A 129,053-nucleotide genomic window follows, 5' to 3' on the forward strand; every position below is an offset into this window, starting at 1 on the left:
TTCAGAGAGCTTCTTCAAACAAAAGTTGATCTTAACTATTTTTGACAGTGTTCTCATTTCTTTTATGGAAGAGTGGATTTTGGGATATCCTTACTGTGCCCTTCTAAAAAGTAAAATAGATTACAATAGAAAATAAGAGAAATATATCTGAAGTGTAAATTGATATTACATTTTTTGAAATAAAAAATTAAATTTAAACCAGTAGATGATAAATATGAATACAAAAGTAAGTCACAAGGTGGGTATTTGGAAATTAATCAGTGGTTTGAAGTGGAAGAAAAAAAGAATTTTAAAACTGCATTGAAAGAGAAGTATTAAGAGTTGGTACATTCTAGTAATGTTGCATATCGTTTTTATATTTTAGTTATTTTCTCAAAACTCTATATACTCCCATGTGTATATTTTAACCCTGTGTGGCTATGTCTATAATGGGCCAAATATAAACATAAAGATGAAGTGCTTTATTTTGTCATAGAAAAGGAACACATGTGGGGTTAACCTTTCAGCTTTAATACAACTAATCATAAAAAGTGAATTAGTACACTACAGAGGACCATAATGGTTTTGAGATACTGATATTGAATAATAAAGTAAATCATTTAGGGGGTTGTTAATTAACTGTCTGACCTACAATACTGATTCACTATTTAAAATTTTTTATGAAAATTTTACCTAATAAGTCTCTGGATGCTTTGGAAGAGATGAATGAATACTTTTCTGAAAGGACTGTTTGAAGCTGTACTTGTATGTAAAAGATTTCAGTAATGAAATACGTCTTTAGCTATCATATACACTAGTCATCTTGTATGACCCTGATCCGTTGCCCTGCCACTATTCAATTAACCTGTCATCCAACATTCCAAAAAGGACACAGAGCATTACACATCATAAATGGCTCTCAAGTGAGCTCGCTCAGCTGTGGTAAATACATTATGTAGACTCGTGCAGAAGGGGAACTCATAAAGATACAATTTTACTAGCCCTTTGTGTTTGGTTAAATTCCTCTCAATAATCCAATTCACCATGCTCTCTCAACACCCAACAATTCCTCTCGTCAAAACAAATGATCATACCAAAAGAATATTAGATTTTAATATGCCATATTCAAGTCACATTTATTCTCTTTTTCCAGGGAAGCCTCTAAGTGGCTATTAGGTTAACAAGCTATCCATACTTTCTATAGAATGCTTGTTCTCAAACATTTTTATTTTATTTTATTTATTTTTTTGCTACTCCTAGCAGGGATTTTACTCATAATTTTCTAAATATAAACCATGCCCATTTTTCTACTTTGTAGGCATATGTTTGTCTACATAAAATTTTTAATGCTCAGATAATGTTGTCAGCATTTTGTCTCTTTTTCATTTGAGATTATCTTTTTCAAATTTGCATAAGTGAAAGGAATGGGTGCAAAGGTTAAGTGTGATAGCACATTAAAGCAAATCCTTTAACTTGCTGATTTAGGTGTATTCAAGATCATCTTCTCATTGGAGATTCTGCTTGGGTAATATGTTTAAAAAGCTGCCGTTTTTGTTTTTTTTTAAGTTTGAAGAGCTACTTTCTGCTCCATTGTTTTGCTTATGCAAATATAATTAATTCATTAACTCTTGCCAGAAAGCAATGTGACTGATATTAAGTGATTTTTCTACATGAGATTTCAGAGATCATTTTTTTACTTCTAATTAAGGGCCAATTTACTGCTAATCATAGAGCCATCTGTGTGACACTCAGTGTCCTTCACTCTGAAAAATGAGCAGTTTGTATCTCATATGAGGAGCAACGCAGCCCACCCCTCTCCCGGGGAGGAAGCTTCAGAATCTGACAAATCTGGAATTTAAATCCTGGATTAACATTTACTAGCTCTATATGACCTTTATTGAATGATTTTTACACTTCTGAGCCTCAATTTCCTCATCTGAAACACAGGGTTGATGGTATTATCTCTCTCATAGGTTCCCCATGTGGGTAAAATGTTATAATGTATGTAAAATTCTTAGAACCTGAGAATGTGTGTGGTGCATGTCCTTATTTCTTTTCACCTGGAGAATGAGAAAAGCCAAGAAATAGATGGAGAATTATTGTTCACAGAATAAGAAGAGGCAGGAGAAAGCCAAAAGATGCAGTTTTGAGAAAGGGGACGTGCCAGTCACTAAGGTCCTAAGTCCAAGACTGGGGTGGCGATCCCTGCAAATACTGTCACTAGAGTGGTCAGGACTGAAGTCAGACCGAAGAGGTTGAGGAGGAAACATGTGGTATTGAAACAGAAAAAGCAAATTTAAAACATTGTACTTAGAGTATCAGAAATACAATGAGTGCTTAAGACCAGTTTGCCAGAATTTGATAGTAAATGGAAAGGTATGAAGTGAGAGCTTGAGGGAGAAGAGCATTTGACTGTATAGAGTGTTTTCAGAAGGAAATATTTAATAAGTCTTCCAATGAGCTGCCAACAGAGAGAAGAGAGAGATGAGGGAGAGAGTAATTAATGGTTTAAAACACCACTGAGAGTGAGAAAAGTTGGACAAAGAGGAAAGAGAGAAAGTTGGAGATAGAGCTGGAGAGGAAAATGAAGCATTTACACTATATTTTGTGTCCATTTATTTGTCTCCTATTGTGGGAGACTGACTGCAAAAATTGCTCCAATTCTCCATCTCACCCTGTACTCACACCCTTTAAATATGATTTTACAGCACTTTCCGTAAAGAAGTGGAGTCTACTTTTCCATTGTCTGAATACTGAGCTTGAGTTGTTTAGTTAATAGGATGAGGTTGTTGTAAACATGTTACAGTTCCAAGCCTTGTTCTCAAAAGGCCTTGCACACATCCTTTCTGCCTATCTCCTTTGCCTACACCATGAGGACATACCCAGGATCGCCTTCTCTTGGGTATCTGCTTAGACTCTTATAACCAGCCCAAGCTAGTCGAGAGATGACGTGATGCAGGGACAAGTTGTCCTACCTAAGCTCATTTTAGAGCAACCATTCCTTTGCCAGGTAACACCACATACATAGGAGATACCAGCTGAGGTGAGCTAATCCTGGCTCCGATCAACAAACCACCTGCTGATCTATAGAATAATGAACAAAAATAAATGTTTATTGTAGCATGCCACTGAAGGTTTTGAGGTTCGTTGTTAGGCAGTATTGCTATTCCTATAGATAACTGATACATGCATTCAAGACAAATATGCCTCTGAAACAGAAACAGTATATTACTTTCAGTGATTCCCCGGCATTAATCATAGGCCCTGAGATAATAAATGAATCTTTAAAAATTGTTTTATGAATGGATAGATGATGAGTGGATGAATTAATGAGATATTGAAAAAAACAAAAACAGTAAATATCAGAAATTTCCTGCTGGGTATTAAGTGAAAACAGAGTCTGATTTTACAAGGTCCTATATGTTAGGATTAGGGGTTAATATACTACGTATATGTTAAAGGGGAGATATTTTTGTTTTCATTTTGTATACAGGTATAATGCGATTAAAAATTGATGTTATTTTAAGATACTTATCGTAGTTTAAAAAGAGCTTTCACATTTTATTCTTCTTTGATTTCACAGTAAATTTGTGTCAGCTAAGTATTTGAATAAATATTTTATAGATGTGAAAATATGTTTTAGGGAGATTAAACCAATTACCTAGAGCCAAATATTCTAATATGATTATTCTAATCACAAAGACTACTGTTTTAGGAAAAATAACTTGGTGGATGCAATACATAGGAGGATGTTAATGTGAGACATTGATTAATATTTTTTAAAAATCATATGCTAAAGCAATACTTCCACCATAGGAATAATGAAAAGGGGTGATTGCATGGTAGATGTAAATCATCTTCTTTAATAAATTAAGTGCATTTGAGGCAAATACCATTCTATTCCTTGTCTTAAGTACTACAAATGACTAAGATATATATATATATATATATATATCCTGGAAACATTTTGAGCATTGATATTTTGCATTCCTTTTTCAAATATTTGGTGATGTTGTTAAAGTCTTACTAATTTAATTTTTTTGTTCCCTTAAAAAATCAATACAGTAAACAAAAGAGAAAAAGTCAATGTATGTAAGTGGTATAATAAAACTAAGACCGGAAGGCATGAACATGTCTATGCCTAAATAATAGTAAAATCTTTTAAAAACCATCTCATAACAGTGATTTATTGAAACCTGTTACATGTGTTTGATTCATGTAAAGACCTACAAAGAAACTGACAAGTCACATTTGCTCTCTCTGTCAACTCTATCATCTGTGCCCATCTTGTTTTATTTTACCACTTATATTTCAAAGGAGCCATGAAAGCCACCCAGAGTCTATGGATCATCAATACATAAATCTGTGAAGATAGTCTGATAATCTCATTGAAAGTCTCTTCAGTGATGTTGTTTGTTATAATTATTATTTCTCAGCAGACATTTCAGAAGTGTGTAATAAACATAAGCTGCAAAATACACTCTCACCATTTTCTTTTATTCAACTACCTGATCATCTCCACAGAAACATGTTTCTCCCTACATTGATTTTTGAAATTTATGAAACATTTCATTTACCATCCCCACACACCAGATTTTCTAAGATATCTGTTACTGACAACTACTTGGTTCTTTCTGTTCTGTAAATGATTATGCCAACCTACTTCTGGGAAAAACTTCAATTGAGAAAGTGTCCTGGCTCCTCAGGTTTAATTTAAAACACAAGAACAAAAATTTGGTGAGAGAGTACTACTCAGTAGAATGGGTAAACATAATTGCCTGCGAACAACCTTAAGACATGAAAAAAATGGAAGCACACTTACTTTAACATACTTCTTTCATATATTTAATCATTCATCCATGTCACAAACTTTTTATAAATGGCTACTAGCAGGAGACAGATTGTTATGAGACAGTAATAACTAAGAAACTAAGTTGGGTAATGGAACATAGAAGTCAGTAGTGGGTGGTAGGCAAATATAGAGGAAACAAAAATACGTGCTAAGCCTTTAATGCTAGACAGTCCCATGCACTTAGCATACATTTCAATAAAATAGAATGAAGTTAAGCAAGGAAGGAAGAGAAAAAGGGAGGGAGGGAGAAAAGAAGAGAGGGAGAAAGAAAGAGAAGAAGAGAATGAGAAAGAAAGAGTAGTCTCACATTACATATACTTTCATGAACCCAAACCAAAAAACCCTCCAAGCTGCCTGATAGAGAAAAATCAGAAGTCTCAGACAGGTTGGTTGGTCAATGTTCAGGATACATACCTCCAATTCACACATTTAAATTATCTTCACATGCGGTCACCACCCAAATCGCAAGGGGTCTCAACGCTCAGCACCTGCCTCAAAGCTGCTATCCAACTGGTTCGTGGGACTTCATGTATGATGTTTTGGGGGAGGAAGAACTTTACTATGTTTTGGGGAAGAACACAAATAGGAAACAAAATGGGAAAATTATTAATTGAAATAAATATATATATATATATATAAATAGATTGATATATTAATGTATTAATATATTAATATATCAATGTATTTATATATATATAAATTTTGTGAACACACCAATATTTTTAGAGTCATGTTATTTTAAATTAAATAGCTAATTTACCTGTGGGTATGCTTCTACTCTATTTGCTTCTTTTCTCTTTCTTTTTTCTTTCTTTCTTTCTTTTATTTTTTTTACTTATTGTCTACATGGTCTAGTATTCTTACATGCCTAGAAATTTTTATTAAATGACAATTTTCATTAAAAAAGCTACATTGACTTCAGATAATAAATAGTGCCTTATCCAAATGACAGATCTATCTCTGTCTCAGTCCTTCACATACACTCTGTCAGATTTATCTTTCTGGAATGTTATCTTGGTTAGATGGTTTCCCATTTGCAAAAGTTGATTGCTATCTCATGCCTGCAGAACAAGTTCAAATGCCATAGGTTTTGAATCAATTAAGACATTTTCAGCATAAAACATCATATATTTTTTATTTTTTCTCTTGAAATATGAAAATTTATTATTTTGATAACCAAAAGTTATGTGATATTTGTTCCAGAGCAGGCTGATTCCAGGAACTGAACAATATTATCAAGGAAATGGGTTTCATCCATCTACCCAAAGAGTCATTCAAAGTCTGTTGACTTTTTTCATGGCTGGTGCCCTTGTTGTCATGTATATGTGCTTTACAATCTAGGAGCAGGTACTATATACCCCGATATGGAAAGACTCAACCCCTTAAAAAGAAGGTTCTGCTAAAATGAAAAAAAAAAAAAAAAAAAAGTGGGCAATGGCTTTAGCACAAGAACACAACACTCTTTTCAAAGCCAGTTACACAAGACTATACACAATGTCGTCTCAAGCAGCCATCACCTGTCCCCTTTATAGTGTCCTCCTCCTTTGTCTCCGCCTCCTTTTCCTCCTTCTCCTGCTCTGCAGAGTGACTTGCATTAATTAGAAGAATTGGGGAAGGAGGGAAAGTCCATCTCTCTAAGGAGGAGATAGTTTTTCTGAGAGAAGGTATAGAGGAGGGGACAGAATGTACTTTTAGAAAGTATTGAATGTAACCTATAATATAATTGATCTTGTAATATGAGTCACAGGAAGTAAAGCTGACACTGTGTCTATTCTGGTTAACTTGTAGAGTAGATGTGTCTATTAAAAAGGGGTCAATAGGAAAATAGGTTTTGATATATTAAACTGTGCTATATAGATAAGTGGTTATAACTGAAACATTTTTAATATTAAGACATATTTGCACTGTGAATTCATAGAACTCTAGATATTTCCTAAGAAAATTATCCTTTTACTTTACTGGAAAATTAGCCATATTACTGATCCGTCATATATACCAAATTATTTGATTTTAAAAATTGTAATATATAGTGGCTGCAATGTGAAGAAACATATTATATACCTATGGAAGTCCCAGATGCATAGATATTGAATATTAAAACAATGCCTACATAATACACATTTGAGGAAGAGGTCACAGTTTAAAAAGTGAAACAGAGGGAGAGAATGTCTAACATGGATTGAATCTGGAAAACTTTCTAATTTAGGCACTCCTTATAATAAATGGTTTTTCGGGATTGTCAGACTCTTTAGTTTCCTGTAAATTGGGGAGTGTTTTGTAATTTCCTTCTATTTCTGATAGTCTAAAATCAATAAAAATAGAAACCAAATATATAGGTGAAGAAATTAAGATATAAAGTCATCCCCCTCTAAAAAAAAGCAAAATGTTGTTGGCTGTTTTTCTTCTTTCATGTTCATGACAAAATATTCACATTTATTTAAGTTAATATCAGATACTTTTGGTAGTCAGTCAACTGCTAAATAAGATTGTCTTTAATCTCTCTAAAGTTAATTTAGTGTTTTTATTTTCTTTAATATATCCAATCTGACAACTTTTATCTCTTATTTTTAATGCACATGCAGTCAGTAGGCCAGAGATCAGTGACTTATTCCTGGCTGTTTTCCAGCCCTTATCACCTGTGTATATCTTTCTGTCTCTTCCTTATCGTGCGGTTACACAGTCTTTAGTGGTTTCAGTGCTCTCTCTCTTTTTCTCAGAGCAATACTGACTCTGTCATATCAGTGTGACAAGGTGCACATTTCAAATCGAGCCATATTCTTTTAGTGTTGACCAGTAATGGGAAAGTTAATTCATTTAACATTGATTCAATGAATCAAATACTTTTCAAATTATGATGTTTATTTCAGTAATAACGAATGTTAAATCACCGAACTACATACAAGTTTTCCATATAAAATTATTTTAAAAGAAGAGTTTGTTTATCCTTGAAAGAAATGATGGCATATGATTTAAGGATCTCTTTTTCACTCACTGAGAATAAGCTAGCCTGGTACAGTACTTGAATAATTCATGAGAGAAGAATAAAAGATTTATCAATGAAAACAGGGTCAAGTTCCCAAGCGGAGCTTTAAAATATAAGTATATGCTAGAATGGCGTCAGAGGGCAGTTATATATTTTAATGCTCAATTTGAGTTTTTCTATAGTGCAGGTCTTTGTTAATAACTTAATATAGGAAATTCCCACCCCACCACAAAGCCTATGATATTTCCGAATCACAGATTTTTAAATATTACTCTTGGGGAAAATCCTCTGAAATCATTTTCCACTATACCAGTTTTTAAGAACCACTCAAATGTCCTTAACATAATAAGAGAAGTGTTTGCTTCCCACAGAGGTACTTGCATAGCTTCATGTCGCCTGGCATTTCAAGAGACTATCACATAAACTTCTTGCCACCTCTCTATGACATTATCTTTGATTCATACAAGTATACATGCGTGGCTATAATATATTTATGCTACATATCCTCATATTTGATGAGGCTATAGGTGAACGCTAAAGCAAGACCGTATGGGTGTGATTACACAGCAGGCATCCATTTATCAGGAGTGGAGAAGAGCTGTCAGCTAATGTCCCTGCATACAGCAATCAGAACGACCCTCACAGGTTGCTGCCAAGCAGTCAGGGGCATTTCGGAGATAGTACAACTGCCAAAAGCACGACAAATGCTTTTAGAATTGGTAATAAATCATTATCAGCTGTCTCAAACTACTCCTTAGTGTATTGATTAAAATTAAAATAAACTAATTAGTTAGAATTATAATCATGAGGCACATAAATGTGGAGCTCACAGATGCGAGGGGAATGGCATTGTGGATTCTTGGGGTGACGTTTAACAATGATAAGGATGATCTGAATTTGGAAACCTCACCTGTTAAGCCTGTAAATAAATTATTACAGCTTTCTTTTACATAAATATTCTGACCAAAACCATTTCCTACTTAAAGGCTCTTTTTAAAACTTTAAAATAACCCCTCCCGGGAAATTTCCCCTTCAGGAAGGTATATGATGTAATAAGTTGGTCACTTTTAATCATGTTGCCATAAGTGTGCCATAAAGTGTCACAGCACAGATTATTTCAAATGATTATTAATTTTATTAATAATAGCCAATGCATGTATATGGATTTACAAGGCATATACCTAAGAATACACTTTTTAAAAGGATTATATTGGTTCTTAAAAATCACGTAATGATTTTTACCACCATAATTTTCTCACACATTTGGCAGTTTATTGTTTATGGATAGTAATAATGAAAAGCAGCCTCTGAGACCGGAATGTGCTGAAATCCCTAAAATCATTTGCTATCATGTTAGCTATAGGATCAACAATGCAGGATTCTCTGTGCACTTTACTAAATGGAAATCAGTATTATTGGGAACAGGATATAATCATCAATATTTATTTAGACTCAGATTTCAATGAATACCAAAATAAATAGCAATATAATATCACTATCTATGACTATTTTAAAACTGGATATTTTTTTCTTCTTGGGGATTTTTTCATTAACTTACCACTTATTCGGAATGCCACATACAGAAATACTAAATTTAAAAGAAATTGCATAATCTACCTTGCAAATAACTTTTTTAAAAAAAATGTGGATTGAGAGACAATGAGTTACATTCTCATTGTAAATAGTATTTCATGAGTTATACCTACAAATGTATTCTTGGAATTTTAATATATTGCTCATACACTGTCAGCAATGGAAGAATAGCAATTTTAAAAATTGCTTAACTTGTAGTCAGAAGTGATATCTTAATTTAATAAGATTTGGAAACATATGAAAAATTCATAACTTCAACTGAGCAATGAACTTTTCTTATTATACCCAAGTGTACGTATCAGCATTGAACTAAACTATGGAGTTTTATAGGCACCTATGAGTTGGTGAGTTATTAGTATCCATTTTCTTAAAATGACTCTGATAATAATAATAGCTAATACTCACTGTAGAAACATTATGTGCTAAGGACTGTGTATGCCTTTGTTTACACGTGCTCCTTCCATCCCTTATAAAAACGTTGTTTATAATATAGATAGTAGCCTGACACACCTGGAGTGTTGTGTCTTGCCCAAAACAATAGAGTAGCAGTGGCTGAAGCAGGATGTGGATTCAGGACAGAACAGTCTTTGATACAGTCTTTGGTCATCAACATAAAGCAAAGATTATAGTAGATTAAGATTTATAGGATGATATGCCCTCTTATACCATTAATCTCCAAATGTAATCAAGAACAAAGCTACAATTCGTGAATGATGAAAGCTAAGATTCACAGATGGTTTGGGGTGAAAATAGTCTTTATTAAGTACATCAGAAATTGACCTAAGGGTTTCCTTCTAATTAAACACCTGCTCACCTTACTACTATTATGTACATGAGCCCTTAAGGATAAAAACCGTAACAACATTAGGCCTCTTTGAAGTACTTTACTTTAAAAAATAAGTTCTTGGAAATATTTAAGTAACTCTAAAAATTTGTTAAGGGTCTCGTTCAATTCAGCATACACATACTATTCGTAATGCATAATATGCATAATTGGTCTATTGCAATAAAAATATGGATAAATAAAATAAAAACCCTGCCTCACATTACCCTCACAGTGCCGTGAAAGAGACGAGCAAGGGCAGGACAATCTGATAACTGCTGAGATAAAGGCATCGCCAGGGGACCAATGAAGCAGAAAATATGCCCCAAATTGGAATCTGCCTGTTTCAGTCAGGGTTGAGCAGAGAAGCATAACCCCTAGGAGATGACTTAAAACCACAAGATAAGGTGGTCTGGAAGGAAAAATGGATATGAATTGGGGGCAGCAAGGAAAAATTGGAATCTGCAAGGGTAAGCTGAAATTCACTACAATGTGGGGAAATTTTAATTTTGTTGAAGATTTTTTCCATCTAGATTCACGAGCGGTATCGGTCACAGCTTTCTTTTCTTGTAATGCTTTTGTCTGGTTTTGTTATTAGAGTAATGTTGGCTTCATAAAATGAGTTCTAAAGTGTTTCCTATGCCCCTGTCTTCATTAAGAGATTGTAAGATAATTGGTACAGTTTCTTACATGTTTAGTAGACTACACCAGTGATACCCTCTGGGCCTGGTGTTTTGTGTTTTGGTAGGTTATTAATTATTGATTCGATTTCTTTAATAGATATAGTTCTATTCAAATTGTCTATTTCTATTTATGTGAGTTTTGGCAAATTCTCACCCCTCATTATTCCCAATAACTTTCCCTGATCTGAAGTCTGCTCTGTCTGCAATTAATATAGCTTACTCCTGCTTTCTTTTGAATAGTGTCAGCATGGCATACCTTTCTTTATCAATTTACTTTTAATCTATAGTATCTTATATTTAGAGTGCGTTTCTAGAAGACAACATATAGTTGATTGTTTTTTCTTGATCCATTCTAACAATTTCTCTTTTAACTGGTGCATATTTGGACCATTGACACGCAAAGTGATCATTGATATCTGTCATATTTGTTACTGTTTTCTATTTGTTTCCCTTGTTGTTTGTTCATATTTTTGTCTTCCACTCTTTTTCTACCTTTTGTGGTTACAACTGAGCATTTTGTATGATTTAATTTTCTCTCTTGTCTTGGCATATCAGTTATTATACTTTTTTTCTCATTTAGTAGTGGATCATTTATTTGTAGTGCATCATTTATTTTTATTTGTATCTTTATAACTAAAATATTGTTTGTAAATGTACAGTTTCCTGACTTGATATGTAAAAGGAGTATATATACACAAAAACAATACTCTTTTATCATACTTTTCATCATAAAACTTATTTTGACATTATTAGCTTTAAAAATATGTCTTTAAATATTTTTATTTTCTATTAGATCGTCAGTGTAAGCATTTGTTTTAATGGTATTTGTAATTTAATTAAAAAATATTGAATGCCCACTATTATATGTCTGATATCTTACCATCCTCATTTAAGTGCTCATCCATCTATTTAAAATATGAACATCAAAGCGTACTCGAATTTGATATTTATAAATTCAACATTTCCAGGATAGGAAACTTTGTACTATTTCGTATCTTAGGAAACCATATTGTACAAAATAAAAGTAAAACTGTTAGAAACAGGTAGGCTGTAGATCTTTGGGGTAGTTTAGTTTCACTTAAATCACTGTTTCTTTCATCCCCACACCCACCTCCCTATCACAAGCGTTCCTTATAATGTTCCTTCAACTTTATTTTTGTGACACACAGTGATTACCTTAAATACAGCACATCTTGTTTAAACCTGTTGCCTGCATTGATGTTTAAATCACATCAGTGACATCCAGTCCAGTGGTCACATTGTTATATTCTACCTTACTTTCTCCACAGCATTATGATATCTCTTCTATTTTGCTAACCTATTTTCTTCTACAAACTCCATAAAAGTAGACATTCCCTAAGTCACTGTTGCTGACACCCATTCCTTATACATTTTTCCTGGGAGATTCTCATGTGCACCTTTGTGTTCAAAAACTCCCATTTGTAGCTAATAACCAAATCTATATGTGCGGAATTGATTGTATCATATGAATAAGAATAATTTAAACTCTACTGGATATTTGCATAAAGAATAAACACAGCTCCTTCTAAATTTTCCAAGTATTTTTTGGTGAGTCTCAGTATCTTATTCATGTTTAAGACCTATCTTATTATATTCTCCCATTCTAGCAGTTTCCTGTCCAAGACTCTATTTTAGGAGAATGGGAGGGCCTTCTTTCCACCCACATTGCTTAGGAATCTTGATTCTTATGTCATAGGTTCTCTCAATTCTTTGAGACATCAAAGTGGCATCTTGGCTACTCAGTCCTCATTGTAAAAGAGTCATTTTGGAGTGGGGACAATCTGCCACCACACTCGATGCCACTTTTTTGTTTCCATTAGCACGCCAGAGCAGTGATGCTGGCTGCAAAAGGTATTTCAGCTTTTATTTGCAAGATTTTTTTCCATTGATCTATGTGTCTTTTTATGCATATGCCATACTGTTTGGATCACTATTACTTTAATATAGTTTCAAATCAGAGAGTGTGATACCTTCGGCTCTGTTCTTGTTTCTCAAGATTGCTTTGGCTATTTGGGTTCTTCTATGGTTTCATACACATTTTAGAATTATTTACTCTATTTCTGTGAAAATACCATCGGAATTTTGATAAAGGTTGCATTGAATCTGTAGATTGCTTTGGGCAGTATGGATATTTTAACAATGTTAATTCAGTTTTTAAATTATTTATTTGTTTTTTAATTGCAGTTGACACACAACAGAATAGAAAGCCCAGAAATAAATTCACACATTTTTGGTTAATTGATTTATGACAAAGCAGCCAATAATGTATAATGGGGCAAAAAGTCTCTTCAATAAATGGTGTCAGGAAAATTGGATAGCCACATGCAAAAGAATGAAACTATACCACTATCTTACATCATACACAGACACAAAAATTAACACAAAATGTATTTAAGATTTGAATGTAAGACCTGAAACCATAAAACTTCTAGAAGAAAACATAGGCAGTTGTTCCTTGACATTGGTCTTGGTGTTGAATTTTTAGAACTGACTCCAAAAGCAAAAGCAACAAAAGCAAAAATAAACAAATGGAACTACATTACACTGAAAAGTTTCTGCACAGCACTGGAAATCATCATCAAAATGAAAAAGCAACTTACTGAATGGGAGAAAGTGTTTGCAACTCATATATCTAATAAACAGTTAATATCCAAAATGCATGAAGAACTCAACCCAATAGAAAGAAAATCTGATTAAAAATGGGCAGAAGATCTAAATAGACATTTTTCCAAAGAAGACATACAAATGGCCAACAGGTACATGAGATGATGTTCAACATCATTAATTATTAGGGAAATGCAATCAAAATTACAATGAGATATCACCTCACAACTATTAGGATGGTTATTATCAACAAGACAATAAATAAGTTTTGGAGTGGATGTGGAGAAAAGGAAGCCCTCATATGCTGATGGTGGGACTGTAAATTGGTGCTGCCACTATAGAAAACAGTATGGAGGTTCCTCAAAAATTAAAAATGGAACTACCATATGATCTAGTGATTCTACTTCTGGGTATTTATCCGAAGAAAACAAAAATGCTAATTTGAAAAGATGTGTATACCTCTGTGTTTATTGCAGCATTAATATAATATCCAAGATATGGAAACAACCTAAATGTCCATCAATGGATAAATGGATAAAGAAGATGTGTCTCACACACACACACACACACACACACACACACACACGAAATACTATTTGCCCATAAAAAAGAAGGAAAATTTGCCATTTGCAGCAACATGGGTATCTTGAGAATATTTTGCTAAGTGAAATAAGTCGGAAGGAGAAAGACAAATACCATACAATTTAACTTATATTTGGAATCTAAAAATCAAAAGAACAAACAAAACAAAACTCATAGATACAGAGAACAGATTGGTGGTTATCAGACAGTAAGGGTTAGGGGATGAGTGAAATGGGTGAAGGGGGTCAATTGTATGGTGACAGATGGTAACTGGACAGATTGTGGTGATCACTTTGCAGTGCACACAAAGATCGAATTATGTTGTACACTTTAAACTAACATGTTATACAAGTATACCAATTTTACCTCATTTTAAAAGAAGTGAAAAACTGGTTAAAATGGTTAAAAAAAAAAAAAAAAAAACCTTTTTTCTATAAGTTTTAGACATAAGCCAGGCAACTGTCTGGAAAAAAAAAAAATCTTAAAAATATACAGTTGATTCTCATTGTTCACTCTTCAACATGATTCCTTTCCTGTATAACACCTAGCAGGTATTTTTAAAATTCCTCCATAGTGTTCTGATCTACAGAACCTGCCTTGCCTGGGAGTTGAACATTCCCCAGACCATATCACCTTTTGAAACATGGGATCCAGCCAGAACTAGCCAGGAATTGTTTAACATTTTCCTGATCCTGAGTAACATGACTGTAAATTTCTTTGTCTTTTAACCTCACAACAATGTTATCTACTGCATTTCTTGTATTGATCCTCCTTTTCTCAAAATACAGCATCATTGGTTCATTAACACTGAACTCACAGCCAACAGCACTATCACTCATGCCTGAAAGACACTTATCTAATGCACATATTTTCTACGTAAGACACATCACAGCCTTCCTGCACTTAGATACCACTTCAGCACTACACTTTTGGGGCATTTTAAGCAGAAAATCACCAACAAAAAGTACAAAAATGCAGCCACAAAAAAAGTGGCAATAAATAGGTCATGGGAAGGACACTTTATTACACAGTATGAGAGCTGAGACAAGAAAGCAGCGTGCAATCTCATTCAACCTGAATTAGGAACAAGTGAGTTGAGTGACACAAATTTTTCTTCATTCTGAACATGTCTGTGAATGACCGCAGCACACCTGTGAGTATTGCTTTTGGAGTTTCAACTGCGTTTTAGCAAGTAGGCTAATTTGCAAATACAGAATCTGAATTATGAAGATCAACTGTACTATGCTGTTCCCTATATTCTAATTCTGGAATGTTTTATGAGATTGGATATATTTTATGAACCCCAGGAGAAAGAGAAAAAGCAATATGAAATATATAAAATACTAATCTATCCATTCTATGTCCATCATTGTCACTGTCATTAAGTCATTAAGTACAAATTCTGTTTTTGATTTTGTGATTTTTTTGTAGGTTTATTTTTTATTTTTTTATTCAAAGCAATATTTAGAAAATTTCAGATGATTAATATGATAAAGTGTCTAATTTGGAAGACTTGTGTTTTTTTATTATAACTCGCTTATTTTATAAATATAAAATAAATGTTTAAATGTTCACAGGCTAATGTTATAAATTATTTTTATTCTTTTATAACACATTATAGAAAGTATTTTTCAAACAATCCCTATGTTTGAAATTTATAGCTACTAAGAGGTGCTCAACAATGGCTTCCACAATGAAGAGCTAAACAAAACTGCTGGAAAAGAATGCTTAGTGTGAAACTATCCACATCTTCCTAGAACACAGCAATCTGCATCCTGAAACCAGGTTTCTGCTGGGAAACACATTTTTAATACACTGGTAAGATTTCTTGCATTAAGAAGCACCCAAGAATGGAAAAATGGAAAATGGGACTTACTCTTACGGGAAAGTAAATCTCATAAATACTTTCTTCATCTTTACTACTTCTTCAGATAACTTAAGGGATTGTTTTCTATACAGATCTTCCTGAGTCAAAATACCATTGGAATATCAGCTAAAACTCAAGAATTAGGTTTTTTAAAAATGTTTTACCGAACTTTAGTGCCTTTGACATGTTGGGTATTTTTCATTGGACCTCTGTGGTCAAAATAAATGTGGGCAGCCCTGCATGTGATGACCCTCTTGGATAGTCAAAATAAATTTTAAATATTCCAAAGTATCTTGTGTTCAACTGATTTTGCTCTGTTGAAGCCAGTGTTTCCCAAGTTTGTTTGAGCAAAAATACTTATTTAAGGCAGTGTGGATAATGGTTAAAATTACAGGTGATGGAATCAAACTGCCAGGCTTGGAATCCTGGTTTGCTCACTAGCTAGCACTGTGACCTACGGCAGATTGTTTAACCTCCCTTTAGATCAGTTTCTTTGTTATAAAAATGAAAAAAATAGCAATACTGACCTTCTAGAGTTTTGCGAGCATTCACTAAAAATAGTGGTTACTCCAGATTGAACTCTCACAAAGCTTTTGTTATTCAAAAAGGAAAAAGGCCTTCTGTAGAAAACAGTTTGGGAAACATCATCAAAGGACATTACTTCAAACTTCCTTTTTGATTTAAATGTTTCAAGATTAATTTACATAAAATTAGTTTTGAGCCTTAGATACTATTTTCTTTTATGGATGAGGAAAGTAAACCTTGGAAAGACCAAAAGATTTGCCCAAGGTTGCACAACTCATTTGTGGCACAATTAGGCTAAGAGATCAAGCCTTCTAATTGTTAGTTGAATAGTATTTCTCTGCACTTCGCTGACTCTCATATACTCAGATATTCACATATTGATTCCCTTTCAATCTAAGGGAAAACATACTACACAACAGGAAAGGTGTTAGGAAATCAATTTCCTATTACATTTGTCATTAATGCTATTGAATATCATGCTTTTCCATCACCAGTTACTTCTTATCATTGAAACACTTCAAGGTTATGGTCCGCTATGACATAAAGATTATTTTCTGCCCAAAATACTAGGCCACAAAACTTTATATTCTGTTTGTACTTCTTCTCATAATATACTATTCATTACTTATTCTTTTAAATTTGTTTTAACATTTTTCTTCTTAAACATGGTCAGTTTTAATTTTAATTATTTTTTCACAAAGGCATAAGCATCCCTTATTTTTAGCATCTATATTTTGTAATTTACTCAGTTATTTGACTAAATAATATGCTGTATGATACAGATGGCCACTAGATTATTTAAGGTTAATAACCCATCCATAGCAATAGTTTTCTTGTAACATTTAAGTCAGTTATATGACTGATTCTCTAAAAATGAAAATTTTATTAATTCAATATTGAATATCTCACATAGCTCAGAATGAGAAATTTTACAAAAGTCAGTATCTATTAAAATGCATAAAAGACACCTACAAATTCAATAGAAAATGATGACTATGCCAATAGAAACACAGACAAATAACTTGAATAAGAAATTAATTTTTTAGAAATTCAATAAACATACTTAAATCATCCAATTTTTAAAATCAAAAAGGCAAATTAAAACAAAATCATGTTCAATAGGAAAATAATGCATGCAAAGAAGTAATTACATACTTGAACTGCTTAAAAAATGTACTTGCATGAACTTCTTAGCACCAATTTTCTGAAGGCTATTTGAGCATTCTTTGAAAGCCTTTAATTTACCAAGGGTAAATTATGTTGTAAAGATGCTGTAGAGTAAAGATGTTGCTACAACAGTCTATCACACAAAGTTTTTTATTAAAATCCAGGCTTACTTATACACTGCTGGTAGAAATGTAAATTGGTACATCCACTGTGGAAAATAATACAGAAGTTCCTCCAAAAATTAAGAATAGAATTACCATATGACTCAGCAATCCATCTTCTTGGGTAGGTAACCAAAAATTTTGAGAACATTTACCTTTAAAGATATTTGTACACCTATGTTCATTGCAGCATTATTCATGGTGGCCAACACATGAAAACAGCTGATGTATTTTTTGATAGACAATTGGATAAAAAAGATGTGGTATATACAGTATATACATATATATAATGGAATATTACACAGCCATAAAAAAGATGAAATAGTGCCATTTACAACAACATGGGTGGATCTTGAGAGGATCATGCTAAGTGAAGTACGTCAAATACAAAAAGTTGAGAACCATATGATTTCACTCATATGTGGGATATAAAAGTGAAAGCAACAAATGAATAAGACAAACAAACAAAAACTCAAAGACACACGGTTTAGTGGTTACCGGAGGGTAAAGGGGAGAGGGGAGATAGAAGAGGGTAAAGGGGGTCAAATACATGATGATAGAAGGAGAAGTGACTCTGGGTGGTAAGCACACAATGCAATATATAGATGATGTATTATAGAATTGTACACTTGAAACCTATGTAATTTTCGTAACCAGTATCAACCCAATAAATTTAATTAAAAAGAAAAAAGTTCAGGTTTAGAAGTTACTGAAATTTCCAACATTAAGAATTTTGATTAAATACATGATGGCACATATACATGTCAAAATACTATAAAAATGCAAGAGAAGAGAGCATATTACAGAAATTTGCTGAATGATTCAATTTCCATTTTTGGTGTATAAAAATGTCTGGATTAGGTATATAGTATAATATGTTAACAATTTTGATCTCTGGGTAGTGGGATTTCAGTGCATTTTATTTGCTAGTTTCTTGCTCTTTAGTGTGTATTACTTTGATGATAAAAATATGTCTATTTAAAATTATAACACCATAATAGTTTGTGTTGTATGACTTCTCTTTATGGAGAACCCAGAGACATAAAAATCAAGTCATTGTTAATTTTGAATTACATCAAAAGTGTGATTAAAAATTAAAGTTTGAAAATATGATTTTACAATAAAAATATAAGAGAAAGACATGAGGGTGTGGACAGAATTTTGCTTCCAACAATTTTTAAAATACATAACCATGAAATTAGAACTCAGAATAATTTTTATCTAAGTTACTACCACAATCAATTTCACTGGTATCTTAACTGATTAATAAATAATGTAGTTATACTTTCGTTTGATTTCAAGTGATGGCTTCCAACAAACCATTTGCGATTAGGAAATGTAATATTCTTAATGGATAAATTAGCACTTGATATTTTAAAATTATTTAAGAAACAACTTGGAGTAAATTATTTTCTATTTCTCATTGCATTTTGTGTATTTTATGAATAATGTTGTCATTCAGGTGTGCTCTGTACACGTTTTCCTTTATACTCTTTCAAATATCAATCTGTATTCCCACATTAAGTGTGTTGTCTACTCTAAGTGTGCACACTCATATATTTAGTCCACATTTAGACTGCTGTTGTGTCGAGAAAGCATTGCATTTGAACTATGTTCAAGCATAAGAAACATTAACTGGAAGATTACCTGACTCTTAAGCATTAATTTAGGAAGTTTTATAGATTCATATATCAAAATGAGATTTTAATGGATACGTGTGTGTGTGTGTGTGTGTGTCTGTACAGTAGAGAATGAACATCAAGTATAGTATCCTAATACAAATGAAATTAGGAAATTGAAAGGTAAATAAAGAACTTTTAACAAATTAATATACATATGATTAGATAAGAATACAAAATATGTTGCCAACCCCAATTATTTGTAACACACAGGTAATTATAGAAAACATTTTCTCTTTGTGTAGTTAGGCAACTCTCAGCGCCCTTTCCAAAGGTCAGCAGCTCCCGGGAAGATGGATTATATGCAGGTAGAACAATCTGGCATCTGTTATGTTTAAATTCCTAACACTAATAAGATTATCTCTGCCCTTTTCCTCCATTTCCAAATAGTTTTTAGAGAACTCCTTTTTTGAAAAGCATTTGGTGTAGCTTACGACTATGTTATACAAAATTTTTAACCTCTTATTATTTTCAAAAGGTTTTTTAGTTCTCTCACATAATTTCTCATAAAATATTATTTTTCTTCAAAATAATATGGTTCAGTTTTTTATTGCTTAAATTCAATTTCAATGGCACAGCAGCACAGAATTTCTATAAACAATACTCACAAATATGTTGATCTCCAAACAAATTACTAACAGATTCCAAATAGGAGTCAGAAAGAGAACAGGCCTGGAAATGCACTGTTACAACCTGTACTTCTTAGCCTTTGCTTTCTCCATTTTGCCTCCATTCTACAGAATGTGCACTTGTAAAGTCGACCCATTGGTTTTAATTATCTACAGTGCTCCTTTCAAAGTACTGATCTAACATCTCAGTTTTTTACTTTGATGACCACTTCCTCGTTATTAAATTTACTGGCAATTTTCCAGTTTACATACCATAATACTCTCATTTTCACTCTCAGTTTCTGCTTTTAGCCTCTATATAAGTTTTACCATCAGAGCAGGGATAGTAAATTTGTTTCAGTTGTTGGAATAACTGATTCACAGGTAACAACTGCCTATTAGGAAGGGTTTGAGGCTGCATCTATAAATCCTTTGACTATCACCGCCTAGAAGTCCTCTAACAGAAATAATGCTTCGTCCCATACACCCTTCACAGTGACTCGCATCAACCTTTATTATAACCACCAAACACTAGGTAAGTTCTGAGCCAGAGTTTGTGATGTCCACCTCTCAGGTCCCTGTTCCTAGCCCAGTGCTTAGCCCGGAGAAGCCACTTAACAAACGCTTTTGAATAATTGACTAAACTAAAAAGTATGCCAAATTATCTGGAGCTTTGATTTTTATGCTCAGAAGTTTGGACAATTTCATGAAGGAATTTGATCAGGGAAACGAAAGCCTTTTTTTTTTAACTGCACATTATTATATTGATCATCAAGAACTATATTAATTTGAATTAAAAATGAAATAAACTAATAGGATCCCCCACATTTGTGATCCTACTATTGAGAAGAAGAACAATAAAAAGAAATGAGTGTTATTAGTAGCCCTCAGCCTTCTGAGAGGAGTGAGCAAAATGACCCAAACTGGCACAGTTATTTTAACAGTTATTGAATTTTATGTCTTTTATAAAATGTAAAATCTTGCAGTCAGAGATTATATATTCCCCCTATGTATATATAAGGTTCCAGACAGATAACACCTCAGAAGATATACAAGCCAACCTCCTGGATTCATTGCCCCACTTGTCCTTTTTTAAAAACTAATCTGTTCTGGTAATTTGATAATAATTGGGTGATAAACATGATAAAAACAAGTGAGTAGAGGATATCTTCCCTGATCTGCTTTGTATTTTGCCAAATGGAAAAAATAAAGTGGGATAAAACATGATAGTAATGTATTATAATGTCGATAAATGAAACTCTAATTCATCTTGCAAATCTTTTTCAAAAACATGAGGCAGTCTATGAAAATGAGAAGCATCTCTAATTATGAAATATCAATATTTAATCTTTGGTAGCATGAGCAAAACTACTGGCAAAGTAAAGTCACTGTCCTCCCTCCCCAACACACACAAACACACAAAGTGGAGATAGAAGTTGTTTGAGTGCACGTTAGATTCATTTGGAGAGAGTTATTTCAGATTTATATACAAATAGGATTATGACAAATATTTTAGAACATTTCCTGTAATCAAGAAGCTAGCATCTCTTTGTCCTGTTGCTTTGGAAACAGATACTAGCATAATTTACTTCAAATAATTATCATGAAAACTGAAAGTAAAGAAAAAACGGAGAGCCATTTCTTGGCCCTTTTACACGATTCACAGTAAAATTCTTAGGTTCTGGTTGTTGTAAGAGTATTTTCTTTTTAAGTTGCTGTATATATGCCTGTTTTCATGAGCAATTTTAGACTTGCTAAGTTAAATTCCATGCTACATTCTATTGTTTTGGTTCTAATAATTTCATAAGAAAAGGTATTATAACCACTAATCACTTTAACTTTATACATCACTATATAAATATGCATATATATACATATATACATACATATATATTATATATATATATATATATATATATATATATATATATATATATATATATATATATATATCTTTAACAGAAAAGGAATTGGATTATTCTTTCATAATAAAATGTGTTTCTGAGTAATTCAAGGTAATTTTAAACATTGGGTTATTGTATTTGGTACCTATGATTATAAACTTGAGGACCAGTAAATGCAGCTCCTATTATACATCTTTCTAGGATAATTAAAATAGAGCAAATTTTGAAACAAGTTTCCAGCAAGAACCTGATTTTGTACATAATCTGTGGCTGAAATAAAGCATCAACAAATTCAACAAGTAAATATGATTTGGCTTTAAAACAAAAAATTAATTTCATAAATTTTTATTTTGTTTACATCTCTAGAGGTCACAAAAAGGTGATACAAAGGCTGCAATTTGACACTTTTTATGTGATCTCAGAAGACACTTGCTAGAAGTTACATTTCTTTTCCTTTTTTTCCAAATCTCTTATTTTAAATACTCTTTGTCTAAATATACCTACCCTTTACACAAATTTTTCAAAAATCAAATGACTTTTGCACCTTCTTAAAATAAAATAGATATTTACACCTTTATATCAGATGATGAATTTACTCTGATAATTATTTTTCATTAAAACCCAAATCAAAAAGTCTATAATAAGTGCAAATGAATTACTTGATTCTTTTTTTTGCAGTTCACTGTACATCATTTTTTCCCATTGATTTTCACAAACTACACTGTAAATTTTATAAGCTTAACTGATGTAATGATTTAATTTAGTATTGTGCTTTCCTTACTTAAAGTAGTGAGATAAGTTTAAATGGAAGTTATATTAACAGATTACAAATCTCAATTTGTGATTCTTTTGGTCCCATTTTCTTCCCTTTTTAATTTTCTTTTCTTATCAATGACAGTTTTCCATATTAATTTATTTTTTGAAATAGTCCCAATAACCTCCAATGTACAATGTACAATTTTCCCTCTGTCCATTGAGGAAATGTCAGCATCTTCGGTGACAGCTGCACAGTCATTTTCCAGCTATTTTATTTGTCACCACTCCTGCCTTTCTAACATTTTTTTCCCTACACTAAATATAAAATTTATTGATCCAGACTTTGTTAACTTTCCAAAAGCTTTTTTTTTTTATGATAAACTCTCTCTTCAAACATCCTAGTTATATTACACCCCACAAGTAGCTCAAAGCATAAATATCACGATTATATATACCCTCTAAAAAATAAGTATTTCTTGCTGCATGAGTTCATTATCTTCCTTTTTGTATGTATCTCTATTTGTATTTATTATTTTTAGTAGCAGTAATGTACATTTCTCATATTACACTGATGACATACATGATCATATTTTATCTGTTCAATAAATCTATGAGCATACTTACTTGCTTTACAGATACAGAAACTCTGAAAAGTTGTTTATCCTTCTGGTAATTGGACATGTCAGAGCACAAACCCCCAAAAAACCTAAAGTTCAGTGGTCTTTCTAGGGTGTCATAGCTGTCATCTTAATACGAGAACATGTATTTACACTGGGTAGAATCTATATGTTCTACTTCCCTTGGGATGTACTCACAGAAGTGCTAATTTTACCGTTTTTTCCCTGAAAATAAGACCTAGCCGGACCATCAGCTCTAATGCATCTTTTGGAGCAAAAATTAATATAAGACCAGGTTTTATATTATATTGTATAAGACCCGGTATTATATTATATTATATTATATTATATTATATTATATTATATTATATTATGTTATATTGTTATATTAAGACCCGGTATTATATTATACTATATTATATTATATTATATCATATCATATCATATCATATCATATCATATCATATCATATCATATCATATTATACTGGGTCTTATATTAAAATAAGACTGGGTCTTATATTAATTTTTGCTCCAAAAGACACATTAGAGCTGATGGTCCAGCTAGGTCTTATTTTCAGGGAAACACAATAGATGAGAACCTCAGAAATACTGAAAATTATAGTTGACACTGACTTTATTAGGTGATTAAGAAACTGATTAATTGATAGAGAAATCATAGAAAGCTGTCAAAGGATGTAACATGTATCATTTTCCAAAGGGTTCTTGGCATTGTTTTCTGAATATGCATTTCATTGATGCAAATACTAAAAGATACGTTGCATATCAGAGAGGCCAACTAATATTTTTTTTATATTCCATTTATATTTAGCTTAATTTACCTCCTTATGTTACTACCTCTTCAACCTCAGGTAATAACCTATAGAATTTGATAATGAAAAATGAACCCGATATCACTGTTAATAGTACTAGTTATAGCTAGTGTGCAAAAGTTTAATATTATTGATATTGGTTAAGTAATTAACTTTCTATGAGCCTCAGGGAAAAGTGTACATTTTCTTCAGGATGCTATCAGCATTTTCTAGTATTTTCCATATTCAATGGAGTGAATGGATACCTTTTTCTGTTCTATGTATAATTCAGTAAATTCTAATTTGAATCAATAGTCTCACAAGTTTAGAAAGCATTAAATAAAGAGTTATTATCAGGAATACTTACCTTCTCAATTTACTTCTGGTTTACACAATTACTTTCACTTTAATTTATAAAATCTTGGAGATTAATAAGAAAGTGTTCTAAATTACATTTTTATATTTAGGGAGCTGAATTACAGTGATTGATCCTTGCTTTTTACACAGTTATTTCAACCTATATTTCCTTATTTTTCATGGTATCATTCAGTGCAAAATGGGTAAAAATTTCAGTACTTCTCTGAAATAAATAATACCGGGATGGTCACCCATTTAGCTTATTCATGTTGATATCTTTTACACCAGAAATTAATTTAGGAAAGTTAAATAAAGGATCACTAGTGTCACGCACAGAAGAAGCCACCCAATTTAATCCTTATGAATATGAAATTTGGAAATAATATGAGTATATATTATAGTATGATATAATATACGGTTTATTATCTGATACATTATAAGTATGAATATAGACGTAATACATAAATATTCTTACAGATCAATAATAAAAATATCTCAATTAAATGTACAATTACATCAACAGACATTTTAAAAGAAATAATACCTATGGTGAATATATATATATATATATGTTTTTTAAATCAGTTTTCTAAATATCAATAAAGCAATTATAATAATTTTTTTTTATTACACACGCAATACTAAAAGGCACATCCCCTCACACATACACATTCTTGGAAAAGGTGTTTAGAAACACACTTAAACAAAGTTAAAGAGCACAATGGACTATTACCTGGCCATAAGAAAAGACGAAATACTGCCATTTGTGACAACATGGATAGATCTTGAGAGTTTCATGTTAAGCAAAATAAGTTAGAAAAAATTGAGAACCATATGATTTCACTGATATGTGGGATGTAAAACTGAAAGCAACAAATGAACAAGACAACAAGCAAACAAAAACCCATAGACACAAACAACAGTTTAGTGGTTACCAGAGGGTAACTGGGAGGGGGGAGATGGTAGAAGAGGGTAAATGGGGTCAAATATATGGTAATGGAAGGAGAACTGACTCTGGGGGTGAACATATGGTGTAATATACACATGATGTATTACAGAATTTTATACTTGAAACCTGTATAATTTTACTGACCAATGTCACCCCAATAAATTTAATTAAAAAATAAATGGAATGTTCTTACTATAAAAAGCAATATTAAAATACATATATAAAATTTTAGAAATATTCATATAGCTAATAATTATAAGAACTCATCCAATGGAAATAATCATAGCATAAAAGCCCTCAAATGATTGTAGAGAAGAATATTCAGCATTGCATTATTTATGATTGGGTAATTTACAAATAAGCTTAATGTCCAAAATAGCAAATATATTAAAGAAAGCATTAACTATCTATATATAGAGTTTTAGAAATCACATTTTCAAAATTAGCTAAGAAATAGAGTGTAGTATGTAGTGATACTATAACTATATGTAAAAATCAAGAAATAAATCTTGATATACTATAAAGTACAAATTTTATAACTGTACATATACATTTATATGTGAGATATCAATAGAATAAAATGTACCACGTTTTTGGAGTACATGGCGCTGGGTGATATTCATAACTTATTCTGTTCACTAAATTATGTTTTTTTTTTTTCAAGTTTCATTAATAAATATGTATTATATTTATAATTAGAAAGAAAAATATTACCAAAAAATATAAAAGCCATACATGTCATATTGAAAAAAAGAAAATAGTGACATGTAAAGTATAAATGAGTTAAGTACAATAATTTTTGATAAACTACATTTAAATCAATTTTTAAAGGTTAACCTCTGTACAATGAGTGTATATAAAATGAAAAGAAAAAGCAAACAAAGAACAGGACCAGGCAATCCATCAAATAACTACAAGCAATTAATAAACAAGGAGATATTGTTTACAATCTTAACAAGCAAAACTATATAAATGTAACCATTATAAAATTTTCAACTCCAAATTTGACACATTTTAAATAGAACACATATGCATGCTACACAAAGTTGAAGAGGTAAAAAGTGATGGGCTGTCTAATGCACTACAAGTAAACTAAAATGGTACAATATTTCTATAGAAAGTAATTTGAAAATGAATGCTAGTGGCTTGTTTTCTGAATAAAAATCTATGTTTTTGATACACTGAAAGCTAGTTTATCACAGTGGTTAAGCACATGGCATCTGAAGCCACTTGGTTTCAAATCCCAGCTCTTTCACTGATTTGCACTGTGTCTATAAGGAACTAATCGAAACTTTCCCTGCCTTACTTAACATATCTGTAAATGAGAATAATGATCATGCTTACCTCATCAGTTTGTCATGAAAATTAAGTGAATTTATACGTGTAAAATTCTCAGAACATTTAGAGCAAATGTTAAGCACTCAGTATATTTTACTATTACTATTATTCATTGTATTATTGACATTATTAGAACCCATTTTAAACAAAGAGGGGGCAGGTCTATATGAAGAAGGAGGAAAAACTTACACAGGGAAGAGCCTGGAAATGTAGCCTGATTTCTGATCTCCAAAGGTGTAATAACTTTGTGAAAACCTGTTAATCCCACTCTGCTCTTGGATGGGGTTTTTGCCTTTTATGTCTTTGGCTACAGCCTGTTAGAAGTTATAAGACCCCTCATTCATTTTCCCATGAGTGCGCTAAAACTATCGAGGTGCATTTTACTTTCTAGAAAACCACAAATAGGAAATGAACGGAGACACACAATATAGAAATAATATAGACATCTTATTTTATAAAAATGACTTATCTATAGGGGGTATTTTATGGGGTTGTCTCTCTCTTGCTTTCCTCTTACTTCCAGGAAGTAAAATCTTCCTTTCTCTCAACCACGATTATGTTTTTTGAAGTAGAGATTTAAAAAGTGATTCCCCCAAAATGTGTTCTCTATCCAGTTAAGACCAGATTGACCTTCTTCCTACATCCAGTTCCCTTATCAGACATCCCACTTACATAGGAAATGCCCACTCCTTTTCTAAAAGGAACTCTGAGCTTACTGTATGATACCCGCAAGACATACGAGTATTATCAAAATATTGCACAATAAGTCTAACACTTTTACAGTAACTAATTAAAAAAATTAGAGGCAGATGTATTTTTACAGATGTGATCAAATGTGTTTACAAATGTTATTTACTATAGTAAATAATTGGAAACCAACTAAATATCCAACATTAAAGAAACTATCATGCAGCTATAACATGTTATATAAATTGACTAAAAATAAGTTTTCAAAGAATTATAAGGCCACAGAGTTAGAAACAGCATAATATAAGTGTGCCCCTGCATTATGAAATCTGTTGCATCACCTAAGTGCATGGATGTGGGTGTGGTGTGGACAAAAAGAGATAGTCTCAGGGTGCGTGTCACGATGAAATTGCTTATGGGAAATACACCATATTTTAATGGTTACATTTGGTTTCTGTAATTATGGATAGTGATTTTTTCCTCTGTTATGATTTTTGCATTTTCTAAGTTAATTTTAATCAGAAAGTATTCAAAAACCTTAAATTGTCTACTTTCATATTTCTGCTATAAGATTCAAATGTTTCAAATAGGCTTACCAAGACTTAGACATGAATGAATTTAAAGATATATTGAAAAAAAAAGTCACTATCAACAATTAAGCATTTAAAAAAGCATAAGTGATTTTGCTGACTTGTATTTGTCAGATTGGAATATTAAGAATCTTCTTATTACCCAATGTACAAAGAAGCACACTCATAAAATTGCTGAGAGTTTTCATGGATGCAGCAGTTTTGGAGTGGAGGATGGTGAAAGCAACGAACATCCAAACATATACATCATCTTGCCTAGAAATCCCACGGTTAGGAATTTATACTTTTTGTTATAAAAAATAAGTTTGTAAAAAAATTCATATATATATATCATAGTAACAATGCAATACTTGGTGGCTATAAAAATAGACCCAAAGTGAGGAATCAGGAAAGATTAAAATGTCTTCCAAAATATTCTGTTAAATAGATGATAATTAAAATGTTTTTAAATTTTTACATAATATACAGATTAAATAGGTGGATTTCAATCATTTATAAAACACAATTATACGTATTTTGTGTCTGCATAGAAAATGTAGGAATGGATACAATAAAAATCTTTGAGAGTAATTATCTCTGAGTAGTGTTGATTGAGACCCGGAAAGGTTTACTTTGCACTCTCTGTCCTATGGTATATACTACATTTATAGCAGTATTATTATAATTGACAATGATAAGAAAATAATATGGTGTATTCACTGATATTAAAGATTGAGCTGATTTAATTTTCCTTAATTCGTATGCTGAATCTGATATTGTCTTTTGAGACAGAAATATGACAAATGCCATATTTTTTACCAAGGGAATAAACATGTTCATTTTCTAAATAATGCCCTGCTTTGTTCACCCATATTTTATTACTGTTAGGTCAGATTTCACTAAATCCTCCTGTGCATTCTGGATATTATGTACAATAATAAACATTTTATTACATTTAATTATCTTACCAATTGAAAGATCACTAATGAATTTCTATCTTTACTTTTTTTCCCCAAAATTATGATTTTTATCCATTCAGAAGTAATTCTTAATAAGATATCAGTCCTGATACCAGTTTCAATAATACCCAAAGACTAGATATGTAAATACTTAAATTTCAGTTAAAAGTCATGATTAAGCAATTTTGTTGTATCAATTAAAACACTGACTCAGATAATAAAGGATATACTGAATACAGAATAACTTTAAAATTGCGACCATGGCTACTGTTTTCCACCACCACTAATTTCAAAACAGAAAATTTATATTCTATAATAGTAACTCATTGTACATAAATACATTTTATAATTGCTTTGAGTTCCAAAGAATAATTTTATAGGCAATATGATGCATTCCTAAAAAAAGGCAAATGGATAAAAATACATTTCTGTACACTAGAAAATATTATGCACACATCCACACAAAATAAATTGGTTAAATTCTCTAATTCTTCACATTGGTCTCAAAAAAAGACATACCATTAAAAGAGTGATTGTTTTCCCAAATTGACATTTCAATACTTGATATCTTTGATTTTATCAGCAAACATTTGCTAAACTCATATTATATATGAGATTTGCCACTGTAGATAAGGGATGCAATAGGTTGACTGGATTCAGTTAGAGTTCAAGATTTCTGATTTAACTAATTTTTTTTTCTTGCTATCATCATTTCTATAGTTCCCCTCACTATGACCTCTTATTTGAAATGGAATTTTCTCTCCACAATTTGAAAGACATACCCGCACTCACGTTCACAAAATAACTCTTTTTATGTTAGATATGATCATTTGAATGGTCTCCTTGGGAAACCTTAACTATTAATAATTAGTGGTAAAACTAGTAACAACTGTTTATTATTTTTGAGTCAATTATTAAGACAAGAGAAGCACGTCTTATTGACATGAGACTCTAACAAGGGCCCTAATCTGAAATCCATGAATGACTCAATCACAGATTTTGAAAAAGCCCACTTGTGTGTGTGTTTCCATTGGAGTTACAAATTTGCATTGACCTAAAACAGTGAGGAAACCCCTTCCACAAAATGGATAGTAACTAGTTAATCACAATTCACCCCTATTAGTTTTTTCCTTTACTGAAAGCTGAAACAATGTTGCCAAGGCTTCACCCACCACACACACACACACACACACACACACACACACACACAAAAGAGAATTTGTTTTACAGTATTCATCTACATCAGGTAGTATTGATTTCAGAATAACACCCAATTCAATATTATGTTGCTTAGATGATTTTTTTTTTTTTAGAAAGAAAAGTAAAAATCAAACTTTATTGTTGCTTTTTGCCATCTGGTAGCACTTTACACACTGACTTCGATGTACAGAATACCCTGGATTCAGTAGAAAACCCTTAGAAATGAAGTTTTGTACAATATAAACTTCTCAGCAGTCAAAATTTAGACTGTAAAAAAAAAAGACATGCAAAACATACTTTTCTGAAACCACTTAACTTTGAACAAAGCACCAAATGACGCAAATGCATAATGAGAACAGCATTTCAACTCCACCAAAAGTAGTCATCATAAAAGGTGTAAACATCACCTAACTTCACTAGGCACTGTTCACTTTTTAAACAGGAGACAATAAAAAATATTGTCCATAAACAATGTCCCAACTCTAGGGCAGGTTTCAGAAAGTCAAGTTCGTGCTTGAACAGCGACGAGGTGAGTATGATGGAGATCTGGAAGGTGATCTCTATCCTCCACGACTATAGGAAGGAGAAGGTGAGGGCCTTCTGTAAATCTAACCCCTGTCTGGGGCAGTTCTCTAACCTGCTTCTTCCCCACCTCCTGCTCTGTATGATCTGCTGTAGTAGCCCCGATGATCATAGCCTCGGTCGTATCCTGTCGTAGTAATCACCACGGCCGGAGCTGCCCTAGGCAGGTATATTCCCGATGGTGGGGTACGCAGTCTTTTTGCTGCAGAGAAATCTACTCTGATTCTAGTCCATCAAGCTCCATCCCATTGGCTCGCTCTTTTGCTTCCTTGGCGTCTTCTACATTTTCAAAATATACAAAGGCAAATCCTCTTGAATGTCTAGACGGCTGATCATATACAATAGAGACATCAACAATGGGGCCATATTTAGAGAACACTTCTCTTAGATCTCTTTCTGCAGTGTACAAGCTCAATCCAAATACTCCAAGACAACAATTTGGATCAGGATTTGCCCTGTTCCCAACATGACCCCTGCGAGTAGACATGGGAGAATGACTATGGCTGTGGCGTCTTCTTTAACCTCTGCTGTAAGACCTGCTACAGGATCGTCTGTGGGAGCGAGACCGAGATCTTGACCTTGTGTTATGTCTTCAAGAACTTCTTCTGGACCTAGACCTACGTTCAGATCTGGACCTGGATTTTGATCTGGAGCGCCAGGAATCTTCCTTGGAGCGAGACCTCGCAGGGGTATATGCAGATTTCCCAGACCCATGAGTATTTCCACTGCTGGAAGCAGGATGGGATTCCCACTTGTCACCGCTGTCGCTTGGGACTGTAGCTGGTAGCTGCCGCTGCCGCTCAGCTTGAAGCTGCCAACCTCTTGCTTCTCTGTAGAGGTTCCGCCACAGCCTCCCCAAAACACTCGGGTTTCCAATCTGCGCCTAACCGAACTGCCGCTTAGATGATTTTAAAATTATTGATCAAAAGATCATAATACATGGTTTTTTTTAAGCTTTTAAAAAAAGAGAAAAAAAAGTTAGTAGATTATTTTGATTTTTCAATTAACAGGGCAAGAGAGGATTTAAGATGAGAAATACTTCAATGTAAGAGTTGCATTTCAGTCCTCAATTCCATTTTACTAACTGAAAATATTGATTAGAAAATAATAAAGTTAGGCCCCAGTGCCTCATCTATCTTCTTGTGTTAAGAGGGCAGCTCTAGCAGAGAAGCTCCTATTAAACGTAGGTGTCATTTTTATTCCTTATGCACTTATTTCTATTCTGCACAATTTCCTGAAGGGTGTGAAAATAAACATACTTAAGAGATTTCACAAGAACTGTAAGTATTACTTCAAGGTGATATGCTGCAATTTGATACTTGCTAGCTTCTTTTCCTCCAAAATAAATCAGATCTTTTATTATTGTGTCATTTATTTGTATATTGGGCTTTTAATCTGTAATTGTGACTGTGTCTAGGACAGAAATACCATAATTAGTATGAAAAGCATTTAAATGGAATGCAAACAATGCTGGTTAAAAGTAACAAGTCTACTGCACCTGACACTATACCCCACATGTGGGAGAGATACAGCTAGAAATTCTGTTAAACAGCAGTGCAGAACATCTACCACAAAATAGTCAGTACAGATTTGTGACTTTCAGGGCACACGAAATGTGTGTTCTTAACTTCTAAGTATATTGAGACAGATTCGGTTATTGTTTTATTGGTCATTATAATTTTATTGAATTATAATCAGAGATGAAATTTGTATAAAATGGATCAAAATGGATGTTTTGATTTTCAGATAATATAGTACACCATTGACAATAGCTCGTGAAACAATTTCAATGACAGAGCTCCATACAATTTTGTTGATTTTGAATTATAGCAAGCATCGGTCTAAATCATAATTTGATAATAAACATGATGCAATATGCAAATATTTATGGATGTTTCATCATTTTTGTCTATTTTAAACAAATGTAAGTATGTAATAAATTATTTCTACTCTGTGTTTATTGCTATGGATAAAATTAAGAGGAAGTTTTGAACAAAACTAAATTTTAAGAGTAGGATGTTCCAAGGGATGTACCAATTGTCATTTCAACAACAGTTTTGAATTGATCAACTTTATTTCAACCAAATGGCTCCAACCCAACAATATCCAGAGCACTGTGACTCGAGCCTTATAAATATTAATAACACTGCCATCTCACCCAGTGCTAAGTATCTTATATTGAGATAAGAGAACAAATGAGAAGCCTTTATTCACCTGTAAGAAAGTTAGCTGGACGACTACCTAGGAAGGGTGTATGAAGTAATAAAAGTACAGGTGGACACTGGAAGTGCATGTGTTGGACCATGTTGCAACTTCTAATGTGGCCTCAGGAAATCACTCTCCTCTTTGGGTCTCAGTTTTCTTATTTTTATATATGTGGGTTATTAGAGTACCTCTGATCTTTCTTTTGACTTTTCTATTGTGTGATTAAAGAGATCCATTTAAGATATGCTGCTTGAAAATCTTTTGTGGCTATCACGTAAGCCAGAAGAGAATGTACATCCTGTTTTTCACGTACAAGATCGATATATTCGTCTGTCTATCATTCTATTCATACATAGACATGTAAAATAAAATTTTAAATTGTTACTGTTCAACTCATATATTGCCTCATAAACATTTTAAGGCTTTATAAAATTATTTTATCTATTTTTTTTTTGGTACAACTCTTCTATTATTTTACTCCTTCTTAACTGCTTTATCTATCAATCTCTGAGACCTGTGAAAATCTCCCACTGTGGTTGAGGCTTTGCCTGTTAGATCTCGTTTAAGACCTACCTTGGTTGATTGGCCTGTTAATGGGGTAAATGAGATTGGAATACACAATCTGCTCCTGTGTTTAGATTCTGTAAGTAACTATTTCAAATCCAAAATAACCATTATTAATTTTTAGTCAGAAGCTTCATTTATTAACAAGATTGTTTATGAGTCAGAGAAACCCATTGAAGTTAGGTTAAGCAAATGATAATCTAGTTTATTATGGGAATACAGGCAGAGTATATGAAACCGAAGGACAGGCGACGCCTGCCATCTTTCATTTCTGCTCCTCTCTCAGCCTCTGCTTCATTCTTCTCTGACTCCATGCACTGGCTTTTCTCTTTTGCAATTCACATGGTGACAGTCCAGTCTTTTAAATCTCTCTTTAAAAGGAAAGCACAAATTGAAAATAAAATTCCTTAGTCGCAATTCTAAATTCCCAGAGAAATGACTATAGATCAGAAAATATCAATAGTTAATGGACCGGTTAACTGGTATAAAACACTATTATTTTTTGCGTATTGAAAGTGAGTCTTGGGGGAAAATTCTGATTGTAGGACATTTGGAAAACACAGAGATACTATCTCAGAAATCAAAAATGTATCAAAGAGATCTCTACTGAGAAAGAATAATCTAATCCTATTTCAATATGTATATATGATTCTGGCTATTCTAGTTATGGACTTATTTCAGAGTCTGATACTTAGTAGGCCCTTAAATATAGTTATTATTAATATATAATTTTGTAGTTCAGCGACATTCTTATGACAGACCTGGAGAAGATAAATATCTTTATATGGGAAAAACAAATATGAGGACCTAAACTATACTTCTTAATGGACCATTGCCTTTAAACACATGCCAGTGTATCTTCAATTACATATAAAATCTTCATATGGTCAACTCTCTATGAAGGAATATGTACTGTAGTATCCAAACTATTTTTTTCTTAAAAACTGTTATAGATATTACAGAAAAGAATTAAGACAATTAGATTATAAATGAAAACATTCTTATCTATCATGGCCCTTCTATTAACTAGAATGAGGCTCAAAAAAATTGCTAATGACCCACTAGGAAAATAAAACTTATTTTCCCATTAGTTCCTTCTTGTTTACCAACCTAATATATGACAGCTGCCCTTTCTGGCTGAAATGCCTTATTGAAACCACAGCTGCAATTCAGCAACTGCACTGCTCCTGAGATCTGTTTTGGTAGATGACGCATAGATAAGAGTGGCAGACTATTAAACATTAAATTTTTCCAGTAAAATCTGTTTGAAAATATTTCAATATAAAAATTAATCCAACTTCCCCTTTAACATGTGTCATGTCTAAACTGAAAATTTTTAGAAGGTGAGGAAGAGCGATTACCCAAGAAACTGTAAATTGCCATATGTGTTTAAAGCAGTTAAGTGAAATCAAGGTAGTATAATTTCTGTATTCTTTCATTGGCTCAAAGTCTATCATTAGGGACAATACTTTGAATGATGTATTATTGACTGTAGTCTAGAGGTAGGAAATCATGTATATAATACATAATGTTATAGTCAGTGAATTCCACATTTTGATCTCTTTAATTACGCGATACAAAAGTCAAAAGAAAGATCAGAGGTAATCTAATAACCCACATATATAAAAATAAGAAAACTGAGACCCAAAGAGGAGAGTGATTTCCTTGAGGCCACATTAGAAGTTGCAACATGATTGAATACACGGGCTTCCGGTGTCCCCCTGTACTTTTACTATTTCATACACTCTCCCTAGGTAGTCTTCCAGCTAACTTTCTTACGGGTGAATTAAAGGCTTCTCATTTGTTCTCATGTCTCAATATAAGATACTTAGCACTGGGTGAGATGGCAGTGTTATTAATATTTATAAGGCTCGAGTCACAGTGCTCTGGATATTGTTGGGTTGGAGCCATTTGGTTGAAATAAAGTTGATCAACTCAAAACTGTTGTTGAAATGACAATTGGTACATCCCTTGGAACATCCTACTCTTAAAATTTAGTTTTGTTCAAAACTTCCCTTTAATTTTAGCCATAAAGATCAATGCAGAGTAGAAATGATTTATTACATACTTACATTTATTTAAAATAGAGAAAAATGATGAAACATCCATAAATATTTGCAATACCACATCATGTTTATTATCAAATTATGATTTAGGTCTATGCTTGCTGTAAATTAAAATCCTTTCAACAAAATTGCATGGAGCTCTGTCATTGAAATTGTTTCATGAGCTATTGTCAATGGTGTGCTATATTATCTGAAGATCAAAACACCCATTTTCTCCACTCGTTAAGTAAATTTATCTCCATAAAGGAGCTATGACCCCTCATTCATAAACAAGGCATTGATTCAGTGAGTTTGTTGCTAAGAAAAACCAATTATTTCCATCACAATAATACTTTCTAGCAATTCCAGTTTTTGGGTTGAAAACTGGAGACAATGCTATTTAAAAGAAATGGCAGAGAGGCCACTTTGTAACTAAAAGCAGACAAATCTCTTTTCTTTCAAACATAAGGAAGGGTGTGCTAAAGAAAAAAACCATTTTTTAGAAGCCACAGGAGCATTCTCATTTTCCCACCTGAAATACTTAATTTTTAAATTGAAATCACATAGTTCTCGGGAGAAAATAAATGATATTAAATCATACTTATCTTATGTTTTATATGAACCCTTTTCCATTTTATTGGACAATGAGCTTACCCTTCAGACATTCCAGTAATTTATCTCTAAGATTTATCACAAGAGCTTGTGGTCAGTCAACAAGGAAGCACATACTTAGTATTAGATGGATGGATAAAGCTATTGTAGGCACAGGTTTCATAACAGATCGCTTAGATTTTAGGAAATATGTTTAAAATATTTATTATGATTTTATATTCCCCTGCCTTTAGTTTCTTAGGAAAATATCAATGTTATTATAAATGCATATGATCATATATTTAGTGAGATTGGTGATAATTATGATGTGAGTAAAAACATCTTTCTTAAAATAGTGTTATCTTGGCTGTTTAATGTTAACAGTATTCCTGGTGGATTTTACAATTAAGTTGTTATTTTGTGAATATCCATAAGAGACTCAGTTTAATAGGAATATCAGTAATTATAAACCAGTTGCTCATGAATGCATATTAACAGATTTCAAATCTTCTAAATTACTTTTACTCACCCCCCAAGAAAAGACTACAGAAATTTTAAATTTGGTAAAAATTGTTGTAAAAATATGTAAGGATGTCACTTTTTGCCTTTTTGTGTTGGAAAACTAGGCTTTTGTATTGAAGAAAGAAACCTCATCCAGGCCATGACCCTATTCATGAAGTAAGGGCAGTAAGCAGGACTCAGAAACACATACTCACAGGTTTCTCCCAGCCTCGTTAGTGAGTAAGGAATATATATGTCATACACCCAGCTGGGCTACATCAGCAACACTACATTAAGCAGCATATACAATTTGCACGTTTGTGGACTGATATGCTCAGCATTTATGAATACTCATTTTTCTATTGCCTGAAAAGAAACAATACTAATAGTATGTGCAATTAAGAGCTCCCAAGAATAATGGAAAAATCGGTGACCTGTAACCACTTTAGTACCATGCGCTGCCTTGAAAGCATAATGAATTCCTCCCTATTGTCTTCACAGAACACCCGTGCAGATAAATAATCTACAAAACTGCTGGATTAATACAGGAGATGATGAAAGGGTGGTGACCAGGGTAGTCTCCAAAGATACAGCTTTATTTCCCTGTACATCTCCCACCCCCCAATTTACTGACAACACCTCTTGAGTCAATTCAATTCTAAAAGAATTTATTCATCTCCTTCCCTTATAGGTGCTACACAAATAAATAAGAGTTCTTTGTCTCCATGAATAATAAAGCACACTATTGAGAAAAGCAGACACATAAATTATAAAGTTCAATAGCTCTATAAAAAATACAGAGTTAAAGAGCAAAATGAATAGTGGAAATAAACAATTCAAAGAAAAATGCAATCAGAAGAAGGAGGAGAAATTGGGAAATCTTTAGAATGGAGTAGGAGCTTGGATAGACATTAATGTGTGGACATAAAAATGAGAAGAGAGAGCGAGATAGAGAGAAAGACATGGAAAATGACAAATGTGATAATGAAGGTCAAGTTGTCCTGGCCTTGCCTGGAGTTGGTTTTATGTTCTTAGTTTACATGTGTGGCCCCTTTTCAGAAATAATAATAATAATAATAATAATAATAATAATAATAAACTAATGACATATTAGGCATTATCATAGAAGACATAACAGAAAGAGTAGGTACCTTTGGGTTTGAGTGATACCTAGAACAATCTTCCTGTCATGGAAAACTGCAAACACGGGTGTTTTCTTTCATAGCTTATGAACAAGAACTCTCCAAGAAAAGGTCAGTCTGGGAATAGTACAAGTTTTCTCAAGTCCACAAACACCTTTTCTGACATAACTTCTTAGCTCAAACACCTCTTTATCCCCTGCAGAGAATACAGTTCTAAAAGAGAATATATCGTAATTGGAAGGATTATTAAAGGCTACACATTTTAACCACCAATTATTAGAACAAGCGTCGTGGCCACAAGTAAGCATTGTTTTGTGTAGGGTTGTTTGATGTCACAACCTAAGTTCCTCTTCTGTGATGACAATTTCCTGTCATGTCTGCTCTACACCTCCCATGTTTTAGCTTCAGCCACTCTTTGATCTCATCCTAACCACCTCTTACTATGCTTCTATTTTCTTCTGGTTTAAAAGTATTCCTCCCGGTTTCATATAGTCCTTACCTAACTATGAGTTGCTGGTTTATTTTAATAATTACTCTTTTGGGAGCTTTCTCAAGTTCTTCCATCCTCTGTCCTTTTATATCTGCAATCCTGGATCAATCTAAACATTCAACTTCTCCAAACCTACACAATTGACAAGTATGACTAAAATATACCACAAAACTGTGCATACTGTTGCAACTGCAAACATATGTGCTATTCAATTTGAAATAGATCCTCAGTACCTGTTTTTTCATTTGCCTTAGGTCAACCTCATTTCTCGTTACCTAAATTTGCTATATGAAAACTTACTTGCTTTTAAGTATCCAACTGTACCTTTAGATCATTTGCCTTCAACAACTGATATTATCTCCTATAACATATAGAACAGAATTGGATTTGTAAGCAGAGACAACTTCGGTGGAATTCTTGCTCTAAAAGAGAGAAAATAAATTAGTTAATAGCAAGAGAAGATATAGAGTGTAGAAATACTTCTAGCGATGGGGTAGAGTGTTACCATGCTCAGAATCATTCAGCCAGGAGGGACAAAAAGAGAGAAGTAAAGACAACAGGAGATTTGAGATAGATAGAGATAGAGATAGAGATAAAGTAAACTTCTAGATAAAATGATGGATCTATTGGCCAGTTAATTAGATGGGATTGAGTTAGCAATGTTGGATTTAAAAAAGGTTGGGCTTTTGCCAATAGAGATAATTAGATAAAAGATGCAAGGGATTTCAGAATGCATTCTTGTAAAAATGTAACAGATGACATAAAGGCAGTGAGACACAGTGAAAAGGTGGTAGAATCCATGAATAAATAAACAGTATACAACTTCATCTTTGTTTAAATATTTTTATGTAGTTGAAGATTTAAATAGTAGTAGACATAAATCTCTCTAAAACTTAGAGGGCATATTGTTTATATGGACATAAAAATATGTAGGTCTTTAAGAACTCTTCTTGTGTAGAAAAAAATCACCATTAAAGTTGTGAAATGAATCCACTTTATGTTAAGAGGACAAGTTATAAATATCATTTCCTCTAAGAAATATTAAATACAAAACCACCATTAATGCATTTATTCAAATAATTAATAAAAACTACTGTAATTCAGCAGGTATGCTATGCATTGGAGACAAAAAACAAAACACAAAAAGCAATTAAGTCATTTTTACTTCATGTGGAATAAACAACTAGTCTTCTTAAAGTAAAAGGTGCTAAAACCAAAACAACCTAATGTTAGAGCAAAGGAGAGACATCTAACCTTCTCAGATTACAGCATTTAAAGAAGGCTGCCTACAGAAATTGACATGTGGTTCAGCATAGCAAGCAAAGATGGATGAGAATGTTCAAGGCAGAAGAACAGTATGGGTGAAATCAGGAAGGTGTGAGAAGCACTGGGTGGATGCAGGGAACAATTTCAGTTTAAGTGGAGGGGAGGGCACTCATAGGTGAGTGGCAGGACAAGAAGCCAGCTGTAGCATAATAAGACTCAATCGCCAATATGCACAAATCGGAAAGCACCAGTTTGCATCTTGAGATTAGACATTTATCCATTTCTTACCTACTCTAAGAAATGGGTCAATGAACACCAGCAAGATAGGAACACATTTCTTCTGCAGTAAGAGTAATCATCTCCACTTAACAGGGAAAAAAATAAAAAAATAAATAAAACAAGTAACAAATATTGTAACCTACATTATTTTTGCATTATTTTTTTTTTCCCCTTGAAGAGATTACCACATTCCCTAAATGAGGAGGCCACATACTTAATTCTCAGAAACTGTAATGCTTATGACTCTGTTGCTAGGTCGTCCTAAAATAACCTTCAGATTCCCCAATTCCACTGATGAAAGGTCAGGGTCTGTCAGCATGTTCTCCATCGAGCTGAGGAAGGCAGAACTGAAACATTCCTAATATGCTGGAAATAAAGGCTGTGTCCTGATTTTACCTGCTGGCAGCCACAGTCCTTCAGCAGATCGGTGTTTGTCTTCTCTTGGGAAATCACTAGAATGCAACTGCCTTCATCAATGTTCCTTTCCTGCTCCTCTTTCCTTCTGCCATGGCTTAGTGACAGGCCTCCTGAAAGATGGTAATGTAACAGGACTGCTGCAGAATTAAAGTCCAGGCTGTTTCAGTGAAGCAATGTATTCAGTTAGATGTCCTGCCTGCTGCAGTAAAATAACTTGGAAACAAAACACTGACAGTATAGGAAACAATCTCAAAATGGATAGGCCAAGAAGCCAAGGTGTTAAACTCTGCTACCCTAATATTCTTCCATAAGAAAATAAAAGAATATGGAAATATTGTTACTATTTCTTGATAGCCCAATAGATGATGAACCTAATAATTTTTTCCTTTAATGAAATATCACAATGTCTGTTTCTTTGATTTTAGAAAATGATGCCATTTTCAAAGAATTATAATCACATATTAAATGTACTAGGTATAATGGAACAGAAAAGTAACATAAAAACAACCCTGGCTTTTAAGAACTTGGTCTTATTAAAAGGTTGTCATAAATTCAGTGTATAAAAATATAGCATGCTTGAATTCCTCCTGAAGACTAATTTTCATCTGACTTGCGCTTCTATCATAAATAATACTCAGAGAAAAACATAAGAGAAAGCCTGAACACTTTAGAACAAATTCTGTTTTGTTTTGTATCAAATCTTTATGGACATCCTTGGAGATAGTTTCTGACCATTTGTCCCCATGCGTGTATCCATAACCAAAATTCTGAGAATGTTCAAAATACCTCTCAGTGTGAAAATATTTCTTGGGTAAAGGAGGTATATGTGAAAGTAGAGACAACGGATTGAGTCAGCTAGGACCTTCAAACACTTCTCAGAGATCATACGTTTACAAGTATTCTGTAGAACCAGCACTTGCAGAGAAATGTTACATTTCCGGTGCACGTCCTCTTTTGTCAGTACTTGGAGCCTGAGACTTCTCTCAAAACATTGGAAGTGTGAATATAAGTTGAACTGTAAAAGTTGAACTGTAAAAGTTGAACTGTAAAAATAATACATGAATACCCAAGCAAAGTCACCCCAAAGAGGCTGAATCCCAGTTTTATGAGAATTGGCTATCCTTGTCGAATTTACATAACTAAAGAAAATATAGTGAAGAAAAGGGGACAGGTTAGGGGTGGGAGTGAGTTGATCACCTTGGACCCAAAGAAGAACGAAAGTAAATTAATTAAAAGTCAAAAGTTTTCAACCAAGTCCTGATGGGAAGGATAGCTAACACTAAGGAAGGGGACAAAGACTAGGGCTTCAGCTAATGGTATGGCTCTTTGTGTCCTGGAGACACATACAGAGATGTGGGCATTTTGAGTGTTTCCAGTTTGATTAGATCAGTCCAAAGTGAAGTCATTGGTAAGACTGCTCTATTTAATTTACTTTGTTCTGATTATCTCCTCCCCAAAGAATCTGATTATGAGTTATTTCCACACTGAATGAAATTAGTATTTTCACCCATGTGACAAATTCATTTCAGACTAAACATCATGCATAAAATTTCTTGTTTAACACATCAGTCTCTTAAGGACAGTTAATATGAGTCTGTCTCAGACTGACCATGGTTATTGAGTTTCCTAAACTGAAGGGCTAAGTTAAGTAATTAGCTAAGGTTAGGTAAACCATAGGCGGAGATAAATAATCGAGATGAATAATCCAAACAATAAGACTTCTTTGTAATAGCATGTCAGATATCTCCAGCAACAACTTGGCTATGTGCAGGCTGCTATTTAGTTTTTATTTAAATGGTTGACCTTCAAATTTCATTCCAGATAATAAGGTATTATGATTACCTGGAGAGATGGCAAAAATAAATTATTATTTAAATTATGGAAATTTTGTTTAAAAGTTATGAGTGAAAGAAAAAATGTATATTTTATAAAAAGTGAACTTTTTTCAATTAAGTCACCTAACAATTGTTCATATAATACAAGATCTTTTTAATAATATCAATGATCAATAATTCAAAATTTTACAATTTGTGTATTTTAGATATAGATAAAATGTGCAATATAAGAAAGACTGACCGATTAGTATTTTGGGTATGTATTTTTTCAAATTTACATTTACATCTGTCAAAAATTACTGCTATATTAAAGATTTTGTTCCAGATTTACTGAAATTTTAAAAAGAAGAGACTAACGTTTACCTTGTTTTCTGTTGTATGATACATAATGAACATAAATATGCCTAATTTTCTGAAGTGAAAGCTACAAAAACTGTGACGGATATAATTGTTAAACTTTTTCAGTGTATACAGGTAACTGCTATGAAAAATCACCAGTTTTTAGAATCACTGAAAGAAATATAGACAATATATTTACGTATATTGTGACTATTGTCAATGTTGTTGGTTGAGTTGTGAAGCTTTAGTATGCTGTTAATTCAAATTCACGATTTTTCATGAAACAAAACAAATGCTTGCCAATTATTAGATAATTAAAGACAAAAAATGACTGTGATTCATGTTTTCACACTACTATCACTATGCATATAAACTAGAAAATATGAAGCACCAAAAAAAAAAAAAAAAAAATATGAAGCACCAATTAATGGGAGAGCTTACTGAGATCTAACTAGACAGGTTGAGTCGTGTAATACGAGTATGAAACATTGTTGAAATAGAAACTGTATGTAATAATAATAATGAATCTATGCATTTTTTTTCTAGTATGAATCAAAATGCAAAAAATGTTTCTTATAATCCATGGAGTCATATGCTTTGCTTGTAATCGCAGGAAGAAATTTTCTAAAAGACCTTTTTGATATTGACATGAGTTAACAGTTGCGCTTCAGTTTAGGCAACACTTTGATGAAAATAACAATAAGCTAACTAAAGAATTTGAGAAGTGCACTTTGGACATATGGAGTTTTTAAATGGATATGCTTTACTTCAAAGCCAAAACAATTCTAAAAATGTGAATCGGTTTTGTACATAGGATTCAGATGTTAAAGAAAACATTTTTCAGGGGCTTGATTTGGTTTTTAAAAACATTAAAGTCAAAACACAGTTTTTATTTTATTCTCAGTAAAGAAAATCATGCTAAGCTTGAATTATGCTGATATTGGGCATTTTGAGTTGAAATCACATGAATGCCAATGGTTGGTCATTATTGTTTCAGCCATATATCCAGAAATAAGTCTACCATGCTTTCCTCATCAAAAAAAGTTGTGAATTATGAAAACGTTAGCTCACAGGTGGAATTCAGTTCTAGCTGGGTTGATAGTAAGAAAATATAATTTCTGTTTGAGTTCTTGTCAGGTTATTCTATTATCATTATAATTGGAGTTTTATCAGGAGGCATCACGTCTTCCTCATTTTTTTTTTCTTCAAGTGATGTAAAGGCATTTTGGGATATGTTCAGAATCTAACAACCAACAATAGGAAAGAGGAAATAATTGGAACACTTTCTCAAAAGAGAGTGTCTGGGCCATCTACACCAGTATTGCCTAAATTGTTTTTAAAAATTCAGATTCTAGGGTTTTACTCCTTAATAACTGAATCAGAATCGGGGGTTGGGTATTCCCAGGAATATTCATTTTAAAGAAATATCTTGACAAGCCTGAAGAAAAATGATGAAACAAAAAGAATGATTATCTATCATTTGTATCCCTAAGGGAATTTAGGTGCCACTACAAAGAGCAATCCCAGTTATTAGATGGCTTGAGGAAACACCTGAGCTACAAACGCTATCCACATGCTGAGTATGTGAACTTTCTGATCTCCCATAGCCCCACATGCTGTGATAGCACTTTTCTCCCTGGATGCAATTATAGTATGAGGTTGCTTTTAGTCATTCATGGACGTGCTTAGACATATTAATTGAGCAGCCACAATTGAAATAATCTGGATGGTGGAGATTACAAGGAAGAATAAAATGTTATTATAAATGTGCCCTAAAAACTTAAAATCCAATAGGGAAGAAAAGAAAAACCACAGATAACAATGATGCAAGTTAAAATGATGTAGGTTCCAGAAAAAGGCAAAATCAACATTCAATCAGATAGAAAAGAAAAAAATAATTAATTGTGATTAAGAGATATCAAAAACCTCTTGTATGATGAACAGGATATTAAATTTATACCTTGAGTTAGGCAAGATAGTGAGTGGGCAATAACAGAAATTTTAAAAAAGGAAAAGAATTAAATCTCTCTCAGTGTGAATTTATAAATTACACAATCTTCAGGTCATTTCTTTTCTTTCATTACATTATATCCTTACCCAGATGTATGAGTTTTCTTGCTTAAGTAAAACTATCACACATCAGATTCAGAAATAGAAAAATCTTTATAGATCTTAAGTTTAAAACTTTAAAGTATTAACAGATTCTTTATCTAAGGATCAAAAATCGTTTGAAGAGCTCTGGATAAAGCACAACTGAAAGTCTGTGTGCTTCAGGGAGCAGAACACTTGTCAGTGGTTGATTATTATTGTTTCACCCGTATATCTAGATTTGTCTACCATACTTTTCTTCATAAATAGCAACTATAACTTAGATTTTATATATGGATTCTAACTACATGGATTTTTTTTTAAGTGCTGTATTCAACCCACAAGTATTTGTGAAGCATCTATATGTTCCTAAAACTGTATTACTAAAAACATCGATTAACTAGTGTTGTTGGACAAATTACGTTCTCCAACCCATTTACATGAACTACATATGCAAATCTGAATAGAACTGAATCACAATAATTAACTTTATTGATGTTAATGTGAAAAGGTGGTTTGAATATTGAAAAAAGGAAAAGGAAATAAAAACAAAACAGAATCTCAGATACACAAAGAGAACCAGTTTAAAACCTGGGAATTGCATTCAACAAATAGTAAAGCAGTAAATTGGTAAAGCCTTCAGTTTCTTAAATAAATTATCTCATCATGTAAAAACAGTTACAGAGGTAGCCAGTCCAGAGCTGTTGGTATGGTGGTTCCACAAACACTTGAGGGGTTTAAGTCCTTCTGTCTCTCTGACTAACAGTGTTTCCAACTTCAAGGACATAATGTGCTTACTGAAACTCTTACCATTAGGTACAAGTTGCAAGAAGAACTAAAGGTGCCATTCCCAGATTAGAAAATTCCTTTCAGAGAGCTTTTCCAGAAATTTCAGTCCCTTCTCATTGCCCAACCCATGTGAAAGGATGGCTTAGAGAAATTTTTTCCATGTTTGCTTTTGTTAATTTCATTGCATTTCTCCATCCAAATAAAATCAAGAAGGGAGAGAGGAAGGCTGTGTACTAGATTCACAAGTAGTAACCTCCATTATAAGGAGGTAAAAGGGGTAAACGTTCTTTGAATCTACAAAATAGTTATTCTACTCTGCTGTTGAATTGTTTGGAAAGGGTAGCAAAGACTTCTCTTTCCGATAAAAAAGAATAAACAGCATAATTACTCAGAAGTTCACAACGGCAAACTCAGCACTAGTGCCAGCCATGATACGTCTAAAAACGTGTTTTCTGATTATGCTTTAAATTCCATTAAAAATAACCCTGTTCTTGATATTTTATCAACATATTTCTTGTTACTTTACTTGTTCCCAGGACAAGTGGATTTATCTAAAATGTAAAAATGACACTTAAAATGTTCACAGTATATATTTCTCTATTTCTACCCAGGAAATGACTATATAGGTTATATATTTTACTAAAAAATTGCAAGAAATAAGATTATACTGAAGAAAGGAAAACCCATAGCACTGATTTGAACCAAAATATTTTATGGTGAAAGAAGACTTCTAGCTTCCATATGCAATTTACATAACACAATTGCAAACAATGAATTAATGAAAAACTTACCTACTATAGAGATTGGTATAAAACAGAGTGGGAAACATGGCAGTCTTGCAGATTTGTATACAGTCACCTTACAGTAATATTTTTCTTGTGATCATGATCGTAGTTTCTGCCTACATAAAAATATCATAAAGTATACAATCTACATATGACTAGCCCCAATTTACATATAAATTCCTAAGCTATTAGGATGGCCCATTTATTAGCAATACGTGCTTCTATATGTGTGCTGTAAGATACCACATTTAGGCAATGAATATGTATGTAGGAGTTCTCTTAACACAGGTAGGTCACTCCATATAGTACCACGGAGAATGAATTGAGCCGCGAGATGAGGGTAATAATATAGAATTGGTCCCCCAAATCTACACTGTGGTTTTAAAAGGACCATGGTTTTATAATATGATAAATATGGTTTAGTATTTCATCTTAACTACTTAGTAGAAATATTGTGTTTGCCTGTCAACCATGTTTTTAGGGAATTGGTCGTCTTCCATTTTATTTCATAAGATTTGGGTGGTACTTAGCATGACTTCCAGTTTAGGGATTGGGAAAGAGACTCAAACCTGGTCAATCAAAATGTGTTACTCCACGGGTCATAAAGTTTGACCCAGGGGTGGGCACGTGACAAATTCAGGTCCTTACATGGGATTGCTGTGGCTACTGAAGAGATAGGGTTTTTCTTTTTGTAACATAACGGTGATAATAATGTTATTAATTATACATAAAAGACTTTAAACCTCCTAGGCTTGGCAAATAACAGGCACATAATAAAATTTTGAAATTTTTATACTTGAAAAAATAACAGATTCCTATAACAAAAGGTAAGTAAAATAGCATAGTGGAAAGAATGCAGGGTCTGGAATTAGAAATCCTACTCTACAACTTGTTATAAATAGAAATTCACACAAATTATTTAACATCTATGAATCAGTTTTATCACCTGAAGAATAAGTTTAAAACTTTTTTTTTTTTTTTTTTTTTTACCTTTCTGGTTCATATGTGTGGTCAGAACTGGCTACATAATTTGTGGTGCCCTGTGCAAAATGAAAATTAGGGGACCGTTGTTCAAAAATTATTACAAATGTAAACAGTGATTCATTAAACCAAGTGCAGTCCCATCTTGAGGGTGGAGCCGTGTACAACCAAGCAGGTCATATGCCTGAGAAGCGGGCCCTGTGCATGAGCTAAATAAGGTCATAATTCCTTACCTGTTCTTCATACAAAGCATTGTATCAGTTCCCCTTTCCTTTGACATTGGGCTGGCCCTGTGACTGTCATTGACCAACAGAATGCAGTGTGATGCTGGGCCATTGGACTTTCACCATTTTTGGTGCCATGGGTGAAGTTTGACAATTTTGAGCCCAGGCAAGTCACCAGCTGAATGCAGACAACTGACAGATCCCAACCAAGCACAGCCCAAATTCTTGACCCACAGAATAATAAGGAAGTAACCTAATTATTGCTTTAAGCCTTTAAGTCATGGACACGTTTGTTATAGAGCAATAGATAACGAGATAGTATTTGAATATTCTAATGAATATAATTTGTCATTAACGTTAATAAAGTTATGTTATTGCTTTATTGTTCTATCTGAGTTGAAACAACAAATCTGGATTTGATAGCAGTTACTTATGATATATAAGAGGCCCATAAAATTAAACGAATGTTGCATGATGACATTACTTTGTATAGTTACAGATAGTTAACATAGTTATAGAACGTTGTAGTCAAAATAATGGCTCTTAAAAATGCCATGTCCTAATTCCTAGCACCGGTGAATATGCTACTTTCAGAATGTATTAGTTTTCTAGGGCCTGTCATATAACACATTACCATAATCTTGGTATTTAAAGCAACATAAACTGAGTGTTTCACAGTTCTGAAGGCCAGAAGTCCAAAATCAAGTTGTTGGTAGGGTAACATACGTCAGAAGGTCTAGGGAAGAGTCCCTCCTTGCCTCTTCCAGTTTCTGGTGGCTCCATGCTGTCCTTGGCTTGAGCCTGAGATAGGATGGGGCAGGACACCCAATGACAGGAAGCAACAGAAGCATCAGCCCAGGGCAAAACACCAGTAAAGAAGGACGAGGCACAAGCCAGCCAGAACTGGCCAAGACTGAGATGGTGACAAGATGCTCCTCCAAGTAACCTCCAGCCTCATTATATCCTTATTAGCATACATTTCCATACTAAATAACACACCCACAGCATCATGACACTCCTGAAAAGGACCATATAAGGACAAGAAAGGGGGTGTATCCCGATTCTCAGAAAAACCCACCCATTTCCTGGAGCTAATAGAGTATCCCCCCCTTCATTTCCATACAGAAAAACAAACAAACAAACAAACAAACAAAACTTGGTAGTAAAAATTGCTATTGCACCTGAAATCGAGCTTGTCTCTAGCTCAGAGCAGATCTTTATTCAATAAACTACTTTGACTTTGCTATCTGGCTAGCTTTCCAATTCTTGCACGTAGCCAGGAATCCTCTTTCCTGCAACAATCCTACATAACTCCAGTCTCTGCCTCTGTCTTCACATGGTCTTAACTATTAGAGGGGTTGGAAATGTAGGATATTCCCTTGTTGTCTTAACTGAAAATTTTATCAGGGTAGGAGAAATGAAGAATTGCTACTGGCACCATGACATCTCTATAACACTAAATAAAAGTTTAAAACTATGTATAAAATGTCACAAATATTAAAATTGGGAAATACTGCAACTTATAAACAAAGTATAAAAACCATAATACAAATTAATACAAATAAATAAGGGCAAACAGACTAATTAGGGGGAGAATCACTTCATAAATTATAAAAATGTATAACCACTCTGAATGTCAACTGTAATTGAAAAACAAAAATAATACTAAAAACTCACTTAAAAAAAGAAAATGGAAAATTCCAATAACAAACACAAAGAACAAAAATAACTTAATTCCAATAATATGGAAGCGACTTTCTGTCCCTTATTTACAAATACAAATACGGGACAAAAAGTCGCTTCCATACTATTGGGATTAAGGGTAGGAAGCCCCTAAGTGAAAGGTGAATAGCATCCCGAGACCACTAGGATGTTACGTTCTCCCATTAATAGAAGGCAATGCTCACCTGTAGGTTGATCACTGAGGGGCTGACTTACTAGAATTCAAAGGGCAATTGGTCCCATGAATGGTAGAAGCTAGGGACTGGAACCCCTCCTAGTCAGATCAGAATAAAGGGAAATTATCCCCCCAAACTATCCACATTTGCCTGTGATGTTCCATTCATGTAAATAGCTTCAGATGTTCTGGGAACGGCTACAATAAATTATAGAAAAAAACATTTTTCCAGGCAAAACTACCTCTGTGCAGGCAGCACTGGTTCCAGACTTTGTCATGCTAATGAGAAAATTAAGTAATCTCATTACTGTTTACCATCTGCATGGGAAAGTAGGAGTGGTAAGGAAAGTGCAGTTTATGTAAAAACAATGAATTATTCCTGGCAGCAGGTAACAGAATGGAAACGTTGAAACTATCATCTTCACAGATATGAAGACAAAAAGACAATTATAATAACAATGGTTTTTATGTTCAGAAAGTTAAACGAATGCCAATAGTGAAACTCTCATAAGAAATAATGGAAACACAGTTACAAGGGAACTACCAATCACAAGAGGCAAGAGAAGCAGCACCATATCTCTTCCCTGGGGGAAATGGAATGAGATGTTCCATTTGTTCCATATGTTCCATAAGTTACAGGAAGCTTCTATTGAACAAGTTAATATTTTTCACACACACAAAATTATGAAGTGTTTCTTCCTCAAATATTTCAAATATATGAACATAGTACGTGACATGGTTTACTGGGTATTTTATGATAGTTTCTGCTTATCTCGCCAGTACCGACTCCATGTCAAACACCATTCTTCAGCCACATTAAGTGTTTTCCCTAAGGAGGCATGAGGTCTCAGCCCCTGGGCCTCTGTGCATACTATTTCTCTCTGCCTGCATTGTTCTTAATCCTCATTTTCCCTGTCACCACGTGGACGCACTAGGACGGAAACTGGATGGGTGTAGAGGATAATTAACCAAACAAACAAAAATGCCCATGGTTTCCCGCCATGGTCTAGTTCAAGCTGCTAACTCTATGTCACTGGTTCTGGAATTGGGAGACATTATGCACAATAGGTTTTCACTGGCTGGTACCAGCACCGCGGTCTCAATCTCTCCAGTTAACTGTTTTACCCCTCCTTGTCTTTTTCATCTTAGCCTTTTGTTTTTTAAATCATTTCCTTCAAAAAGTCTTTCTATTCTCCCCACCCAAATGTTATTATTGACCTCCCCATATACTGTCATTGACACATGTAATGAACCTGTCTTAACATTTTTAGTCTGTGTTATTTTGCTCTGTACACATCCCTAGATCATAAACTACGGAAGGGCAGACTTCTAGAACTATGCACGGTACTTGACCCATAGTACATTCTAATATTTGTTCAATAAAGTAGCAAATGCATACAAGAATGTAATTATAAAATCGTTTTGTACAATAGGAAAAATGTATTGTGTAGAACATAGCTTATAAGCAGTAAGTCAGTTCTGGGGTCATAATGTTTACAGGATAAGAACATGTCATATAAACTGAACATATGAAACAGAGAAGGAGCGCATATTAAGTGGTAGAATCCATAGAGCTTTTCACAAATGTTTATGGAGCACCTACTTAGTGCAAAGGCACTCTTCCAAGTGCTTGCAGCATTTGACAAGATAATGCTTAATGCTCCTTTCTATCCAAATAATATAGAGTCTTTTTCATAAAATGTAAGATGTAGCACCCGATTCCCCATTTTAAAATGTAAATGTTTAAAATGGCATATGCATTATTAAATTTAAATTGAGTATATTTGTTTCTATTATTCAGAGATACGTAAAGAATAGAATTTAAGTGAGCCTAAATTTCCTTTAAGAAATTTGCTGTTTTAAAATGTAGTTGTTGTTGATCTGTTGATTAATTTGTAGAGACATTTCAATCCTGTGTCTTGCTAATAAAACCTAGAAATGACTCAGATGGCAAATAGCTAAGAACTTTAAGGCTATTAAGAGGCTCTTAAAATTGCCAGTCTGCCATTTGGCACAGCCATCAATGTCAATGTCATACCACTGCCGCGTTAGACACAATATTCTCTTTTGCCAATCTGTGTTTGTAACATTTCCATATTGTAATTAGACTAGAAGAGTTATTAAATATTGCTACCCATAGGGCCCAAATTATGGCAAAATTATGAGAGTTATAATATCATTGCTTGTGATCCAAAATGAATAAATCACAGTTTTTTTTAAATTTGAAGAATATGAAAAAGAGAAAGTATAAGGAGGACGTATTCATCAACACAGAAATATCAAGATACATATCACGTCTATATATAATTATATAGTTTTATCCCTAAAGAGTATAGATCTTGGAGGGAAAAAGGGAGATTGCTTATTGGAAAGATGCTTGTGAAGAAATTAGATAATTATAGAGTAAAGGGCTCAGATGAAGAAACACTGCTACTAGTAATCTCCAGAAAATTCACCATTAAGTATCTAAAGACAATGAGCTATAAAATGTCTACAAGAGAAGATTTGATGACTAATTCCATGAGAAAGCACCCTGACAGGACGAGTAGTTTATAAGGAAGAAAAATTATAGTGTATCCAAGAAACCAAAGACTTAAATTGAAAACCATAAATTGGTTTCTGTTTCCAATATCCAGAGCCTTACTCTTCAGATCACACAATGATATTCATAAGTGAAAATAAGATTCAGCTCAAGAATAAATAATACCCTTTAAAGAAATAATTATCAAATTAATAGAAATCCAGTCTATAGCTAATTTACATTTTCTCCCAAATATATATATATATATATATATATATATATATATATATACACAATATGTATAAATAATTTAATATAATATATTAAATTTAATATAAATAATTTAAATATTTATAAATAAATACATATATTTTTAGTTATTATTTGTCTATCTTTTTTGGGGGAACATGTAATCTGTTAAAGGAAGCAGAAGATGCATATAGAATATTAGGTCATAGATAAGGCATCATATAATGAGGTAACAGGTTAAAATGTTGTGAAAGAGGAACTATTTCTGAAGGAATCTCTGAATCTCTTTTGGTACACCTGGTGGAAGTATTACGGTAATGTGTATCATTGATGTCATACTTATGAATAAAGAAATACACTGTTTTAAGCACTTCACAAGTCTTTACTCATTTTATTTTCACAAAAACCCTGTGAGATAGAGTCTACATTATCTGCATATTAGAAACCAGGCTGACTGATACAGGAAATTGGAGCTCTTAGCTATTATATCACAGACTCAGTGAATGTATTGAGTTTCATTAAATTAAGCTAAACATACAAACTATGTATAAGAAAGCAGAAGAGATGGGAATAGTCTCATTTTAGATGGGGTTAATGCATGGATTAGAACTCCAGTATAATTTCAACTTTGAAGCAACAGAAAAAAAAGGAAAATGTTTTTTGTAATCTCTGAAATCCTTTCACTTCAGAAATCATAAATCCCAACATCTGACTTTAACCCCCAATTTTTATCCTTCTACCACTTTAATTCCTTTATTACATTTTTCCTCTGTTGAAACTCATCTATTACCCCAACTCTCCCTATTTCTCAGTCTTCCAATCCATGACACCTGTTTATGGAAAATGACTGAATAAATATATGAATGAATGAACAGCATAATAAGTTGTACAGAAACAAAAAACGAGCTGTGTTTAAAAAAAAAACACCTGAAGACACTCTTTATTTCACCCAAAGTAAAAGCTGAAGTCTTTAAAATATTCTTTAAGGCTCAACATGAGATTCCACTCTATGTCTCATGTCATCTGATGTCCCTGACCTCTCTAGTACTATGTTCCCTTGCTCCAACCACACTGACTTCCATCTTTTTTTCCAAATACTACATGCAAACTCCTGCCTCAGGGCTTTGTTCAGCCCTCCCCTCATCCTGACACCTCATCTTCCTTCAAGCCTCTGCTCATCTCTCACCCTCCCAAGGTGGCTGGCTCTCAAAATACAGTTTACTGCCATAATCTGGCCCCCTCACTTACCCAGAACACCCCATTAACCTTGCTTTACTATGCTTTTTTTACCTTCTAGCAGGTATCAGCTTCCAACATAGTATATTAAATACTTTATTATGTTTATTGTCTGTGTTACAATGTAAGCTCCACAGGTTGGGAATCGTCCATCCACTAATATGCACACTCAATAGACATGTATTGTGTGAATGAATACAAGTAATATATGCTAGAAATGTATCTCTTTGCAAGGTAACACAGTGTTCATTACGGGCAGTGGTTGCACTAAAGGTTGGCTTGCAGGACAATATCCCTAAGTTCCATGAAATTCTTCAAAATGACCTGAAATATCTAAGGCAGTTTGCTGTACAAAGGCAGCTTTGAAATCAGGAACTTAGCTTGCATTTCTAAGCAAGTTTCCAACCGTAAGAGTCTTCTATTTTGAAACTTAGGAGGAGTCACTAATGCTGGGTTATAATGGATGACTGTTGCAATTTCTGAATTCCTGGAATATTTCACATCCGTCCACTCATCCATTGGTACACCCATTTATCCACCCAATCAATATTGCTTGCATACTCTGTAGGAGGCAGGTACACTGCTAGGCATTGGGGAGATCAAAATGAAAGTGTATACAGTTTTTTGCTGAACCAGTCTGGGTACTGCATAAATATTTGATGGATACTCAATAAATGGACATATAGAGGGCACTAAATGTTTAAATCAAAGTGAATGGAAAAATCACTCTCTGAGGCTTATTTTCTTCATGTGCAGAATGAAAGTATAGAATAAATAATATTAATATATCCCTTTTATAAGTCTGTAATTTGATCCAATGGTGAACAACAAAATCCTAAAAGTATTCAGCATGGAGTTGTCAGAAAGTGATACTTAATCAAGACAATTTTTAATAAGGATTTGCAACCTGAATCAAAGAGACAGGTAGAGTCAGAGACAAGCAGAGCAAAACAGAAACAGATACATACATATATACATAGAATTGAAAGCTGGGAAAAAGAGGAGCTTAAAGAATCATTAAGGCCACGCATCTGGTGTTGAAGCATAGAGAGAAAAATACTAATTTAACAGTGTTTTAAAAGAGAGACCAATAGAACTTGATGTCTGAATGTTGGTAAGGGAGAATTGTAAGATAAATCTGCAACCATCTTTATTGTCTGCGACTCTACTACGAAACGAAGTTTAAGCGATTTTTATATTACTATTTATGGCTGTATTTACTTGTCCTGACTGCCACATTAGATTACCAAATTTTCAAGTTCAGGAACAAGATATTAAAACAGAAATGAGGCAAAAGAGGTACAGAGCATGTGGTGAAGAGAGTAAAGTGGAGGAAAATATTTCTAATTTATACCTGCTGTTTTATACTTTATATTATAATACCATTGCATTTTAAACTTTCCATTACACTCCAAACTTTGTGGTGGGAGGATGAGCTATTATATAGGTACTTCTGTACATCTGAACGCACTATAATATATTAGTAGAATGAATGTTTGTTTTCTGAATTTATTCTGGGTTGCTCTCTTGTTATTTAGATTGAATTTAGAGAGAAAAAAAAAAGAGGTGGGAATGTTCGAGAAAATAGGACCTTGGTAGATGAAAATGTTTCCAATGCGTAAACTGTGACTCTGACAGAAATTTTATGCACCAAGTGAATTGAATATATGATAATTTGAAAGGTGGCCATTATGTAATCTGGGAAAGGATTCAAGTAATTTGCAGATTTTTTCTAAGAGCCTGACTGTTAATTTCCAGTCCCCAGTGAACAAATTAAAGGTCGTTTCTAAACCTGTGACTTTCGAATTCTGAGGCAGATTCGGTTAATTAATTATAGTCAGCCTGATTTTCTAACTACTATATGGTCAGCCTTAAAATTCCAGTTCAAAACAGTTTAGTTTACATGGACAATACTAAAGGACTAATATATTCTGAATGGAATGTACAGATATAAAAGAGAAAGGAAAAGGATGAGTTTGTAATTTGTAGGTTGAGTTGCCATAATCTCTTTTGATTGTGCCTTCTTACATGTCAGAGTAAACTAGATTCCTCAGACTCCCAGCAGTTGTGCTCCCTATATAAATTAGATTCCTCCAATTGGATGTTCTCACATGAGATGTGGAAGGCAGAAATGGGGATATAAGTCTATGGTGTTTGTTGATGATGCATCCAAATGCTGAAATAGTGAATTTTCTTCACTGTGACCCTTCATTAGCTTTGTGCAAGATTGAGGAAGACATGTGTCATGCAAGGCGTCCGGCGGGGTCTCAGCTCCTGCTCCCCACATAAGAATGCAGGACATGGTGAGGCCAAAAAGGAACACCCAAGGAGCCATAGCTGGGGGAGTCATACCACTATATTTTCGCTGGCGTCCCTATAGTCTCACTGGAGGCTGGATCCACACTGTCCGCAACCCGCCATCCTAACTGCAATCCATGCTTGCCAGGTCAGCCACCATCTTCTGGCTAGCCCCCATTTTCTGCTAGCGTAGCCACAGCAGTTATATTAGTGGCCAATGGCTCACTGGTTACAGCTGACGGCCAACTAGCCACCCTTTCCATGTGGGGCCGAGAGCCTGGAAACTGCACTCCTGGCTCTGATCCCACAACATGGCAGAGATAAGACAGCTTCCACATTCAGGGACAGTAAGAAGCTCTTTGAGTCAGTTTCCAGCAGAAGCTCCCTGAAGCGCATCAGTCACGTCTTGAGGTGGCAGACCTATCAGCTCTCCTACTGGGCCCTGTGGAGCTCTGGAGTCATTTCTGGAAAGTCAGCCTACAATGCTCTTGCTGTCCTCCAACTGATATTTTAAGAAACTAATTTCCTGTGTTTAAACATTCTTCATTAAGATGGATAGAATGGTTTCAGTTTCCTGCAACTGAATTTCACCAGATCTGTCAATGACTTGATAGTCTACTATGGCCCGACATTTTCTTTCTGTACTGTTTTCCAGTTTTCTTGACTTGCCTAACTTCTGCTCTTTTGATAGGTTTTCCTAGAGTGAAATAGAGACAAAAGAACTGGTATATCGATGCCTAATCAAGAACGAGCCTCACAGTAGTAGTAATATCTTTGAATTACAACAATGTGCTCATATTAGATTATATAAATTTTTTGCAAAATACCTGGATAATATTTAAATATACTAGTCATATTTTTTTCTTAGATACCTTCATAAGGAGTCATTAGGTAACCCACTGGGTGAAATCCTTTATTTAAAACTAAAACAAATGAAACTTATTTTACAATCTATCAATCACCATGCTGATAGATTTGGGGACTTATTCAAATGAGAAAGAGTAGGCACACTTCTAGAAATTTTCCTGTCAGAAAAATTAATAGCTAAACTGGCAGTCCTAGGCTAAAAAACAATGTAGCTTGCAAACAAAACAAAACAAAATGAAATGAAATTTTAAAAAAACCTGTTTTGAAGTAGAGCCAAATGTACCTAAAATTATTCAATTTACAGTTAAGTAAATTAACATGTGACTATGAAAGAAAAAAGTTGAGTAACAATGAACTAAAATACAATTGTACATCTACCACTTTAACTAGATTTTCATACATTTGACATGTTAATGAAAAAAACAAGCTGTCAGAATTACAAAGAATGAAAATCCTATTATTGTATTAAGAACACTCCTTGAAAACTATTTAACTGTGTCCATAGGACCCTGACCCTGTCTTGCTATTATAGCTGCTCCACAGACATGTAAACTGGCTCTGCTTAATGAAGCTCAACTTCATTCTTGACTCTTCCAACATACAATTTTTTTGAAACTGACTAGTTATTTGACTTATTTTGTCAATAACAAAACTGATTGTCTTTTCTATACATTTTCTGGACTGTAAGGAAAAAAAAAGCATTAAAGCTTGACTTACAAATTACATGTAGCCAAAATTTTAAAAATGAAATCAAGTAGAGTGAAACCCAAAAAGAGATTGCATTGCCTTTCTCAACGTAGTCATTACTGGGGCAGTGTGGGGGGGAGGGGGGGGAGAAGAAAGATAATTTAGAGTCTTGAAAATACTTTGGTGTGAAATACTGGAAGATACCCAAGGAAGAGTAATGGAGAAGAACTATACGTGAAGGACAGTCAATCATGACTCAGTAAAGTTCACAACAAAATTTCAGTACTGAGTTTCTACATTTTCCATAGTTGGGAATAATCTATTTTGAGTTTTAACTAAATACAATTAAGTGTCACAGAGAAAGAAGTGCAACCTGCATCATTAGGGAAACTGCATCATTAGGAAAACATAGACATGTTTTCTCTCAGGAAGTATTTTAAAGGTATGGTGAGCTCATTACACCCCATCAGTAAGCAGATGTCAGAAATAAGTGAGAACCTGAACACCTACAAGTAACAAGCCGGCTTCTTAGAAGATTTAGCAAGGCATCTTAAGGATTTCTGAAGCTCATGTGTGATTGATTGATTGATTGATTGATTGATTGATTGATTTTGTCTCAAGAATTCCATTACTCATTTAATTTCAGCATAGCCAAAGTTTTTATAAAAGGACATATGAAATTATAATCTAATGTGGAGGTAATGTATTTTTTCAAAGAATTTAAGAAATCTTTTATATGAAGTCCCAAATATGTCCTGGAAACTAACATATATTTTATGCATATCCATTTTAGCACCCTCATAAATTTGCAAACTTCTTGACACAGATACCAAGTTTAATTCATGTTCGGCATCTCCCGTGGTATTGAGCTCATAGTTGGATCCACTAACAAATTATTGATTCGCTGGTTAAAAATAACTCGCTCGGGGTATATATAAGAAAAGCAGTTTTCAGCAAATTTAATCTGTACTTTTGTCTTTCATTCTCCAATGGTAACTAAGATTATAAAAGCAACCTTTACTTCTGATCTCTGTTTAAAAGTCATTCTTTAGGGAAAAAAAATAGATGATATTCAACCACTAGTCTTTATCCCCTACTGTTTCCCATCCCAAGACCCAACAATGTCACATCCTCTTGTCTACTTTTGTAAACTTTACTCCAGCTTGCCAGTTACGTTTAACTCTGTGGTTATTTCATTTATTTCTCCTTTGCTAGCATATAGATTCCCACACAACGAGGAATTTTTTTTTTGGCTCCTACTGCATTTTACTACAATAGAGTTTGGCAAATAGTATAATTTTTATAGATATTGTAGACATATGGGGTAGGGAGAGAGAAGGAGAGAGAGAGAGAGAGAGAGAAAGGAAGAGAGAAAGAAAAAGAGAGAAGGGAAAGGAGGCCTTCAAAGCGTATTATTTATTTAATAACAATGAGTTTTTTTTTTAATTTATTTTTTAATTATAGTTGGCATACAATTTATTAGTTTCAGGTGTATGACATAGTAGTAGTTCAATACGTATGTACCTTATGATGGGATCACAATAAGTGTAGTAAGCATCTGTCACCATACACAGTTGTCATATTATTGACTTCATTCCCTATGGTGGACATTATAGCCTGTGACTCACTGTATAACAACAAGGAGTTTTTATTGATTGAATCTGTCACCAAAACCCATTCCTCCTCTCCCTACCTCACTCGCACCTGTACTTTGACCAAAGAATGCATTTATAAGATGGTTGGCCAAGGTTAGGGGTGTGGTTTTTCGAGAGGTTTCACTATTTACTTATGTGTCAAAAGGTCAGACCCATTAAATAAAGTAAATGATACTGAAGACCTGGTTACAATCCAGATAATGCCTAATATTGATCCTATCCATAGGTCTCTGGACAGCTGATTTAATTCCTAGTTTACATTGTTCTATCATCGCATTACCCAAATTGTGCTACAGAGGATACCAGCTCCTCAAGCTTGTAATATTCTATGCACAAGGTTGCTGTGATTATGCTTATTTGGGAGACTCTCGTTTCTTTGCGTGAGGACCTCTCAAAGCCTTTAAAATATTCATATCATTGTGATTCGCCAAGAAGGGGAATCAATATGCAGCATTTGCCAAACCTATTTGAACATTGAAGACTTTAAATTTTATTTTATGTTATTTTTTAAGCAGCTAATCATATTCCTAGGAACTAGTATTTCACTGACTGTTCGACGATTGGCTCAAATCCCAAGGTTTATGTTAACACGACCCAAAATTATAGCTTTCTCACGCTACCATTCAATTCATGCTAATAAAGGATATAGGAGGAAACTGAGGAAGTGTGCATAGTTTCGGATTCCACATTCTAGTTATTGTTTTCATCATTTTATTACAAATAACAGAAGGATAGATACGCTGCATATTTTAGAGACCTTCCCCCACCTCCTCAAGGACTGATGTTTAGCATAAAGGACAGAAAAATGGATCTGAATAGCCTGGTATAAATTTAAGTGGGAGTACCAATTCTCACTCCTTCTCCAGAAAGAACTAAATTAGAAATAACTCTGAATTTGAATCCTCAGATTATACCAGTGTTCAGAAAAGGAAGCTTAAAAATCAATGTACTAAAGTTAAAGCTTTGGTATGTATTGAGTTCCTGAACCATATGTTTTAGTTAGTTATTTGGCTGTGGGCTTTATTTTGCAATGCTTCACCCATCTCTACAAGGAAGGCAGAGTATTCTGACCAACTACTTCGAATACTGTCATTAACCACTGGGTTTGATTTTGTCTCTTGGCCTCTATGCAGCTAAGAAGCACAATGTTTCTGAGTTATTTTTGTTATTGATACTGTTTAGCACTTCACTAATTTATTTTCTCTAAAATAAGTATGAATACTTTTAAAAACTCAATGAAAACTGAGGATTTCATTTCTGTACTCTCACATTTATTTGTATAGGATAGTTGGAAGTTAACTGGCAGTTCCTTTAAGTTTTAATTACAAATATAAATAGGGCAAGTATATCAGGTAATATATAGGGAGCAAAAAATTCTATTGATTTATTTGGGCTTATGATCTGTATTTAAAAATGCCAGAATCCTTATCTATCTATCTATCTATCTATCTATCTATCTATCTATCTATCTATCTATTATCTATCATCAAAATACATGGCAATTTATGAATGACTGCAATTACATCTTAATTGAAGTGAAATTATATAACTCAAGCATTGAAGAAACATTTCACTATTATTAGAAATTGATTTATAATATTTTGATCAAAGATTCAATGTCAACTCTTTTTAACTGAAAACAAAAAATATGGTAGCTCAGGCATTATTTTAAATCATAGCAATTATTTTAAATACAGTTTACTATCAAATTTAGAAACTGTAGACTTAGGATGATGTCATTATTTTCTTTTCACAACTACTAAAGTAATTTCTTCACAGTTATTTTGAATAACTGCTCAGAGACGTGAATATTTGGAATAAGCTCTTATAATGAGTTTTGCTTCTCAGCTGTGTGAACACATTCAGGGCAGGCTTCTCTCTGTAAAGGATGATAACTCCATAACTCTTTAAACTTTGTTTTGTTTTTCCTGCCCCATGAAAAAGTTGATTTTGCCATTATTTGGAAAGAAAACTTCATGGATATTTTTGGAAGATGAGGAAAAGTATTTTCCAAACTTGTAGAATACATGTCTACTCCAAGATATGCCAACCTTGACACATCCACTGAAAATAAAGTTATGATGTTATGACACTGAGTGCTGGGAAAAAGATAATTTTGCCACCACGTGTTTTACCTTGAATGTGCCGAGCCTGTCTCTTTGTAAGGCAGAAGTGATGGTGCATTTTTCCTTTCAGTCTTTGTCTTATTTACTCTCTTTTTATTTTTGGTAAACTGGAAGGTTTCAGGGTATTCATTTCAAGCTGTCATCTAAACATAAACACATAAGCAACTTTTATTGTAATACTCCTTGGTACATGGTTTCAATACATATTTCTTTGTAGTTTCTTTTGCTTTATAACCTACTTGCCGCTCTAGAAGGGATATCTGAAACAGTTTCCTGAAGTTTACATTCAATTCTAAATTATTGATGAGCTCCCAAAATAAATCATATCCACCAGAAAAAAAAAATTATTTCTCATTTTAGCCTATCATCTGACAGTGAACTAGGAAAGGAAATGTAGGTTACCCTACCCATTTTATAATAAGAATAATCATAACATGATCTTTCAAGAAAAGAAAGGATAAAATGACAAGAATATGAAACAAGCGGAATGCGATAAGTAGATAAACAAATATAGGATTTTACAATAATAGCAAATGAGTGTGTCCTCAATAGCTACTTTTCATCCTGAAAGAAGTTTGAATTCAGCTCAAAGAAACAGCGACTAGAAGTTCTAGAAGGATCTATTTATAAGACTTTCCTGGCATAAACCCTGAAAAGAGGCCTCCATAATAGAGCTCCAGTGTTGTTTCAACTTCCAGTTTGATCAGATTTTAAACCTAGCTACTGAAAAATGCTATATTGGAAAAGCATTAGTTTTCAGAAAAATAAGCTAATGATAACAGAAAATAATGAAAAGTAGATAGTTGAACTGCAAAGATGGAGACATATCTATAAATAGAGGAAAGTTGACTGCTCTTGTTAGGATATAACCAAACAGAATGTTAACACAGGCTAACGGATTTCCAATCCTGGCTTCATTGCTGACTTTGGGAGCAGCCATCCCTACAGCCTCTATCCCAAGTTTTTAAAAATTCATATTTATATAAAAAAGGAATCTTTTTTGTTAGCTTATAACAGATGATGTAACTTCCAATCTAAAACTATGTAGAAAAGGCAAATTGTGCAAGAGATTCTATTTATGCAGCTGTCCAGATTAAATTTATCAGGGTTTATTTTCCTGCATGTGCTCTAAAAATATATTTCTTCAATTATTAAAAACAACAACAAGGTTTATATCACTTCAGAGTCTTGTAATGTGGGAGTTTAAAGAGCAAGACTGGCAAAGCTTTAAATAGAAAGAGAACACACCAATTAACTAGTCAGCATTACCTTCCTTCAAAACTCTAAATATGTTTAATTATTCAATAATTTAGATTCATAAAACAGCTTTAACTTTAAGCAATTAGATAAAGGAAAAATGTGATTGTCTTCTTCTGCAGCCTGAATCCTAATGAAAAAGAAACAAACAAACAAAACCCACATATTTTTATTTTCTTAGTAATCATAAACCAACATGCAAAAATAATACATTTTTCAAAAGGAAACTCCTCTGAATTTTTTTTTTTTGGTTTTTATTTTGTTTTGTTTTGTTTTTTTGTTAAGACTCTTTGAATTGTGCATGGTTCAGTGATCTCTTTAGTAACACAGGTCTTACTCCATCCTTTAATATAATGATTCCATTGCATGACTTGGATAAGCAAGCCACACCATTTGTTTTCAGTGTTCAAAAAGAAAAAACAACTCAAATTTCCAGTAAAACTAGTATTGGTCGAGTTTGTTAGGTTGTACAAATATATTTTGTTAACTTTCACAATATGAAGCACAGTGAAATGGAAATGGCAGTGAGATGTTGTTTAGACCATGTTGCTGGCTCTTACTCAGCTGTGACTGCAACATGGGGTATTTTTTTATTCTCAGATAACTGCCAGGGGAGCTTCTTGCCAGACTCATCTCAGAGGGAAAGGACATTGGTGGGCTCACGCGGTAGCCGTGAAATCTCTTCTGCAGAAGTGGCATTTATCTCTTCCACCCACATTTCCTTGGCCAAATCAAGGCCATAGAAAAGCTTGGTGAAAATAGATTGGACAAAGAGAATCTTATTATTGGGGCAACATCAAGAAATTGGGCAAAACTATATGATGTTGGCCACAAATAATTCATCCTCTTAGTCACAAATAGATGTTTTCTCTCCGCTCCTTAACTGAAATCCACTCTCTTCTCCCCAGAGTCCCATTCAATTATGACAGAAGCTGAAATCCCAGATTCTCACAGTAATATAGACTCTGATCTATGCAATTCCCAAAACTTACTTGGGCAAATGTTCCAAGGAAACATAAGGTGGGAAATGTTCCTTTATGTGTATTAAGAAATTCTTTCTTAGGATAGCTGATCTGTTCCTTGGGAAAGCGCCTCGGTTTATTGCTGTGCCTGATTCTTTGTTTATTCTTGGAGTGGTTCTTACATCATTATCATTCTTGACCTCTTATGAGGAAAGCATTAGAGAATACACCAACCTTGGGTGATGAGCAATTTTCTTATCCTGCTTTTTGTCCATAGAAGGTTAGAGGTTCAGAATGTGTTTGAAGTCCCAAGTAATCACATTGTTTTATCCAGGTGGATAGCTGTTTTGTAATATGACTCTCTCAAAACTTTGCTTTAATCTCTTTGCTTCCAGTCAGCAGTATATGCAAAACCACATCCATAATTACCTTCCATATGAAATGCTTCTCTCTCTAGCTGTCTCACCTATACCATGAGCTTAACAGACACAAGTAGGAAAACCACACATTTATTGCTTTTTTTTTTCCTTGAGCCATTTTGTCAACTTTAAATGGTTTACTACACAGAACCTTAAAACATTCAGAGATGTTTTCACAGGCAAAGGACTGCCTCAAAGATTACATTTTTCCCCCTTTACAGCAACTCTCAACTTTGTCTTTTATTCGTTATTTTTGAGAAACCATTGCCTCGTTCACCCTGGAAATCCAAGAATTTTCTAGATTCTCTCCATTGCTCTTGTAAACCAGCTAATTCTTTCCTAGAGTCTTTTTTTTTTCATTGTATGTTGCCAAGTATGGCCAACACTCGCTGGCATACATTAGCACTGTTTTGTTTCACAACAATTTTGCCTGAAGTCACTGATTTGTTCATTATATTGTCTTTCAGGTAGTTGCAGGAATGATTTCCTCAAATGCCTTCCAAATGCGTAATATCGGTCACCATTTTTCAAGACTCTGATAACAATTTCCACATTGCTGTTTGCTCTAAGGTCAATGTCACCAGTTTTAGTATTTTTATGAGACTAGCCACCAACCTCAGTAAGCACTTTTTTGTATCAGCTTTCAGTGGATTATGCTATGGTAGCAAATATTCTGCAAATCTTAGTGAGTAACAACAACTAAAGTTTATGTTTTGCTCTCATTGTATGCTGGCTCTAGGTCAGCTGTGACTTTGTTCCAGATGTCTTTTTTTGGGAGGGAGATTTAAGCCAGAGAAGAAAATCCTACCTGAGACATAACATTCTCATACAGAGGAGAGAAAAAAAAGCAAAGGCAGAATCACTTGATAGATCCTAAATTTTAAGCTCAGAAGTGATATGTGGCACTCGGCTTCCCGTATCATAGGCTAAAAGCAAGTCTGGTGTCCCAGCCTGATGTTAATGAGGCAGAGAAGTAGAATATTTTCCCAGAGTGTGTGTGGTACAATCTAGTACAGATTGGAAATAAAATGTTCATGCTCTATCCTTGGAAAGTAGAATACAGAACTGGTTGAAAGCCAGCATATAATATTAACCTCAGAATATATTTTCTCCCAAGGCCTAGTATAATCTGAGACGAATGAGTATTTGACCTCTATGCTGAGTCATTACTTTTATTCTCTATTTTGTTTATTAAAGGCTTTTTACCCCAAATTATATTAAATGCCAGCATATTAAATGCCAGTATTGACACAGAGACATAATTGCTTTTGAAGTCCAGTGCTATCATCTAAAACCAATGCTTTAGAACTGTTCATTTATTTTCAAATCAGGAAAGAAAGACTTATGTAAAAACATGTAAGTTCAGAAATGTACCTAATACTTTGATTTTAGGAGAAGAGTACCTTTCCACCCATCCATACCCACTTAGTTACCCCTAGTCTCACTTTCAGCTATAGCAGGAATCTGAAAATCTAGCCTGAAGGCCAAATCTAGCCCAGCATCTGTTTTTTTATACATAAAGTTTATTGGGACACAGCTATGCCCATCAGTTTATACATGGTCTATCTCTGCTTTCACCCTAAAATGTCAGGGTGGAGTCATTGCAACAGGTATAGTAAGACCCATTGGAGAAATTATTTTTTTGCTACTTAGCCCATTAAGGAAAAATATTGCCAACCTCTGCTCCATAGCATTAAATCTCAATTAAATAGTAAATTTTAATGAACAGTGATTTGGCACTGAGATACTAAGGTATATGTAGTATGTCCTGAAAATCACATATCACATTGAAAACTGATCAATATGCTATATCAGAATAGCTTCAATTTATTACATAGTCTTTCTAATTGCTTGTACCATAATTCAACACTAAAATTTATAAAACCTGAACAAAATTCTTGATTTGATATTTCTATTTAGAAATGGCCACAGCTAAAGTCAAGTAGTGATTTTTAAAGAGATTTATATCAAATAGTCATAATAAGTACTGTAAGGAAAAAAATGCATAAGTAAAACAAGTATCTCCAAAATTAGCCATCCTGAAACAGACATCATTGTAAAGCAAGGTATTAATAGCTGCCAATTTCCTTCATCAAAAATCATCTACCTCTTTCTCTCCAAATATCTATGGCCTTGTTCTCCATTGGGAACAGATATTCTTTTATTTATTTTTTTTAATTAAAGTGTATTGGGTTGGGGGTACAGGTGTTGGTGGGGAAGAACCATTTTGAAATTCTCCAGAGCACTCAGTTCTTCTTAATGAGGCCTGCCCTCAGAGGAAACTGGTTAAACAGAGCCTAACCTGTTGGGGTATTGTCAGAGCCTAAGGGACTTGGGAGAAGGGAAATGCCCAGCTCCACTCTAGCCACCCTGTCCCACCTAAGGAAGGAGAAACGAACAATCTGAGAAACACTTGTGAAGTTCACAGTCCAGAGGAATAGGCTCACACAGAAAAGACTGGAAGTCTGAAGTGATACATACCAGATTGTAACTAAGGTTTCCTCCGGGGAGAAAAGTATAACGAATGGAGGTGAGCTTCCTGAAAGCCTGTATAGTTTTAGCATATTTATGTAATTTTCAAAAGTCATATAGTAAATGTGTAATTTTTTTATAATTAGAAATTATTATCTTATCATGAAGGTGTATGAAGGATTTAAACCACCCTTGCAAAGTAGAGTGTAAGATATTCGTAGAATTGGAAACCAGGGGAAGCAAAGCTCTAACAAAGTGAAGGAAGGCTGCAGTCCAGTTATTAAGCTTTTGGATGATGCCGTGCAAATTGTTCAGAGAAAGACAGACTCCTGGGTCCAAGAGCTGCAATGTAAACTGACATTTTGGGGGAACGTTTCCTCCTTAGCTATTCTGAAAAAGCTGTCCTTTGTGAAAGAAGTACTTGACAATCATTTAAAGGCATAAATTTCCAAATATCCTAAAAGCTACATGAGAGGCACTGAAAATAATAAAACTCTGTTTATTAATAAATATGGCAATTCCATATTAGTAAACAACAAGGATTTGTCCTTTACAAAACTCCACTTTTTCACACGGGAGTGGAAAGATTTGGGAAACTATGCCAGACTGTCTATTGAATATCAGTTAAGTACTTGACCTTCCATGAGGGAACATTTTATAGTTTGTTGGTAATTAGAGAAAGATCAGATTTTATTACTTGTGACTAGCCTAGCTCAAGTGCTATACAGAAACCAGAGTATCTTTGCTGTGCAGAGTAGGTTTTAGTATTCAAATAGGAAGACATATACCTGATGATTTTATTTACTGCAAAATGTTCAAAATTATATACACTTGGCTATTGAATAATATGGTTACCAGGCATTGAATAATATGGTCTAACAGCATCTCAATTGGAACGACCTATAAAATTATCAGAAATGTATTTTATGACCATGTAAAATTTCTAGATTTTTATAATTTAGCTCTAATAACTATTTGCTATGGGTTGGTTTTATGGTGAAAGAGATTTCTAAATGTAAAGGAAGTGTTATTTATAATTTACCTACTTAATACATAATAGCTCTGCTTTATGTTATTTCTTTTCAAAAAATTGCATTAAGATTATCTCAAACGACTTTACTGAACTACTGAAAACAATCAATGGCTTCAAAAAAGATCTGGAAAGATGGTCAGTAGATCCCTACTTGCTACATATTCAGCACCAGGTATTATATTAGGAAAGGCAGAATAGACAAAGATAATTGTTTTATAATGAACTCATACAAAATTAAAGTACCTGAGGGAATACATCATTTATAGTTTTCTTTAAAATCCTTCTATAGACCTTAAAAGGTAACACTTCAAAACCTACTCATAGACATTAAATATTAAACGACATAATTTTTAAAGAAATTATTCTCTGTGTTTTACTTTACCATGTGTGCCATCACTGAAAAGAACAGCCTCTTTGTCCAATGTTTTTAAAACATTCCATTTACAAAACCTCAGCAAAAAAAAATGAATGTAAGCAGCATTTGATTTTGAAGCTTGGACTCAAAGATATAAGGAATGAAAGAGATGGCAAATGTTGCCACTAAAGTGGCATCTATTCACTAAGAATGGAAGGCCAAAGCACTTTTCTATCATGAGTGCCACCATAGTGCCTAAACTTTTCTTTCACGAAATTTACTATGACCGTAATACCTTATGTAGTGGTTTAATTCACATCGTCTCCTCTAGACTAAGTTCTTTGAGGACTGGGCTATGTTCCTTATGCATTTTACATAGCAGATTCTATATAAATATTTGTGAGACAAATAAATGAATTAATGGCTCTGGGATTTATATAGCAATGAAAATGTGAAATGTATTATATTTCTTTGGGCTAGATAACAGTAAGAATAATAATAAGACAGGATAAAAAAAGCAAAATAGGGAATATGGGATGTTTGTTTTTAAACCTAATTAACTAAATACTGTGATAAGATCATCATCTTAACTCGGTCAGAGCACAACAGCCCTGTTTATTCAACAAATATTTATTGATCACCTATTACATACCGGACATTCAAAGGTGAGTGAGCAAGCATCATGGATTTTACATTTACAGAGATCATGTTTATCTCTGTTTTCTTCTGCTTTTAATTACGAAAGTCACAAGGCAAGAACACATTTTAAAAAGCACAGTGAAAGTTCTAGAAAGGCTGGGCCAGTTGCAGCAACACCTCTGTATACAAAGAACATTTACCTCTGCAAAGAATCCTGAAGCTTTTGTATTATTTTTAGAGTACCCTCAGAGGACTGGAACCAGACACGGAGACCAAGGATGATACACATCTAAATATAAAGCAGTTCTATTATAAAAATTTCCTTTTAAGAGGTGCTAAATATGAAAATGTGTATACTTAAATTCCAGGCTTCTATTATATAATTGGCAGTACTGCCCTTAATTTTTCTTTCCAGTCTCTCCTAAAACCGCTTCAGTCAGCCATCTGGAAGGGCCTTGACTTTGGCCTTGTATGAAGCTGTGATTTTGAAGGCTCCACATTGGTTTCTGCTGTCCTAATACAGAAAACAAAGCAGGGTCCCAATGGTCCTAACTGCTGTCTTCTAAAGAGGGAAGAAAGTTAGATGAGATGAAGGGAGATGGAATGAGAAAATGGTTAATTCTTCTGGTGAGAATGAAAAGACTAAGTAGTAACTGACAAAATCAAGGCTGTTTTTTGAGCAATTCTGTTTCCTGTGCAAAGAAAAATTTTAAGCTTTCTAAACTTTATCTCTAATATTGAAGTGTAAATGATTTTATATATTTATATTTTAGTTTGCATGAAATTAATTTCAGGAGAGAGACGTGCACATTACTCATCTTTCTCTAACATCTCTTAGGGAAAAACATTTACGTTGCTTCCAAATATTCCCCAGACTACCAGGTTGGCAAAAGGGGGTATGTGAATCTTTGAATTTATCCTCATTAACAAAAACTGAGAAAAAATTTTTAAATGAAAATGCTACTTGCTCTATAAATAGAATGATAATCATTTTCCATGGGACTCTATCACCCCCTTTTTCTGCATTGCTGGCACTAAGGAGTTAAGCTGTAAGAACAATTAACAGTTCAAGCTAAATGTGCTAGAACATGCAGGTGGAAACTGTGAACTTTGCTGTCTCCTGAGTTCCTATCATTCCCAAGTTTCTTTCTGTCACACTTCATTTTATCACCTCTATCATTTCACTTTAGGGAATGTAGAAAAAGAAAAAAATTAATATATGTTCACAATACACTTTTGATAATCAAAAGAGTTACATGCACCCTGTCTATATCTATGTTGCCCTACAGTAGGACCTATGAATAAAAGTGTGATGTAAGTAGGAAAATAATTTTTGCTAATATCCAGTGTAAAATATATAGAGAGCCTACAAAAAACATTCTATTAGTTACAATATTTCAGCAACTATAGTCATGTACATACTTTGGCATTGATGTAGAATTTCTCGTAAGAAAAATGAGGGTAAACAAAAAAAAATCAATCCGTAAGATTTGGGTACTGTGCCTGCCATAAAAGATGCCCATGATAATGCACTAAAAATTAAAGGTATGTTATTCAATATTTTTAAAATATGTAAAATCATTTAAAATTTAATTTCCTTCTAGATGGTAGAATGAACTTTAGTTTTTGCCTGATAGATTACAGTTTAGCTTATATTCTATGGTAGCCAGTTTTAATTTTATCTTTCCTGCAGAGTTAGGCAAGGGGTTACATGCTTATCACAAATCATAGGAAGCTGTAGAAAGGTTAACCTTAGACAGAAAGATGAGGCAGCTAAAGACATTGAAATATTTGAACATGCAGGACAAAGCTAGGCCACTTTCAGTCACCTAGCCTTTTTCTCAGTCTAGCTGGAAACAAAATTATTTTTTTCTTTAATCAGATGGAGATAATTAGATTAAGGAGACTTGTGCATTTGACCAACACTACTAACCATTAGTATAAAGGCATATACAGTGAGTAACTGAAAGTCATTAAAAAAGCAGCCAATCCAGACTGGTGGCTGACGTGACTGGCATATGAATGTTAGTGGAGATTTCTGTGGGGCTGATGGATGAGGTGATTCCAAAATAATGACAAGCAGTTATGTGGGCAAAGTGAGAAATGAGAGGTTTGAAATGAGTATGGAAAAAGTTAAAAAAACCTGGAAATACCATAGGAATCTGTTAGAGATGAGCAGTATTGCCATATATTGATGAAACTACATGTGAGGTTCAATAACATAACTTATAGTAAGGCCAGTCAGCAGTTTCCTGTTTGTCTCCCACCTTATTTAGTAGGGAACGGGGGGAGTAAGAAATTGTGAATTATGAAGTCCCTGAGAATTTGATTATGTCAGTAGAGGAATTGTCTTAAAGATTCAGATAAAATTCTACCTTCCTAGAGTCTTGCTCGATTTCCAGCCCTAATGACTGTTCTCTTTCAGAATAACCCTGCTTTCCTAATCCTATATGTGCAACCAATGGTGGTTCATACAGGTTCCTTGGGATGGTGAGCACACAGACAGCCACTAGCATGCCTGCAGTACCCCATATGATAGTGACCAGTTCAGGATCTTCAACAGAATAGGAATGATCTTGAGAGCATTAGTCTAATGGTGGGCCTCGGGACCCTGGCTGGGAATTGAAGGCAGTTTTCATTGGACAATGAAATCTAGTTTTATAACAATGTTGCTGGGCATACCAAATCACTGAGAATGATGTAACAGATGTCTGAAGAAATAAATTATAAATTAGGTGCCCACATACATTCAGGCATTGGGAGAATATCATTTTTAAGTTCGTCGATAATTAGAGATAAGACAGGAACAGTTTTAATAGGGAGGTCTCTGTACTTGAAAAGAGGGAAAGTGATATAACAATGACTTGGAAGTAGGCAATATAAACTAAACAGTATGTTTACTTTGAAAGCCAGTGGGAAGTGGGAAATGCAAAAGGTTTAACATAAGGGATTTGCAAGTTGATGGATATGATCAATGTGAATGGATTGCGAAATACAGAAATGCAGTGTTAGGGGAGAATGAGGTCACGGATACATGTTCTGTAGGGTGGCTTCATGGGCGTAAGACTCGGGGAGTCACTACAAGTCCTCCTGCTCTGATGGGTCCCACACTTGGTATTTAATGCTCTTTTGTCACCCTCTTGAAATTCTTAATTTAATTTCTGAATTTGTGTTTTGTGAATGAAGTCCAATGGGACAACAGAACATGTGCCAATAGCTTGAAGCCTCAACTCACATCCAGTCTCACCTCCTAATACCACCTCATCTTTCCAGGAAATGGTCAATGCTGCCTATTCCATCAACCCCTAGTACCTAGGCTCCTCTGGCCTCTTCTATCCCCCACAATCTTCCTGGTGACAACTGCCACCTCTTACCCCCTGGTTTCTAGGGTTCTGCCTGATTACCTTTCCATGTTCTCATCCAGCACGTGCTGTCACCTTCCATCCCTTAGAGGTGACTAGGCATGGGTTTGAGGAGAACCAAGACCTGGTGAGCCTAAACCATGGCATCTCAGAGCTGGGAATGTCTGTGACCATCCTGGCTAAGGCTTGCAACCGGCATGTTTGATGGGAAATTTGGTGGGTGTGAAGCTCTAGCCCACCCCATACCAGGTACCAAGTGTGTCCTGGTACAGAGGTTGTAATTCCTTGGCATTGCCCATCCACTATGGGTTGGGGCAGCCAGCCCATGCGAAAGGGAAATTGACTTCTCTGCCCCTTGCAATGGGCCCCAGAAATTATGTAGCTAGCCCTGGGCTCAGGGTGATAATTTGAATATTAGAGATAAAAGAAGCCATGGAGTAATAATTATGGGAGGATATACTAATAATGAGAAGATACTGTTTATTTAGGCAGTGATTCCAAGAAACACAAAACAGGAAATTGGAAAAGAGAGATAAAGATATAACTTCCCCCCTTCAAAAAAATGGTACGATATTGAATAGGATAATGCTGGTGAAAACTATAGTTAGTCTTCTTGGGGAACTTTGACAGAGAAAGTAGAACATTTCTCAGAGGGAGATGGGGATATTTGAGTTCCAACGTCCATTTATCACTGGACTGCTTCCAGGAGTGTTAACCCCTCAGCCTTTCCAGGTTAGCCTGTGTATAAGTTGAGAAAAAGCCTTCAATCCTAGAGTCCCAGAGACCAGCAAAAAACACTGGTAGCCTATCCTGATGGGTAAGAGAAGAGGATCTGGCTGAGGCACAAAGGATCTGCTATGCAGAATGCTTCTTTAAACCATTTGATTTCTAGTGAGTTGACCTAAGGATGATGCCACTGAACTAGGCCCCTAAATTATAAGTATACAAGGATTCTTCTTCCCAATGTTTATTTGGACGTGAAACTAATAATAACCAACTACAGAGACCTCAAAACTCTACTTGCTGTTTAAAGCAATGAGAATTCACAAAAGCACACACATGTGCAACGTGTTCTATATAAAGTACCTGATTTCTTAATTTCCTCAATATACTTCCCTGTGTGAATAACAGTCTCTCTCAGCTCAGAATACTCTAAATATAATTAGCTTTCTGCATTCAACGAAGTACACTGGTTTTGCACAAAGCAAACTTCTTATTTCTAGTTCAACCACAATCCAAATGCCTATAAACATAAACTATAAGATCTTGCTCTTCATAAATATATTAATTTTCTATTATTAATTCTCCACATTTGGAAAACATAATGGTATCACATCTGATGTTTACTAGACATCAAAAATTCGACATTGAGAAGTACTAAAGCAAGGGTCTGCTAGGGGAATATGTACCTGGAAAACTGAGATGGGCAGCTACGTCATCTCTGGGTAGAAGCAGGGATTCAGAATATATAATGGCTGGGCTTAAATGACCTTAGGAAGTTACTTCACCCATATATGCCCTGGTTTCTTTATCTGTCCTCACCTTTAAAAATCGAAAATGATCATATATAGCTTATGCACAGGCAGGTATATAGTAAATTAATTAAAATATGCACTGGAATGATAAATGCCAAATCAGGACAGAGAGAAGAATTACAAGCGGTGAGATGGAGTTTAATTCTATCTATAATATTTCATTTTTAAAAAGAAAGCATGTATAACAAAATGCTAAGATTGATGAAGCTAGGTGGTAACTATGTAGACAAACTTTTACATTATTCTTATATATTTCTGGATGCTGAAAATTATTTTATAATAAAAGATTACTAATAGCATAAGAAAGACAGGATCCAGGGATGGGGGAGGAAATTGAGTGCAAAGGGGTATCAGGGAACATTTTGGGTTGGTGGTGGTTACAAGATTCCATATACTGTCAACTATCATAGAATTATACACTTAACACTGGTGAATGTAATTATATGTAAGTAATACCTCTCTGAAGCAAATTTAAAAAAAAAATCTCAGGATTTCCAACCCTAAAAATAATGCCAAGGTGGTCACTCATTACTCTGTAAGTCTCCAAATATGTCTCTCTCTGCCTCTCTTAGTTTCTCTCATAAGTTTTTCATTCCTTTATTTTTCTTTCTCCCTGCTCCCACCCCTTTGCCTTTCTTTATTTTTGCTGGTCGCTCTAAGCAGCTGTCTATCCTGCTTTCTGTCTGTTGATCTTCCACTGTCTCTATTGCTAGAATCACATTCCCTTCTCTGATAACAGTGGGCCCTGCTCAAACCCCACCATAGAAAAACTCAAATCATTTCACAGGACATCTTCCTCCTTTACTTCCTGGTGCCCACACATATAGTCCACTGCAGACCCCAACCTGGACAAGGTGTTAGGAGAAGGGGAACCATCTGGTAACTTCTTTAAGAAAGATAGATGCAAAGGGAAGGAAAAGGATAACATGCAGGATTTTGAGGTCAACTATAATGCATAACTTGACAAGGACATTTTTCTGGAGCAGTACGGCGAGGAAAATGTAAAGAAATCATATCCTTATTATTGATTATAACAGAAAAAGCAGTCATGAGCTCTTCACTGAAACATCCCATCATTGCCTAGTTAGAGGGATGCTGCTGCCTGAATTCCAAGTTGAGAATTCTATGCATTCATAACATGCCCCAGTGCTAGTTCCTTCATATCATTCCAACTGCTTGGTTTTATTGGCTCTACCTTAAGCTTTTACGCTGTGATCTACCTGCTTGTTCAATCTTTGTTCAACGACTTCATCTTTTAACCTATAGTTTGAAGTCAGTATAACAAACATCAGCCCCTGGCACATTCTGGGAACTGTGGGAGAAGCTAGAAAGCTCACAAGGATTGAGACACAGTTGTCCTTAAAGATCCCATAGTCTAGAGGGGAAATACACTTTATCCCTTCATCTTGACTTTGAGATATTTAGACATGCAGCAGTGTTTGCAATCTCTGTATTGACCTCAGTAATATCTCTTAAGAAATGCTCCCAAGTAAACACAGCTTGTCATTCTCAGGAGACACTCCAGTGATATAGAGTGAAATGTTCAAGGAAAATGGCCATGACACTAACTAATTTCATTTCTCTTAGATTTCTGATGTAGCATGATATAAGCAAAGATTAGTAAATTTGATGGGGAATTAAGGACAGGACTTAGACAAGACCAGCACAAAGAAATTATCTCTTGATCGCCTTTTTCTTCCAAAGCATATCATCACCATTTATCCCCTTATTACTTCCTCCACTTCATGTAATTCCTTTGATAGGACCCTAAATATGTTAGCTGGAAACCGAGATGAAGAAAATATGAACAATTTACTGGATTTTGGCATGACTTTTCCATTCTACAGCATAAAAGCAATGTACAAATATTTCTTTATCCTTTAAAAATATTAAACTTGTCACTGATTATCTTTTAGAGAATACTTTTGTATGTGAACTATAATTTTGTATATTTTTTTAATAAAAAGTAAAATGCTAAAAATAAGCAAAATGAAAACACGTAAGTTACCTTGTGCTTAAGCATTTATAATGACCAAGAAAAAAAAAAAAAAAAAACAAGGAAAAAATAAATTACTATGAATGTAGTAGGAGTATTAGCGTTTTAATTTTTCCAATTTCAAAGCCATTTTTAGCTACTTACATTCATTTTTGTTAACTTGAAAATTCCTTTTAAAATCACTGACATGAATGCAAGCATACCATGATTTTTCTTAATTAATAGCAATTATAGCTGAAAAGGAACAGAAACTTGTGGAAAGGAAAAAGAAAGGTCAATTCTAGGCAAATTTTATTTTTATCTGTAACAATGTCTAACACCAGGAGTATGGTTAATGATCAATGTCAACTGCATCTGAAGAAAAACCCTCAGCATCATTCCCTGTGGATAAAAGCTAGCCATTGAAGGCTGCCTAACTTTATCTGTCACATCTTTATATTAAAATCATAATTTTTCAGGATCCCTTAACTTATTTGCATTTAGTTTTATATTAGTCCACCTCAATTATTAAATAATGGAATATTAAAGCTAAACTGTTATGAATTTCTAAAGAAAAAAGGTCTTCATGATAGGATTCTTAAAAAACAATCCCATTATTGGAATTTGGTCCACTCATTTTATAAGAGCTAATTAGAAGTGACACATTATATCCCACTGTAATAGAAGCATTCATTACTTGCCAAGGTTGGGCGTGAATAGATTGTGGTATATGTTAGAATGTGTGAATTTTAAAATTATGTTCAGAACATAGATAAGAGTTTATAAAAAGAACAAAAACTAAAGCAAATGTTTCTACAAAATTATTTTACTTATCTAGCCAATTTCTGTCTTGGAGCTATGTTTGATTCAGTAGTTAAGCTTTCTAGTTCAATATTCTAGATAAGTCTACTCTTGGCTTTTATGGCATATAAATATAGAACATTGTATTGGAAATCACATAACAGTTGTTTGTTCAGTTTGGTGTATGGCCACAATTCTTAGTATTAATAAAATAAAATATTTATTATAGATCAGTTCCTAAGAGACCCGAGGCTTATGTTGTGGAGCCACAAAGTCTGATTAAATGCAAGAAAGTACATAGTATAACCATGGACTCTCAGATGGCTGCAAATACAACTCTTCTTTTTTAACATCTTAGCTCTTAACTCCGGTAATATGTCGCCTATTTGAAACAAGAGAAGCGTATCTGAAAACTCAACTACAAATCAATTCAATTTACTGTATGTCTTTAGCTGCTAAACTGCAGGATAAAGCTCCTATTTATATCAAACACATACACATAAGTCAGCAGTGTTTTTACTTTGACTTCAAATAAAATTATATGGATATTTAACTGAATAATAATTCTATTATAGTAAATTCGAAATTCAAGATACATGCGATGAAAATAGATTGCCCTTATTGACATTTATTATTTGCAATTCTGAGTCACATTAATGTAATCCACCATCTGAAATTCCATTCCTATACATCTTTAACGTGCATAAAACTGTTCAGCTGAAAAATGTATTTTTATAAAACTATATATCTTATGCATGCTTTTAAAGAAAGAGACAATGTTCTTACCTTTGAGCCTAGTGTGACTACTTGAGAAGGATACAATGCTCATTTATTTAAGATTAGTTAGTTCTTTAATATTCAAATATATTATCATATCAGTTAATGCCTGGGAGAAAAATGCTCTGGATGTGGGGCTACAATTGTCCAGTGTGAGGAGCTGCAAGAGGCGAACTAACCAGAATTAACAGGCTTTGGCAAGGTGCATCCATTCAGGAGGTAGGGACGCTTGCTCAAATCACCCTGCAATACTTGGGAAGTATTTACTTGCACAGAGATGTCCCCAGAGTGCATGAGATGGCACCCACAGTACTTTCCTCTGAGACATGGAATTTAAGTTCTAAGAAGTAGGAATAAATACCTGATGAGAAAGAGTGGACCTGTGAAGAAAGAAAATCTCAGAAAGGACAGTATTTTGCTCCCATAAAGGCTGAGCTGCAACCCGTCTTACGTATGTAATTATATTAAAATTACTTTTTTTTTTTCCAAACGATGTGGCACTTAAAAGTATCTCAGGCTCCAAATTACCTGCTCACTCTCAGTAAATGTATATAATAGCTTGATCATTTTGTACTTTTATTTAAATACAAAATAAGTGGAAAGAGCATATACTTCAGATAGCCATATTTGGTCCACTCATTCTACCTCTCCAAGATTCATTTATGTCAAGGCCAAGACGTATATAATACCTACCTTGGAGACCAATGCAAGGATCAGCAACAATGTACATAAAATCTTTTTGTAGTGTCATCAGTGGAGATGCTCAATAAGTAGTAAAGAGTTCGTTTCTGCAAAAATCCTCAAATGGCGATTAAAACGCAGATAAGTATGAACACCTTTACCATCATTTATTGACCTTGACATACTGCGTATCCCACGACTGCTCTTCTAGTTTGTGGCAGCAGTGATAGGGAAATAGTTGCTCTGTCATAATCCCTCCGATACTGAATGCTAATTTTTTTCATGCACTCATTTAATGAATATTTAACGATGCCTGCAATGTGTCAGGTCCTGCACAAAACAAAAGACTTACAAAGATGAGTAATTATGTTCTTGTCACTGTAGAGTTTACTGCCTACTCAGTGGGGTCAGGAATATGCCTGCATGTCAAAGTATGGGCTTTGATATTTAATGATCAGTAGCCACACCCAGCAGTAAAACAAAGTACAAACGCATCCTGGGACCTGACAAACCTGATTAGAAATCTCTCTGCCCTTATTTTGCTTGCATACATATGGGGCAAGGAGGAGAGGAAGAAAGAGATGAAACTGAGGAGTAAATACATGAAGACAGGGAGCCAAAATATAATAATATTTTGATAGGAAAATGCCCCCATCATTCTCCATGCACAGGATATAGTGGTAGGATAAAATGTGGAGGTATATAGCAAACAACTGGGAAAAGAACACTTCATAAAATGAGGAAGCACAAATAATTAAGAAAAATGTATTGCTCACATTGAACCACTTGGAAAATAAAACTGAAATAATAATTGAATGACTAATAATGAAAGTGTGCATCTATAATTAATTCACTAAATTGGAAATTGAATTTACCACATCTGACTTTTCATGTCTATAATGTATGTATGATAATCTCACTATGTTTTTACATACAAAGTCTGATAATTAAGTTTGCAAACTAGTTGCAACGATGTTGCTAACATTTTTTGGCATCAGAAGGATTATTCATTACGAATTTGTACCAACTGAAAGTTAGTACAAATTTGGAAGTGCTGAAAAGACTACCTGAAAAAGTTAGATGAAAACGACCTGAACTTTTCGCTAACAATTCATGGCTCTTGCATCACGACAATGCACCAGCTCATATGCCACTGTCTGTGAAGGAGGTTTTAGCCAGTAAACAAATAACTGTATTGGAACACCCTCCCAACTCACCTATCTGGCCCCCAATGACTTCTTTCTTTACCTGAAGAGAAAGGAAATATTGAAAGGAAGACATTTGGATGACATTCAGGACATCAAGGGTAATACAACGACAGCTCTGATGGCCATTCCAGAAAAAGGTTCCAAAATTGCTTTGAAGGGTGGACTAGGCACTGACATTAATTAGTGCATAGCTTCCCAAGGGGAGTGCTACGAAGGTGACTGTAGTGGTATTCAGCAATGAGATATGTAGCACTTTTTCTAGGATGAGATCGTGAACTTAATTGTCATAACTTCATATATTTGAAAGCTTAAATATGTTATTTTTGAGTTGCTAATATTCATGAAAGCAGAAAATTTAAGCCCTCTTTGTTGGTTTAATTTTGCTTTCAACAGTTTATTTATTATTACATAAGTTTCAGGTATACAACATTATAATTTGACATCTGTATATGCTACAAAGTTATCACCCCCAAGTGTCTAGTTACTATTTAATAGTTTTATTATGGTATAATTGATATGCAATAAGCTCATAATTTTAAAGTATATAAATTTGATATGTTTGAATATGTATATATATATCCTTAAAATCATTCTCGGTCAAGATAGTAAGCATATCAATTACCTCTAAAAATTTCCTCTCTCAAGACCCTCCTCCTCACCTCAGCCAACCACTCATCTATTTTCTGTCAATACAGATTTGTTTGCATTTTCTAGAATTTAAATAAATACAGTCATTAAACATGTAATTTGTGTGTCTTATTTAATTCAGCATAATTATTTAAGAGATTTATTAATACTGTTTTTTAATAGTTCATTATTTTGTCACTGGGTAACATTTCATTATATAGATATGCCATGTTTGTTTATCTATTCAGCTGTTGATAGATATTTGGATTGTTTTGAGTTTTTGGCTACTTTACACAAATATATTATGAAAACTCATATGTAAGTCTCTATATGGACATGTACATTCATTCCTATTAGGTAAATGGCTAGCAGTAAAATAAGTGGGTCATTCAGTAATTTTATGATTAACTCTTTAGAAACTGTCACATTGTGTTTCAAAACTGCATTTTACATTCCCACTAGTAGTGTATGAGAGATCCAGTTGCTCCACACACTTACCAGCACTTGGTTTGGTAAATCTTTTAAATTCTACCCATTCTATTAGGTGTGTAATGATATCTCCTTATGTTTTATTTTGAAATTCCCAATGAATAATTATAAGAGATTCTCAAATCTCTTTATATAATTGTTTATGATCTCTATGTCTTCTTAAATGGAATGTCTATTCAAACTTTCTGCCCATCTCTTTATTGGGTTGTTTGTTTTCATAGTAATATGTTTTGAGAGTTCCTTATATTATTTGGATATCAGTCCCTTATCAAATATATGATTTGACATTATTTTCTTCCAGTCTGTGGCTTATTGTTTCATTCTCTTAAAATAATATTTTGAAGACTGCAATCTCATGATTTGGTGAACTATAATTTATATATTTTTTTTCTTTTATGGATCCAGCTATTGGTATTATATCTAAGAGTTTCAAAATATGTGTGTGGGAGGTAGGGTTGGGGTGGGGGGAGAAATTGATCTAATGAAAGTAGAAATAAACAAATCTTTAATTAACTAAGGTCTTTTAATAGTCCTTTCTCAGTAACAAAACAATGCACACATAATCATTCAAGATACAGAGTCCCTTAACAACATCCTTAACCAACTTAACCTGTCTCACATTCACAGAACACTGTACTCAACAACAGGAGAATATACACTCAACTCAAAAGCCACCATACAGAATAGACCACAATTGGGCCATAAATTAAGTTTCAATAAATTTAAAGAAGATTCAACCCATACAAAGTATGTTTGCTAAATTAGGAATCAATGACAAAAAGATCGCTGGAGATTCCCCCCAAATATTTGGAAACCCAAAAATACAATTCTCAACAACCTATAGGTCAAAGAAGAAATCAACAGGAAATTGGAAAGTATCCTGTACTGAATGGCAATGAAAACATAATGTATCACTTAGAGGGAAATTTATAGCAATAAGGGCCTGCCTTAGAAAGGAAGCAAGGTCACAAATTAATGGCATTAGTTTCCACCTTAAAAACTAGAATAATAAATCAAATGTATCCCAAAATAAGCAATACCAAGAAAATGAAAAAGGTCAGAGCAAAATCAAATGAACATAATATAGGAAAACAATAGTGAAAATGAATAGAACTGTAAGTTGTTCTCTGAGTTAATAAAATTTGTAAAAACTTTGATCAGAAAAAAGAAAGACAAAAATTATCAATGTCAGGAATAACAGTGGTGTCATCAGAATAGTTTCTACAGATATTAAAAGGATAATAAAGAAACATTATGAACAGTTTTATAGCAATACATTCATTAAACCAGTTAAAGTGGTCAAATTTCTTGAAAGATACTAACTGCCAAAGCTCACTCAGGAAGAAATAGAAAACCTGAATAGCCCAATATCCATTAAATAATTGAGCTAAAAATCTTTCCATAAAGAAAATTTAAGGCCCACATGATTAATTCCAGCAAACAATTAAAAGGCAATAATACAAATTCTACACAAACCCACCCAGAAAAATTAAAACACAGAGGAATTTCCAATGCATTCTATGAGAGCATTATCACTCGAATATCTAACCATATAGAGTATTCCAAGTAAAGAAAACTATAAACAATAACCATCATAAACATAGATGCAAACTTCTAAAGAAAATTCTAGCTAATTCAATCAGTATATAAATAGGATAAAGCATTATGACCAGATGGAAATTATCCAACATCCATTTTATTTTTTAAAGATAAATAAATAAAAACTCTTGGCAAACTAAGAATAAAAAAGAACTTCTGTCTGCTAATGGGTACCTCCTAAAAGACTGAATGCTTTCCACCTTAGATCAGGAATGAGATGAGAATGTCTGTTCTCAGCACACCTGTTCAACATTGTACTAAAGTTCCTAACCAGTGAAATAAGGTATAAATAAAATGAGTGGATGCAAATTTTAAAAGAAATAGTAAAAATTTTATTTGTGTGAGGCATTATTTTCTATGTTCTAGAAAAGCTGCTAGAAGTGAGTTTAGCAAAGTTGTAGGATAGAATATCAAATATAGTAGTATAAAATCATTTCTGTTACATCTCTTGTAACAATGAACAGCCAGAAATGTAATTTAACAGCAACTTGCAATAAAATACGATTACTTTGGGATAAATCTAACAAAATATGCATAAAACTTATATACTTAAAACTATAAAACACTGATGACATTAAAAGGAGACCCAAACAAAATAGTTAAACTTTACCATGTTCCTGGTTCAGAGCACTCAGTAATAATGAAATGAGTTTTCGCCAAATTTATCTACATACAGATTCAACACAATCCTAATAAAAATCCCAGCAGAATTTTTTTAATAGAAATCTGCACTTTTATTAAAAATGCTAAGAAATGCTAAGAATCTTGAACAGCTGTTACAATTTTGGAAAAAAAATAGAAGGCTAGAATAAATCAACAGTAATAAAAAAAAGTATGTTTTTTGGCTTAAATATAGTCAAATAGATGAAAGAAAAGAATAGAGAATCTAGAAATAGACCCACTATATTTAAACAACTTATGTTTGAAAATGTTCTAAAGGCAATTCAGTATGAAAAAAATAACTATTCTCAATAAATGGCACTGGAACAATTGAAAAATCTTCCCTCCCTCCCCCCAAAAAATCCACTTCAATTTGTACCTTGCAATGTACACAATAATTAACTCTAAATGAATCATAGATGTAAATGTCAAGCCTAGAGCTATAAAAATTCGAAAATAAAATATAGGAGAACATATTTTTCACCTTGGCTTATGCTAAGATTCCTTAGATATAGCAACAAAAGATTAATTCATTATAGAAAAACATTGATGCAATGAACGGTGCTTATGCTTTTAGAAGGTAAATAAAACGACAGGCCAGAGACTGAGAGAAAATACTGAACATATTTTCTAGATGCAGAATATGTAAGCAAACTCTCAAAACTCAATAAGAAACCAATTTTTTAAATACAACACAGGCAGAGAATTTGAAAAGACAGTTTGACAAAGAGGAAGGACTAAAGATCGCAAAAGCACCTGAAACAATGCTCAGCATCATTAGGAAAATGCAAATTAAAACTTCAATGAGCTATAACTTCACACCAGAGGAATGGAGAAAATAAAACCACTGACTATACCAAGTGTTAGGGAGGCTCTAGAGCAACTGAACCGCTCATGCCCCGCGGGTCAGAAGGTAAATTACTACAACCACTTTGGAAGAGTTTGACAGTTTTTTAAAAAATTAAACCTACATCTGCTATGTTCAGCCATTCCACTCTTGGCCATTTACCTATGAGGAAAAATAAATATGTCCATAGCAACAATTGTACACAAATATCAATAGTGGCATTATCTGTAATACCTAAACTCTGTAAAACAACACAAACATTTATCAACGGGTGAATGGATAAACACTGTGGTACAGTCCATCCTCATTATTTGTGCATGCCGCATTTGCGAATTCTGATACCTGCGAAAATTTTTGTGTGACCCCCAAATCAATCCTTGTGGCATTTCCACGGGGAATGGAGGTTATGTGCAAGTACAAAGCAGTGAAAAATTTGAGTTGCCCCACATTCCTCTTTTTCCTGGCTAACGTCAAACAAGGTCATGCTCTGACATCTTGTTTTAGCTCTCATCCTATAAACTAATCTCCTTTATACTGTATATTTAGTGCCATTTTTGTTTTTTTTTCTTGCTTTCTTGTTGGTGATTTCAGTTTATAAAGGACCCCAAACATAGTGCTAAAGTGCTCTCTAGTGCTGTTTCTTCTAGAGAAAATATGTGTCAGATAAGCTTGTTTTAGGCATGAGTTACAGTGCTATTGGCAATACGTTCACAGTTAATGAATCAAAATAAATAAGGTACCTTTAAACAGAAACACACATAAAGCAGGATATGTATTGACTGGTTGATGAAATGCTGTGACCAGAGACTGGCAGGAACCTAACACTGTATTTTCCTAGGGACAGCAACTTCATATTTGCTAAGTCAATCTGCTGGGACCTTATAGAACAGAGCTATTACCACAAATAATGCAAATTCACTCTATAGCAATACAGTGGAATACTACCTGCCATAAGCCCAAATCAACTATTGATATATACAAGATAAATCTCATATTAATTATGCTGAATGACAAAAGTCAGGGGGAAAATGAGTACATACTTAATGATTCTATTAATACAAAACTCTAGAAAATGCAAACTAATCTATGGTGACAAAGAACGTAAGTGGTTCCCTGGGGAAAGAGGAAAGGTGGGGCAAGAGAGAATTACAAGGAAGGTATGGAACATATTGCTATCTTGACTTTGGTGATGGTTTCACGGATGTATGCATATAAAAACATCAAAACATACACCTTACGTGAAATATTGTATATATCAATTATACTTCAATAAAGCTATTTTAAAAATAATTGAGTTTGACAGTGGTGTAATACAGAGAGGAGTGAATTAAACAATTACATAAAGGCTGTAAGATACATAGTTGGGGATATTTGTATAACATCTGAATTTAATATATTAAGAATATAATCTCCTGCTCCTGCTGGTGTGAAGTTTCTAAGTGCTTCATTTTTACCAGGTTTTTGTTGTTGTTTGTTGTTGTTGTTGCTGTTGGTTTTAATTTTGTTGCCCTCCTTTTTGGTATACTGTCATATTATCTTTGCTTCTTTGTTTTTCAGAAGTCCCCAATGCAGCATAACATGTTTTAAAATTTAAAATAATCTTCTTTCTAATAGTTAAGCATTGTGATATTCATGCTAATTTGTTAAATTCATGAAAAACATTGTAATGTAAGCCACTACCTGTTAGACGCATGTAGAGTTAAAACTCCATTAATAGACAAAAATTAACACGATCTTTATATAAGCTCTTTTCCTTTATATTTTGATTGTAATCAACCGCCATAAGACTTTAGTTTCTTTAAAAATAACACAAAGATGATACTTTAATATTGTATTTCACCTCTCTCTTAAATTTTATTGTCTTGATAGCTAAATATCACATGATGTTTCAATGTTAAAAAAAAAAAGTATTAGATTTTTACCAGTGACCTAAAATGGTATACGTGATTTATACATAAATCGAGTATAAACTTATGAACCCAGTACTAATTTATACCAATTTTACAGATGAGAAAACTGAGGCACAAAGAGATTAAAGTAACTTGCTCAGGGCCACACAGTAGTAAATTCTCTAGTTTAAGCTCAAACACAGGTAATCCACTTCCAGAGGGTGTTTCCTTATCATCTACACAGTTTCTCATTTCTTCTTTGTGTAGAGATGAGATATTTGTGGGCCGAAGAATTATTCCAATTCATAGTCCTAGCTCAGTCTTGAAGGAGGAATTGTCTGGGATATTTTGAAAATGGAACACACAGTTTGTGATTCAAAAAAACTTACCTTCCCCAGTGAAGTACTGGAATTAGTAACTGACATTCTCTGTTATTGTACAAAAAGTCCCAGGCCATTGCAAAGAATGAACAAATTGATTTGTTAGTATTTATCTCCCTTAATCTGAGAAAGTATAGTCTTACTTTCTTAGTGATTTCCTAAGGCCACAGTCAACTGGACGTTATTCCTTTTCTCCCTCCCTCCTTCCTTCTTTTCCTCCCCCTTTTCGTTCCTTCCTTCCTTCTTTCCATTCTGCCTTCCTTCTTTCCTTCTTCCTTACTTCTTTCCACTAAACTAGATTCTAGCTGGAAATTTGTAAACAAATTTGATAAACATGACACAACTTTACTATTTTCAAGAGGAAAAGCAAATCAACTTGTCTTAAAACAACATTAGCTCTGCTAATATTTCACATATATTGGAAGAAAAAATATTCTTTGTATTTTGATCCAATAAGATAATAAAAAAATAAAGAAAAACAAACTTTATCACTTAAATTTTATTTGAGAAAGAAATTCCAAGTTGAGATGCTTTCTGGAAGAAATGAAAATGAGGGAATTTTCTGGAGTGAGAAAAATAGGTTGTCCTGAAAGTCAAATGGCAAAATTGAGAATCCATAAAAAGTCTCACCATTGGGTTTAATAATGAATACTTAGTGTTTGAGTATAGGCTATATCTAAAAAAAGAGATATCGTGCACTGTAGGTGTAATAACGTTGTTGGTGGCCTAATATGTTGCAACTGGTTTGTCACCTACAGCACTGCATTCTTTAAAGATGTCTAACACACAAAAAAATCTCTCAAGTGAATTTATTGACTAAAACCAGTTCCACAGAACCAATTAGTATCTTACACAGGCTGCCCTGCAAGGCTTATGAGGCCATCCATCACCTGTCCATTTAACTATTTAGCATTTGTTCCAGCAATTTGTCACCATGTCAGAATGCTAGCATTTCAGAATGGGAGTTTTTGGTTGAAAGAAATCTAACTCAGATACTGCAGATATTTCTCCTTTAATAAGACTTACAGAAGATTTATGATTCTATTATATTTAACCTTAAACATCTTGTCTGGAGGGTGAGGTTAATTCTTTGTACTTGCAAATATTTCAAACTTAAACTACTTGTTTCATGTGAATTTAAAATATCATGCAAAATGGCATTATTTTATATTTTAACAGCAATTCAGAGTGCTAACATTGCAAAGTACCTTTCCTCATGGCTTCAGTGATTATATTTTTATTACTTTTCCAATTCAGTCATTTGCTTCTATAATCATTTCTCATACCTTTCTTAATTTCACATTACTGAATGAATTACATTGTATTTACCACTCATAAAAGTGAAAATATCTGTGTTGTTCTTAATGTTATGCAGCTCAAGTACACTTGAAATTCTAGAAATATTTAATGGTAGGATTGCTGCAACATTTCAATTAAATTACATATAATTTATAATCAAATGTGTGCCCATTTCAAGCACAAAGTAATAATTATAAAGCGTGGCTGTTGATTACAGATCTTAGTCAACTGCTTAATTTTCCTTTTATAAAATGCCAAACAAATATTAAAATAGTATAATTTGAAACATGCTGGCCAGTTGATGTAGAGTAAATTGGCCAGAATCACAGAGTAGAAGACTGTAGCAAAAATATAATTTATAAAATGGGTCCACATAGTAGAACAATTGTAGAAAAATATAAGTTCTACATCTTGTTTCAAAGAACTAGCCATCTTACTACCTTGGGCATGCCAATCAAATAAACATTATTCAGGTGTCTAACCTTTAGATTTGATTCAAAACTAGGATGCATTTTTTTACTGGTGAAAATAGAGATGTGGATGGTCTCTTTTCCAACAACCTTGTATGTTCACCTGATTAAGATTTCTAATGCAAAAGAGGCGGGCCAGAGGCTGGGGATTGAAATGCCACCTCTGCATCTGAATGCTGCTGAGCAGCTCCCATGGCATTTCTCACAGACTTTCAATGTGTGCTTGTCACTAAACTCAATCAGAGATAAAACAGAAAATGTGAACTCCTGAGGGAAGAGAGTTGAGTAAAAAGCCTTCCTGAAATCCTCAGAGTGTTGTGCTTCTATTACCAAGGTTTCCATGAGCAATCTCATTCCTTTCACCTTATACAACCAGGAGTTCAACATGGATGGATGTGAGGATGGAGTAAGAAATGCACTATAAAAAATGCACATGTGTAGGTGTGCAGGCATGCACACATGAGTGTTCACAACTAATTTCCATGTTTAAGACATTACAAATTCCATCATTCATATCCAGTCCTGACAATGTGTGTTTTTACCTAGAAAACATACTCAAATAGTAAAGCAGCCCTTAAAGTGTAGAGAAAAGGAAAAAAAAAAGTTGAGGATTATTTGTTCACTATTATATATATATAATATTATGTATAATATATATACACCTATGCATACATAGCATACACATAATCTATTATATTACATTTCCACAGTGTTTTTGCAATCCTATTTTTCAAAATGAGGCTAGAAAAGAAATAAATTTACAGAGATTATTTTTCCATTGGTACCTAAAATAATAATAATATCAAGATATTTTCTTAAGGATTTGTTAAAGAAAAAAGAAGATGTCTGGCAAAATTATCTAAGTAGGTCTTCATTAAAGAAGGCTATCAGAACAGTATGGGGAATATAATCAACAATGTCGTAAAGATTATGTAAGGTGCCAGATGGACACTGAACTTCTCAAGGGGATCACTTCAAAGACTGTAGATGCATGACCAGTGAGTACACCTGAATCTGAAGCAGAATAGTATTATATGTCATGTATAATTAAATGTAAATTAAATGTATAATTAAGTGTAAATGTCTAACTACTATATTGCTTTGTATACCTGAAACTTATTAAAAAAAAGAAGAAGAAGAAGAAGGTTATCAGAGGTTATAAGTTATCAGAGGCTATCGAGTAACTTATCAGAGGTGGGCAGAGTGAAATATAACTCTTAGGGAAGAAACAATGCTCAAAAGGTTCTCGATAGTCTCCTTATGAGTAAAAGGGATGGAGAGAAGAGAGAGAATGAGAAGAGTGAGAGATAACTAAGCTAATAATGAGCTGAAGCAAACTAAATTGAAATGTGTAAACACACCTACAGAAACTCCAGAACGGGGAGATACATTGAGCTAAAGAAGCTGAAAGAAGCAATGACTGTTTTTGCTGATTTTGGTTATGCTGTTGTTTTAGTCCCAGAAAAATTATTTCCCTGTGTATAATTACAAGATCATTTGGTTTTCTTGTGAGCTCTCCAAGTGAAAATAAGTACTAAGATTGAAAAAAGGGTGTTGATCATGTGCAAATATTGATTGACTTCTTAATCTACTTTAGCATAGGACCTGGAAAAGCCTTGTTTTCTTAGACATATCTTACCAAATTCACAGACATAGTAGCTACACAGAGATTACTTCTGGGTGGAGAAGGCTCCAGTTGTTCATTAAACACAATAATAGTAATAATAATAATAATAATAATAGCTGCTAAGTACATTCCAGCCACTGTTCTTTATATATCATAACTCATTCAATCTTTCCACCATCTCTAATAGTAAAGAGGTTTATAAATTAGGACACCGAAGTATCACAGTGATGGGGGTAAAATTTGAGCCCAGAAAGGGCTCTGGTTTCCAGACTCTTAATCATTAGAGTAAGCCCCTCTGCACTGCACACACTATTTATAGAAACAAAAAGAGAAATTATCATTTATTGAGTTATTTCATTTTTACATAGTAGTAACTTTATTATATACTATCTCATTTAATACTTCTCAAAAACCAGTAAAGTGATTATTATTGTCCCAGTTTAATTAACATAAAGTAACTTATCAGAGGTAATAGCACTAGTAATTACCAGAGGAGATATTCAAACCCAGGTCTGACCTCAAAGTGCGTATTTGATTGCCCTTTCAACCAGTGAGCAGAATACTATTGTCTGAACAAAGCCTGTTTTAGATTTAATTTCGTCTACAGTCTTCCTAGTACCTTAAAGCTGTGTGTAAGAGCATAGTTAAAATGATGAATACCCAAATTCTCCTTATGGTGATAGGAAATCTTTGGATTATATAGGCACATGTCTTTTGCAAATTAAAATATGATTTATACTATGTATCTTAAAGCATTCTTTTGGAAATTTATGTTAAAGCTTGGAAGAGAGCCGGCACAACATGAATGTAGATTTTCTTCTGAAGAAAATCAACTTGGAGTGGCCATCTTAAATTTTCTTTAAAACTCTTCAAGGAAGAAGAGAGAAATACATTTTCTTCATGAGTCATACGCAGTGCACGGCTTAACTAAATAATGAATTTATAGGCGTGGATATAAAGCTGTTGCTCTAGATATGCCAGTGGTATTATGTTAGGGAAAGATGAATAAGAGCTCCTTGAGGACTGAGGTTCTCTCCTATTGAGCATGGCATTTGCAAGACCAATAACAGTGTCTGGCACAGAGTGTGTACTTTGTCTGACTATGTGCTGAAAGACAGCGTTCAGCATAGGAATGGCTAAAACATGTGGAAACAGTGAAACAGTGAAACCCCACCACTTATTAAGAATGCCAATTAAAAGAATGCTGGAAGCTCCATTTGACCATGAGATACATTTTTAATTTTGCCAGGTGGGGCAGAGTGGGAGTGGTACAGAGATGTAAGAGGGAAAACACCCAAATCTAGTATTCTAATCTCTTAGTGGAAATCATTAAACTCTATTCTAGAAATCTGGTGTTTGATCACACTACATATTGCGATAGGATTTGTATAGAATAATTTGCAAGGAAGGCCCTCAAAATGCTATTTGGAGAGGAAGCATGGAAGAAAATGCTGGAAACCTATATAATATTATTAACCGATGGAACCCTAATAAATGTAATTTAAAAATAAAACAGATGCAGAGAAAATTGTATGTGTGTGTGGTGAATGTGTGTGTGTGTGTATGTGTGGCACATTATAGGTGAGGATGCTTTAAATATCAATGTTTTTCCCCTTCCCCTATATGTAACATTTGACTTAAGCCAGAGCTAACATTGTCAAATGAGCAAACATTCATGGATAAATGCCTCACATCTGGCAAAGTGAAGTTAGCTGACATTTACTTGGTACAAAGAAGCAGGATTAAATCAGACAGAATCTCATAGGATCTAATACTGGTATCTTTTTCTTTCAGTGTTTTAGTTGCTTTTGAAGAAAAATAGGAAAATTCATTATCAACTAGGGGGTTAAAAGGGGAAATCATACATTATTTATCTTTTTAACTTATTTTTCTTATTATGTCAATAGATACATATTATTAAAAATGGAAAACACAGCCATGAATTGTAGATCATTTGGAAAGTGCAGGAATATGTAAATAATAAAAATAACTCATAACTTCTTAATTCATGGAGAAACACTTAATCTTTAAAAAAATATTTTATTGGGGAATGGGAATAGGACTTCATTGGAGAACTGTATATATTTCTAGGACTTTATTGGGGAACAGTGTATTTTTCCCAGGATCCACCAGCTCCAAGTCAAGTTGTTGCCCTTTCAATCTTAGTTGCAGGTGGCACATCCCACCATCCCTTGGTCAAACTGGCAACCTTGTGATTGAGAGCATGCGCTCCAACCAATTGAGCCATCTGGCCGCCCAGGGTCTCAGTGGCAGCTCAGTGGCAGTTCGTTGTCTTCATTCTAGTTGTGGAGGGCATGTCACTGGCCCATGTGGGAATCTAACCAGTAACCCTGTTGCCCAGAGCTCACGCGCTAACCAACTGAGCCATCCGTCCGCCCCAGAAATACTTAAATTTTTTATGGTTTTTTTTTCAAAGTATTTTCTGTAATGTGTGTGGATAAAGGGATGGTGGATATGTTAAAAGAAATATAAATAGGCCTAGGTAGGTAGACTGATGGATGGTAGACAGATTTACATGTACACATAAACATTATTTTTACAAAACTAAAATCAAATTATATAAACTCTTGTTACGTGCATTTCACCGCAAGTATATCAGAATATCATTTCATAGCTTTACAAAACATTTTAAATTATTACATAATATTCCCTCATAATTATTTTATCTTATAACAATAAGGTGCCATTGGAGAAGGTAAGAAAATTTACAAGCACTTTTGAAAGGTCACTTTCACTGTCCCTTGAAACATGTGGTTTTGTTTAAGAGTGAACATTGCATTAGAGAAATGTGGCAGTAATCTATACAGCGTATGTTGGAGTGCTAAACCAGTGTTATGAACGTGAAGATGGGAGAAATTGAAAGAGGAAGAGGAAGAAAGAACGATGTGAGCAGCTGAGTAGATGGATGGTGGTGTTTCATTGTGACTGAGGAGACAAGAAGAGGAGTTATATTGTGTTTCTTTGGAGGAAGTCAGCATGTAATGATCACTTCAGCTGATGCAAAAGGAAAATCAGAGAAAATAGATAATATTGGTAAAAATGTGGTGTAATTAAAAATAGTGCAATATATTGGATAAAGACATTGAAGATAGAAGGAAACCAACTGACAAGGAGAGTGTAAAGGGCCTAGAAATGATGATGCATATAATTTCAAGGGCATATAAGAGAGTTAAAAAATGCTAGCAAGAATAAGAGGTTATAACCAAGGAGTGAATTTTTGATGCATATAATAGAATGTATGTGATACATAGGAAAGTTATAAAGCATGATACTACAGTGAACCCTAATAATCCCAAAATTCAACAGGAAAATTAGAACATCACCAGAATCACTGAATAAACTCATGTTTTCCTCTCCTATCTCATGCCCATACCCTATAGAGGTAAGTACTTTCTGGATTTTTAAATTTATTATCTTGCATATATATATATATATATATATATATATATATATATATATATATATATATATATATCAAATACATGTTTCCCCTTTTTCTGCTTAGCATCAGTTCAAGTCCTTCAACTATACAACTTTCTGCTTAGATTTTTATAGGATTATTTCCATATTCCTTAAATTTTAAAGAAAGTCGCCATAATTTATATGGACAGTGTTATACTTCCATTAATCTTTCCTGGAACACTGTTGAACACTTTCAATCTTTGACTTTTTCCTATTATATTTTTTTCACTATAGTTTCCATTCCATTGTGCTCTGAGGACTTTCTAGGGAGCACTAATTATATCTAGGTTTAGTTCTGTTCTTGGTGCTCCATACAGAACCTCTCCACTTGTTGGTTTAATTCGTTTGCCCCATCCTTCCTATGCTGGGACGTATTTTTCCTTCACAACACTTTCTACAATATCAACTCTCTTATTTTCTTTTCCTAAAATATAAGGGACTTTTTCTCCCTGGTGCTGCATTGAATTTAATTTTAATATTTCCCAATCTCATCCATCTCTGTTTTATTTCAATCTGATTCCCAGCCAGAACTTTTGTCATATGTCTTTTGTCTTATCATTTCACATTTCATCTCTTGTTACAGAAAATTCAAGTTATATTGAATTATATTGAAAGCACAGACAGATATATTCTAACATTTATTCTTTTTCTTATTGCAAATTTCTTTTCAAAGCTGCTTTTTGTCTTATCTTTGAATGGTATGACCATCTTCTTTTTCTTTTTTGTCATTGTAGTATCTTTTCATAGGATAAAATTGAAGGATTTTTTTCTTCTCTGTTTAATAATATTAATACTAGAAAGATCTATTCAGGAATATCGTTTGTGCTGAGTGATTAAAAAAAGTTCTCCTGCTTCTTTTCATCCTGTGGTATCACAGGCATAGTGTGATGAGCCCTGTTGCAAACGTTTCATGAACCAATACATATAGGTTCATGGAAGCTGACAGTTACCATTCTGAAAACTTACAATGGAACAGCTTCCCCCAATTTTTCCTGGTTATAATTGAGGAAATTGTCCAGATTTAGAGCTTTAAAAAATAAGAAGACAAAATTTGAGTTAAACAAAATGTAAGCTATGATATAAATGTTTGTGTTAATATTCTTCCCTCTCCTATTTTTCACAACTTCTATCAATTTTTTTCTGATTATTAGAATGCCATATATACATATATATATATATATATATATATATATATACACATATGTGTATATATATGTGCATATATATATATATACATATATATGTGTAGATAGATAGATAGATAGATAGATAGATAGATAGATAGATAGATGGATAGATAGATATATCAAAGGTCCATATTTCTGATGATAGAACCAAGAAATCAAAACTGTGAAATCAGTAACTGATAAACAGGACGTTTGGGATTACAGGAAAGATGCATTTGGAAGATATTGAAAACTAAAACAATTTATCTTCTCCAGCATGAACATAAGGGTAGGGGATCATCAGAGGCCAGAAAACTGGCACATGAAGAGTTATGTCCTGTATCATGTAACAAAAAGAACAGGGCAGAGATGTTCCAGAGGTGTGCAGACGCTCAGTCATACATCAAGCAGACAGTTGCTCTGCAGTCTTCAGTGCGCTGGTGATGTCTCCCCTCTTGCACATAAGAGGGCTGCCACAGCTCTGAGCACACACGTAAGAATGGCTATGTCTTACCATGAGGAAGAGGACACGGTGGTGACTATCTCATCATTATACGAGGACACATTTCCCATATGTTGCCCAGAAAATGTTCCATTGGTCAGGATTTTGTCCCGTTGCATGCATTAAGAACAAAGAAGAATAAGAAAGTGCATATTTAACATTGTTAGTTCCTGAGAGGAAAGCCAACCTCTACTACTTGTAGCAAGGAAGAACGACACACATTCAGTTCCTGGGCTTATGTCACAGAGAACCAGACACAATATATCGTTCCTTGGGATCCCAAAGAAGTGTTCCAATGTATCATTTCGCTTTGAACCTCCAGAGCTATCACCGGTAAAGTCCAAGGTCTTTTATAAATTCCCCCCAAAAAAGATGTTTGGACCTGTTTGATTCTGAAGCGGTGAGAAGATTGGGGTGTAGTTTTTTCCTACTGTTGAGGCAAATAGGCTAATCTACTACCCTTGAACCATCTTTTGGTCATTATTTGAATTTATATATATATATATATATATATATATATATATATATATATATATATATATTTTTTTTTTTTTTTTTTTTTTTTTTAAATGTCAAGGAATTCTGAACCCACCTCCAAAATTCTATTCTCTAAGATTTAAAAATAAATTTCTATGCCCAGGCTGATATAACACCTAGGACAAGGAAAAAGCAAAAATATATTAACTTCATGTGGTTTATCGACTGCTACACTAAATAGTATCTCTACTTCTTGTTTATGTCATTAAATCAGATATCAGAGCCAAAGATTGCTTTTTCTCATTTTATTAGATAAGTCTCACTTAGGTTCATCCAAAATGGAAATGCTGAACTGAAGAGGTTATTGATATAAAATTGCAGTATCAGTTCAAAGATCAATCTACCTGAGGTTGGTGGGAAGAAAACCTAGAATAACTTAACAGAGGAAACTCATATCTGTGTCTTTCCTTCTCTGAAAATGGTGACCCTGCAGCAAGGTGCTCAGTTTACGATGTCTGGCCTTCTGTCTGAGCAGACCCGACCAGTCGACCTTGTGGTTTGGCTGTACATCTTTTCTATTTCCACCTCCAAGCACAACTGTTACCAGCTGTACTCCTGGCTCCCTTTCTGTTTATTTTAGCCACTGACCAAATTATATCATCACTGTGTTCAAAGACTACACTGTATTGGGGGGGGGAGTGAAGCCCAAATCATAAGCTCTCTATGTTATTCAAAGTTTTTTTTGCTTCCATATCTCACTACAAATCATTAACTTTTAATTGGCTTCTGTTTAGGTGTTCTCTAGTAATTTCCCTGGAACAGTACTGTTTCCTGGGAAAAGAAGCTGGTGTAAGGTGTTCCTTTGTGACTTCCTCAAGTCTAGTTTAATATGCACTATATCTAGTACTAATTCTTTATTATTCCCTACATGTGGGTAACATCCTTTCCTAATTTTCAGCAGAGTTGCATTATTTTTTTTCATATTTAAATATCCTATTAGTCATTTCAATGGGATTTCAGTAGGAGCTAAGAGGGAAAATTGGACAAAGCTGTTCCTTTCTGCATCTTAACTTGATGTCTTTTATGCATACTCTATACTGTTAAAATTTGAGGGAAACAACTAGAAAACCATTCTCTCCCCTGAAAGATAAAAATGAGATACTTTCATTCAACAAATATTTCTCTGAAGCTACTGAAACCAATGTAAATCAACTAAATTTTCATTTTCCATCTGTGTTTATGTTGTTGTTATTGTTCAATTGTAGATATGTAAAAATTTTAGTGAAGGCAAATCAATCTCAGAATATTCTTTAGCATATAATATTTTTTCAGCAGACAATACAAAGTGCATTCTAGAATCAAGAGCTTTTGGGGGTATTTTGTATCTTTCCTTCTTCAAAGTGAGCACTTATGACAAGAAAAAAGCAATGAAACAGTTCAATTAAAACATCTACTGATTTTTTTTTCCCCTTTATTTCAAGAATATACATGCTCTTCCTTCTCCAATCCATTTTCAGAGAACAACATCTACATGTATTAACATGGATCCAAGAGCAACCAATGGCCAATAAGAAGAGAAAAAGATAAAATATAATTACAGTGTCATTAATGGAATTTTATAGATATGAGATCATGATGAACATTCTTTTTTAATAAAATTGAGATGTATAAGTGGTTTTAAGACATACAGTAGACACCTGTAAGTTATAGGTAAAAATTGGGGTAGGGAAAATGAGATAAAGAATGACAGATGAACAAGAAAATGAAGAAACATGTAAGTATTCTACTTGGGATAAAAAGACAATATTCTAATAAATGAATGTTATGATCCATTTAATTTTGTCAGCTGGGATCAAAACAAAAGTTTAAAAAGTCAGGACAAAATTGAAAATATTAAAGTAGGTTATTTTTTATTATTGCTTATTGAGGAATAAAGTCAAAACTAATATTAGAACCTTATAAGTATAAATTATAAAGTTTGTTTTATGTTACAGTTAATTACAGGTAACCCCCATATAACTAACACAGCACTTCTATAACACGGTTTCTCTCTAACATGGTTCAAGAATTGGGGAAAACCCTCGTACAACACAGCATCCTAGAACACTGTTTCACTCTAACACGGTTTGAGAATTAGAGAAATCCCCAAACAACACGGAAAGTAATACGAGCTTTTAAAAGCAAAAGATATCTCATTTGAAAATTTTCTCTTGAGCATGGATGTCCTATCAGATTTGACTGCAGAATTTTAAAATTCATTAGAATTTTAAATCCATTTTGTTTGTGGAATATTAAGTTTAGAGGATGAAGATATCTTGTCAAAAAGAAAACACCCTCAGTTAATGGTGCTTAGTAGTGACAACGAAGAAAACATTATTTAACACATATTAATATGTTATACTTTTGGTGAAAATTGCTTTAATAAATATATTTCTCTTAATTATAGAAAAATACTATATTTTTTTTAAATTTTTGGAACCTAACCCCTTTTTTTGTACTAGTTCTTTGTTTTGTATAACATGGATTTGCATAACTGCATTTTTTAGGATCCTAACAACCATGTTATATGGGGGTTACCTGTATAAAGTTAATTGTTTAAGGATACACATGCACACACATATACATATACACTATATTGGTGCATTTTTTCAAAATCCATAAAAAGTCCCTTTGAGCAATAGGTCCCTGTACACAATGAACATTTTCATTCTTCACTCCATTTGCCACCTGAAAATTCTCTCCTTAGTAATACCATGTTTCCCGAAAAATAAGTCCTAGCCAGACCACCAGTTCTAATGCGTCTTTTGGAGCAAAAATTAATATAAGACCCGGTCTTATTTTACTGTAAGACTGGGCATGTAATATAACATAACATAACATAACATAACATAACATAACATAACATAACATAACATAACATAACATAACATAACATAACATAACATAACATAACACTGGGTCTTATATTAATTTTTGCTCCAAAAGACTTATATTAATTTTTGGTCTGGCTAGGTCTTATTTTCAGGGAAACAAAGTATGCTTTCTTATCTTAGATTTCCATGTGTGCTCCTGGTCAATTTTCTTACTACTTCCCTAATTGTTGGTTCTCATTTTCCTGGCCTGTCCTCCTCTTCCAGGCCTCCCATTCTTCTTTCACTCCCTAGCACTTATCTTTGGGACCTCCAGGCAAAATCTGTACACTAGGATATCTCAAGAGACCCTCACACATGTCATTTTCAAATCCACACATAGGATCTTTATTTTGACAAACCTGATCCCCTCCAGCTTTCGCTATCTCACTGAGCAGTCCTATCACCTAAAACTTTCCTTCTTCACCTCTTTCGCATGAATCCCACATATCCAGCCCCCTGGGCACTGATAACTCATGCCTTGATTTGTTTTACAAATGGATTCATTTTTTTCCTCTTCACTGTCACTCACAACCATATCATGCCTGAAACACTTCAATAGCTTTCTGACTGGCTTTGCTACTTCCACTCTGACCAGTCCCAAATGGTTCTCTACACAGAAGCCGGAATAAAAATCTCTTCATTCCATTTGCCTCCTTAAAATCGTTTAGTACCTTCCCATTATTCATAGCATAGCACAAAGAACAAGTTTTCAATAGGTCCTACAGCTTAGCATCATCTGTTTTTTTGCCCCCCTCTTCTACTTCCTCTGTAGTCCTAAGCAAGCCAGCTACGATTGACTAAGACAACCCATACAGCTCATGTTCCAACCTTGGTCCAGCCAATTTTAGCCATGCAGGCACATGGTTCCATTGCTTCTAGAACTCATAGTTTGATAAAAGAAGCTAGATTTTCTAGACTTACATGTTAACTTTAGAGTTCAAAATGTTTAACTCAAATGTTAAACTCAAATGTTTTTAAAATATTGTAAAATAAGCAGATGATATCTGTGGCAGGATTTGAGTCACAGGCCATGAGATGGCAACCACTATCTTGCAAAGGCTGGTTCCATCAGAATATAAAGAGAGTACCAAAAAAATGCATACACATTTTAAGAAAGCAAAAAACTGCTAAAACTGTAATAATCAATATATATCGATAAAAAAAAGATGAATGCAAGTCAGGTTTGACTTTTGCAATTTCAAGAGGTGCTCAAAGTGGTTACCATCAGCATCCAAACACTTTTGATTATGGCGAACTACTGCTTGAGCAACGCTGACCAAAGTGTCCGCTTGTATACAATTTTTTGGCATCCCTGGTATTTGTTTCTACTTGTTACTCAGTGTTTTTTCAGACTCCAGATTCCTTAGATTTATACATAAATGATTATGAATATTAATGTCACATTGGAAGAACTTATTAACTTGTTCTGCTTTTATTTTTCAGTAATTTCCATCATAATTAAGTTAACAGGTAATCATAAAGAATTAATGCACAGATAATAAGACACAGATGGTGGATAAATGAAATAATTTATGTACAATTTCAACTTGAACAATTTTAAAACAGGTGCTTTCAGAAAATAATAAAACAGAACATAGACCCTAGGTGGGAGGCAAAAAACCTGGAATGCAATAATGATGACGTTAACTTTGCCTAAAAGCTTCCCCAAATTAAATTTAAGTTATTAGCATTAGAGAAATACAGGTACTCTCACCTGTACAAATTTGATTAAATTCCCATTTAAGTTCTTTATAATTCTTCATGGCAATTGAAAATATTTTGGAAAGAATTTGAAAAGCAACACTAAAATGTGCAAGACTAAAGAAATCAGTAATTGCCCAAAGTAAGTGGATGATATATCTATTCTTAATCTCAAAGGAAATGTGATAAAACACTCGCAGCTTCATATAAAATAGAAATATCCCCAACCAGAAATGTGGTGTAGGTGCATAATCACTCACCACTGAAAGTGGGAGCAGCTGAAAGCTTCATTTGGACCCTTGCACCTCTTCAGAATTATACTGTGTTAATAAGTGAAGTCTTAAATACGGAATCAATCCCCAGATAGATTAGGTATCTGGCTTATAGTAGGAGCTCAATAAATTTTTCAGAGTACATTCCCCAAGTGAAGAGACAAGTTAATTCCTTTCCATCTAAGAATAAGTTTAACCCTTTTCCAGTAAGAGGTTTTTCCTGGATCACATCACCTCCTATCTCCTCTGGAATCTTCCTGGAACAATTATCTCTCATAGACTTGACTTTTTCTCCCTTCAATCCATGAACATTCTATAATCATTTGTTTATAATTTTGATCAATATATTCTCTCACCCAACTTTCTACTCTCATCTTCCATCTTTTCTTTAGAATCAGACTCCTAGAAAGAAGACTATGTTTTTAATACGATAATGGAGAAAGGTAATCATATATTTTGTAAACAAGATAGAAATCTGTTGGTATAAGAACCAGTTAAATGGTGAAGTTTTATATTCAAAACTAAATGTTCAAACCATTATCTCTTCCCTACTCCCTTCTTTAAACTTTCTTTATCTAAAATAGATTTTGCTGATTAAGATCTAACGTATTTTACATGCATTATCTAATTTTGTTCTATTGTAACTATTTGGCAATATTAAACTATATTAAGTCAGAATTAAAACTTTCAGACAAAATGAGAGGCAATGCAAGTTGCCAACTATGAATGCAGCATACAAAGGTCACCTTCTATTGGAACAAGCAGGCCAGAAAAATGGCCATTAATGGAAAGAATTGTCAGAATATTTCTTAAAATTTTTACCTACCCCATATATTCAGAATAGAAACCAAAATTTTGAGTGCTATAGCAATAAAAAGCCAATTTTTGTGTGTGGTAGCTGTTCAGGGTTCTGAGATACACACACACACACACACACACACACACACACACACACACACACACACCCCTACATGCCAAAAATATACAAGGAGGCAGAGACAAGTTTTCTTTTTTTTACCCGATAACTTTTTTGTTGAATAAAACCTAAATCACACATCACCCTGTCTGGCAAGCTTTACCTGACTCCCACAGGTATTCTATCTCTTCGGTGTTTCCATAGCATTTTTTCTTATGATAATTTCAACTTTCCATTATAATTTTTGGTTTTATCAACCTGTCTTGGCAAAGAATGCTAGTTCACGGAGGATATTATTCATCTGGTCCTCTTATATTTTAAATATTTAATTTACTAATTAATTATGTTTCCTATTCCAGCAGTAATTAAGATGTGTGATTTTTTAATCTTGTATACACTGATCATGCTATATCTGAGGATGTAGACAGTAATTTCGTATTATCATTATTATAATCACATCTAGTATTCCTTTAGTTGAACACTCTCACTATAAAAGTGAAGCCTTATCTTTCATCTTTTGCTAATCTTTCTCACCTGCTTCATCTAATTAATATATCTGTACATGAAACTTTAACAGATATGTCACTGTAGGTATTTTTCAGTCTTATGATCTCAAACTGCTATAAAGTCATCTGCCTTGGTTTGTTTTTGTTCTTTTCAATGTTATATTCATTATAAATGCAGCTGCAAAATTAATTTTGCCCTCCCTAAGCTCATGTTACTTTAGTTACTTAAAGAATAATTTCCTGCTCACAAGAGAATTGGGCTGAAACAGTTATTTTTTGCATTTTTTAGTTTCTGTTGAATGGCTCCCTTATATATAGTTAACAATCTGTGTCTGCACTTTTAGAGGAGAATTGCAACCTTTCAGTGAATCCATCTGGGCCTTGTTCCATTTTTAAATCTAGGGCATTTTTCTATTTGACTCCCTCTTGATGAAATAAATGTTCTGCAGTTTGAAGTTCAAGCATGTTATTTAATTACTTTAAGATCCACGTTAAAGCCTGCATTTCCCACCATATATTGGGTGTTTATGTTCATCTGCACGCTGAACAGAGCTCATCTTGCTTTTTCTGTAGACATTGATTTTCTATAATAATGAGATAAAGGGAGGGTTTGGGCATACAAAAAGTGCACAAAATATAGAATGAATGAAATGATGCTGGTATCACCATAACTGCCGAGGTTTTGATATAATTTATAGTAAATTCTGGAACACTTTTATTTATTTATTTTTATTGCTGCAGTAACAACCACAAACTTGGTGGCTTAGTGTCATGCAGGGTGTCAGGTGGGGTCTGAGCTCCCACTCCCCACATAGGAACGCAGGACATGGTGAGACCAAAAAGGAACACCCACAGAGCCATAGGTAGGGAAGTCATACCACTATATTCTCGCCAGCAGCTGGGGTGGAGACACAGGAAGCAAGAGCCACACTATCTGCACTGCCGTCCATTTCTCTCTGCCAATCAACCTCACTTGGTAGCTGCAATCCATGCCTCTCTGTAATCCACGCTTGCTAGCTCAGCCACCATCTTCTTGCTAGCCCCCATTTGCAGCTAGCGTAGCCATGGCAGTTATATTAGTGGCCAATGGCTCACTGGTTACAGCTGACAGCCAACTAGCCACAGCTAATGGACATCCAATCACAGTTGATGGCCATTTACTACCCACGTGAGCACCTTTCCATGTGAGGGCAGGAGCCTGGAAACTGCACTCCTGTCTCTGTCCCCACACTTAGCCAATACAACTTTATATTATACAGTTCTGCAGGTAAGAATTCTGACAGTGGTCTGCAGGCTGCAGGGTATCATTCCTTTCTGGAGGCTTTAGGGAATAATCTGTTTCCTGTCTGTTTCTCCAGCTTCTACAGACCATGCACATTTCTTGGCTCAGGTCCCCCTTCCTTTTTCTTCCAACCCAGCAACAGCGGGTGGAGTCCTAATCATGCTTCGTTCTCCTTGGCTCTTTGTAGCTAGGAAAGGAGCTCTGCTTTTAGGGACCCATGCAATTAGATTGGGCTCAACTAGATAATCCAGGCTAATCCTCTCTTCTCATTGTCTTTAACCATAATCAAATCTGCATGTGGGACAATCAAAATTGCCATGTAGGGTAACATATTCCCAGATTCCACGTGTGGCCATCTTAGGGTGGGGTGGGGACATTATTCTGCTATCTACACCCTTCAATACATCAATCTATAAACATCTTCTGTGCATCTACTATTAGCAATAGCAATGCACTAGCAATGTGAGCTGGAGTAATTCAAAAGCTCAGAAAGTATCATTTGAAAAAGGATCAGCATATTTGTTAAGTGTTAAAAAAAAGTGGGGGGAATGCAAGTGTAAATAATGAATGATGAAAATCTTACTTCATCTCCATACTAACCCCAATCCCACTTGTTCTGTCCTAGTAACTACTATATCCATAATTTATCCATTTATGTATATATTCATACACATATAGGTAGAATAATACTTTTTTAGTGATTACTTTCTTTATTTAATAAATATAGTTTTTGCATGTCATTGCATATAGATTCACCTCATTCCACAGTCTAGCTATAACACAACTTATTGAATGATTGCCATATTTTAAAAATTCAGGTTATTTTCATTTTAACTTTAAAAGAATATTTCAATGAACATTTTGACATTAAAACTGTGAGTACCTGTAGTGTGTATTAGTTAGGACTCTGGTTGCACATGACAAAAATGCAATTCAAATAGTTCAGCAACAAAATCTATTGTGGGGACAGAGCCAGGAGTGCAGGTTCCAGGCTCTCGCCCTCACGTGGAAAGGTGCTCACTCGGGTAGTAAATGGCCATCAATTGTGATTGGATGGCCATCAGCTGTGGCTAGTTGGCTGTCAGCAGTAACCAGTGAGCCTTTGGCCACTAATATTAACTGTCGTGGCTACGCTAGCAGAAGACTGGGGGCTAGCAAGAAGATGGTGGCTGAGCTAGCAAGCACGGATTGCAGTTAGCAGGGTGGATTGCAGCTAGCAAGAGGGGTTGGTTGGTTGGCAGAGAAGCGGACAGCAGGTTGCAGATCATGTGGCTCCTGCTTCCTGTGTTTCTAATCCAGCTGCCAGTAAGACTATAGTGGTATGACTCCCCTATCTATGGCTCTATGGGTGTTCCTTTTTGGCCTCACCATATCCTACATTCTTATGTGGGGAGCAGGAGCTGAGAAGCGGCATGACGCCCTGCATGACATCTATTTATTGGTTAAAGTAATTAGGAAACCAAAAGGTACATGTAATTCAAGAACTGTTAGATTTATGGATGAAACAATGTCATCCAAAGAAAGAGAGTAACTTTCCCAAATACTTTGGAAATGTCCAGTAACAACACTAATTGGTCCAGTCTGGGTGGGTCATGTGTGTCCAGATGGTGGGAAACAATCAACTGTGGGTAAGGAGATGAAATATTCTGACCTCCAGACTTAAGTCTCAGAGGCTAAAAGAGAGCACAGAGATCCAGCTCCACTGAAACAGCAGTTAGAAAAGATTGCTGTGGTTTAGAGAAGGGATAAGTTCCCAAAGCAAAGGAAACACAAACTATATATGTTCCTGTGGAGCCCCTGAGCTCAAGGGTATGTCCATTTCTAAATTAATCGTTATTATTGTATTCTGTCCCCCCAAAAATCATGTATTCCTAACCCCTACTGTCTCAGAATGTTTGGAGATAGGGTCTTTAAGCAGGTGATGAAGGTAAAATGAGGTCCTACGGGGAGAAAGGGTCTAATCCAATATGACTGGCGTCCTTATAAAAAGAGGAGATTAGGACACAGGTAACACAGCGACTGAGGTACTACGCTGTGAGCACACAGTGGGAATGTAGCCACCTTCAAGCCAAGGAGAGAGGCCTCAGAAGAAATCAAACCTGCCCACATCCCGATCATACAATTCTAGCCTCCAGCACCATGAGAAAATAAATTTCTGTTGTTTACTCATCCTGTCTGTGGAACTTTGTTATGGGAGCTCTAGCAAACTTGTAATAGTAGTTATTGACAAATTTCCAAGAGAAAGAGCATAACATTTACTACTCCTGCCAGCCATGTTAGTGTGACTAAACTGTTTTCGTTATTGACTATTATCAATGTTTTCTATTTTTTGACAAGTCAAAATGGTATCATATTATAAGCATAATTTTTATTTCCCTAATGATTAGAAAAATTAACCATTAGATCTAGCAATATAGAGATCATTGTTGAATATGCCAGAGTACTTTTGGTGGAATGCTAGAGACAAAGGCCTGTCGTAAGCAGGTTTTGGAGAGCAGGACAGGAGGGTGTGGCAATTGGGCAATGGAGAGAAGAAAGGCAAAAGATACCACATCAAGCTAAATAACACTGTGGGCAATACGACCCCAATTCCACTGGGAAATTCGGGAGACGGTGTGGAACATGCTTTAGAATTACACCAAGAAAGAAATTTGAGATATGTAGTTGCCATTATCCATCTGTCATTGACATATCCGCCACAAGTACTTCCAGTCTTCCCTGTGTGTCAGAGCAGAACACTCATCCATGGCCGCGTAGTGGGGGGAGTATAAATCTGTCTCGCAGAGCACTTCCGCAATTGTACAGGCGAGGGCTCAGGGATGTATGTTGAGCACAAGTATCATCTGCTAGAGTTAATGTCCCTTTGGGGACAAAATAGGAGTCTACGAAACTCAGTGTTTGAATACTTTAATTAGACAAACGGGAAATGGAGAAAGTTTTCATAAGCTTTTACATTTGCCAGTACAGTAGTATGGTTAAGTTATATGTGCGTGTGCTGGGACGGGATGGGGTAGGAGCCACTGGGCACCAAGGAAACAAAACAAACAAACAAACAAAACCAAACTTGTGGCAGCATCAAACAACTTCTTCGTGAGAGAGAACTAATAAATGGAGTCACTCAAGGAATTATATTTACATGTACTCATTCCCCACATGGAGTTTATGAAGCACTATTTTATCAGCTCAGCTTTGGGAGAAAAAGACTGTTTCTATCCTGTTTTGTTTTGTTTTAAAGCAAAAATATTATGAGGTCTCAGTTAAGGCCTTTCAATTCCAAGTAATAAAATCACATACAAACTCACTTCGTTTAGGAGGCTGTGGTTGAACTAGTCAGAATTTCACATGGTACAAAACATGAAATCAGATCTTATGAGGTCTAGAATCAGGAACTGAAAAGCCATCAGAAATGGAAGCATATACTTCCTCTCATTTTCTATGAGTCTCTCAGTTTAACTGGTCTCTTTTTTTCAGCTTTTGGATCAAATTCTCTCTCTCTCTCTCTCTCTCTCTCCCTACCGTCCCCCCTCCTCTTTCTACCTCTATGCTTGTATGTTGTCTATGCTTCTTCAAAAATAATGGGTTATTTTTCCATTGCTATGTAACAAATTACCAGAAACTTAGTAGTTTGAAGCAATATTAATTCATTATTTCACTGTATCCAGAGGTCAGGAGTCTGGATATGGGTTAATTGGGTCCTCTGCCATGGTCTTACCAGACTGAAACCAGTGTCAGCTGGGGCTCAGGGTGCTCATTAATGCTTATTGCTTGCTGGCAAAATTTAGTTCTTGTGGATACTGTATAAATAAAGGCAACTGGATTTTTCAGTGCCAGCAGGAGAATCTCTCTCATCCTTCTCATTTCATCTTTCAGGAAGGGCCAAATGCCTGGTCTTATTCACCTGACTGAGTCAGACCTACACAGGATTATCTCCCTTTCAATGACCAATCAGGAACCTTAATCACAGCTGCAAATTCCCTTTTCCTTTATCATATAGCACAATCTAATCATCAGAGAGAAATCCACCATATTCTTAATCCTTCCACGCTCTACACTCAAGGAGAGGATTACACAAAACATGTATGTACATCAGGGAATGGCAATCTTTGGGGCCATCTCAAAATTCTGCCGATCACTAGCCATATTGCCAAAAGTCGCCCCAAATGTCCAGCTTTAGTTCCAATAAACAACTAGCACAGAGGGAGCATTTCAAAATTAATTATACATTTCTCGGAGTAAGACTGAATGATTGAGGTGGGATCTGGCAAAGACTTCTGCCTAATCATCTGTGGCTTGTGGGATTGAGTAATATATTATAAATCTGATTGTCAGAGTGCTCAAAGTAGAAGGGATACACAGTAATCAAATAATAGGGAGATTGAAAAAGAGTGACTAGTAAGAAGAAAAAAAAGGAACTGTGCTGACCTGAAATTCAAACAAATAATAAAAATTAAAAAACAATACTTTATTCAAGGGAAGGGCATAATGAGTTGAGTACAATTTTTCTTAGATTTTACAATTAGATCTAGTAATATAGTGATATAAATAGTAAATGTAATAGTGATAGAATCAATATTTCTATTACACCAGCAGCCCGTGACTGCCTGTCAATGTGTATAACTTCCTGCAGTCACATATGGTCATTCCTCCCCTGTTTCTTTACATTCCTCCCCTGAACTTGACATTTTTTCCCTTAGTGCGAATTAAAACCATCCCTGCTGTGAATGATTCACCATGCATCTACCATAATCTAAATAAGTGTTTAAATGTTGGTATGCATTACACTCACACATGCACATGTGGGTATGTGCACACACACACACAAACCTATTAACACAGGATATAGGTTATAATGGGCATCTGTTTTACAACAATCTTTTCAGAATACTTTTTCTCTGCATAAATTTTTAGAATTTTGATAAACAGTTCCCCACCATCCAAATATTTGTTGTGCCTTGTATCCAAAACACAGGAGAAGGGAAAACAGCCAAACTACACTAATGATTTCCATTTCAAAAGCTGGAATGGAGAAACCTGATGAAACAGCAACACATACTGATCAATGGTTGAGGTATTTATATTCTACTGGGAGATACAATGAGAAAAGTGATGGAGCCAGTGACTCTTATGGGCCTCATTGTGGTGACACAGCTGTTTGTGTGGGGGGTCATTTAGTTGGTCAGTAAATGTGGCTGCTCTGGGTTCCAACAACTGATACAAATGTCCTTTTCCATGTTTGTCTAATGTCAATGAAGGGGGCAATAACATCACAGGGTTTGTAGCATGTAGTTCCCAGCTAAGATCGACATACTTTGTACTCATGAATAGCTGAGTAATGGTCTGAATAGCCAAGTTTCTCTGCTCTCTTGGTTTGAATTAAGAAAAGTTCATGTTCAATAGTATTTGGGACTTTTCCCAGTTTTATTGAAATATAATTGGCATATTGTATTAGTCCAAGGTGTACAGCATAATGATTTCATATATTTATATATTGCAAAATGATTAGCACAGTAAGTTTCGTTAACTTCAATCACCTCACATAATTACAATTTTTTTTTTCTTGTGCTGAGAACTTTTTATGATCGCTGTCTAAGCAACTTTCTATATATTTTTTTTTATGTGATAAAAACCACATAGTATTTGGAAACTTCTTTTAGTGATTCTTAATAACTTTAGTCTAAAGAGCTACACAGAAAACAATTAGCTAAACCAGAACTGACATTTTAAAATAGCCTTGTACAAGGCAGGATGGTAGAATGGGCTTTAATAATAGAATGTGGATTAATTCCCACATTCTATAAAAATAGTTGAACATAGTTACAGAAAGTGTTCGGGTGCCTATTATTTCACATTTCTACCCTTCTCATAACCATCCCAATGTATTATTTCTAGGATTTCACTCATTTTTCAGCCAGGAATCACCTTGTGTGACAAACACAAATAGAAAGAGAGAATTTAGTCACTTCAATTCAGCAATGCACATGGTTAATTTCTTGTTAATCTCCAGTATACTACAGTGGTTAAAAGTGTAGCAGTTGTTGCATAAAACAGAAGAAGAATCAAGTCTGTCTCTACCACTGAGCAAATTTCTTAACACTCTTAACACTCCAGACCTCAGTTTATGCAGATGTACAAGAGGAATGATAATAGAATCCACCTTTTTGAACTTCTGTAAAAATTAAGACAATGCATATAAATTAGTTGGCTCCCAGGAATCATGCATGTAAATTACCATAATTATTATAATTATTATCAATCTAATTCATTTCGACCTCAGTAATTTCAGAGCATTGATCTGGTTTTCTCTTTTTCTCTACTTCCAGCTGAAGGAGCTTTGGATTTCAATTGTACTCCTGTCTATGTAGAAATCTAATCAAAACAATTTGATCACATTTGCCTTCTAAGTCCACTAAAATGTTATTTTATGAGGGCATATCATTTGGGTGCCAAAGGAGGTAGAAAACCACCTGGTTAATGCATACATGGAGTCAGTTTCACATGCCAAGAGAGAGATATCCTCATTCTCTCTACTCCTCATCTAGGCGTGGTGCTGTGGAAGGTTACTTGTCATCTCAGGCTTTCAAATATTGAGATGGTTAATGACTTTTTTGGAAGGAAAAATCAATCTAGCTTAAAGGAAGAAGAGGAACTTATTATAACCTACAGAGCCTAACCATGGGAAGCATTTCTGTTAGAATACACTTAATTCAAGATTCAAAAATTAAATAAGAAACAGAAAAAATGGAAGTTAGTACTGATATCTCTTAAACTATCCCTTTGGAATCATATGCTTTATAATTCTGCGTTTCCCAGTTCACTTGGTTTTCTACTCCCTTTCCGCCTAATAGTATTTACTACTTCATATTCTTGGCCTACTTAGGATAAAGGCTAAGCTGCTATTTTAAAAAAGAGGCCCAAGTAAAGGAGCTTAGAAAAAAAAGAGGATTTTTTTCCCCTCAGATATAAAAGTCCCAAAGTGAGCAGCCCAAGTTGGCAATCATTCAAAGACCCAGATTCTTTCTAAATTCTGATTTCTATATACCCTCTGATTTTTGTCTTAAGCAATTCAGGCTGGACTATACATATTTTTACATTTCAACATTTTGGGATGCATGGAAGCACAGGGTCACATAATGTCCTAAAAACAAGACAAACATTTCAGTGGTGAGAATTTGGTCTATTGCCACATTTAGTGCAAGTTGGGGGTTGGAAAATATTATCTTTACTTAGTATTGTCTGCCTTTATATCTGAAACTCTCAAAATCCGTCTCAGCTCCTGAATTTACTTGTCCTAATTTCAGGAAACCAGGGTGACTGACTAATGTCTTTGAATCCCATTTCTAAATTTTTATGAGCGAGATCTAAATGGACCCCTCTCAATCCAAAATGTTATGAAGAAAGTGACATAAAACAAACACGGTTTTCCATATCCATATCTAAAGTCAAAGAGTGGTTCATTGGAAGAAGTCAGAGGTCGAACAGATAATCCAAGGGTTATTTACTGCCTATGTATTAGAATTTTAATCTTGTGAAGCTAACAGAATGCTGACATCAAAACAGGATAATAACAATCACAAACAGTAACAAATTTAGTTGATGAAAATACTTTTATCTAAAATCCTACCAAATTGAATTTTGAAAGACACTTCAATTGTAAAACACCATGGTCAAGCACAGTTCACTTTATAAACGTAAAGGAATTTTATAGAAGGACTCTTTCTACATAATTTAATTTATCGATATGTCAAAAGTAGAACAAGTATTGCTACTATTTTTAGCTGATGAAAAGGCATTGGAATGAATTAAACATACATTTTTCTATTTAAAACAATGGTACTAGAAATGGATGGACTTACCATTGAAAAGATAACATATCTCAAAAACTTTCAAGCCTCTAATCAGATCTAGTGAAAAGCTGCAAATTTGTTTCTACTCCAGGAAAACCCATAGAATGCTAACCTAGTAGGATGGATGCATGAGATATCATGGGAACACAGTCCGTGATTCAGTCTTCCAGGACATGGATGCCAGAGTGTCTGGCCTCCTCCTATACTGTGTGTGTGTGTGTGTGTGTGTGTGTGTGTGTGTGTGTGTGTGTGTGTGTGTGACAGAGAGAGAGAGAGAGAGAGAGAGAGAGAGAGAGAGAGAGAGAGAGAGAAACAGATAAATAAAGAAGATACGCAGGAGACTGTTCTGTGTGTATATGGAAACTTCCCTGGAACCTTATTAACAAGAAAAATGGACATTTTCTTTACAAAGTGTTGTGCGGGAGACCCTGCTTGCTGTGCCATTTGTCGTGCGGGCGGCCTGTGGGGTCTCTGCTCCCACTCCCCACACAAGAACACAGGATATGGTGAGGCCAAAAAGGAACACCCACGGAGCCATAGGTAGGGGAGTCATACCACTATAGTCTCACTGGAGGCTGGATTCACACAACGTGCGACCTGCTGTCGCTTTTCTACCAACCAACTGACTCTCCCTCTCCACCACAGCCGCAGCAGTTATATCAGTGGCCAATTGGCTAACTGGCTACAGCTGACAGCCAACTACTACCTGAGCCAACACCTTTCCACGTGAGGCCGAGAGCCTGGAAACTGCTCTCTGGGGCTCTGTCTCCACACAAAGCTACTAAGTTTCTTTCATATTGATGATACCAATGATACCTATTTTTTTTAACTATGCAAAAATAAAAATAACAGAAGCTAAATATTTTGCCAAGTTTTGGATACTTCAGATATTTCATTAAATATAAAGTACAGAAGAAACTAGATTATTCTCGATTGAGAATTCTCCTTTTTTTCATCTTTCACAATATCAACTAATTCCATAATGGAATGGCAAATTTCAGCACTTAGAAATACTGCCTAGATGTATGACTGTTTGCAGTGAGATCCTCCAAACATAAAGTACAGCACTCAGCTATTCACACATATTATTTGTTCTTATGTGAAAAGGAGTTATTGATTTGTATGTCTATTAATAAATCAGATTTATAGTCACACAATCAAGGTTCAGTGAGAGTTTCTAATTCAGAGTTTCAGATGTTAGACATAAAATATGTTTAAATCTAAATAAGCAATACTAGTCTCCACAGTTGCATTGTTGCTTCTTTCAAGAGGTAAAAATTTTTCTTTCTACTGTGCTCAGAGTCTGTTTCTGACCCCATACTACATTAGAAGAATAAACATGCTTTGAATATATCTGCTTTATTACAAAAAATAGTCTTCTCTTTCCTATACATATTTGTCAATCTTGGTTTTGCTGGTCATTAATTTAGTACCTGTGTTTTAAACGTTTATTTGTGTATTTCTAAAATGCTTAGTTACGGGGAGCCCTGCCAAGGAATGCCATGATCAGTTGCTTCAAGGCCTGTAAATAACTGCTTATGTAAGCCTACAGACAGATCGTCTTTATATAGTCCTGATGCAACCGTGTATATGGGATGCTTAGTCATTATTATGTAACCAATGAGCAATGCAGCTAAATAATGCTGATGGCATAATAAATTGTATTTATGAATATGACATTAGAACTAGTATTCTGGCTTGAAAAAGACAAGTTTTGCAAACAAGTAATGAAATTTTGCTGGAGCTTCAGGATGACATATGGGGCATAATAGAGTGTTTGCTAAGCTCCCGATCTGCTTCCCACAGCTTGGTGAGATCTTACCCTGGGAGGCAAAATCTCATCATCACCAACCCCAACACATCTCCACTTAGGAAACTCAGAAACATAAGTCTCCCTACACACTCAACATCTCTCCATCCCCAGTTTAATGCACTCTAGTAATTATAAAAAGATCCATTTAACATATTTTAGTTAACAAATTTCTTTGAAATGTATGTGCCATTTTTGCCAAACATCAATCCTAGTCCTTGGTAGCACAACATGAGTAGCACACTTTGATGTGAACAGTAGAAACTCAGTGACAGGTTATTAACCAAGTGAGGTGATAAGTACTCACCACATCCTTGAAAAGATCTTTGTGATCTTACTATTGGATTCAGTAGCTTTATTACCATTTGTCTCTCTCCAATGTTTCCTATCATAATTCGTTCAACACACTATTTCCAGGTTATTCTTTCTTAGTTGGGACATTTCCTGTGGCACAATCATGTTTACAAACCATGGTGACTTTTGAAAGAAAAAAATTGACTAACGTTCATTAAATTTTATGTTTGTTAATGTTCAAAATATGTTATCAGAGGTTTTGTAGATTAAGTATAAAATTTTAGTCAGTAAAAAAATTAAGAGATGCTTGTTGGTTATGTCAGTATTGGAAGCACTACACTGTTTTGATTACATTTAAAGTAAATGACAAAGCAGTCTAAGGGTAGAAGTATTCAGGGTCCGCAAAAAATAAAATTTTAATATGTTTTCCAATTACCTACTACAAAGAGGCAAATTTAGTGAACTCCAATGGAAAACAAATTCATTGAGCTTGGGAAAAATGTAGGAGAAATTGATCTTTGAGATTAGAAAGTAAGTGTTCAGTGTTAAATCTGTTAATCTTCAGCTATCAAATTGGCAACTGAATATATGAATCTGGAGCTCAGTGAAAAGAAAATCTAAGTATTTATATTTTTGTGCCATTGACAACTAATTGGAATTTATGCCTATAAGGCTAACGTAGATTCCCTAGGAAGAAAGTGCAAATAAGGAGGAAGAAAGAACTGATGACAAGATCTGGGGGATGCTACTTTCAGAGATTAAGAAAAAGACATATGGATAACATTGACAACAAGAACAACAAGCATTGAGAAGGAAGATAATTAGGAGATAGTGTCATCATAGAATCCAAATGAAAGAAGAGTGTCAAGACTAAAAAAGAAGAGGTTGATCCAAAGTGTCAAGTGCTACATAGAGGTCAATTGTCAATTGTTACATAAAGATCATACAAAGTGTCTATTGTTACACAAAGACCATGTAACAGGATTTAACAAGATGGAAGATGGTGATGGCCTTAACCTGAGTTGTTTCAATGAATTGCTGGGATAAAAAGTGAGTTAAAGTGAAAATGAGATATGAAGAGATAGATGAAATGAGCTCAGAGAAATCTTTCAAAAACTTTTGTAACAAATTAATAGAAATAAGGAAATGTGGATTGGAAAACTGAAAAGGAAAATGAGGGTACTGTTTTCTTATTTTGAGTTCTGATCAGTTGTTTGTTTTAAAATGAGAATTATTGCAGCATGTCTGTATGTTGACAAGAATAGCATTATAGAGAGGGAATGTTAATGGTCTAAGGAAAGGGAACATTTCAAGACAAATTCCTTTAGTGGCAAGGGTTTATGAGATCAAGTGCATATCTGAGAGAGTGTGTTGTCTGAGATAGGAACAGAAACATTCATTAAAGGAAGGAGGTAAATATCCATATGTAGGCAGGCTTAAGAAAATGAGACAATTTCTTTTTACTCTTTAACATGAGGTAAGAAGCAAGATCATCAGCTGAGAATGAGGAGAAGGTGATTTTCTAAGTTGTACAGAAAAAAAGGTATTGAGCTACTATTTAGGATGGCAAATATTTTGGGGATATATAATAGAATTGTTGGAAAGTGTGGGTTTCCATTTGAAATCTGTGGTCCTGAATTTAAAGTGTGATCAGTCAATATGTCTACCCAACATGTTCAATTGCTTTTAAAAAGACATGCAATAATTGAATACTTGGAATTTGTTAGAGTTGTCATTTTCTTAGGCGAGTATTATGGAGGGATGTAGGATTTAATGACATTTGTAAGATACTTGTTATTGCCGGCTACAAAATCAATGTACAAAAATCCATTGCATTCCCATATACTAACAATAAAATCTCAGAAAAAGAAAAAAAAAATTCCTTATGCATTGCAACAAAAAGAGTAAAATACCTAGGAATAAACTTAACCAAGGATGTGAAAGACCTATACACTGAAAACTACAAGACAGTTTTAAAAGAAATTGAAGACGACACAAAGAAATGGAAAGACATTCTGTGTTCATGGATTGGAAGAATCAACACTGTTAAAATGGCCATTTACACAAAGCAATACACAGATTTAATGCAATCCCCATCAAAATCCCAATGGCATTTTTTAAAGAAATAGAAAAAACAAATCATCAGATTTGTATGGAGCCACAAAAGACCCTGAATAGCCAAAGCAATCCTAAGAAAAAGAAATAATGCTGGAGGTGTCACATTCTCTGGCTTCAGCTTGTACTACAGAGCAACAATTATCAAAACAGTATGGAATTGGCAGAAAAACAGACACAAAGGCCAATGGAATAGAATTAAAAACCCAGAAATAAACCCACATAAATAGGGACAGATAATTTTCGACAAAGGAGCCAAAAACTTACAATGGAGAAAAGAAAGCCTCTTCAATAAAATGGTGCTTGGAAAATTGGAAAGCCACATACAAAGGAATAAAACTAGACTGCTATCCATCACCATACACCAATATTAAATCAAAAACCTAAACATAAGACCTGAAACAATAAACTGCATAGAAGAAAACATATGTACTAAACTTATGAACCTTGGGTTCAAAGAGGGTTTAATGAATTTGACCTCAAGGGCAAGGGAAGTAAAAGCTAAAATAAATGAATGGAACTATATCAAGCTAAAAAGCTTCTGCACAGCAAAAGAAACCATCTACAAAATAAAAAGGCAACCAACCAAATGGGAGAAGATGTTTACAAACAACGCCTCCAAAAAGCGGCTAATATCCAAAATATATGAGGAACGCAAACAACTCAACAACAGAAAAACGAACAATCCAATTAAAAAATAAGCAGAAGACCTGAACAGACATTTCTCCAAAGAGGGTATACAGATGGCAACAGACATATCAAAAGATATTCAACATCACTAATCATCAGAGAAATGCAAATAAAAACCACAATGAGATATCACCTTACACCATTTGGAATAGCTGCCATCAAAATAAATAATAACAACTGTTGGAGAGGCTGTGGAGAAAAATGAACCCTCATACACTGTTGGTGGGAATGCAGATTGGTGCAGCCGCTATGGAAGGCAGCATGGAGGTTCCTCAAAAAATTAAGAATGGAATTACCATATGATCCAGCAGTCCCTCTCCTGGGTATCTACCCAAAAAAACTGAAAACATTTATCTGTAAAGATATATGTGCTCCAATGTTCATTGCAACTTTTTACAGTGGCCAAGACATAGAAACAACCAAAGTGTCCTTCAATAGATGATTGGATAAAGAAGATGTGGTACTTATACACAATGGAATACTCCTCTACCATAAGAAAAGATGAAATAGTACCATTCGTGACAACATGGATGGATCTTGAGATTATTGTGCTAAACAAAGTAAATCAGACAGAAAACGTCGAGAACCATGACTTCACTGATATGTGGGATATAAAACAGAAAAACACGGAATAAGACAAACAAGATAAAGAAACCAAAAGTCATAGACACAGATAATAGTTTTGTGGTTACCGGAGGGTATGGGGGTGGGGGATTTTAGAAGAGGATAAACAGGGTCAAATATATGGTGGTGAGAGGAGAACTGATTCTGGGTGGTGAGCACACAATATGATATATCGATGATGTATTACAGAATTGTACACTTTAAATCTATATAATTTTACTAACCATTGTCAGCCCAATAAATTTTAATTAAAAAAAAAATACAGCAGTGCCAAAAGCATTACTGGCATTAGGGAGGAGCCCTGAGATCTCAAACTTGATCCCCTTGCCCCACAGTCACTGGCAGGGCCCAGTATAGAAAGCTGGGAAGCTTTTATTAAAAAAAAAAAAAAAAAAAAAAAGATGCTTTTTATAATTGTGGCTCATGGAATGTAAGCCGAGTTAGGAAAAAACAGAACCTGGGTTGTTAGGGACTGGGGAAAGGCTGATCAGTTAAAGGTAAGAGTTTAGAGAACAGGGATTCTCAGTGCGGTTGAAGAAACGCTGGAATGGAATATTGAGCTGGAAGGCTAATAGATGATAAAATAATCAGAAGATATAAATCAAGATTTTAAATGAGGTGCTGTTGTTGGTCATAACAACATCCAGAGTTATAGCTGAAGAGCGATGGGTAAAGATGTTATTAAAGCCAAGGAGATCAAGGGTTCAAGAGCCTCAGTAGTTGGTTGGCTCATCATTATGAGTTTCGACATTAGGCAATATTCACAACAATGCAGGAATGAAAATATGGGCTGACAGATGACTTGAACTGTTGGCTTCTAAGTTACATAAGAAAAGGAGAGATAAGGACACAACTCATTTAGAATATATTGAAAAATCTACTGAATCAGTGTTATACAGTGACTGTAATATTAGTAGACCAAAGAAGAAAAATATCACAAGAGATGTTGGAATGGCATTTGATACAACTGCTCATATATACAAACATCACACACATTAGCGCGCGCAAGGTCTGGCAATTAAGTTCACGAACTTGTTGCAATGATGTTGCTAACCTTTTTTGATATCAAAGGGATTACTCATTATGAATTTGTACCACTGGACAAACAGTTAACCAAGTTTACTTTTTAGAAGTGCAGAAAAGGCTGCATGACAAAGTTAAATGATCTGAACTTTTCGCCAACAATTCATGGCTTTTGCATCACGACAATGCACCAGCTCCCACGACACTGTCTGTGAGGGAGTTTTTAGCCAGTAAACAAACAGCTCTATTGGAACACCCTCCCTACTCACCTGATCTTGCCCCCAATGACTTCTTTCTTACCCGAAAATAAAGGAAATATTGAAAAGAAGACATTTGATGACATTCAGGACATCAAGGGTAATATGATGACAGCTCTGATGGCCATCCCAGAAAAATAGTTTCAAAATTGCTTTGAAGGGTGGGCTAGATGCTGGCATCAGTGTATAGCTCCCCAAGGGGAGTACTTCGAAGGTGACCATAGTGATATTCAACAATGAGGTATGTAGAACTTTTTCTAGGAAGAGTTCATGAACTTAATTGTCCGAACTCATATGTTTGTGTGTGTGTGTGTGTGTGTGTGTGTGTGTTTCTATTTATATATGCTATCACCATTAGTTCATTGTCTTGAATATACTGAGACAATTAGAAAAAAGAAAGAGAAATGAAGTATAAGTATTGGAAAGTAGAAGACAAAACTGTAAACATTCATATTTTATCATTTATTAGTAAATTTGGAGGAAAAATTAGGTGATTTCCATTGTCTCTTCTAGGATTAATATTCTCCAATGCCTCAATATTTCTTCTGTAGGACCTCCAAGAGGGACAGTTTTAGCATACCCGAGAAAGGGGATGCTTTTTGCATCACCCTCTCTGTATCACCAAGGTTATATCCGTTGACTGGAAGAATCAAATAACAATACTGATAATTATGTAGGCTATTTATATGTACTACATTAACCCTCCTCACAAATAATTTATTTTGCTTTTTTTACATTTGATACTATATTTTCTGCACACACCAGTATTATTTTCTAAATGGTATAAGGAACACATTTGTTTGACAGGAATAGTTTAAACCAATTATAGTAAAAGCTTAAGCTTGGCTTTCAGATTTTTTATTTTCTCTCTAACAAATAAATGTGCATTTATTTAAGCAAACTGTGTGAAAAAATAGTGTGGATGAAGAGTGAGTATAACTGGGAAATTAAATGATTGAACTAGTTTAGGTGATATTTGAGTTACACTCCAGTGAGAAAATATATTTCTCACTTTTTAAATTCTTATTATGGTTCTAATTCTTCACTCTCTTTTTCTCCATTATTTCATTTTTTTATCTGACATTGTAAAAGAAAAAAAATAAGTCAAAGTAATAGAATCACTGATATACTCAACAAAATTTTGATAAATATCACCATTTTACACTAAGAAGTTTCCAGATATTCTGGAATCTGGAAAACCTGAAAGGATTAACATAACAAAATTTTATTGTTTGATCTATGCCTCCAGGACAGAATAGGTGTTATTCAACAAGCCCAAGCAGACACGAATGGATGTTCTTATAAACAAAATGCTGGAGGCTAGCTACATCATCTCCAGCTTTATTTCCTAAATTCTCCCTTTACTGTTCCAGATCAAGCACATCAAATGATATATCACCTTTCTGGAATGTCGGAGAGGGCAGTGATTACAACCAAGAAACATGTTAATCAGCAGAATTGATATGTTTGCATCTATATTCCCATTTTTTTTCTCTCTCCATTTCTTTTTTCTCCCCTTTTACTTTATATTTCAAGTTTTCTCATCACTGAATTTATTGTGGCCTGGATTTCTGCCCTTCCTAATTCCATTCAGAAGCAACAGCTGTGTATATAGGGAATCAGGAAAGCCAAACATATCCATATAGATTTTAAATTTATAATATGAAAAGGATTAGTCTTCTGTACCACACTGAAGCATATTTTTATTTTTTTTGCTGTAAAACAGTTAAATAGACTATATATTAGTAAATTTTGTTGCATTAAATATACTTATTTCATATATTAAACACTGTTATGTGATACATAAATAAGAGAGCTTATCCTTATCTTCAGGGAGTTTGTTGTCTGTTATAACAAGACATTTAGTCAAAGAAAAATTAAAGGAAGCATTAAAAATATTTCCTCTAAGAAGAAATAAACACAGAACTCTAGATTTTAGGGGTGAGATAAAACTCAGCTGTGTGGGAACCCAGAAAATAAAAATAAGGGGGGGAGATATGGAACAATGACTTCGAGTACAATTTTTGAGGAATTGAATTAACAGTATATCAAATGGTAATAAACCACAAAAATGGGAAATAAATATATCTGGAAATCAACTAACAAGCTGGTCTCACCGAGGAATCTGGTAGGAGTAGTCATTAGGGCTGGGAAAATACGAGGTATCAAAGGCCTAGAGTTGGAGGTGGGAGGCTGGTATTGAATTTATTCATTGTCATTAGAAGCCAGATGGTCTACATGATTTTCAGAGCCCACTGAAAAGTGAAAATGCACAGCCCTTTATTAATGTATTATTAAGAATTTTGAGACAGCTGTAGTAGAGCATTAAACCAAATGTGGGGCCCTTCTAAGCCTGGGACTCTATGGGACTGTACAGGTCACATGCTTATGAGCCAGCCCTGTTGTTTAGTCACTGTTTTTAAGTGTCGGAGTAAATGACAGGAAGTTTCACTAAGGAAAATAAATCTAAAGGGACTATCAACAACAAAATGGAGGATAAGAGAATAGGGAAGGGAAAACAATTGAAAGACAATAGAACTATATAGAAGAGTTTCTAAATAGACTGTTGGGAATAAGAATAAAATATTGTATGATATATATATATATATATATATATATATATATATATATATATTATAATGAAGTAAGTTGACAAATGACAACTAGCTAAAAAGACAATGCAGAGGACTGAATCAAAGATGAGTCCACATTTTCACCTTGGTTGACTAGGAGAGAAAGCAAAAATAACGAAGACAGAAAAATCAGACAGGCTGATTTCAAGGCAACGTTGGGATGATGCTGACCTTAACTGAGGGATGCCAAATACAACTGGTTAGAAAAGTCTATGAGCTAGCTGGGGATATGGGATCGGACATTAGGAAAGAAAAAGGATAATTAGAGAAAGAGATAAAGATTTGAAAGATATAAAACTGCATAAATTGATAACTATAATATTGCCACGGGGATATGAAAGCCAGTTTGGGGAATATAATCAATAATGTTGTAAAGATTTTGTAGAGTGTCAGATGGGCACATGTCTTATTAGGGAGACCACTTCAAGGACAGTGTAGATGCTTGACCACTGCATTGTACACCTGAAGCTGAAACTGAATAATATTGTATGTCAACTATAATTTAATTTATATATAGTCACGGGATATGGAGTATAGCATAGGGAGGGAATAGAGTCCATGGAATTGTAATAGATACATACGATGTCAGAGGAGCAATAGATTGGGGGAGAGGGGTTACCACTTTGTGAGGGGTGAAATGTCTATTGCATTGTTTTGTACACCTGAAACTAATAAAAATAAAAAAATAAAACAAAGAAAGTATATAAGCCGAAGAAGAGAAAGGTTGCCCTCTTTTAGGATGAACTGTTCAAGCAATTAATCCTTACAATCAATAGAGTAAATTATTCTCAGATAATATGCTGGTTTTCTCATCCTAGACTTGCCTAGGTTGTCATCTACACTAAGGTGTGAGGATAAATGGGCTATCTAATGAAGAGAAATCAGAGTAAGAAAATAATTTAAAATATAACCTTGAATTTACCAACAAATAAGGGAGAGTAAAAAGATACAATGGAGAATATTTTAAAAGAAAAAACAGAACAGTAACAAGTCACTGAAGTTACAGGTAGAGAGACTTTCAAGATACAGATATATGGAAACAAAACATGTCTAATGCTGTAGCGAGAACAAGAAGCGTCGCCTCCTTAGAAGCTCGTGAACTGGGTGAATAGGTGGCTGGTACTGACACGTGATGAGCTCTCAGTTCCAGAGACAGTGTGCAAACAGCAAACAGGTTGAGAAGGACACTCACAGAATGTGACATGGCAGGAAGTTCAATTTCTGTTGTGCAGTATAGAGGTACTCCTTTTGGGGACTGAGCAAAATGGGCAACAGGGAATGACAAGAAAGTGACAGATTCTATGAACAATGTTGAAAATGTAATTCCACTTTAAGGGGAGGCAAGGGAAGGTTGACTGAGGTAAAATGGGAGAAAATAGATGAGTTGAAGACTAGGTTTAAAGATATTAGTCACACCAAGGACCAGTTGTTTTAAGAGGAAGAGAAAAAAACAAATGAAAGGAAAGCAGACCGAGAAAGAATTGAAGATATTGTGCTGAAAATGAGAATTTCCAGATTTCATAACTATAGACAAGACAGAGTTAAACATTTTTGATACCCTGTAAGTTAAAAAGAAACTGAAAATAGCGTCTTGTAATGTTTCGTGTCTTCTTATTCTTTGAAAATGCTAGTCTAGGTTTAAAACATGTGGGTATAGTATTATTTTATTATGTTCATATAACTTATATTTTAGTTCAATTCCTAAAACTTCAACTTTCTGGTTTTTTACTTTAAATTCTATACACAAGAGTTGTATTCTGACTCTTTTGCGCTGAAGCTACTTAACATCATTATATTTAGCAAGTATTTTCTGCAATCTGAGAGCTAATGACACAGTCCTTCAGGTCCACTGTGTCATTTAAATTTCAATCCCATAAAAAAATAGGGAGCCTTAGGTTACTGGGAAGGTAGAAGAACTAAAACAAATCTTTATCTTTTGACTGTTTTACTTGCATTACAATAAATCAGAGTTCAGAATTTACAAGGTATTCAGACTAGTACAGCTAAGGAACCAGAATTATTTTGGCCATTTCTCCATGCTTATAAAATATATATACACCCTTAATTCTGACGGGGATAGATAGGTATTTTGTATCCTTCCCCATGTACTATTGAGGCAACTGTTTTTGGTAAGAGTACTTTAGTATGGCCAAGGTCAGGTAAAGCTGCTGAAAATGCAAGATGTGCTTGCTAATACTTTAAGAGCATGTAAGAAATATATCTCTACTTTGTTGTTCTAGGTATCAGAGATAGCATATGTGAAAACTGAAAAAAGAAATGTTTTTCCTTGGTTTTGTCTATCACTCTTGTCTGCCTTTCCCTGCTCTGCCCATTACCTGAATAGCATTCTCACCGAATGTGATAATACTTACTAGAGTACAATAAGTAATGCTCTATTTCTTGGTGGGCTCTACCTTTAAGCACCGACCTCTCTAATAGGAAGGTCTCTGCCCTAATGATGTTGGTATCAGTAATTTCTAATACACTATCTGACTTATAATAGACTCTCAACATATACGTCTTAAGTTAATGTTAAATGTGTGAATGATTTCAAATTTGTGAAACAATGAGGTCCCTTTTCCAATTTCTCTGACCTAGAACAAGCTTCGCCATCTTGGGGATCCAGACAACACTTTGTAAGTTGTTCCGTGCATAGATGGCGACCGTCAAAGTTTCACAAATGTGAGAAACCTTAAGGCAAAGGTCTGGGACGTCCTGAAGCTCCTTGAAATCAGGCAGGGTAGGATAATGAGAGTTCATGAAGGTGTGGAGTTCGGGATCTCCTCTCCATCAAGGGTTCACTCGGTAACATTTTCCCCTTGTCTCATCACTCAAGGATCTTCTGCGATTTCCATGCACCTGGCAACATGAAGGGTAAACACCCAGCCTAACAGTCTAAATGCACCTACCAAAATTGTTTGAATGAACCCAGTCATGCTACACTTTGAACATATTGTGGCATGAAGAGGAATACCATAGAATTTACCATTTTAGTTAAATTAAAAGAAACTGCAAAAAATAAAAAATAAAAATAAAAGAAATTGCAGTTTCTATTTTTGAAAGCACACAGATACACAGATATGTTTGTTTCAAATGCACGTGTAGCTTCCATTGATCCTAAGTTTCTGTAACTGCAAAATATGAAAAGTTTCCTTCAAAATAAACAAAAGTTTGTTCAAATAAGCTACCTAGGAAGTTCTGCTTGGGTTCTATGGCTTCTGACTCAGTGTAGTTTAACAACCTCTCTTGCTAAAGAGACTTTCACTAATGACTGATTTAGTATTACCCCTGGAACTTTCTTTCTCCTAGTCCTACTCAGTGTTCATGATTAAGTGATATAGTCATTGGCCATAAATGCTTGCAGTTTGTTCTAGCAATAAAACTGTTCTTATGAGGTTATATATTTGAAAGTTATTTATTTTACTGGTAGGTAATCACTTTGGCCATTAGGTGAAAGTTTTAAAAAATAAAATGGATTACATATATAAAGTAATTATTAAAACACGATCAAATTTCTAACTTCTTCTGGCAAGAAAACAAAAATAATAATGCATTTTAAGAGACAGCAAATGATTTACAAGAAATGAACTTTTCTTGTAGAAGAGAACCTCTTATATACTCTCTAAATTAAAAAAAAGAAGTTTATACAAATTTAATAGTACCTAACAGAACAATGGAATCGAAAACAGTCTCTCAGGTATATTCCTGATAGTAATCCACATTTGTGTGTGATTAGAAAATTGATTATTTGTCGCCATTTTTTCTTTTTTTGTGTGTGTGGCAGAGGGGAGGTGGGAAGAAGAAACAGGCAGTAGGTCATGAAGATTTCAAAATATATTTAAACGGGGCAAAAAAAATAATGTGTTGTGTATCCTCACTCTAAATCTTTATATTATCCATCTGAAGGAACTAACACACTAAGTAAAATCTCAAGAAGAATTAAAATTCTTTCCAATCACTAAACATGAAAAGTTTTCATTAGCATTGGTATAACTTTTTGAAAGCTTGGGTTTCTATCAGTGTAGTAGTTTTAGAATCACCGAAGGACAATATAATAGAGGTTTTAACAACCAATGTAGCAACATTGCTTACTGTTACTCTTGTCTTGGGAGAATCTTAGGGAGATGTTGCTGAAATCAGTAACAGCCAAGTCTAATTGCCAGGTTTGAATCTTACTCCCATGATTAGCCGGGTGACCTGAATCAAGTTACTTAGTTCTTCTGAGCTTCAGTTTTCTCATCTGTAAGTTCAACATATAATACCCTTCTTTAGTATTATTATTTGGGAGGAAGAAACCAGATGATGAGACGAAGCATTTCAGCACTGACAAAAAACGCACCCAATACACGGTAGTTTTATTACACATATACCCACTAATATTAAGGATTATGGCAGGTATTAAATAATTCTGGATCAAATGTCTTCATGGATAGTCACTGTCATTTCATTCTGGTAAAACTGTCCCTAGCATGCCCATATAATAGTGCAGTACCCAAGTACAGGAATTTTAAGGAGCTTGAAGGACTAAGGAAAGCCAGCAGATCTCTTTGAAATGTTTTTGTTTTGTTTTGTTTTATTTTAAAACATCTTATTTTGCAACATGAAGTCACAAAAAATAATATATAAAATCTACATATCCTTTATCCAGTTCCTCCAGTGGTGATATCTTACATAATTGTAGTGTAATATCAAAAACATGACACTGACATTGGTACAACACCATTAAGTAAATTACAGGACTTAATTGGTGTCACCATTTTTTATATCTCTCCTCTATGCATGGGTGCACATATATGCAGTTTTATGCAACTTTATATTATGTGCAGTTTCATATGACCAAGGCCACAATCAAGATGCAGACAAGTTCCATCACAGCTGTATTAGAATTCTCCAGAGAAACAGAATCAATGGCACGTATGTATATATAGAAATAGATTTATTATTTAAAAAAATTGGCTCACGTGATTACAGAGGCAGACAGATCCCAAGACCTGCCAGATAAATTGGCAAGCTGGAGACCAGGCGAGCTGATGGTTTAGTCTTAGTCGATAGGCCTGAGAACCAGGAGATCCAATGTTGTGTCTTCGTCATAGAAGACCAGCAGGTTTGTAGTCCAGCTTAATGGGGAGACAAAGAAAGGTAGGCTTGAGATGCAGGAAGAGCTGATGTTTCTCTTCGATTCTGGAGGCAGGAAAAAAGCTGATGGTCACAGGCAATCAGGCAGGAAAGAATTTCCTCTTAGTAAGGTAATTCTAAGGTAAGGTCAGCCTTTTTATTCTCCTCAGGCCTTCAACTGATTGGATGAGACACACCCACATTAGGGACGGCAATCTGCTTCCCTCAGTTTACCAATCAAAGTGTTAATCTCGTCAAAAACACCTTCACAGGGATATTTAAAAAAGTGCTTAACAGGGCACACCGTGGCCCAGTTAAACTGACACATAAAATATAAAATTAACTGTTGTTAATCACAAAGAAACCCTCTCCAACTATAGTTCTACATTTGCATCCCTCCCATTCATGTCCCTTGGCAAACACAAAGCTGTTCTCCATTTTTATAGTTTTGTCATTTTTGAGAACATTAAAAAATTGAACCCAGTATGTAATTTTTTGAGAATTTTTTTTTTCACTTAGCATAATGTCCTTGAGATCTATCGAGGTTTTTGCATGCATCAATAGTTCAATACCTTTGATTGCTGAGTAGTATTCCATTGTATGATATTCCGTGGTACCAGGGTTGGCTTAATGATTCACCTATAGAAAGACATGTGAGTTGTTTCCGGTTTTATGTTATAAATAAAGCTGCCATAAACATTTGAGTACAGGTTTTTGTGTAAACATAGGTTTTATTTTTCTGGGATAAATGGAAAAGAGTATGATTGCTGACTTGTGTGGAAAAATGCATATTTAGTTTTGAAATAAACTGCCAAGCTATTTTCCAGAGTGGCATTTTACATTCCTACTGGCAATGTATACGACATTCAGTTTCTTCCCATCTTCACCAGCACTTGGCATGATCACCTTTTTTTTTCTTTTTTTTTTGGCATTCTAATAGATGTTTAGTGATAAATAAATGTGGTTAATAGTCATTTCCCTAATAACTAATGATATTGAGCATCTCTTCATGTAGTTGGCATCCATTTCCTTTCTATGGTGAAATATCTGTTCATGTCTTTTGTCCATTTTATAATTAAATTTACTTTTTTTACTATTGAGTCTTGAGAGTTCTTTTTGTAGTCTATATATGAGTTTGCAAATATTAGATAATGGTTTTGTTGGATATGGTTTGCAAACATTTTATCTCAACATAAACTTTTTGTCTTTTTGTCCCTTTCATAAGGTTTTTCACAACACAATTTTTTTTTATTCTAAGTTAAATTTAAAAAAAAAAAATCACAGTGTTGGTGTTGTCAAAGGTCACTAAATAGCCAAAGTAAAACCATGAAGTAGTAATTAGTAAAATTTTATTGTGCACACACCAAAAAACGTTTGCAAATTGGGAACATTCAAAACATAGAATAAGGCTAGGGGTGTATTCTTGTATATGCAGACCTCAGAGATATTGCTGGTTCGGTTCCACACCACTGGAGTAAAGGGAGTTGTGATCTTTTTGATGGTGGAGGGTCTTGCCTTCAATTTGTAAAAAGCTCACCATCCATGAGGTACAATAAAACGAAGGGCAATAAAACAAGTATGCCTGTAAAACTGTTTATATAATGAGAAAGCAGTGACAGTTTATGCTTCATTGTGATTGGTTATAATATTGGACTTTTCAGTGGTTACCTCCTATCAACCTTGAGAAACAGTTCAAGTTTCATTTATGACTTCCAGACACATAAGCAAAAATGACCCGAGTCAAATTCGTTTTAAAAATAAGCTAAATTAATCTTTGTCTGTATGACTAAACTGGTTTTGTCTGCTCAGGGAACTTTCAAGGCTGATCTGTGCTTGTTTTTTATTTTAACAGCATCATATCTCAGAATGCTTCACCTAGCCCCAACCCCAAAGAGTTTTTCAAATGTTTTCTTCTGATCGTTAATCATTTAAATAATTGCCTATTCCCATACAGGTTTTCCTGATATGCTACAATATTACTTACAGCAATAAGTGATATACTAAGATTTAGTTATAAGTTGAGATATATGCAAAATTTCTTGAAAGATGATACAATTTAACGTGAAAATCACATTATCTCATTGTTTTAGAATGAAGGTATTGGGAGAAAGATTGTCAAGAAACAAATATGTGAAGAGAAAGACCACCACTTGAAGAGAAAGACCACCACTAAGTGGCTCATAGCCAACAACTTGAATAAAATTTTCTGTGTGTATTTTTATTAGCAATTTAACTAACAAATTAGTTCATTATTCTTACCCATTTCTAAGACACACACATGGATAATCCTACTTGTATAATCTAGTAATTAAATGATACCACAAAAAGTGTCCCCTTTTTAAAAGTCAGGGTAGACAATAGTATTAAGAAAACAGCTTAAGCATAAGCACTGCTGGTAAGCACAACAGTTAATTCTGTATTTCCTGGTGTTTCAAGCATAAATGAAAACATAATGTATTATAAAAACTTCATTATTTATTAGTAAGTAGTTTATTAGCTGGTTAGAAGAAATTGTTCATTCTCTGTGAAATCTCAAGAGGATTAATTACATAGCTTTTCCCCTCATTGCTATCAAATGAGAAAGGAATATCGTTTCCAAATGTAATTTTACCGATAAGCAAAACAGATATTCATACAGGTATACTGACCCTTCGTAAAATGAGTTCTTAAAAGAGCTAAAGAAATAATTTTTAGTTCCATAAATTTCTGGTGTTGTAATTTCATATACCAAAAGAAATGAGGTCCACAGGAATGATCATCCCATTGTTAATTCCTCCTAAATATTCCAGTTAGCTCAGTTACATTTCTGAGAGAAGCGAGAGATCAGATTATTAAAGATAAAAGTCACAAAAAAAGAGGTGGAAGGAACTAACACTCATTAAATACCTACTGTTTACCATGGTAGTTTACTTTCACAAGAAAATAGTGAGCAGAAAGAAACTTTAAGAAAAATTGCTGTAATTAATTAAGTCGATCTACTTAATGTTCTTCAAGAGACGCAAGAAAGTTTGGAATTATTTATTTACGATTTTGTTGTGTGGATGCATTTCTTTGAGTATAACATCATCTCAGATTAGATTTATATTTTGCTTATATTTTAGAACCATTTTATCAGATGCTGACCAATGGTGCAGTACCCAATTGGACTTGCTATTATTATTACTCCAAATCAAAATTTAATTTTCATTGCAACTACTCAAACTTTGATACAATGTGGTTATACTTCTAAACATACATGACAGAGTCCAACAGTACCATGGGAATACTACTGTGAGAGTAACATTAATTTTGGAAGAGAATGCTTTCTTCAAGACTAGGTGACTCAGACATAGACATATATGACATACTGTGAGTTCTTTAAATTGGAGAAATCTGTATCTCTTCTGAAGCTATGAATTAGAAATTAGATTTTAACCCAACTTCTGAGGACATTGAGCTTCATACACTGTAGAGCCTCTTTTTTGGGGGGAGGAGGGGTGGAGGGTAGATAAAAGTTATTGTGCAGCCTGCATAGATTAATTTATGAATTCCACCTAGACCGTCAACAGCAAATAGTAAGATACCCTGGAGAAACAGGGGTTGCTGTTTTGCTTTTAATCAATTATTTTTAAATGTTCTTACAAAAAAAAAAAAAAAAATGTTGAAAATTAAAATAAAAGAGGGGTAATGCTAAAAGCACCAGAAACTTTATAAAGATAATGAGGAATGCTACAAATATTCTATGTGCATAAATGTGTGACAACTTAGATGAAATGGACTAATTTCTCAAAAACCATGTATTACCAAATTTCCCCAAGGTTTCATAGCTAACATGAAGAATAGTATAGGTAAGTACAGTGTATTAGAAGAATTATACTCATATTTTAAAACCTCATGGAGACAAAATTCTCTAGGCCCTGATGGTTTCACTAGAAAATCCTGTCACACATTTAGAGAAGAAATAACATTAATTTTATGCAATCTCTTCTAGAAAACAGAAAAGAAGGAAATACATCCTCATGTATTTGTTTAGGCCAGTATTACATCATTACTAAGAGGGAGGGAAGGAGGAAGGGAGGGAGGAAGAGAGAGAGAGAGAGAGAGAGAGAGAGAGAGAGAGAGAGAGAGAGAGAGAAACACCAAATATTCCCCATGAACATAGACATAAAAACACTCAGCAAAATATTACTAAATTGAGTACAATGGTGGGGTTTCTTCTGCAAATGAAAGGCTAGTTCAATATTTGAAAAATCAACCTGAGTAATCCAACACATAATATAGGAGAAATGCTTTATGACATGGGGTTAGGCAAATAATTCTTAAATATGACACCAAAACCATGATACATAAAAGAACAGAACTGGTAAATTTTCTTTTCCTGGGGAAACAAAATGAGGAATTTCATATTTTTTCTCTCCCACTGTTTGAGAAATGCCATAAATAATAGCATGTAGAAAATATGTGAAATAAATGAACAAATTACATGAATTCAAAGACCTGATAAGAATATTTAACCTTAAATAATTTGTTCATGATTTTGCAATGCATTTTTTAAATCCAAATTGACTCATAAAATTTGTTCTTAAGATGCTTATATGGGACGATTCACAACCACATTTTTCCAAAAGGATTAGTCCAGTTAATCCAGGGAGATTTTTGCAGTTGACTATAGAAGTATTAATATATGAAATGGTATCAATGAATAAATGGTATGAAAGATCTGTTTATAGTTGATCCTTGAACAGGGATTTGGGGTGTTGACTGTTCACCCCACTCAGTTGAAAGTCCTTATATAACTTTGATGTCCCCAAAATGTAACTGCTAATAGCCTACTGTTGACTAGAAGTCTTACTGATAACATAAACGGTCAATTAACACATACTTTGTATGTATATGTATTATATACTGTATTCGTAGAATAAGCTAGGTAAAATAAAATATTATTAAGAAAATCATAAGGAAGAGAAAACACATTTACAATATTGTATCGTATCGATACCATAAGTTTATAACATCTTCTTATAAGATGAATCATCTATCTGTCAGTACCTATGTTGATGTTGTCTTATATGACACAAAACAGGTAGATGTTATACATATTACTAACACTAGACATCAAAAATGAAAAGATAATGTGAAAAAAGAAATTCACATTT

The 129,053-nt window shown here is 34.2% G+C and overlaps 1 pseudogene; it reads right to left on the bottom strand.

Annotated features, from left to right (window-relative positions):
- Positions 1-30,420: 30,420 nt before the first annotated feature.
- On the bottom strand, positions 30,421-121,563 carry LOC109455138 (uncharacterized; annotated as a pseudogene).
- Between the last annotated feature and the right edge of the window lie 7,490 nt (positions 121,564-129,053).

This window comes from Rhinolophus sinicus, linkage group LG14 (assembly GCF_036562045.2).
Source record: "Rhinolophus sinicus isolate RSC01 linkage group LG14, ASM3656204v1, whole genome shotgun sequence".
Classification (NCBI taxonomy): Eukaryota; Metazoa; Chordata; class Mammalia; order Chiroptera; family Rhinolophidae; genus Rhinolophus; species Rhinolophus sinicus.